This window comes from Acanthochromis polyacanthus, chromosome 3 (genome assembly GCF_021347895.1).
Source record: "Acanthochromis polyacanthus isolate Apoly-LR-REF ecotype Palm Island chromosome 3, KAUST_Apoly_ChrSc, whole genome shotgun sequence".
Classification (NCBI taxonomy): domain Eukaryota; kingdom Metazoa; phylum Chordata; class Actinopteri; family Pomacentridae; genus Acanthochromis; species Acanthochromis polyacanthus.
This window is the reverse complement of record NC_067115.1, coordinates 35,436,891-35,570,540: the sequence shown is the minus strand read 5'-3', so window position 1 is coordinate 35,570,540 and position 133,650 is coordinate 35,436,891. Positions and strand designations below refer to the sequence as shown.

Sequence of the window (133,650 nt, the reverse complement as noted above, 5' to 3'; positions counted from 1 at the left end):
ACAGTTCAAACAACAATCTCTCACAATCAGTAATCTGATGCAAACATACACTAAATGATATAACCAGGCTCACCTTGGGAACCGTTGGTATTTCCATACAAAGAATAGCCATTATGCTATTGTTAGTTAATGATGGTCCCAATAAATGGGTCAGCCCTCCTCCATCAGCACCAGCAGCTTCTGCAGCTATTCATGAGCTGTCACAGAAAATGACAGTTTGTCATAATAAAATTGCGAAACCTCTCATCTAAAGCTTATTTAGAGACGCAGACGTAAGATATTGCAAAGAATAAAACATATTTACCATATTTACCGCCCTCCGGCCCAGCGTCAATGTTATTATAGGATTTTTCTTTATGACATACAGTAGAGCTGCAGCAGTTTGAATCCATAAATCAAATAGTTAACTACCAGAGAAAGAAACAAAGGCTATGCAGAATGTTAATAATAAATTCATCATTTAACTTTTTCAAGCCAAAAGACAACATAGATTCTGTGTGCATCTTCTTACATATAAAGATTTCCCTCCTTTCAGTGTTTTATGTGATTGCAAACTGAACATATTTAGATTTTAGACAGTAAGACAGAACAAGATGCCTGAAGATGACTGTGTGTGACATTTTATCAACCAAGCAATTAATTCATAAATTAGGAACATTTCCAGAAGATTAATCAATACAGAAAATAGGTGTTTCTTAGTTTCTGCTCAAATATACATGCTGGGTTCAAACCTTGAAAAACACAGAAACAGCACAAGAGACAGTACTCGAGCTCTCTTACTTTACTCGCCGCAAGGGGAGAGAGACAGGCTATACACAGTGCTGCAACAGCTGCCCAACTTTAAAGAGCCTGTGTCTCCCCTACCTCTTTTTATTTGCTTCAGACAGGCATGTAACATAGAAGGTGGTACCATGACTCAGCATGAGATGACAATGGAAAAAAACCTTCTTCAGCAGTAAGGTATTAACAGAGAGACCTTCAGAGACAGACAAATGGTATTTGCGTCTCGTTCTTGCTATCTCTATTACCCCGAAGGCCTAATCCTGGTCACCCCTTGGTATGTGCTGTGTCTACATGTTCCTGGCATAAAACACATATAAAATCCTGGTTCAAGGTACATGCAGAGTCATCAGTTCAAAGGGCAAATACGTTTCACAGTCAATCAATGATAATCTAAGCATAAGTATTCTATTCTAAGGATTCTGAGGATAATTCTTCTAACAATACAGCACTGGTTCCAAACTGTTTTTGGCTTGTGACCTTATAAAACAAAGTCTATTTGCAAAACATGTGCTTGCATATGATAAGGGATTATTTCCAAGTAAGCCATCCATCCATTCTCTATACACCGCTTTATCCTCACTAGGGTCGCAGGGGTGCTGAAGCCTATCCCAGCTGACTCGGGCGAAGGCAGGGGACACCCTGGACAGGTCACCAGTCTGTTGCAGGGCTACATATACAGACAGACAATCACACTCTCATTCACACCTACGGACAATTTAGAGTAATCAGTTAACCTCAGCATATTTTTGGACTGTGGGAGGAAGCCGGAGTACCCGGAGAAAACCCATGCATGCACAGGGAGAACATGCAAACTCCATGCAGAAAGATCCCAGGCCCAGGCCGGGATTTGAACCAGGGATCTTCTTGCTGCAAGGTGAAAGTGCTAACCACTACTCCGAGTAGTGGTTAGCACTGTTCCAAGTAAGCCAAAAAAACAATTATGTATATTTTTAGAGGAATAAAGAGCAGCAACAAAGCATTGTGCAGCACCAAATTTAAAAGTAAAATATTAAAAATTAGCAACTGCATAATGGATTTCTGTAGTTTTATGAACATGAGTTGGTTTCAGCTAAAGATCTATCACTTACCCAGTGACAGACCAGCTTGTGACCATCACATACTAACTAGTTATAGATTAGTTAGTTATTTAAGGCAGTTTATAGTAATCATTAAAACTGCCCTGTGTCCTGTAGTAATGATGTGAGAATACAGAAACAAATTTAACGTCTTGTTGTTCCGTAATCCTGCTAAAATCACTTCAGTGTTTTCAGATCTCTTCATTTTTTCCAGACTTTGTTTTGTTTTTTGTTCATAAATCTACAATCAGAAACCCACAATGACAGAGAGAAAACATGATTTTTGTGAATTCATATCAAAAATCTCTTGTACTATCTGCAAATCAATAGTTTGGCAGCAGCTCCAACTTTAATTCTTCTTGGGCGAGTCTCTACAAGCTTTGCAAACGTGGATGTGAGCAGTTTATCCCATTCTTCCTGACGGATCCTGTCAAACCTTGTCAGGTTAGACCGAAATGTATCTGTGAACTGTCTCTCCACTGTTGTTTTAAGAGGTTTGTGTCTGAGCCTTGGCTGGGCCACTCAAGGACAGTCAGAGGTTTGTCCCAAACCATCTCTAGGGTTATACTTGGATTCACTGTGGCGCTGAAAGGTGAACTGTTGCTCCAGGTCTCTGAATTCTGAGGCAGATTTTCTTTGGGAATTGTATTTGTTTCCCTGTCGCTGTCACTGAGAAACATCCCCAAAACATGGTGCTGCCACCACCATGCCCCTCAGTAAGGCTGGTATTGAGCCTTTGATTGATTACTTTGGAGAATTCTGTCACACTTCTTCAAATGTTGGTTGGCAAACACTGACCGTGCCAACAAGTCCTCAAATTCATGCGACCACATCGGTCGTATGTAACTTGCACAGGTCCATCCATGAGAGCGTATTTACGTTAGCGCCCCTGCGGGGAAAAGGAACACATTACGGGATTTAATTCGAGAAACGGCTTTTCCCTCACGAAACGGCTTTTTCCTCACTTTCCCAGCACGGGTTTAGGGTTATGGTTAGGGTTAGGGTGAGGGAAAGGAATAGGGATAGTGTTAGATAAAAGTTTGTTCATGGTGGCGTTTCACCTGTGACACCGGAGTGTCGATATTTACTCAACCGCCAGAGGTCGCATAGTCAAAACGTAACACTCGGTTGTAATACAGGAGTGTACAGAAGACCTATGTGGTCGTTTTTGGTTTGAGGACAGGCTGACCGTGCCGTCATGAGTCTTTGTTAGTGTCATCCGTCTGACTGCTCTCCCAGAAAGGCCTGATTGATGGACTGCCGCTGAGACGGTTCTCCCAGTTCAGTTTGCCACAGGTAGACTCTCATTAAGTGGTGAAATATTCAAGCAAACAGGATGCATCTGACCACAGCTTGGAGTGTCAAAGCAAAGGGTCTGAATACTTTTTGCAAAGGAGAGATTTTAGGTTTGATTTGTAAGAGATATGCAAAGATACAACCACTGAATGTACAACACTGTAAAGCAAAAGGTGAGGAAATCTGTGTCAAAGGCAATTTTATTGTTAGTTCTGCCATTTGCATCTTACATAGGCAGACCTGAAATGCCTTTTCTGTCAGGCCTTGGTGCAAACATAAAAAGACAAAGACAAAGACACGGAGAAACAAGACACGAAGCAACAAACAATCCAGTGCATGGATAGTATAATAGTAAACAAGAAAAGCACTCAGAGAGCACAGTACTCCGCCAAGACTTTTCTTTTCCCCATATGGCATTGACAGAAATGCAGAATGTTTTGTAGGAATGCAGCATTCATTGATTAGTTATTGATTATCAAAAATCACAGCAACATTTATTATAGATGTACCCACAAACAAAATTACCTTGTGGTGAGTACTGACGTGTGTTATGCACGTGTACGTTATGTACGGATACTGAATCACGTGACCTAAATATGTAGCAGGTGGTGGGAATTGATGGGACTCGGGAACACCCCCACAAATTAATAACATGTTCCTTGTATCATTTTCCAGCGCATAAGTCTGCAGCGGTCAATCTGTACTAGGACTGCAATCATGAGATCGTCAGCAGGCAGCTGACGTAGTGTTCACTTGTAGTCATGATTACAGTGACGCCAAGCCGCTATCTGCAATGATACAGAAATCTTTAACAAATCCGAGGATCCATACTTCACTGCCAAAATCTACTCACTTGGTCTTTGTGTCATTTGTGACCTTCCCTGAAATTTCATCCAAATCCATCAGTCCATCTTTGAGCAATGTTGCTAACAGACAAACAAACTGAAGCAGATTGTCACTAGTTCTTTGGCAGAATCCTGAAATGCAATACTGCCTGGCTGGTGTGCAAGTAGATATTTATCTACAGCTGTACAAGCAGTTCAATGTATTGTATTTTGTGCTAAATAAGATGCAGTATGTTCTTTGTGTCCTTGACTATGGTTGGAAAACAAAAACCACTTGGCCTTCTCACATTGTTCATCAAGTTTCCAACAGCTGCTAATGTTTAGCTAGACATGTTTAGAGCCAAACTTGTAATTTCTGACCAATCTGAGTTTACAAAGCCAAACATGTAAATAAATAAATAGCCTGAAACTCTCACTGTGTGTGTCTTGCCATCCTTGTAGCATTGGCAGCTCATTTTTGCTGATACAAGGATACCTCTCTTGGTTTTAATTGTGGAATCAAAAAATAATAATTTTAAACTCCCATCGTTGCTGCTTTTGAAGTCAGTTAATCATCAGTTGTGCATGTTTACAAGTGTTGTGTGACACAGTGATCAGACTTTCATTTTGCTTCTATTCAGAGAAGTCATCGTTTATCCTTCTCAGTCCATCACAATTAACTTAATGATGCTACTACTCAACAAAGCCCCCAAATTATGAGCCATAATAATCCACAGCTGCCTTTTGAGCTCTTACTTTAGTCTCCGTCTCTGTAATTTTTGTCATCACTTATCATTTTAAAATTTTGCAAAGCTCATTGTTAGAAAATATTTGTGAATTGCATTCAAGCAAAACACGATAATTATCTCCCATTCATCTCCCGATATTACACCGCACCATAGGTCAGCCTGTTGTTCTCACCGTACCGCTCGGCTGGCATCATTACAAAAACCTCCCACAGCAAATCAAAACAAAGTGAAGGGAGAGAGAGAAAAAAAGAAGCGGCAAAGATTGATTCTGAATAATCACCGCGGTTTGTGAGACAATGCAGCATACTGTAAGAAACAGTAAAAGGAGAGCGGGGGTGGAGGCGGGTGGGGGGTGGGGGTGGAGATGGGCGGAAATGAAAGATGGAATCTGTGTGTGTCATTCTGCTGATGATGAAAGAAGCTTTAACAGCATCAGCAGAACAAGTGGGACATTTTGAGCTGCTTCATCAGAACAGCTTACCCTCTGATTTACAGCCACAGTTCTGTAGGGAAAGTCAGTCACTCACAACAAAATGGTAATTGGTGAAATTACACCCATTTCCACTCGTCACAAGTCAGGAAATGTGGCAGTCTTGGATACTGTGGAATGAGATCAATTTCAAATTCAGACGTTGAAATCTTTTTGACAAATCTTAAAGCAGTATTCGCTTTCAGCTCAGTATTTTTCTCTCCTAACTTTTATCTGCAAGCAAATATAAACCACAGTGAGACAGCTGCTGATGTGCGTATTTTGTAAATTTTTCCAACAAAGATAAAAACCTTTTCATCAAACATCTTTGTGGAAACAGCACAAGCCTCTGAAAAAAAATGACAGTACATAGCGATACACATTATATGGCCTACTTCATCTCATAGTGCTCTTAAGCTTGTGTTCCATTTAGGAAGTGCAAGCTAGTTTACCAAGCGATGTTTGCTTTGATTCCACCAAGGCTGCATGGATGTATTAAGAAGAAACTAGATAATGAATTACAAAATTCCAGCGTCCTCCATTAGACAACTCAGTGTTCTGCATGCTTAAGCAGTTTAGGTCTGTAGAGCATGCACATTAGCATCCCTCTCAGTCCATCCTATTGGCATGTGCAACGGAGACTCCCATCATTCAGGTTAGCCGACTTCCTGCTAATCTCCCATGCACATTAATGGTATTGAATAAAACAATCATACAGCTCCTCTACACTTACCAAGTGTTACTGGACAGAATGGAGGGGTCATCGCACTCTATCCACCATTTTACAGCCATTGTGTGGCCACTGTGCACCACATGATGAATACAGAAGTTGTAACAAAATGACCACAGTGTCACACCCCTCTGTTTCCAAGGAACTGGCTCATCAGGGTAATGACGAGCGGCCGTGTGGAGAGCACAGGTGGCAGAAATGACGATCAGTGCAGCATTTAAGCCTGACTCCCAGCTCAGTTCTCTGCTGGTTCATTCGATCATCTACCCTGCCCATGACGCACTCCTCCATATTCTGCAATCCATTCACCTTCGCCTGCACGCCGCTTCTCGGACTCTGTTTCCCCTGTTTGGACTTCTGGCTGTTTTTCCTGCCATCATCTCATTCCCACACTGGACTCCGTAAGCCACCCTTTCCGTTAGTTTATCTTTTGTTAGTTTTCACCTTGGTCATCTGGCTCGTTTTGTTAATTTAGTTCTATTTTATTTATAGTTTTTACCCAGGCCGTATGGTCCACCCTTAGTTAGTTAATTTAGTTAAGTTTCCTGAAGTCCTCCTTTTGAGTATTGTTGTGTCATTTTAATTTCATTAAATCCTTTTCCTTATTTACCCCTCTGCCTGTTGCCTGTTGCCTGCTGCTTGGGTTCACACTCCCATTTCATGACACACAGGGCTGTTCGGGGTTCGCTGGGTGCAAAAATGCAGTTTTTATACCACCTGCCGATTCACTGACAGCTCCACAACCTGCGTTATAAGTGCTGACTGTCTAAAGATGGACGAATCTGCTGTGACATCACCCACAAGGTTTCTGAAGAAGCTCAGTGTGATTGCAGGCATCACCATCTCTGCAATATTTGACTAACAAGAAAAGCACACAGAGATCACAGTTCTCTGCCTAGGTAGCTCAGTCATATCATTTCCAACGGCGGAAGTCTTGAAAAAAATTTATGACAGAAATCACGGCACCATAGAATGTGGCCATTTAATATAGATGTACCCACAAACAAAATGACCTGTGTGTTATGCATGTTTACGTTATGTACGGATACAGAATCATGTGACCCACATATGGTGGGAATTCATGGGACTAGGAAACATCCCCACAATTTAATCAATTGTTCCTTGTGTCATTTCTGATGGATAAGTCCCGGTAAGTCTGCAGCGGTCGATTTGTAGTAGGATTGCAATCATTTGATCATCAGTAGGCAGCTGATGTAGTGTTTGTTCACTTGTTGTCAAAGTTACAGTGACACTGTGCCGCTATCTCACAGTGATACAGAAATCTTTAACAAAGCCGTGGATCCAGACTATAAGCCGCATTCCCGCCAAAATCTAATCACTTGGTCCTTGTGTCATTTTTGACCTTCAATGAAAATTTCATCCAAATAAGTTAGTTTGTTTTTGAGTAATGTTGCTAACAGACAGACAGACGGACCGACAGACAGACAGACAGACCAACAAACGCACGCCAGTCTTCACATTGATTATGACACCGGAAGATCACAGGATGTAAAATTGTGGAATATCACTCAAAAATATCCAAAATGACACATGAAAATGAGACCTTTCAAGATGGTATAACTTCTTTCTTTCACCCGCAGCATCAAGACTGCCTTGATTTTTTTTCTCCATATTTTCCACTTTTTTAGTTGCGTTTTCTGTATTTACAGTTGTTTCTCAAATCATTGCTGCAGCACAACTGATGCACCATCATGGCAATGTGGCCACACAAACCTGTTTTAAAACTGTCAAATACCAAGACATTCACCTGCAGCTGACAAGCTCTAATCTGCACCAAGTGAACTGTGTTGGTTTGAATGTAACAGACATTTATTGAAATAGTTTGTGGTGAGATACAGCATGTTATAGCTCTGTAATCTGCAACAGCTGATGTATTTTTCGTCTCCTTTCTCAACAAATCAGCGCCTACTTCTTTAGAATATTTGTAAAGACTTTGCCATCAAAACTCCTCTCAAAAAGAAGGAGCTAGCTATCCAACTTAGCATTTATTCTCTACAAGATGTTACTTGTTATTCATGTTGTACAACTGTGGTGTCAGCAGCAGCAGCTTCTGCGCACTTATACAAAGCAGGGAGTCCAGCCAGTGTAAGCAGCCTCTCATTTATGGGTCGAGATAAAATGACGGCAAATTAACAGACTGTTCAAGGTCAAAGCAAATGTTTGCTCTGCAACCTAAACATTACTTACTTTACCCTGCTGTTTGATGAAGCAACATACAGCGGTACCAACAATCACAGACGCTGACAGATTTATTTCCGTGAATCAGTAGCTGAGACTCTCTGCATCCACTGTGTATTCCTCCGTGGAGCCCATGATTCACTCTTTTCCCTACTCTGACTTTATAATCATCCAGAGCAATGAGACTTTTATCTAATGGATTATTGAAGCAGTTTATAAATCTGTAATATCAGTGGTAGAGAAGCAAGCGTAGAACATGAAACCCAACCTCAAGACAAGTAATAAACAGGCATCTGAGAGGGAGAGAGACATATCTGCAGGGGATACTGTGTTTTGTTTTGACTCTCAAGCTTTTAGGGAAGCACATTGCCGCTACAAGGGTTTACTTTTATTAAAATGGTCATGAAGAGTCAACGAGATGACGAATTTGCACGCTTTGTTGCAGCAATCTGGATGCAGCGTAGCAAAAATAGTGAATGTGCAGCAGTATTTGTCTTTGTAATTTATTAAAGAATAAAAGGAGTAACGATGAATAATAAAGGGGGGGTGCATTGATGCAGGGTGAATATTTCTGCTGAAAGGGCAGAGGTCTGACCAAGACAAAAGCAGAGAATGCAAACTTATAATAGCATCTGTCCTTCTCACAGCACAGCTTTGCCTTTCTCATGAAGACAATACAGACAATCTCAGCCGAGGCATCTCATGGTTTCGGTGTTGTTTGAGTTTGGTGTTTAACATAACACTAGAAAAACACTCCCCCACGGCTGTTCATTCCCCATATGGCGTTGTCAGAAATGCCGCTTTTTTATTAAATGCAGCATTTATTTATTAGTGATCGATGATCAGAAATTACGCCACCATAGAATTTTGCCATCTACTATAGACGTACCCACAAACAAAAAAGTCTCTGCGCTGAGGTCAGGTGTGTGTTATGCATGTGTACGTTTTGTACGGATAGCGAATCGCATGACATAAATATGCAGCGGCAGCGGCAATTGATGGGACTTCCAAAGGATAAGTCCTGATAAGTCCACAGCGGTCGATTTGTAGGAGGATCGCAATCGTGATTGTCAGCAGGCAGTTGATGTAGTGTTCAGTTGTGATGATACGCAATGATACGGAAATCTTTAACAAATCCTTGGATCCAGACTTTAAGCTGCATCACTGCCAAAATCTAATCACTTGGTCCTTTTGTCATTTTTGACCTTCCCTGAAAATTTTATCCAAATCCGTGTGTCTGTTTGTGAGTAATGTTGCTAACAGAGAGACAGACAGACAAATGTATGCCGCTTGTCACATACCATAGTAGAACACATGGTTTTGATCAGGTCTGTTATGTGCTCTGATTAGCAGTCATGCCCAGACCTGTTTGTGATCGTCATTACAAATACAGTTCATCCAAGCACACAGGAGAGAAGTACTTTTTGCATTTTGTGCCAAAAGAGCCTCAAATGAATCGAAGTCAGAGCAGCAAAATAGAAATGACTGGTGTCTTCTAAGAGAAACACCTTCAAAGCAGTCTTTTTTCATTTTGTCAAAAATAAACAGAGCAAAACTAAGTACTGAGCACAGCGGCGGCAGCTGAGGGAGGGAAGGTGTGCGGTACAGTATAGCTTCATGACGCCGAGCAGGGAAACAGGTTGAAGAACGCTGTGATGAGATCAGTGGGGGAATGAACAGGGAAAGGGTGAAGATGGGAGTGGGAGAGAAGTACTGTGTGTGGGGGAGGGAAAGGGCAGGTGCACCCATGAGGAGGGCAGGAGGGTGCCGAGAGGAACCCCCCCCCCCACCTTTAACACACACATACACACACACACTCCTGTCCGAGTCGCTCATTTGAGAGAGCTGTCAGCAAAATGAAGGAGAGGAGACAGAAGTAATGTAATCTGTTCGGTCTCGACACCGCCCCAGCATGTGTCTGCCGCTTCACTGGCCATCACCGCATCCCACAGAGAAACAAGAGTGTTTGCTTTTATCTGCCGTCGCTCCCTCCGCCTTCTCCTCCGCTCGGCGGGTTGCCATGACAACGGCGGAGCTCCACCCAGGAAGAGAGATGTGAATGCTGGGAGAAAGAGGATTATTGGGGTCAGTGGTCTCTGCATGTGTCTCTCCCTCTCTCACGCACATGCCCACACAGGCTTTCACACAGCACACGATTATGCACAAACACATACCAATACAGTAAGTATTTAACAGGAACGCAGCCAGACATTGAGTTTTATTGTTTTGGTTGTTTATTTAGTTAATGGGGCCCCCTAGAGAGATGCTTTATGGCTTTATGGGTTAGTTTTCATATCGCATTTGGGAATATTGTTTTTAAATTGTGGGAATTTGCCAGTGATGCTTTTCCACTATTTTTGTTTTTTGTCAACTCATGATTGGGCTTCTGAAGTCCTTTAAAGGCTTTCTCCAGTGGCTTACTGTTGCACTTCTATGAAGAGGAAATCTCAGAAAGCATTTTTTTTCGTTTTCTTAGTCCTGCTCCTGCTGGATTTCTGACCATGATTCCCACTGTATGTGTCCACTCAGAATCACAAATACTTTATTGATCCCTGATTGGAAATTGCTTACATTACAGTCGCTCCCATTCAAAGTCAAAAGTGTAAACAGGACTTATATATATATATAGATAAACATAAGCAGAAAAATATGAAAGAAACAGTATGAGCATAAATGTAAAATATGCTTTTCCTAAGAAACAAAATATAAGTATGCAGTGTAATAACTGTGTTATTGCACAGAGATACATAGTTATTGCATACTATTGAGTGTGAACTCGGGAAGTGAAGTGAATGCACAAATTAGTTCTCCCTCACACACCTACTACATAGAGTTCCATTGATTTTCTTTTTTCTGCATTATATATTATTTATATAGACACATACCTACCAATAATGACGTAGTAAATCTAGAATTAGGCTACATTCATGAAAATAATAGGTACTCAAAGGCAGTATGTCCATATTGGAAATATTTCTGGATAGAATCCTGTTACTCCACCATGGAATGTGGTGGAGTTTTGTGATGATTGGCATTGGTCTGTCTGTCTGTCTGTTAGCAACATTACTACACATTACATAACATTACAAAACGTTTTATCAAACATTAATACTTTGCAAAAAGTTCAGTTCCTGTCCTAGCCTAGCCGCGCGAGACAACCCACGGCAACGAATTTAATTCTCTGCCAGAGTGGGTCTAGTTACCCTCCATAAGGCTCGAGGTTGGATGCTCCTAAAACTGTCCGGACGAATCACCATGAAGTGTAGAGTCAGAAGGCGGGCGTAGCAAAGTGACGACAGAGGCGCGACAATTCTGACAGAAACAACCGGAAACAACTAGCCTTGCCGCGCTAGACAACCCACGGCAACGAATTTAATTCTCTGCCAGGGTCGCCAACAAAAACAACAACAGTCGTTGAGCTCCATTAGCACCGACTCTGAATAATCTTTCTGTTAGCATGTCTGTAATATACTTGAGCTTCACCCATTGACTCTATAAATAAGGCTTCACCGAACTTCCGCATCCTCTGATTTCCGGCGCTCTAGGAGCATATTCGTTGCGCTGATTGGTTGTATACCTACCCAGTTGCTGCAGAGTGATTTGATAGACAACCTTTTAGCCCGCCTCCCTCCCTGTCGAGCGGGCCTAGACCTTTGCGTCTTCAGAACATGGGTCTAGCGCGGCTAGGCTATTCCTGTCCATCTTTGAACAAAAAAAACAGATGAAGCCGATACAAAGATTGCACTACCTTTTGCAACACGCATCCATTTTTTATGTACTTTCAATACACAGATCATGACTTTAAGGAAATGATGCCATGGGCTCATTTGGATATTGAATTCATATTCAGTTTCCTCTGAAAACCACGTGTCTCAATAATGTCAAGTTTCCATGAGTTTTGAAAAAATTTGTGGTATTTTTGTGCTTTTGGAAACATTTCTCTTTCAAATCCAACAAATTTTTAATGGCTTGCATAGCTAAAAGGTGGAGGCGTTGCGTCTGCACTTTAAAAAGTTGATTGGGTTTATTGGTTTATTTGTCTAGTCAGTAGTTTTGATTTGATCTCATTGTATAACTTTATAAACCCAAAATCTGCTCGGAAACAGTAAAAGGTGAATATGAAGTCAGACTACTCACCAGCTGCTCATTCTTGTTGGCTAGGCTACAGAAGACTGAATAAAATGCAGAAACTCATAAATTTGTCTGAATAAGATAAGAAAACTGAGTTATGAAACCTAATCATTTCATTTAAATTCATTTGCAGGAGCATCTGTAGCTAACAATGAGTTCAATGTTTGGCAATAGGACACTTGTGCAGCTCATTCACGTTGATGATTGCTTGAATAAGGTGCTGCTGTTCTCAAATTGTCGACTAGAACGCAACACGAGAACTGTGGGGTCGATGTTAATAACAGTTCAGTCTCTTTGTATAGATCAGACGTTTCTGCTTCTGAGGGGTGTTTTCAGCATAATTTCTCATGAATGACTGGGCAGATTTTCAAGCCCAGGAGGTCCATCTTTTCTTCTTTTTTTCTTTTCAGACTCCCAGTGCTGTGTAGACATGTTTAAACAACACGCCAGCCTCTCGTTAATCCCCTTCTTCCACTGTCTGCGTTTCTCTCAGACAGTTCTGTTTAATTTGACTTGATATTTGAGTTATTTGATATTTGCATATTGTACGCGAAGCCTCGGCTCGTGTTTAGAAACGGTCTTGTGCACACATCCTCTGCAAACAGCAAATCGCAGTGTGAGGTGTGATTGATGAAAAACTGATCTTGCTGTCAGAAAGTCTGGACTGTTTTAAACTCGCTGTGACAGCTGGTTTTTCCATTTTATGAATAGCATTAATACCTGGAATATAGAACAAATACAGAGGAAAATGTTGGATTTTGAATAAAAATGACATTTTTTTTCGAACGAAACTTATACAAATGCTGTCACTGCTGTAGATGACTTGCTGCAATCATTGTAGCATTTTTAGCAACAATATTTGTTGATTTTTTTTACACTCACAATCTCAGATAAGATTATTCAAACCACTTTCTGTCCATTAAGGCAGCAACAACTGAATTTGTTACTGTCCACAAGGGGGTACCACAGGTTTCTGTATTAGGTCCCCTTTTATTCATTATTTATATCAATGATGTGGGTCTGAATGTGTCAGATACTAACCTGTAGTTAGCCTTTTTATGCTGATGACACAGTTATTTACTGCTGTGGATCAACTCTCGTTCAGGCTGTTGAATCCATGCACCAAGACTTTATTGCTGTCCAGCACTCATTACTTCACTTGAAATTTATTCTCAGTGCAGACAAGACTAGCTAATGTTGTTTTCCAATTCTAGGAAGTGGCCACAAATGATTCCGTCAGTGTCCACACTTGATGGAAATGAAATAGAGGTGGTTCACATGCAGAAGTATCTGGGTGTCTTGATTGATGACTCCATCATTTTAAAGCCACATGTGGAGAAATTTGTGATGGAGCTGATTCTAAGACTGGGTTTTTATTTTTGAAACAAGTTGTGTGTTTTTTAATGCAAAAAGCAGCTTATTGCTGTGACTTTTTTTTTTTGTGTTGGATTATGGAGATATTTTGTAAATGAATGCTTCTGCTCAATGTCTGAATGGCTGACGCTGTTTACCATGCTTCTCTGAGGTTTATTACGAACTATAAAGTGTCGACACACCACTGCAAGTTCTACTCTCGGGTGTGTTGGCCAGCTTTAGCCACTCGAAGGTATACTTTGGTATAAGGCAATACTTGGACTACTGTCCACCTGCATTTGTGCCTTAACTGCAAAGAAAAGTGCTGATCTTTACTCTTTCCATTCACAAGGTCATTTGTTGCTTTCTTTTCCATAATCTCGTACTGAATTAGGTAAAAAGGCTTTTGTTTTGTACCTTTTGCATGGACGATGTTGTAGAAAGACTAAAAAATTAACTGAGTTAATCTCATTGAGCGGTTTTAAATCTAAACTGAGAGATCTTAGGGCCACAACATGCACTTGTTTTGAATAATCTGATTGCAAATTTAATCTCTTTATTTGTTTCTTTGCTAATGTTTTTATAATTGTGTTTTAACGGTGTAAGTTTGTAACTGTGTTTTGTATTTGCTGCAGCATATCTTGGCCAGGACTCCCTTGAAAAAGAGTTTCTTAATCTCAGTAGAATTTCTCCTGGTTAAATAAAGGTAAACAAACAAACAAACAAATAAATAAAATAAAAAGCCTGATTAAAGCTGAGATTGCACAGATTTATTCAGAACACAATCTGATGTCAGTAACTTCACTTCGATACTGACTCAGTTTAGCTTTGCAAATCTGGTGAAACTCTACATGAGCAGTTAAATATTATTTTTTTATTTCCAATAGTGTCATTAAAAAATCTCCATAGAGAGGAGTAGTAATCGTCAACAAGATTTGTCGTGTACAAATGGCTCCATCAGGACTGTTTGACAGACTTATGAAGCCTTCAAAGGAGAGGAAGACTATTATCTCTGGTAGATAGAGCTGTAAGGAGGAAATCATGTAGACTAATCACTGTGTAAATTCTCGTACCAACTGATCCGTGTATCAGTCGATTTGGCTGATTTGGGTTCTTTCATCCAGCCACTAGGAACCACGGAGTGCAATCATTTGATGAGGCTCTTTGTCACTCCGCTGTGTTTGGCTCTGAGAATCGTTCTGTTTGCCTCATGCAGCTCTCCTGAGTTGGCTTATGCAGCCATCTTGTGGTTGTCAACTCGCACTGCAACCCCTCAGCCTCCCATGGCAAAAGCTAATGAGCACAACCCCTGAAGCAGAACACCTCAGTTCCCAGAGAACTGCCTCTGTGATTCCATAGTATGAATAATGCATTAATAGGTATGAAAGTCTTAATTTATTTAATGAAAGAAAAACACCTGGTGCCATTTCCACAGTTAATTGGATCCATCAAGCATGAGATTAAGGAGCACATGAGTGGCTGCCGAGTGGTTCGATTACCGACCGCTGCCAGACTTTGGGTTATAGGCTTCTCTTCTTTTATCTTACCAACTGAGGAGCTGTTTCATTCCACATGTGAAACCTGAGCACACTTACTGAATGTGTTTTATATTCTGCCCTGTCAGCAGAGAAACTAGAGTCAACTCCCAGCCTGAAACTAATGAGGACTCACAATAGATTTGCATTATGTAAGATCTTGAACCAAACATGGCATTAATAAAGCAGCAAACAATTATCTGCTATACAAAGATATAGCTGGGTGATGTAATATGCGGTGTCTGCTCTGTGTTTTGGAAGCAAATTGATTGCAGATTAGTGCACAGAGATATTAGTTCTGTAGCAAAAGCTCAGTGTGCACATCCACTTATTAACCAAATGCGGCCCTGTTAATGTTCAACCCCCCACAGCTTGCAAGAGCAACAGAGGTCAACAAAATGAAGTTTACCACTAAATTTCATACGGCTTTGTGAACATCTTTACGCACTGTTCACAAATGTAAAGACACACTGAAATAAAAATAATAATAATAATAATAAAACATGTATGTAGTCCTGCGACAGACTGGCGACCTGTCCTGGGTGTCCCCTACCTTCGCCCGAGTCCGCTGGGATAGGCTCCAGCACCCCCCGCGACCCTAGTGAGGATAAAGCGGTGTATAGAGGATGGATGGATGGATAATAAAGCACGCTTTCTAATGTAGTCTCTAATCTTTCTACTGGAATGCTTCTTTAAAGGCATTAGAGGAGATTTAATTTCCTACGAATTTAAACATAGCATGCGCATGCGCCCATACAACCTCTCCCTCACCCCCCTCTAACCTCCCCTCTCTTAACATTTACGAAGAAACGGCCCCCCTCCAGAAACTTCAGCCGCAGTATAATACAATAATACATTTTTCCTGTCCAGAAGGAATATAGCAACCAAGGCATCTGTCTTTAGGCCCATTTGTTGCTTGAGCTGACGCCATCGCCCAAATGACTCGCCAATAATCACTTTTGTTTTTGCATTCTCGCGATCCAGTTGTCTTTTATTTTCTCTGACCTCAATTATGCCTTTCTTTTACGGCTGGGTCCCCCTGGATCTTTATCTGCCATTATGTCAGAAAAGATGAGCAAAACTAGTCGCCAGCTAACTATGAAGCTATACCAAAGCAACACATACACAAAACACGTAAGTCCAAGGCGTACGTAATCTACGTAACTAGGCCTGAGCCGGAAGATTTTTGATTGACAGGAACGGGAGCAAACCAAACGCCTCGGTCCGAGCGCGTTGATTGGCTGATGTTTTTCAGGTCCTGCCATGTCAACAGTTTTTTTTTTTTAATTTTTTTATTCTTTTAGAAATCATACATACAAGTCCACTAAAGGTCAGTATATTCATTTTGTGTGAATCAGACAAATTAAACAACAAAAACATCCTCCATAATGCCTTTAAATTCCAAGAAGCGATCCAGTAGAATGCTTTAAAAATGCTTTAAAAAAAAAAACATTGATGGCTCGTCTTGAATATGAAGACTTTGTCCAATCCAAATGTTCATGCCTCTGAAATTCTCCTTTCTGAGTTTGTAAATACGCTGAGACTGGCCTCCCACAATGCACTGCAAAAGCAAAAATGCCATCTGGAGCTCCACTGGTGCCCCCAAAACAAGAACTGGAATCTTATTCACCTAATCTATGTGCATTTTTTAAATTTCTGCTCAGTGCAGGTGTCTCTCAGATGACTATTCTTCTACACTTGTGTTTGTTCTATGGTTGTTGCTAGAGGTACGGACCCGTACCCGTAGCCTGTAGACTACGGATATGGCACTTGCCATTTGCCAATCAGATACGCGAGATCTGGTCACGTGACTCCCAGTGGACGCTAGCGGTTTTGCTTTTTGAGACTTTTTTCATCCACAGGTCTACATACAAGCAGAGAGAGAAGGATGAAGTGAAGGGGACTTTACACACGCTACAGCCATTTCATGTGTTTTACGATGCTAGTGTGGGCTAATAGTTGTGGCTGGATTATTTTTTCTTACCTTTTGTGTAGATAGATAAGGGGAAGGTTTGTTTTCTTTTTTTTGGTCTGAGATGCTAGTGCTCTTGCAACATCCAGTGGTTTATGAAAGGTTACACAAAGAACCTTTAACAAAAAGCAACAGAATGTGGTTTTGGTTTGGTCATGAACAAGCACCATGTGTTGTTTGATGACAAAGAAGGAAACCGCTTTCTCAAAATTCATTCGTTGTTACAAAAAAAACAAACATTCATGACCTTGCAAATTATAGCTGTGCACAGTTACAGTCACACAGAACCCAGAATCTAAATGCATCTTGCTACATTTGAAACTGCAGAATAATAGAAGCTAAGCAGCATGGGACCTTTTTAATGACTTGTAAAACAGTTATTTGTTTCTTATTTTACATTAAGTTATCAGATTTGCAGTTATAGTTGATAGAATGAATCCATTCTCTACTAATCGCACTTGCAGCTTTAAACCAACAAAATTTCCAACTTATTCCATCCTTTACAGCAGGTTTAATAAAGGGTTGAATGTTCGTGGATTCATTTCAGTTACAGTCAATCGGTGGGGGTGAAACTACAATAATGTCATATGTTTTGTGTATGTGTTACCTCAGTAAAGTGGTGTTTTTCCTGACACAGCTATAAAAAAACTGACTGTAAACCAGAGCGGTGGCTAACTCGGCAGCCCTGTGGTTCAGTAGTGAGGCTCTGCTCTCATACTGTTGACATGGTAAGATTCATTAGAGGGAGGCCGAGGACAGATATGTCTTGACAGTGGTCGGCCTATTACGGCCAACGTGGAGTGACTCTGCTGTCCTGACTGGAGGTCAGAAGGTCGTTCTTCCACCGCAGAGCCCAGGAGGTAAAACAGTCAATCCTTTGTGAAGTCATGACCAGGTCAGCACAGTGCAGAGAGCCAAACGGTGGAAAAATACAGAGCGCAGAGGGAGTGCAGCGGTGGACGAGGCCTGGAGGTATCAGGGTCGTGTTATTCTATCAGCCTCATGTGAGACAGCCAGGGTTTATTGATACAAGCAGCTACAGGGAGATGACACGCAGCAGTCAGACATTAAGGAGGCCCCAAACAGGAGGTTTAAGTGTTTCGCTGTGTCACTGTGTATCTTAGGGACTGAAAAATGACAAGCCACAAATGACTTGCCAATTACTAAGTACTGCTACAACTAAAAGTTAATTTCAGTCACAATTAATCTGCCAATAATTTGCTCAATTCGTCCATCATGAATACAGAAAGTATTTGACCAACAGTCCAAGAGCCCAAAATGTTTCCTGTACCCAATAGAGCTTCGCCGTTGTTCAGAATCAATGGTTAAATCTAGCAGTGTCCTGTCTCCATTAGTGTATGAGATCCAGAAAACCAGCAAGAATGTTCACTTCAATCTGTGAATTTATTTCTGTTGGTATCTTACTGCTGGTCTTGTGTAAACACAGACTTCGAAAAATTCCTGATTTTTTTTTATGTGACCATTGGTTGCAACCAAATCACTGATCACTTCACAATTGCACCCAGGAACACAGAATTTTTTGGTTTTACCAAATCTGCTCAGTCCAAACAGTTTATATTTGGCAAAATGTTTAGTGAGACATGCTAAATATCATGATTTTAAGTCTACATTTAGTGAAATTTTCTGCTAGGACAGCAGTTCAATGACTGTTTCTGTAGTTTCTTTGACTAATTGTTGGTGATTTTTAAGAAAAGTCGACTTGACTTTTAAGACAGGAGGTGTGTTTTTGGTTCAGAAGGTTAAGAAGATAGCTTTACTTTGCCCAAGTACTGAAGCTAATGATTCATGGTGGCTTTAAGACACAGTTGTCTTTGATCAAACTAATCACATTTCAAAATACAATGACATTTTGGCAAATGCTAACATTAATACGACCCAAAGCAAAAAGTTCTGGTGCCTCACTGTCACTGTGGATTGAAAAACTAGGAACTGAAAAATGACGAGATGCAAATCATTTGTCGTTTATCAAGTACTGCTGCATTTCAGAAACAATTAGTCTGCCAACAATTTTCTCAATGTTTGACCAACAATTCAAAAACCCAAAATGTTTCCTGGACCTAATGGAGCCTGACTGTAGTCAATGGTTAACTCATTATATCATTAATTACTATCAAACATTGTGTCCTGTCTGCATTAGTGTATGAGCTCAAGAAAACTAAATATGCACTTCAATCTGTGAATTTGACATTTTTAGTTTAAAAAGTCCCCAAAATGGTTGTTAATCAACTATCAGAGGGATCATTTCAGTTCCACTTGAATGAACATAAATCACAAAGGTCTAAAATAAAAAGTCCGACCTCATTCTCACAAGTCATACTAGACACGAGCTTTGACACCAACTTCCTGCTACATCTTGGTTGTATTCGTAAGTACACACAGAAAATAAATGCACCCAGACATCAGGAGTATTTTTTAGGAATAATTTATTGCCAGTAGGAAAGCGTGAGCTTGTGGCAGTATTCAATAAAAACCTTAACAAGACCATAGCACTGCTCAGACGCACACAGACACCTGAAAAAGTCACGTGTCCATGGATAACTCTGCACTATAAATATATTGGGTCCCATTTTCTTGGTGGAAAAATAAAGAGGTTCCAAAGTCAAAATGTACAAACAAACAAATAAAAAAACAACACAAGAATATGCAGTCGTTCATTGAAGACCCTTTTTGAAATGAGCAAGAGACAACAAACTTTTACGAGTACACTGTGTTCAGAAAAGCCACGCTCTTCTCTTCTCTTTTTTATTTCATCAGTGAATGTAAGCACAGTAAGGCTGATAATGTCACACCATTGAACTCTTTTTTGTTGAAAATAAAAGCATAGAATATCTACAAAACCTAGTAAACTTTGAAATCAAAACTGTACATTTAAATTTACATTGAGGACTTGTATAAAATCATTTTGCTTGGTTTGTTTATAGAAACAAAGATATTTTCATGAAATATTCTTTTTTTTTTCATGATGCTTTTCCTGTTGTACATTGAAATGTTGATCCTTCAGACAACCCACATCCTGTGTATGATGACAGCTACTTAAAGCAATGGCTCCGCCAACTCAAAGGGGTAGGAGTCGGACTGAGCAGAAGCAAAGAGGCTCCAGTTGCTCCTGTAGCTTCTTCAGATCTTCTCAGCCGAATGGCCCTCACAACCAGTCTCAACAACTCCTGTTCTTAATCAGATTCTTTGTTTGTGTCAGTGTGCATGTATGTGTGTGGTGTTGCTTTATGTGTCCACATACTGTGCGTGTTTGGTGTGAGTGGTGTGTCAAGGGAAAACGTAAGGTGTAGCTGTGGGTTCAGGCACTTTTGTTTGGATCCAGTGTCAGACTTCTGTGTGCTGTTGGGAGTCCAGCGCCGGGATGGCCAGCCGCTCGAAGTGGCCCTCGTCTCCGCTCTCGTAGTCGCTGATCATCACCTCGGACTCCTCGCAGCACGCCGACATGTCCGAGCAAGAGGCTGTGGACGTGTACAGAGACATGGACATGTTGTCCAGAGCTGAGGAGTCGAAGTCCCGACTACAGCCTAAAGGGTAGCCCCCTCTGTACCCACCGGTGCCCATGGTGGAGGCTGGGGTAACGGTGGCAGAGGTGGAGGTGGTACCCTGGCCCTCGGTGTCGCCTCCGTCACTTGGGTAGGAGTGCTGCGGCAGATACTGGTTAAGGCTGTAGAGTTGGGGCAGAGCTGGGCGCTGGCGGACGCCACTGCCTGGACCGCCCACAGACGGGTCCAGGTCTCTGCCGAGGGGCCGCAGTGTGTCGCAGCGGTCGCTGTATTCTGGCAAAGGCGGCGGCGGGAGGTCGTCGTTTGTTGGGAAGTCCTCTGGCGGCGGAGGGAAATCGCTCTCAATGTCAAAGCCGCCCGGATAATAGTCGGTGTCGATGGCACTCGGGTCACTGTACAGAGGGGCGGGTGACTCCACAACCTCATACTGTGGAAACTCCTGGATTCCAGGAAGTTGAACACTTGGCATCCAATCAGATGTGTCCCAGTGATATCCTGTGTGACAAGACCAAAGACATAGATGAATTCTGCAGCAAAGCTCAATGAGTCACATCCACCTATTTACATCCATCTTGTTAATGTTAAAACCCCACACCATGCAACAGCAACACAGGTCAAAGGCACACCAACAACATGAGGTTTATCACAGAACTTCACATGACTCAGTCAACAACATCTTCACACACGATTCACAGATGTAGAGACACAGTGATATAAAAAACACATTCTCTAATCCTGTCTCCCTGTCATATTTGTTCAGTTTCCTTTTGTTAAATGCTAAAAGTATGTCAAAAATGCTTGTTGAAATTCTAATCTTTTTTCATCCTCGTGCTAGTTTTCATGACTCTTCTTGAACTCAGATGTTTGCATAAATCAGTGTAATCAGAGAGGATTTGGGGCAAACAGCTGATGCTTGTGTGTCGTAGCAGCGATCACAACAAATATCAATATGCATCACTAATCAGGTGTTTTAGGTGGAAATTTTGACACCAGTTTGGAAAAAGGTCTCAGATGTTTAATATACTTAGTTTAACACCAACGATGGAGGTGTGAAAAACAGCTTTGCATCTTACCGCAGCTGTTGTGCTAATGTATTTGATAAGTAATGCCCACTTCTGAGGAAATATATGAAATATTTAACTCTCCAAATCCAACAGTTTCTGAATGTTTTTGCATTTCTACTCACTGTGGGCATGTTTTTCATTGCAGTTCTATGGAAATTCTAACGTCTATGGCAACAGCACAACCATGGCCAGAATCAGACGTCAGAAATGTCGTCTATGCAGTGTAACGTATGTTTAATGCTGTGAATCATAAGTTGAATTTCTTTGATTATTTACGTTATAAAAACAGAAAAAAAAGCTGGAATCAACATGTACATTTGTCCAAGCACCCACAGGTGTTACCGATACTGCAGAAAAGATATGAAGAGTTCATTTGCAAAAACAGATAACTCTGTTTTGATAAATTTTCAGAAAACTTTTTTTTTTGTTTACTTGAGATAATATCAATCAAACTGAAATTGAGTGGATATGATTCAGTAGAAAAATACATGACAAAATAGAGAAAAAATAAATTATTAGTGGCATTACTATTATTATCTCAAGTAAACAATAAACAGATGAGTTTTCTGAAAACGGAGTTACCTGTTTTTGCAAATGAAGCCGTTCTACTGGTATTTTACTGCTGGTCTTGTGAAAACAGAGAGTTTGAAAAAATGTTTTTTTAATGTGACCATTGATTGCAACTGAGTCACTGATGGCTTCACTGTTGCACTGATTATCGCAGAATTTTTTGGTTTTACCAAATCTGTTTAGTGCTGACAGTTTATTTTTGGCGAAATTTTAAGTGAGACATGTTGAATGAAGTGCTTTTAATTACATATCATGAATTTAAGTCTACATTTAGTGAAGGTTTCTGCTAGGACAGCAGTTCAATGACCGTTTCTACAGTTTCTTTGATTAATTGTTGGTGATTTTTAAGAAAAAGTTGACCTGCCTTTTGAGCCAGCAGGTGTGTTTTTTGGTTCAGACGATGAGGAAGATAACTTTACTGCACCCATGTTCTAAAGCTAATGATCCACTGTGGCTTTAAGACACAGTTGTCTTTGCCCAAGCTAATCACATTTCAAAATACAATGACATTTTGACAAGCTCTTTACGCTAGCAACATGAACAGACACACACAAACACAAAGGACTAAGAACATTTCCAGTTAGTTTCAGAGCAACACCTTTGATCATGTAATACTTAATGTCATCAAAGCCATGCAAAGGAGTGTTTTTGGGGTGATAAGTACTCTTACAGAGGCAGACACAAACACCTTTACTAAACCACTGTTGCAGAAATGTGCTCAGCGTCACACCAGCTTTGCCACACAGTGGAAGCTTAGGACTCCTCTTTAGGATTTAGGGTTAGTGGGTCCAAGTTAGAGGATGTATCAGGGTACAATCAGGCAAACAAAGATGAAAAAAGTCACCTCTTGGGTTCTTGAGATCATGAGCCAAAAAAGACTCTTTATATGAGGCAAGAAGAGGGAGAAAAAGAGAAAGAACAAGTCACGTTAAAATCTAAGAGGAACAATGGGCTAAGAACATGAATGAAATGAGGACAATGAAACAAGTAATGAATGACAGGTAAACGAATGCACAACAGGTTTGCCATTTTCTTAGACTTCTTAAAGTGTGCAATCGAAAGTTGGAAACGAACAATGCCGAGGCAACAGTTAAGCTGCTTGTGTAATTTTTCATTTGCATATCTTTTTAATTAGCAGCTGCATCAAAAAAGGAAGACGTCGGGGTCGGATGAGGTTCGTCAGTGTAAGATAATGGCAGCTCTACAAACGACACATCACATCCCAACACCGAGAACAAAACTGGCGGCAGATGAAAGCTAGAAGAGTACCTTCTCCTTCCACCGTGTCAACAACAGAGTTGACAAGGTGGATTACTGTCACTATGGAGGCTTGTGGGAGGTAGGGGAGGGGGGGGAGTGGGTGGAAGAGATCTTTCGTTAGTACAAATGTTTTAATCATTTGTAAAGAAAGAGAAAAAAAAAGACACATATGGAACGCACAATGGTGGCAACACTTCCCACAAATGTTGTCGTCCAAACTCTTTTTTTTTTTTTTTGTCTTTTGTGTGTCGATGCTGAATGTCTGAGGGGGTTTGATGACTGGCCACAAGACAATGGAGGAGGGCAACACAGTGGCGTATGTGTGTGGCGTGTTTGTTGTGTGTTGGAGGGGTGGAAGGAGGGTCTGGTTTTATTTGTGCAAGATAACACACAACAACAACATACTGAGATGCTAGCGGGTGCCATTGACAGTACAGATGGAAGAATCAGTGAAATTCCCCAGAGATATAAACACATTTTCAGCCCTAAACACACAGAAAAGCCTGTGTGTGTGCTTGGAAAACAAACCGAGGGAATGAGAAAATACAAAGTACCTGTTTGGAGCATTTTTATTTGAAATTTAGATTTCATTTTTGAAGGTACGGATGAAGGTTTTGATGACTTATGAGCAGCGCAATCCCCATCATGATATCCCAGAGATGAAAATGGGTAATTGGGAGTGCCATGAAAAAGAATCGGGTGAACAGAAAATATGCTTGTATACCCTTGTGATATGTTCCTTGATATTCGCCTTAAACATCCATTTGTAGCTATGTTTTGACAAAACAAAAAGAACAGACAAACAATTACAAAAGAAAATGCATGCTTGTAAATAATAATTAAAAAAAGAAAGATGCAGATGTCTGTCAAAGTCAATGATCCCATTTCTCAAGCCGATTGAGTAAGTCATCAAACTCCTTTTGAAGCTTAACTCAGGTAAGCTTGCAAGAACACAAAACAAGGTCAGATTTTGCTTCGTTTTTGTCGTATATAATCCCAGGAGAATTACACTTTACTAGCGGGTGTGATTGCTTCCGTCTGTACTGGTAGTGATTGAGAACTTACAGGCTGGACCCCGCTATTTAAAACCTTGTTCTGGATCTGTGGACCGATTTGATCCATATTGGAGCTGAAGCCCCGCAGCAAAAAGAAAGAGAAAAGAACACATGACCCCACAGCCACTACTGGGCCATCCACTCTGAGCATGCAAAGAAGAAGCGTTAGCATTTCAAATCAACACAAGACGACTGTTGCAAAATCCTGCGAGCTGATCAGACAAAAGAACACAAAAAGTAACATCTCAGAATGACATCTCATTGATTTATGTGTTATTTAATGCAGAATTTTTTCAAACTATGTTAGTTTTTTTTGTTCTGAAATGCTAAAGAGGAAGTAGTGTAGCGTGGCAGCATACCGTTATCATCGCAGGACTCTGACTGGAAGGAGCTGAGGGAATGGACCTCGGACATGCTGCCTCTGGTGTTGTAGGGGTGGCAGGCGCTGTCCTCCACAGGCTTCTTGGTCAGGCACGGATCCAAATCCACCACTTTAGCTGGAACAGGAAGCAGAGCAGGATTTAAATGTAAAGTCTCGATACTGTAATAGGTAGATTGTGATCATTAAATGTCAGAATTTTTTTGTTCCTTCCACCGCCGCTCAGAGGGAATCCAAAGGCGTCATTGGATTGTTGGGGTTCTGTTCTCTTTGTAATCCGTAAGGCAGAGACCTTACGAATTACAAACAGAGAACAGAAAACCCCACAATCCAAAGACATGCTTGGATGAGATGGGAGATGTTAAATGATTAAATGAGAGCTTACTGTCATAGTCATAGTCCCAGTTTGGCTTCTGGATGGAGTCGCTGTCTGAGACGGAGTTGGATGGAGGTGGAGGAGGCAGGTTGGGCGCTACGCTGCACACGGCCACAGTCTTCCGGTGTCCGTGCACGGAATCCGGGTTGAAGGTGCTGAACTCAGGGTGCTCCGGGATGGCCGAGCCCTCGAACGAGTTCCTGTCCAAGTTGTTCCGCGAGTCGCTGGGAATGCTGGGAGTGTAGGAGATGGGTCGCACGGGCACCTGAGGGGGGATGTCCGAGTAGATGTTTTTGTTGAGTTTGGCGTCAAAGAAAGGCCTCTGGAGGAAGGAGTGAGGCACGTTTGAACCTCCGGTATGTTTGTCGTCGTCGTCCTTTGACTTGCTGCGACAGGCCTTCTTGCGGATGATGATGAAGAGGAGGACCAGTATGAAGATACTGGACACAAACACCACGATGCCAATCACCTCCTCCAAGCCGATGTTCCAGGAGGTGGAGACGAACTCATTACTGATCGCAGCGGGGAGTTCACACATCTGTCCAGTGAAACCCAGCGAGCAGTTGCACTTATAGGAACCATAAGTGTTCTGGCACTGGCCTCCGTTGGAACACGGGTTCTTGATGCACTCGTCGACGTCACTCAGACACCTGGACAATATAGAATGATTCAGTGAGGTGTGTTGGGGGGGGGGGGGTGAAACACTGGATGCAACTGCTAAAGCAAATGATTACACTCTTCTAGTTGGAGATGTTTGATATTTTAGAGTTGATTTATACATGAAACAGCCACAACATTAAAACCACTGATAGATAAAAGTGAATAACGAGATTGTTAATGTAAAAAATAAAATAAAATAATGGAGATTTCATCTGTTGTTTTTTTCCTTTGTGGACCACATTAGACCAGGTCCAGATCAAAAACCAGTGAACTTAGATTGGTCAAGTCTGGAACAGATTGTTGTAATAAGGCTAAACACTCTTAAAAACATATTTTCACTCCGCCAAGGAGGCAGAGGCACGGTGGAGTTATGTGACGATCAGCATTGGTTTGTCTGTCTGTTTGTCCGTTAGCAACACTACTCAAAAACTGATACACAGATTTGGATGAAATTTCCAGTGAAGGTCAGAAATGACACAAGAACCAATTAATTAGATTTTGGCAGTGATGGCTTATAGTTTGGATCCACAAATTCTTTAAGGATTTCAGGCATTGGAAATGATACAAAGTACTGTGCTCTCTGAGTGCTTTTCTAGTTAGATTTGTACAACTATTTTGTTCTTCGTTAAATGTAAAAACATTGAGATTTTAATGTGTGTGTGTGTTTGTGTGTTTTTTCATTTGAACCACTTTAGACCAGGTACAGATCAGAAACCTCTAGGCCAGGGGTCGGCAAGTAGATGTGGCTTCGGGCCAAAATGTTTGTAAACAATTGAACTGCGGGCCAACCTGCGGGGGTTGCGCTCCGATTCCGTGAGGGGGGGGGATACCGCGAGCAGCGCAGCTTCTACAGCTGATCGCCGCTGTTTGGGAAACACGTCTCAATTCTGATCACAGATGTATTAAAAATGACTCCTGAGACGCACACACGTTTTGCACACACTGTTGCTCAGTGAAATCTGGCTGGTACAACCGTGCCCGACCAGTAGTGCAAACGCAGAAATGCTCGGCAGCAGCCAACCACGTAAGTTTCGTGTTGCGGTGACGGGCTGGCTTGGCTCCGTGCCAAATCAGATTTTCAAAATCATCTGGCGGGCCAGATATTATTCATGATGGGCCATTTTTGGCCCGCGGGCCGCCAGTTGCCGACCACTGCTCTAGGCTTAGATGGGTTAAATGTTGAGAACAAAACAATTTTTACTGGTGCAAACCCGATCCATAGATACTCCATTCAGGAACAAAGGGGGCCCAAGGGATCCGATGCCCCGTGTCAGACAGAACAGGACACTCACAGAGGTCCCATGTTTATGTAACAATGATCCGAGCTGTTTCGGCAGCAGGTGCAGGTGGTTTTAATGTTGTGGCTGACTGGTGTTCATTTGAACTGACGTACCTGTCTCCCTGGAAGCCGGCTTCACACTCACACACTGGACCGTCCAGACTGTCAATACACTTTCCACTGTTCTTACAGGGGTTGTCTCTGCAGTATGGCCCCAGCTGGCACCTGCAGCCAAAACAAGGTTACTCAAGCAAACCAGAAGAGAAGCATAAAGAGTCAACATCTGAAATATCTAATCAGACTCAAAGTTTTGCCTTTGGTGGTGAATTAGTAAAAGCTCCAAACAAAAGTTTTACGTTGGTGCGGGAAATTCTACTGTGCAACTTTCAGGTATTACAAATAGGGCTGAAACGATTCCTCAAGTAATTCGAATAATTGATTCCTAAAATGCCACAAGGCTTCGTTTATCAGCTATATACTTATCCTTGTTAATCAGAATAAGACAATAAGATAATCAATGGAATGCTTGGCTGAACTGCAAATTTATAAAACTCACAGTTCACAGATTTGGAAATTCCTGGTTGATATTTCATTGACATCAGCTGCTTTGATGGACAATGCTAACTTTATCTTTCTCTCCCTTTATCGTGACGTCTACAAAATGTTTTTACCCACACAGCATCAATAGTGCATGCAATGATGTGCAGTATTCATTTAATAAAGATCAGAAAGAAAACACTGCAGTACCTTTGTCCTGAGTACTGCCCTCTGCACTGGCAGTAGAAGTCATCTGCCCGAGGTACACAGGTTCCTCCGTACAGACAGGGGTTGGAGGCACAAGGACTTATTGTAATCTCACAGTGTGTGCCCATGAAAGAGGCTGGACACTTACAGAAGTATCCTGTGGAATTCAGGAAAAAAGCGAATGAGAAAAAAAACAACAACAATGAAACCATAATTCCATCACAGCGATGATAAATGATTTTTCTTTGTTTGCTTTTTTAATTAAGCCGTTGTTTTCTTCTTCAAAAAACTCAACACATCCTGCAGATGTTTTACAAATACCCTTCTGATGATGGCGAGTAATTATGGCCCCAAACCACTGGCAGGTTTGTAATGTGAAACAGATGCAGAAGTGTGGAGTTTGCATTAACAGCAAACAACACTGGCTGCCACTGCAGATTAACACAGCAGCAACAGGAACATACTAGGAATACTAATTATGACCAAACTTAAAAAGCAGAAAAAAAATGTACTTTAGGCCTGTCTCCCATAGCTAGTCACCATTAAAAGTCTGGTTCAGCTCTTTATATTTATGCTATTCCTTACCAAGAGTAACAAATAGACACGTTTGATTTGAACTTAGTGTAACAACAATAGACAATCAGAAAAACATTTAAACTTCTTAATTTAACCCCAACTTATATGAACGTACACATACTTCCTGCAGCGCCCCCTGATTTTTCTCTGGAAGGTGATGTTAAAGCAGGGGATTTTAGTGTTGGTCACACCATGAGCGTAGCTGGGTGCTGCTGCTTTTCCTGTAGTTTTTATTGACATGTTGTGGCCTTGGAGGGTACTTCTCTGTAAGTACTTCATTTGTTTGACTTTGTTTAGCTCCAGACAGCAGTTGTAGTTGTGACTTACCTTTTTCTGTTCTATTAGGCCTAATCTACCTACCAGTTATGTTCTGATTTCTGTTTGCAATTTGTGTTTTTGTTGTGGCTTTACAGTGGAAAATCAAATGAGGCTCCGTGGTTTTGAGCTAGCTATCTAAGGAGGACAGTGCACACAGTACAGAAAAAAATGGAAAAATGAGTGAGTGCAATGAGCTCAGCAGGAGGTCGCGTACCTCCATTAGGCAGCGACGTGCAGCTCCCTCCGTTGGTGCAGGGGTTGCTGGAACAACTCTCAACAGGTGCGAGTGCGCAGCCTGGAGCCACGTCCACGATGTCCTCCAGCACAGCGTGGGCTCGGTGAGCTCTGGTGTTGAGAGGCAGCTCCTGGCCGTTCAGGGTGATGGCCTCCATGCAGCCGCGGAGCCCGTTGGTGACGGGGAGGCTGCGGCCGTGCCGAGCCGAGGTGTGCTGGCGTACGTGACCGCCGAAGTAAATACTGTTGTCAAGGTTGAGGGTGCGCAGAGTGCCCGGTGCTGTGCCTGAGGCGGCGTGCACCCGGTCCAGCACCAGTTTGGCATAGTTACCGTCCACCTCCAGGGAAACGGAGTGCCACTCTCCATCGTTAACCTGAGCGCTGTGCACGGACACGAGGCCCGGACCGCTGCCACAGTCAAACTTGTACTGCAGGCGGCCGTTCACGATCTAGTTCAAATACAGAAAAGTTGGAAGAGTTGAGAGTTAGAATGTGATGAATATTCAGCTAATATCATCTCATCAGTTCTGCTCTTTGTTCCTCCCTCAGATTTAAACTCCTCAAGATTAAAACTCGCGCTAATCAAATCATCAAGTCACTGTTGCGAATCAGTTTCTGACATCCGCTTATTGGTATGCCATGACAGAACGCTGAAATTCTCATAATCACATCACACAACGTCACAGCATGAAACTCCTGTTAAAGCCTCTAAAACAAACGTAAAACTGCAGCAGATATTACATGCCAACCTGGTGCACAGAACTGTGTTGTAGTCAGCCAGGTTCTTTGTCTGGACTCTGGCATGCAGACAGCTACACCAGACAGACTCGAAAAGGAATGTGTGGAAAACTGCTTTCTGCTTCCCTCCCAGTACTAAAATAGCTCTTGTGTGTGTGTTTTTCAGCCCACCACCACATTCCCATAGTCCCTCATGTGAAAAGAGTTTTAAAATGGCTGTTTTGAACCCTTCAGCATAGTCGGTTGGTACACATCTCCGGCTGGTCTCTGGGGGAGGGGGGCAGGTCAGTTATGTGTTTATTAAGCCCTTCTGATATGGAAATGCTGGGCAGCAACACGGAGACGGTCTAAGAAATGCAGGGGGACAGTCAGCCTAGACTTTCTTATTATGCAGGATGTTATCAATTCAGTTTTTAAAAAAGGGCTGAAAGAATAAATATACCCAAGAGAGACTCAGTCTAAGCAATTTCCCTGCAGGGATTATTTAAGCAATTCTGATTTTGTTCGGCCGCGACAATAAATAGTTTACACACCTCAAGGATGCTGTAGTCAGTCCCTTTGGCATACATGACAGTGGCATGGCTGGAGAAGGTCCGGAGCCTCAGCGATAGCTTCATCAACTCCTTGTTCTCGTTCTCCATCAGATGGTATTTCACATAACCGTTTCCACCGAAAGTCAGCGAGTGGCCGTCTGAATTTAAAAGAGGCGAGGGCAAAATAGAGAAATCAGACCGTGAATGTCGTCTTCACAATATTTTCTTTAGAGGAAGTTAGAGAGAGATGGAAAGGGAAGAGCAAAAATATCTAAGATCAAAGATAAAGAGAGACTCTTACCAGAGCATTTGCCAGTTTTCCCCTCGGGACACACACAACTGTACACAATATCTCTGGGATCTGCCACACACTCCGTACCCTCGGGACAGTGGTTGTTCTCACACAGGTTGTTCACCACAGGACATCTACTGCCTGAATGCCACAAAAACCTCCACTGAGAAAGGCAGCTCTAACACACCGATAATTATTAAATATGCGTATATAAAGAGCAACCCGGGTACCTTCACACTGGCAGGTTGCGGTTCTCAGGTGTCGCGGGGTGACGAAGCTGAGCCGGGCCGTGCTGTAAGTGGACACGGCGGTTTTGTCCAGGGAGATGACCTCGTCACAGAAGTGTAACGGGCAGTCCAGACCGGCACACAACTTCTGCACCACCCGAACGATCCGGACCCCCGTCATCTCCTCGATCACAGCCGCAGAGGAGTTCAGCTTACGGAAGACGACCTGAAGAGAAAAAGATTTCAAAAAGAGGACGAGTGCTGATATGAGAACTCGATTAAATTAGACCAAATTTTATTTCCAGCCGAGTCTGCAGTGTTGTATTTTGAAAATGACTAGATGGTCACCCGTCACTTCCATCTGAGTTTCCTGCACTTGACTCTGTCAGTTTTCATGTCCGCCTTCAAATAAAGCTGTCTAAAAGCAAACAACTCTGGAGTAGTTTATTACTTTCTTACACTTGGTTAGTTTTTAAAAAAGAAAAAAGATAATGCTATGTGCACTGACTGGTCTGCATAAAACTGTCTTGCTTGAAACTGATCCGAGGGTGGAGACGACTGATTAGAGGATTAATCAGTTAGCTAAACAATTTCAATATTGATTATGCATTTTTTCTTTTTTCCAGGAACACGAGTTGATAAATCAATTAAACAATTTTAATTATTTATCAACTAGTTTGACAATTGAGGCATTTTTCATGCAAACACTATTGTACCAGTTCCCTGAAGTTACTCTCTGCTCATTAAATCCCTACAAACTCATCTCTATTTAAGTTTGTATTTAGAAGAATGGTTGATTTTTACTAATTAAACAACTGAAAGAAATCAGCCTGGGCTCTGAAACATGCTGACACACGGGAATTAATCATCAAATTTGTAATTTGCAGGTAAATAACTGCTACAGATCAGAACCTGTTTGGAAAATCTCTGTCTTCTACAATTTCTACGATGCTTTTATCCAAAGCGACGCACATCTGAGAGTAGGTACAACACAAGCAATGATCCAGTCAGGAGACAACAACCTGGATAAGAGCCATAAAACAAGTTCAAGTGTGCTAATAGGACCCTGGTGTCTACAGGCAGAACAGGAGGGAATCAGAATTGTTTTTATTTTTTATGCAGTCTGTCAAGTGCAAAGGTGTTCAGTGAAGAGCTGGTTCCTCAACAACAAAAGCAGTTTGACACAATCCGCCACAGATTTTTAAACTCTGGCTGCTCTTACCTCCTGAGACTGGTAGGGGCTGCCAGATCTCTCCAGCGTCAGCAGGACATCCAGATCTCCTTGCTCTGAAGGCTGCAGGCTCACCAACTGGACTTCACTCCTTCGAACCCCGGCGATGTTCCTCAACGCTCGCTGGAAGTTCCGCCAGTAATCCCCAATAAACTCCTCCGGGGCGATGTTTGCGAATCGCACAGCAATGGAGTTGTCCAGGGCCTGACGAGCTACTTGTCGAACGTGCACGGTGACGCCAGCAGGCGTGGTGAAGCGTCCGTCGGTCACCGTCACGTTGAGCGGGTAGTGGCCCACGTCGAGCGTCCGCAGGGCGATGACTTTACCGTCGGAAGCCGAAATCGAAAACAAGGCACCGCTCTCATCGGAGGATGAGGAGGATGAAGGGGCGAGGCTGTAGGTGAGAGTGTCGTAGATGTCCTGGTCAGTGGCGTGGACCTTACCGAGGACTCCTCCAGGGTATTCATCACCGGCAGTGGAGACAAAAATGTCCAACGGAAGGATGGCTGGAGGGTAAACGCTCTCTTCTATGATACGCACGCTGATGAAGGCGCTGGAGAACAGCTGAGGTTTGCCGTTGTCTGACACCTGAACATGGGAAAAGAGGAGTTTTATTTTTACTTCCAACAGCAGAGGGCAATCAAGCTCTTGTTCACTGCTCATATCCTTAACAGCATCTCCATATTGTAGATTCACCAGATATTAAAGCCAACAAAACGTTTCTAAGTGCATACATTGTAACATTCGCACTTTCACTGTGGTGGTCATTGGTTCTGCAAGAAACAACACGATGACTCAAATCTCAGGGCGCATCACGTGAGCAGCAAGACATCACACTTACATTTCATGTCCCATCTGCCCACTCATTTTTTCTCTGTTCTTTCCTCTAAGGTGACACGTGATCGAGCTAAATCAAAGCAAAAGTCTTTCATTCCTGCTCCGCCTGTGAGATGCACTCTGATGCAGCTGCTTCACTTCAATTCAGCATCTTATATGATGGGGTTTGCAGCCCAACAAGCTGCATTTAGAATCCATGTGGAGGTCTTAAAGGACGGAGAGGCACACAGGAACATTGACAGAAAGGAGGGAAGGCAAATACGGCACATTACCGTGGCCTGACCGTTCAATCAATACACCCTCTGAGCTCTGGTTCTTTGTCAGTGCTGTGACTTACCTGTGCTTCGAGCAGGTAGTTTTCTTTGCTCTTTCTGCTCAGCACCCCCACGGCCAACAGAGCTCCCTGCTGGTTGATGTGGAAAGCGTCGCCCTCATTCCCATTCACGATGGCAAAGGTGAAAGGCGGGCCGTTGTGAGAAGCATCCCGATCCGTTACGGTGAACTGAAGAACACTTGTGCCCTTTGGTCGGTTCTCCTGCAGGAATCAAAAGAGGTGTGTTTACTGTTTGTGGTGAGGAGGAGGTTGTCATGAAGGTTTTCAGAAGGTAAAACATTCTCTCACAGAACACAGCTCTGCTGCAACAATGACTGTCAGAATCAAAATTCATGAAATGGCCACTTGAGCAGTTTTTTTTTTTCAAACCTGAAAAACAAACTCTTCAACTTTTTTTTTTTACGTAAATAACATGACAACCCAGGATCAGGTTTTAAAGACGTGCTATCTACAAACAAAAATCACCAGAATTATTGTATTCATTGGAGTCACACACTGTAAAAACTTTGCAATGCTCCTTGAACTCCTCGTCTGCAACATGCCATGCCACAGCACAAAACCAAATCTAGGCATTCATTAAATGACCTAAACAATTTTTTTTTTGTATTTTCAGCTCGAAAAACAAACACTTTAATGCTTTTTCAAACAAATAACATGAAAATCCATCGGCAGGTTCGAAAGACATTCTATCTATAAACAAAAATCACCACTTAATTGGAGCCAGACACTAAAAACTTTCCAGCGGCCCTTGAACTACTCATCTGCAACATGCCATTCCACAGCACAAGATCAGATCAAGGCGTTCATTAAATGGCCACCTGGACAATTGATGTGTTTTTTTCAGCTATAAAAACAAACTGTTCAACTCGTTTCTAACGTGAATAACATGAACACCCACTAGCAGGGTTGAAAGACGGGCTTTCCATAAACAAAAATCACCAGAAATTGCACTATGTATTGAAGCCAGACACTGTAAAAACTTTCCAATTACTCTTGAACTACTCATCTGTAACACATTCCGCAGCACAAGAACAAATCGAGGCGTTCGTCAAATGGCCACTTAGACAATTATTGTCAGCTCGAAAAACAAACTCTTTGATGCTTTTTCATAAGCGTCAATAACATGAAAACCCACTAGCAGGTTTGTGTTATCTATAAACAAAAATCACCAAAATGACACTATTTATTCATTAAATGGCCACGTGGACATTTTTTTTCTTTCAAAGTAGAAAAACAAACTACCTCTTTTTTTTTCACCAAGAAACATGCAAACCCGCTACCAGGCGTGAAAGATACCCCATCTGTAAACAAAAATCTAACTCAAAATTACACCATTGACTGGAGCTAGAACCTGTAAAAACTTTGTCCTTGAACTACTCATCTGCAACATGCCTTTCTGCAGGACAAGCTGACCAAATCTAGGCTTAAAATTAGACTTACATGACTTTATTAATCCCTGGAAAGAAAGTAAGCTGTTACAACGGCATGGATATTCAATAAAGAGGTAAACAATAAGACAGAATATTAGAGTGTAAAGTGAAGGTAAAATAAAGTCAAATTAGGTGAAATACTATAAAAACACAAAATATAGAGAAAATCAATAGAATATACAAGTGTAATTATTTTTTGTAAGAATACAGAAATGTGCAAATAAGAATGTGTTTGGATTTGGAAATGACATAAGAAGATGACGATAGTGTAGATTTGTTCTCTTGAATCGCAATAACGGTAATTTTGTGCAATCATTTCGTTTATATATGGCAGAATACTTTCAAAACTCATGACATTGCCACCAACCTCAGCTAGAATGCTATCACGCTAACATGCTCCACTGAGACGGTAAAACTCGGTAAACATCAGCATCGTCGCTGCCCGCCTGCTGTGTTTAAGTACAGCTCTACTTTTATGAATCTGGCACTGATGTTTGTCAGTCGTCCTTGTCTAGCAGCTTGTACACAGCGCTGTGGCTGAGCCTCTGATGAGTAACAGTAAAAGAGGCCGTGTCAGTTTTTATGGGCGAGGCTTCGTCTTTGTTTTTCCGTCCCTGAATGGGCTTCACATCTGTCCCTTCTGTTGACTCTTTCATGTCCTCACTACAAACTCACTTTTATTCCAAAGCGTTGACACAAACTATTGATCTTTCTGCTGGTGCGTACAGTATTCGCATGCTCTTGTGTTCTTACTTGCTCTGTTTTGGTGGGATTTAATGCTACACTTTGATCAGGGCTTCGTGTTTCGTAAATTAAAGTCAGTGAGGATGCAGAACTGCGCTTCATCCTCAGGAACTTCGGCTGTTTGTGCCTCCTCGCAGTATCTTTGAAATTGATCTTTTTTTTTTTGGTTTTCTAAATAGACAGGAAAATTGGAAACAATTCATCTTCCCTCCTACCTTTGGAGTCACACTTTTTTTTTTCTTTTTATCTCCAGAACTGGAACACAGATACATCTCCTTTTCATTTTTTGTAATTCATACACTTCCCCTCACTCCAGCTCTCGCAGCCTTTATCAGCTTAATATCTTCCACCTCCCTCAGTTCTCTCCTGCTTTACAGTCCTTTCCTTCCATTCCCTATTTGCATTTTCATACTTAAAATGCACCGCCTGTCTTTCAGTCCCCTCACCCGCCTCTTTTCTTACCTCTGTTCTCGCTCCATCCTCCTACTTGCTTCTTGACATTCTAGTCGCGGTCTCCCATTATTTCTCCCTGTTAATCCCCCCTCTCTGTGTCCACTGCAATCCCCCCCTGCACCGCCCTCCTCTCTTTCTTCCATTCTCTCTCCACCCTGAATCAGTTATCTGTACTGACCCCTTTCTACCCCCCCTCTCACCTGGATGATGAGGCTGTAGTTGGCCTGGGAGAAAAGAGGCGGGTTATCGTTGACGTCTGAGATGTCGATGTTGATCATGGCGCTGCTGGAGAGAGGGGGCACCCCGTTGTCTGAGGCTACCACCATGAGAGTGTACCCTGATGTCTGAGAGAAAGAGAGGAGAAAGGGGGAGTTACCATCCATACAGGCAAAGCTGCTTTTGTAAGCAATAATGCAGCTGAGATCGGTAAACAAGCCTCCCTATTAGGCCTGACATGACTCTGATTGGATTCTGCATAGACTGCAATTAGTTCCTCGGTGGATTAAACTGTATGCGAACAGTCAGCATTGTATCCGACGTTTCTCTTACTCGCTCTCTGTCCAGCTGGCGAGCGACTTTAAGCTCTCCTCTGGCCGGATCAATGGTGAAGGGGCTGCCTTGGTTACCGTCCACGATGGAGTAGCGCACGTGATTGTAAGAAGGTCCATCAATGTCCTCGGCCATCACCTTAAAAATCAGTCAGACATGAAAACCACAATCAATCAACCAACGATCCGTCAAAAAGAGCTGTTTGGGTGTGATTATTATGCAAAGACAGACAAAACCCTACTTTCTCAATCAGCTTTTTACGAAATGAACACAATATTTGCTAAATTTAAAAGAAATCCACTAATCTGAAGTGAAACTAACTGGACAGATGTCGTCACACTTCTATCAGCCAATCAGGATTTGGCAATATTTGAATATAAATTTGGTGAATACTCGAGCCATTTTATGAACTTCATCTTTGACTGTTTATTTAAAGTTGCATGGAAATTCTTTGGATTTGAATTCAAGCTTTTTACAAGCTTTAAAGCTGAATTAGAACAGATCATTATCCGCGACAGTTCTGGAAAAAAAATTAAATGTTTTAGTGAAGTTTTAAGCAAAAAGGTTTAAAATTCTAGCTCTGACACTGTCTCAGATCTTCTGTTTGTATTTTATATGGGAATAAATAATAAATTATAGTAATAAATAAAACTTCTTCTGTTTCGATTTTTTAATGTTGGTCACCTTAAAACAACATTTTTGACCTTGATTTTTCATCATTTTTCTAATATTTCATTGACAAAACTACTGTAAGAATATCTTTGTAATTGCACATGTACAACGAAATTGTATGAAAACATGTTTGGAAAGTGCAAAAAAAACAGTAAAATGCAACATTTAGAGGTATGTAATAAAATGAATGAACAAATTAATGTAAAAATGCTTCTTATTAACTATAAAAAGAAAATATTCTAAACATGAAAGACAAGAAAAGAACAACGTACCACCGACACAAGACATTTGATTACGCATTTCAAATTTTGGCAGTGGGACGGAAACTATGGATCAATAATTGATATATCAAGAAAAGCTGTCTATTTAATCATAAATTTCAAAAATATTGTTAGCTGTAGCCTTCCTCTTGCAATATCATATCAGTTTGTTCCCTGCAGCCTCCTCCACACATGAACACGGTCCTAAAACCCACCAGCCGTCACATATTGAAAGGGATCCCTGGGGAAATCAGCAGACAGTGAAGATTTACAAGTATGAGACAATGGCAGGTATTAAAATCTAATTTTCCAATGGATAATTTATATCCAGGTACATTAGATGCGCAGATAAATGGCCGTAAGTGGAGATCTTTTTACAAGGGGAGGGCAGAAATCGATGGGAACAAAAGGCTGAAAAGGCCTTATCTTGGGCGCTGGCTTAATGAGTCGAATGCCTTTTAATTAAACTGTTTGAGCATGTGTGTCAGATAGAGCACCAGAACAGGGGTGCAGTGAGCATGAAGAGCACTGGTCCTAATTTAGCTGTTCCACCAGATGGCGATTTGCCACAGGTGCAGATATGTGATAGTGTATTCAGTGAGTAATGGGCAGAGAGGAGAAAGGCTGCGAGGGAGTAAATGAACGGCTGAGTGAGAAGGTGAGCAAAGTGACAGATTGAGCTGGAGGAAAGTTAAGACAAGGAGATGAAAAATGTCTCCCACCCTGCATGTGGTTTTATAGTAATTACAGGTTATTTCCCCCAGCAAGCACCTGCTGTTTACAAAAATGTCCCTGAAGGCAGCGCGGGCATTCTTACCGCCATCACTGTCTTTCCGAGTTCAGTGTCCTCGCTGATGACAGTCGTGTAGACGTCCTGGCTGAAGACGGGTCTGTTGTCATTGACATCCGTCAGGTTGATGTTCACGGTAGCCATGTCACTGAGCGGTGGGGATCCGCCATCTGTAGCCTCTATGGTAATGTAGTATTCATGGGAAACCTCGTAGTCCAGCGGCTCAATCACGAAGATGTCACCTGAGGACAAAGCGACGGCAGTGAGACAGGAGACTGATACTGTAGCACATTAAGAAAAAAAAATCAACATGACACCCACTGCTTTTTTATTTTTATCCACTGAATCCGCAGCTTTGTTTTGCAGAGGAGTAACCTGCTGCAAATATGGCCTTTTGTTGCTCCTGTCGTGAGTTTTGTCAGCTGGTTTGTTCACCTGCATGCAAACATTTTCCGCTCAGATTCGCCTTAAACCGCAAGTCAAATCGTCTCCCATCACTGACTGTCATTTGTCATTCAAAAATCAAGCTGGTCTCCGCCACGCTGCCTATCATCAATGCTTGATTTCACTTGGAAATATCTGTGAATAGGTCAAAGTGTTAGGGCGTGCTCTGTGATACTGCTACTTTTTGGCTGTTTGTTCCAAAGGCAATATATCATGACGGTGCTAAAACTGGAATGCAGGCTGTTAAGATGCAACAAAAGCATGATTTTAACCTCATTCATGTTATTTTTACAGAAATATGCGCAGAAATTTTGCACTAAACTGTTGTCATTGGGTGTAAGCTCGACATAGTAACAACTATGACACAGATCAGAATGAGAGCTAAACTGCTGTCGATTTTAAACACCCCAGATCATCCTTTGCATGTGGAAATCATCTCCCAGGGGAGCTCCTTCAGCAACATGCTGCTCTCACAGGCCTGCTCCACAGAAAGATTCACGAAGTCTTCTATTCCCACCAGACTCCATAATGTCTCAGTGGGGGGCAGAGTGAAGTTAGGGGACAGTCAGCCTTAGCCTTAGTCACAGCGGTCATAACAATTTGCACTTTTAATGCACTTTATATTCTGGATTTTTACTCCGTTAAGCAATGTGATGATCGGACGATTTGTCTGTCGGTCTGTTTGTTAGCAACACTGCCCAAAAACGGACGAACAGATTTGGATGAGATTTTAATGGAAGGTCAGAAATGACACAAGGATCATCTAATTAGATTTTGGCAGTGATGCGGCTGGATCCATGGATTTGGTAAGGATTTCTGGATTGCGATATAGCGACACGGCGTCACTGTAACTATGACAAGTGAACACTGCATCAGCTGCCTGCTGACAATCACATGATTGCGATCCTACTATAAATTGACCGTTGTGGATTTATTGGGACTTATCTGTTGGAAATGATACAAGGAACAATTGATTAAACATTGGGGGTGTTTCTGACATTTCTGCCCTCTGATTGGTTCCCTTGTCTCGACCAACTCCTCTTCTTCCTCCTCGTAATTCTCTTCCCCATTACTGTTTATGCCATTTCTATCACTTCCCTCCTTTCTCTGTCCTTCTTGGTGTTTTACTTAATTCTGTTCAATGTTCTCTTCAACTGCAACTACTTTGTGCACTGTATTACTTTGCTGCTTCGTCTGCCAAATGTGTGGTTGTGACTGGATGACTATAATTTACCAGAATCTATCTATGAAGAAACTTAAAAGGACTGTATGAAAAAAGTTTGTGCTACCACATACCAGTACGTGAATCGACGCTGAACATGCCGTGCTCGTTCCCGCTGATGATGCTGTACGAAATCTCTCCATTGGCGTCTGTGTCCCTGCTGGCCGCCTGCACTCTCACAACTTGCGTACCCACTGCCATATCCTCGGACACGGTAGCTGTGTATTCGCGGTGCTCAAACACTGGCGGATTGTCGTTGATGTCCAGGACTGAAAGCACCACCTGGCACACCGAGGACAGACGTGGCGAGCCCTTGTCGCTGGCTCGGGCCTTCAGCTCGTACACCGACTGCACCTCGCGGTCCAGAGGACGCTCCAGGCTCATCACACCGGTGTGCTCGTCGATTGAGAAAAATCCATCGGCGGAATCGACCAGTGAGTAGACGATGTCGCTATTGAGACCTAGAATTACCAAAAAAAAAGGATGATTCAGGTTTTTTGCAGCATAAATGTTTCATTTCCTGTTTACAACCTGTATAAGTATCTAAGCTCTCGTGTTGCCTGCCCTCCCACCCACATCTCAGAGTATAAAGTTAACATAAACAATAAGAAACGTGGCCACATCAACAGAAATACTCCCTTCAGTAAAGCATATCGATTCTTATATTGATGTATTGATTTTTAAGTGATTAAAACCGTCACCTCCCATCCTCATTCCAAAACATCCATCTTTCACACAGCCTCTGATAAACAGGAGCTGTGAACGTCTGATCCATGCAAGCCTCGTAACTCACAGTCCTCCCACAAGCAAGACGTTCCCAGAAACAAGACAGAGACGGATCACAATAATAATCATAACGCTCTTCTGCAGGTGGACTCCATTTGGACGGCGCTATTATATTCCCATTTATCAGGTAAGTGGCCCCATCCTCTGTGGATCTCATTATCATGCCGGAGAGCCTACCTGGGGGAATCCTGTTTATGTGGTTTCTCATCACTTTCATCTGCTCTGATCATCTTTGAGATGATTGCTTAATGGCGGATAAGTGAAATGTGATTGGTAATAGTGACTTACACACAGGTAGCTGTCATTATACTGTCCCGGGGCTGGAGGGTTTAACGTAAAGCAGAACTGGAACATTTATTCAATTTATCAATTAGTCAATTGACAAAACTGCAAAATCTAACTGCAATTTCTTTAAAATGTCCTAGAAAGAAGATAATTTTTTTTAAAAACACTAGTTATGGCTCTAATTTAAAGACAACATTGCACAGCTTATTATTCATTTAATCTCTTCATTGTCTGCCCACCAGTCTTCATTACAGACAGATTTCATTTTGTTGACACATCCATTGGCACTTTCAGACATATTTCCTAACCTTGCGGGGGCAGATTTGCGAAGAACATATGGATCAGGGAGCAACGAGGGGAATAATAATTTTCTCTACACACTGTTTACAGGTCGACTGGTTGATTCATTTCCTGTCATTCAACCAAACTCCCACTGATCGGATGATCTCCTGTGCTACTTTCATCAGTGAGACTATTTTTGGAACAGAACCACCTCTGAACACCCCTGTGTTTCCACAATTTAGAATCTGACCCAACTTAATCGTGGTCTCGCTTATTTATCGTTTATTTAACAATTACTCAGAGTGGGCTCCAAGCTAATCAAAGTCAAGGAAGTCGTCGGTGTGGCTGCAGTTTGCATATCACAGCTCAACACCCACACATGGCAGATCAACCAACAGCAGCAGAAGATGTGAAACATACTCCTCAGCAGCTCTTGTGCTGGGATCATGAGCTGATATCGTTCTATTTTCAAAAATCATATGAATAAGGGTGGGTGCACGCAGGTCTGTTATCATTTCAGTATAAAACATTGAATAGGCTAAGGCTGCCAGGCAGAGCGCACTCAGTGTCCGATTCAGTTCATCTCGAGATAATGTGCAGACCCACTGGTTAAGGAGCAGGCGACCAATAATTTCCCGAGTTTACTACAGCCCTAAAAAACTCCACTTTTAAAAAGAGCACATAGCAGGGCAGTGCAAGGGGAGAGGAGAGACGCTTGGATCCAGTGATAAAGGACAAAGCAGAATCAGAGAAGGAATTTCGAAGTTTATCACAGATCAAGGGCACCAGTCTGGGTCTGTCTCTCTGTCTGGTTCATATTCATAACACAGTGATAAGTGCTGCCTCTCAGAGATTGGAACAGCAGGGTGAACTAGGGAGCAGCGATGTGGGTAAGTATCAAACATTATAGAAGGATCATAGATTCTGTGGCACACAGCAACCAGCGCCAAGAGCAAGTCCACTCAGAGATACACAGAGGCAAATATGGGAGATAAAGCAACTCTTTTCTCTTAGGAGGAGGGCTACATTAGGCTTTGCATTTTGATGGTTGGCTGCAAAGACAGTCGACTGAAGCCTGAGTGAACTGGGTCAAAGCTACAACGCCTTTTTTTTTTTTTGTACACTCTGCATGTCTGTTTGGGACTTGCTAGCTGTGCTTCAAGCTTGCAACTAAATCAAAAAATACTAGACAGACACAAAAAATAACTCGTGATGTGTGCAATGCCCCTGCGTGTGAGAGAAATCCTGATCACATCCCTCTCTGCCTTCACTCCGTGTAACTCTAAATAATTATTGCCTCAGGCTAAACTACAGGGCGCACCTTTTTTCCTCCACCCTTCCTTCAAGTACCCTTATCCTTGATATTCAAAATGTGAAGCAAATTTTGTGCCAGTAAAGCCTCCGGGAAGAAATGTCTTAATGCTAACTCTTTCCTTTCACCATTTAACGCTGGAGCATCCTTTTCATTCTGTCAAGCTGTCAGTCCGGCCAAAAACAGGGAAATAGAAAGAGACAGTGTCGATTCTCTGTCAGTTAAAAGGCTGAAACGGTTCTTCAAGCTAGCGTGTCCTGCTTCACTAAACTTACGGTGCAATTTGGAAAGGCAGGTCTGCCGGTTTCCTGAAGAAAAAAAAATGTCTCCAGGAGTTCAAATGACTGTTAAACTGCACGGTTTAAGCTCTCAGACCCATCCATGTGTGAGCCTCCTAGTGATTGGCAATGTTTGCTGAAAGGAGGAGACGCCGGAGATAAATATGTGGCCCTGTGGCTTTGCACCAGGCAAATGGAACATTGCAATCATCCCTTTTGAGAATTCAGCTTAAAGAGAGAAGAATTTCATTAGAGTGTAATGGAGCTTTTAATTTGAGGGGTTGATCATTCATGAAATTTCACATTGTTATCCCTCCCTCTTGCCATTTAGTGTAATGCAGACCCACAATGGAAAGATAATAACCTGCGCACGGCCGGTCAGCACTCAGCCGAGATGCATATGCATACATCACGATCCGAAAAACTCTTCATAAAGTCTATTCTTAAACCACAAGTGCATGCTATTTTATCACGAGCAATGCACTGGATAGCTCTCAATGACAATCTAAGAACATTGTACAGGCATTTGTGAGCTTACTGTCCTAGAATTAAGCCCTCCAAACAGATCAAAATCAAAACATCCTTTTTCCACAACGAATGAGCAGTAGAAGGATTTGAAGAGTTTTCTTTCTGAACAAAATGTTTAATATAAAATCCCCAGCGTTGATTAAATGGTCAATTAAATCTTCTCCTCTTCCATTTGCTAAAACGTTTCCTTAACGCTGCAACTGCGTGGCCAAGCTTTAGATTTCTCCAAATGCTGACACAGTACGAAGCTGCAGAGAGACTCACACTCAGCATTTAAAGAGATTGGAAGATGGAGTCTTAGTTTTTTTATGTCTCAAGTCACAAGAGCTGATGATCCATGTCATCCTCATGGATCGATGAAGAGGAAGACTCTGACTTTCCTGAGACGTATTTTTATGAACCTTAAAACCTTCTCCCGGGGTTCCTTTTTTGGAAACGTAGCATTAAAGTTAGCTTCGTAAGTCATCCTTTAATGCAGCAAAATGGAGGCTTAGTGGCAAGAAATGAGAAGCCTGTGTTTGTCTACTCCTGCCAGATAAGAAGGACCCTCCGTTTTGACAGGTTCTATGTATTTTGAGTGGTACATCTGTCCTATTATTGGAAGCTGCATATGTGACGTGTGACAAGGCAAAGCTTAGCAGGTGTAGCAACTGAGTCAACTGCAAACTGACAGTTGCTGCCTTCAAATATGAATCACTTGTCTTGTTCACAGATATGCAGCTTTAAATATATATGGATAAAACTAATTTGCATATCCAAACTGAGCTCAAACAGAAGGCAAAACAAACGCAGTACAGCTGGACTATTCTTTAAAGCAATCTTCAAACTGCTGCAGACTTCCCACTAAGAATACTCTTGTATGTAAGAGAATCCATCACAGTCAGTAATGGCGTCCACCTGCCTACTATATATTATGTTTTAGGTAATGGACTGATGTAGTTTCCTGTTGGATGATCATGGAAGAGCTGTGCCTGAATAAAACTGCTCACCTGTATCAACATCATTTGCCTGCAGTTTTGCCACAAATGTGCCGGTCTCTGTGTTCTCGAACACTGTGATGGTGTAGGGATCGGACGAGAACTGCGGCAAGTTGTCGTTGACGTCTTCCACGGCGATGTGGATGTCGGCTTCGCAGTAGCGCCCTCCTCCATCCACCGCCCGCACTTTAAACCTGTGCTCATCTCGGTCCTCTCGGTCCAGGGGCTGCAAGGTCTTCAACTCCCCTGAGGGTAAGGCAGAACAATTCTCAGAGAAATGCAAAAACAATGACATAGATTGTTAAGCGATGTAAATGGATGTCATTTTAGTAACCACAGAACAGCGTTTCGAATTGCAATGAATCAAAATATTGAGTTTCTGTATAAGAGAGCAAACCTCGTCCACTCTGAAGCACTGTAACGCTCTTATTTACTGTCTGCTACCAAGCGAAAAGCATCCAAACAACTCATGGCTTTCAAGCGAGAGAGAGAGAGAGAGGACCAAATAAGTAATTGAGCACAACAGTAGGGAGAGAATGGTGAAGAGAAGTGGGGTGATGAAGGAAAACATTAGAGTTGGCAGCTAAAAGCAGCTTGGAAGTGTCCTGGGATGTGTGGCAGCCAACATTACCACAACCTCTCTGGAAAACGCCGGAGGCTCTTGGCGGTCTTCATCAGCAATAATCCTACTTGTCTGCACCGAAAAAGAAAATAACATTCTCTCCCTCATCGTAACAGTAGCGCGGCTGCTGGAAACTCAATATTGAGGGTTGCCAAAAGACAGCTGGATTGAATTGTTGCCTTATTGTCTGTGTTGGTGTCAGCCTCAGCATAACACGGCTGGAGGTTCTCTGCAACACCAGGTGCATTATGGCTGTTAGAATCGACTGGGTGAGTTTGTTTTATCCGTTGACGTTGCATATATTTTGAAAGCTGGTTGGTTTTAATTCATTTGCATTGAGTTTTTTTCTGTTTTCTTATTTTTTTTCTCTCCCAGGAGCCAGATGCAATGTCTGATTTAGAGGGTCTCCCAGAAGAAATTATTAGCAGGCAGTAAGTGTAGCAGCCATAAATTCAATATAAGTGTTCAACTCCGTACTTTAGTACCACTGTGGGTCTTTCAGTTGCCCTGCAGGGAAATGTACTTAGCTCTTTTAAAAATGAATAAGTAAATAACAACTGGACGCAAGAAAACTATCTTTCTTTGACAGCAGCTGGCAATTATTCACATGCACAGAAACACACACACAAAAACAATAGTGTCTTACACAAAGATCACAGTTCTCATGCAGAATGTAAAACTGCTGCCATGCCGAGCTGTCTTTTTGATTATGCGACTCGAAGCAGAGGGCCAAGAGTGTTTCATGTGAGACTTTAACAGGAGTGTCCCACATACTGATTCCTAACAAGCAGAGTAACCTCCAGCACAGCTGCAATCAAACCAAACTCGCTGACTGTGGACACAGATGGATTCATAAAGGAAAGACAAATTGTTCCTATAAAGCATAACACTCGCTAGTAGATGTCATGATTTTCCACTGACCACCAAACCTCACACCACAACTGCTCTTTTTACAGAATGGTATTTGAAAAAAATGCCTGTTGCCACACAGATACACACCTGTGTCAGAGTCAATGATGAACAATTCTGATCCAACTCCCTGGAGCTCATAAGAGATCTGGGCATTTGAGCGGATGTCAGCGTCCGTGGCAGAGACCTGCAAGATGAGCCTGCCAGCAGGGGAGTCCTCTGGGACACTTTCACTGTACAAGGACTGGAGGACAGACGGAGCGGGAGGGAAATGGACGAGGGAAGAAATTAAAGTGAATACCAAGGAGAAAACAGAGCACCACAAACAGAAATTAAGGGCTGAAATTACAGCAAAGTAGACTTTACCTTTTCGCATACTGGGCTGTTGTCATTGGCATCCAGCACCTTGACCTCCACGACGGCTTTGGCGGTGAAGATGCCGTCGCTGGCAGTAATGTTAAGGAGATAATTGTCCTTCTCTTCACGGTCCAAAGGCTTCCTGACAGAGACCTTCCATTCGTTCTGAATGTGCTCAATGGCAAATTGGCCGAGAGGGTCGCCTCCTGTTTGGTGTTAAAAAGAAATACATCACTTCAGCAACCTGAGGCAATAAACAGATACAACGGATTTGCCCTCAATTATTCCATTAAATATCAGTAAATAATTGCTAAATCCATCATTTAAGCATTCGCTGTTGCTTCAAAATGCCATTCCTGATTCCTAAATCAAACTGTTTCTACATAAGCAGTTCTGTAAACCAAGAAACAGAAATGAACAGATGATGGTGCCAGTTTCTCATTCCTCTTGATAATTCCTGACTTGGCACAGTTTTTCACAATTGCTAATTAGCGCCAGAGGAAGTATTTCCCCGAGTCTATTTCAACGCATTATTCAGATAATTATACATTCTGTAGTATAATGACCTAAATATTTGCCTAGAGCTTGAGCAGATTAGGCGATAAATCAGACTCCGAACAGATAACACTACTGTGTAATGTTTCAAAGATGAGATATTATCATTATATTAAGTGGCATAAATGAATAATCCTCCCCCTTCAAGCTCTGTTCATGAAAAAAATGTTACACAAAGAGTTGAGAGTAAACTCTGGGCTTACTCTTTTCTGTCTCAAAAAACAATAAACACCCACCTGTGATGAAGTAGTTCACTTGTTTGTTGATGTCTTCAGAATCATCATCTGTGGTGCTGAGGATAGCGATCACCCCGCTGGGAGGAGGGTCATCCTCACTGACGGTGCCTTTGTAGATCTCTGCGGTGAAGTGAGGCGGGTTGTCGTTCACGTCAGCCACCGTTACCTCCACTCTGGTGCCAGTAATGTGCTGGACTTTGTCACCCTGGTCTGTGGCCACTACAGCGATGGTGTATTGGTTCATTTTTTCCCGGTCCAACTCCTTTAAGGTGGTCACCCATCCAGTTTCACTATTGACAGCAAACAGCTCGGGGATCTCCTGTGAGCTCTGCTTGGGGTCAAGGCTGTAAACGATGCGGCCGTTGCTTCCAGAGTCGTGGTCAGTGGCTTTGACTTGAATAACTTCAGTCCCGCTTGGAAGGTTTTCCACAATAACAGCCTCATAGGGATCTGAGTCAAACACTGGCCTGTTATCATTAACATCCTTCACCTGAATATTTACATTGACAGATGCGACTATCTCATAATTCTCATGTTTGGTTTGGGCGAGCACAGTGAGCTGGTACCATTTGGTCGTCTCATGGTCAAGGCTCTTCTGAAGCTTCAAGGCTCCACTATCTCTATCTACGACAAACACTTCATCTTCATTGCTCTCGGGAGTGTTGCCTTTCACGAGACTGTAAAGGACAGTCTGCTCACTCTCAGCCTGGATCATGTCTATCTCAGTGCCAATGGGAAGGTCTTCTGCAATTGTGTAACGGTAATGCGGTTCGGCAAATTTGGGAATTGGCACCTCTGTTGCGACAATCCTGATGTGAACCTGTACAACAGAATGTCTGGATGGATTCCCAGTGTCCTTTGCCCTCACAAAGAATGCATAGAGCTCATTCTCAAGTCCAATCAGGCTTTCTTTGGTTACAATGACCCCAGTGGCTGGGTGGATTTCAAAGTTCTCCTCCACATTTTCAACATCTGCTTCAAACGAATACTCAATGTCAGCGTTGCTTCCCTCATCCATGTCCGAAGCAGCAATTTCAACCACAGATGTTCCCCTTGGGACATCCGACGCAATAGTGGCTTTGTACTCAGCTGCCCTGAATTGTGGAGCATTGTCATTGGCATCTGTGACAATGACATTGACAGTACAGAAGCCTACTTTTCCACCGCCGTCTTTGGCCATGAGAGAAATAGGAATAACTTTTTCATCTGGTTTTTCACGGTCAAGACTCTCCAGAGTGAAAATCTCTCCGTTGTCATTGATAGAGAACTTGTCTTTTGCGAAGTCATTGACAATCTGGTATGTTATTTGTCCATAAATGCCTTCATCATCATCTGTCGCCTTTGCTTCTGCTACCAAGGTACCAGCAGGTGAGTTTTCAACAAGCTCCACCAAATACTCCACTTGAGAGAAGGTGGGGTTGTGGAAGTTGGCACCAATAACAGTTACCACGACAAGAGCTGAGCCTCTGAATACACCATCCGACACTGATACGTTGAGATTGTAAACAGGCTGCATATGTGGTCGACGGTGGTTGGAAATGATGATGGCACCGGTGTGTTTGTTGATGGCAAAGTTCTGGTCTTCATTTCCAGATATAATTGAGAATTCTAACTTATTGGTGTCTGAGCTGTCGGCATCAGATGCCTGGACTTGGCTGACGAAGTGCTCACGTGGAGCCAGTTCACTGATAGTAGTTTTGTAAGTGTGCTCTGTAAATACTGGAGCGTTGTCATTCAGGTCTGTAACATCTATTGTCACAATCACGTCACTGGAGAGAGCTGGAACTCCTCCGTCCACTACGCGGACTTTCAACTTGTGCTGCTGGATTTCTTCGTGGTCAAGAACTTGAGCTGTAGAGATTATTCCTGTATCCCGGTCGATGGAATAATAATTTGAACTCTTCCCCCTTTCCTCAACCACCATAAAGAAAACTTCTTGGTTATGGCCAGTATCAGAATCTTTGGCATCAACCTGCAGAACAGATGTACCAATAACAGAGGCCTCTGAAATATTGGCATAGTAGGTCTTTGACAGGAACACAGGGGCATTATCATTTACATCTTCCAGTATGATATCAACAAACACCTCAGAGTGTGCTCCAGTCAGAGAATCTGTGGCTCTTATGTTTAGTTTATAGGCAGGATGAGTCTCAAAATCCAAAGGCTGAACCACATGAATGACACCTGTGTTGAAATCAATTGAGAACTGTTTGAAAGGATCTCCCTCAGAAATGGTGTACACAATACGAGGACCTTCAGAGTCATTGGCCTGCACATGAAGCACAGGGGAGTGTAACTGAATGTTTTCAGGGATTTCTATGCTGTAAAAAGGCTTCTCAAACACAGGCGTTGCTTTGTTCACCACTGTTATGGGCACTTCTACTTCTGCTGAAAGAGCTGGTTCTCCATTATCCTTTGCAACAACAACTACAACAAAGTCTGTGTTGAGTGAGTCTTTCTCAAACTTTTTTCTGAGTGAGATTTCACCAGATGGACTAAGTTCAAAGTGTTCTTGATGTTCCTTCAGGTAGTAATGGATATCTGCATTTGGGCCTGTGTCTTTGTCCAGTGCCTTGACCTGTCGAATGACCTGGCCTTCCTCTGCATCCATCTGGACCAGGGCATGATAGGGAAGGTTCACGAACACAGGTTTGTTGTCATTAACATCCTCCACAGTCAGAGTTACTAAAACGTGAGCCCCATCTTCAGATTTGTCTTCCCTCGTGACCTCAACAACAATATCATATGTGTCTTGTGCTTCACGATCAAATGAAATCCCAGTGGTTGAGACCACTCCGGATGTGCGGCTGATTTCAAACCTACTGTCAGGGTTCAATATTTTATAAAACAAAGGCTCGTTCACCTGGTTCCCAACAGCAGCAATGATGGCTAGGTTTTTCTTCTCAGAAGAATTTTCTGGTATGTAGGCTTTGTAAGATTCCCGGGTGAACTTCAGCTTGCTTCCCTTGTTTTCCTTCACATTGATCTTCACTGTTGCAACGGCAGCAAATCTTCCATCAGAAACCCTAACCTTTAATTCATATCTGCTCCGGAGCTGTGTGACATTCTGAATAGAGATTATGCCTGTGATTGGATCCATTTTAAACTTATCACCAATATTTCCCTCAGAGACGGAGAAGAGAAGTTTGGAGTTAGGCCCAGAGTCTGAGTCTGTAGCATTGACCTGAATGACTTCTACCCCTTTGTATGTTGGCACTATGACGGTTGTCTCGTACAGTTCTTGGCTAAAAACAGGTGAGCAGTCATTAACATCAACTACTTCAATGGTCACGTTGGCTGCTGTCTCTGCAAACAGTCGTGGCATTCCTAGATCATGGACCTGAACTGTAAAGTGGAAAACACTCCTTTGTTCATAATCCAAAGCTGTTGTGGTTCTGATAACTCCTGTGCTCGCGTCAATGGCGAAATAGTTATGTGCAAAAGGTTCAACGATTTGATAAACAAGCATGGCATTCTGGTCACAATCAGCATCAGAGGCATGAATGACAAAAGGAGTGTTTGCAGAGGTCAGAACAACACTGTTAATGGGAGCCGACTCACTGATTACGCCTTTGAATTCCCTCTGAGAAAAGATCGGAGCATTGTCATTTTCATCCTTTAGGTGAATCATAAGCGTCGTGTTGCTGCCAAGTCCAGCCATGTTGGTGCCCTGTATGATGAGCTTGTATTGAGGTGTGGTCTCATAATCTAAAGCTTGGTGTGTCACAACCACCCCCGAGTTTGGGTTTACATCAAATACGGTATTGATGTTGCCACTTTTGATTTGGTAGAAAACAGATGACTGACTGACAGCTGTGACTAAGCTCACAAAAGTTCCTGGATGGGCCGATTCACTGACTTCTGCAGAGAACTCCTTTTCCATGAATTTGGGGGCTGCATTGTCAGAAACTGTCACCGTGATGTTTACAGTGGTTGTTGTTGACAGTGGAGGTATTCCACCATCAGTTGCTTTAACAGTGAGCTCAAACGCTGTCTTGCTGCTGCGATCAAGTTCTTTGGCCACGGTAATTGTCCCAAGAATGGGGTCAATTGCAAATGAGTTTGCAACATTTCCTGTAAGGCAAAAAAAAGACCATATTTTACTAGGAAGATGTTTGATAAGCATTTAAAATGTAAATGTTTTACCATTTCAGCATTAGATAATCATTAGCCATCCTAAGCCTGACTCATAACAAAACAAACAACAATTCAATTGCACTAAGTAATCTCAGCTATTTCAAATATGCATATATCCCAACAAAAATCTAACTGCAGCTTATTGTAGGAGAAAACCATTGTGGGAAACTCTGAGAGAGATGTGGTCCATCTCCCACATATTCAGAGATCCTCTACACAAAGTCTTCAATATTCTCCTACTCTTTGTAAAGTATTTAATTCATGTTCAAGATCCAGTGGGCAGTGGGAGAGCTGGTTGACTCATACATTTTTCACGAGCTGATTTCATCTGCTTTCTTTTACAGTGAAAGCTTTCTGCTACGAGAAAAAAACTAAACGAGGGGAAACTGTTTCTCAAACATGCACTGCATAAAAGAAGTGGATGTTGCTACCAATGTAGGCAAGCCTCAAGTTTGGCTCTTTGGTTGTTGCCGTCTTGGTTTGTCAGAGCCAGAAACGATCATATTTTGATGGTGGACCTGGCTAGAAACCCGAGGACACAATGCAAGGTAGCCAAGCCCTAAAGCAAACTCTACTTTATCATCTGCCTCCCTCTAAACTGGATCATAATTCACAAAATGAACATCATTCCATATTTAAGGAGGTTGAAATTAGTGATGGAGACCATAAACTCACAAGTACAATATTTAATGAGCTAATAAATCAAATGGGAGTCAGTTTTTTTATTTTATATACAGTCAAATTTTTTTTGGAGCCAGTGGAGCCACCCTCTACTAGCCATTAGACAGAATGCTGATTTAAGGCACTTCTGTATTGGGTTTGAATTCAAGCTGTGGCTGTTTTCCCTCAGGCTCAGCAGAGCGACTCAGTAAATTAGCAAGCATTTACCTGATTCGATGCTGTAGACCAGCTCTGCATTATAGCCCTTGTCTTTGTCAAGAGCCGTGACCTGGAGCACAGCCGAGCCGATGGCAGAGGATTCAAACACACGGCCCGAGTAAGGTGTGCCTATAAACCAGGGTGCATTGTCGTTGGTGTCATCCACTTCGACAATTACACGCACAAGGTTTCTCTTAACTGGAATGTCCTGGTCCCGAACCTAGAAAAGACATTTATAAACAAAAGGAGACAGAAAGGGAATGGAAAAAAGAATAATCAGAGACGGACACTAGCATCTTAGCCCCTCAGGGTTTAATTCATTCCTGAAAAGCAGCACAATCAAGAAAGTCATTTGAAACAGCAAAGAAAAAAACAAGCTTATCTTAATTTCATGGCTGTCTCTCTTTCTAATATAGCAAACGAGTCCAAAATAAACTCACAAACAACATGTAGGAAGTATTGCTAATTGTTCTGTGTTGGCTGGTTCCTACCATGACTGTGAGGACGTGAAGACGCATCGCCTCGTGGTCCAGTCGCTCGGTGGTGTACAGAATGCCAGTTCCCGGGTCCAGTCGGAACTTCTTCAGGCTGAACGGATCGGTGCTGCTCAGGAGCGTAAAAGTCAGTTTGTTTTTCTCATCTCTGTCCACTGCGCTGATCTGCAGAACCTCCGATCCCGCTGGTTTGTCTTCGGGGACGTTCACGGTGTAAACGTCCTGAGAGAACTGAGGCCGGTGGTTGTTGGTGTCGATGACTCGGATGAGTACCTACAGGAGGGAAAGAAACAGAAGGTAACTAATCCGAGTCTTTTTCTAATTTTGTTATTGAGAGTTGTCATGTTTCTGAGGATAATTGGATGGTTGAATCAGACAAAATGCTGCTTTCCATCGTGAGTAGGGTTCTTGTTGGAGCTGGGGTTAGGTTTACGCGTGCAAACACATAAATTACTCCTACAATTTGCTTAATGGTTTTAAACAGAATCGTAATAGTTAACAAACAGTGCATGTTCCAGTAAATGATTAAAACTAAAATAGCTGTGCTAAATGCAGCACAGCACGGAGTTCAGTATACCGATATGGTCAAAAGACATGTTAAATGATCCTATTTTCTTAGCTTTTTCTCTCTTTCCTTTATGCCTGCACACATACACGCACGCTACAAACTTTTCTAAATCCCTTTCATAGGCTTTGCAATAATAAGCAGTGTTGTTTTGACATAGGCTGGATCAATACATATGATGGCAAAAGCAATATTTTAACTGAGTGGCCACTTGACGCTGCTAACAGTAAAAACAAGAAATCAATGCTGGATAACCACAATGCATCTTAATGTCTTCTGAGCTGCGTATGGGAGCTGGTGGTTAAATTGAGAGTACATGTGTGATAAATCTGATACCAGTGAGCTGTCAATTGTGGAATCGTGAGAATGATAGCTCCAGTTATACTAATATAATAGCACGTCTGAGAAGTAATGCAACTTTTAGGATGGTTGAACATGCTTTGCTGTTTCTGTTGTGCCCATTAAATTCGCTGCTCATGTATTCACAAGCAATTGTTCAAATTCAAATCCATGAAACTGATTTCTACGTGTATGTGCTTCTTGCTTTGGGCAGCAAAAAAGTGCAGACACTGTGCTTTTTTTCCTTCTCCACATACAACAAAGACTCTAACTTCCCCAAACTGTAAAATTCCACTGGGAGCATGTTTTATCAACACCAGCCACTCGTCTACTGGACTTCCGACAGAGGATTATGGAGAGCTGCTGGAATGCCATCTCTGCTTCCCAGACCAGCGAGGGGCTTCTACCGTTGCCAAACATGGGGAACAAAAGGATCAGCCCAGATTAGACACCTGCATACCAGACACCAGGGGGTGATGTCCCGTAAGGAAACCGTCGAAGCCGAGCTGTTTGGTGCAGGGAGGCTGAAGGGGGGCTACAGCCACAAAAGCTCTGACCAGGTGATAGCTCACTAGCCGACCGGGTTTCGTCAGATCTCTGGTCAAAGCACCAACCCGCTGTTGTTTGTTGTCATAATACTATTTGTCGAGCACCGTGAGCATATATCAGAGACAAATATAGACTCAACCTGACAGGACTGATAACATTTACAATCTGTTGTGTGCTGTGATGTTGGCAACGCCGCTGAGGCTCACAGATGTCATCTTGCAGGGGGAGCGCTGGGCTACATGCAGTCTGTCACGGCTCTAATCTAACTGCTTTCCCCAAGTCTTGTGTCATGAGCAACCTATGTCACACTGTTAATCAGAACATGTAATATAGAATAAATACACTTTTCTTGTATGACGCTAACCTGGAACAAAAACACCAGAACGTGGGTCTCCAGTGCATGTTACACCCTCAGCAACGTGACAATCTATCTCATTCCAAGCATGTCTTCTCACGTCTCGCTCGACAATCGTATAGAACCGGATCCCTGGTGTCGCACAATCCACCTTTTACACACACAGATGCACCCACACACACCGGCGCAGGCTCATAAAACGTGCGCTTCCACATACACACATGCACACAAAGAGGTGTTACAATGCATCTCAGTCTGCTCGGCTTCAGATAACACGTCTCGTGAATGGCGAGGAAGGTGGCGAGAACTGATAGGCCTGTCAAGAAGCAGAAAAGGCATGGAACGTGGTCAGTAGCACCTACATCTATCCACAATGTACTATTTCATATGGTGGAAGAAGAACACAAAGCGCCCCCCCCACCCGACACACACACACCCTACGTATACACACAAACTTGCCTTTCCCTTTGCAAGGCGGCTCTACAACACTTCAAAGGAACTTTGCCCCCAAACATCACAAAGCTGCATGATAGAGCCTGACTGCAGCAGAAACGCTGGTGTAGACGAAAACTCTGTAGTCTTTGTATATGACTTCCTCTGGGAATGCTGAGGAGGAACAAGATTGGGACTGAGACACAGACGTGACAGATGGAGATACTAAAGGGAAAAAAAAGTGCTGTGAGGGTGAGATGACAGAGAGAAAGCTATGTGACAGTGAAAAATCAAAGAAAGCTAAGGGAAATGGTCAGATTTAGAAAACACAGGTTGTGGGTAAAAAAAACCCGAAAGAAATAAACAAGATACAAACAAAAGATGCAACTGAGAATGAAATGCAAAAAAAAAACAGTCAAGGGCAGAAAGAGTCCTGATGCAATAGTCAAGACAAGAAAATAAGTAAGTGTGAGTGAACAAGCTGCACCTCTGAGCGGGGCATAAAGAGAGTCTTTGTAATGTGGACCGAGATAATATGAGAAACAGAAGTCCAGGAACAGATTGTGAGCAGAACAGCTTGAGGTACTTCTGCACAGCCAAGGGAGGATGTCATATAGCTTGAGAAGGGGGAAGGGAGGCTGGGCTGCATGCCGAGGCTGCCTTGTTGGCGCAGCTCCTGGCTATGAGGTGCCCAAGCTGGAATGCGGCACCCCTCGACTACATCAGCTGATCCTTCAGAGACGCCTTCATGGAAACACAACGGTCACACTGAAAGCGCTCAACAAAAAGCCCAACTGAATCAGCCTTGTATGCGGATATCACCACCAGATATCCCCACTATGGGCTCAGACTGGAAGTTATTGTGAATCGTAACCTCATTACTCCGCCAAAGAACACAGCGGAGTTACGTGAGAATTGGCGTATGTTTCTCTGTCCATCTGTTTGTCTGTTAGCAACATTATTCAAAAACATACTACCGGATTATTGTTATTATGGATAATTTCTGTAATACTACATGGTCTAGATTTTAGTGTCAAAGTAGTCTAATACACAACCCAAATATAGCATTACAGTGGCGCTTCGAATGTTGAACCATTCTTGAAAACACAAAATTTTGAAGTCATTTTTCTCAGAAACTCCCATAGACTCTATATAAAGATGGACGTAGCATCTGGCTCCAAAATTGAAGCCCACCCGGAAGTGTCAAAAACTTGCAATATCACGCCGTCCGCTAGGGTTGGCTCCAAAAAGCTTTTGCTCCATAGACCCCAAATCATTTTTGGAAAAAATAAAATTTGATAGACTGACTGTCTACAGCTCAGGATTTTTTTCCCTTTAGTTTTCATGGTCAAAATGAGAGATCAGGTGGCAGATCTTAAAATAAATCAATACAGAATTTTAAATAAATCGTTAAAGTTGGCGGAGCCAGGGGGCGTGGCTATACTTGATGGACAGTCTTGTCTGGAATGATTGACAGATCCTTTAGGGCCTCTGTGGTAAAATGTGGGCGGGATAAGAGAGTCTTCAGCTCTCAGTCTGGGCCACCCATAGACTGGTCCTGCCCCTAGTTGCTCTCCAGTCCAGCCTGTTTGATGATGCTTTTTACGTCACTGGCTGCAAAAAATCCAAAATGGCGACCAGGAAGTAGCAAAATCAGGGCTTCATTTTCTCGTCGTTGAAATCAATGGGTGACGTCACGGTTAGTTCACACCTGGAAACTACAGAAAGTGGGTTAGACGACTCTGCTGTCAAACCTTCAGATATGTCCTCAGTACTCCGCCAAGGAAGGCGGTGGAGTTATGTGATGGTCTGCATTGGTTTGTCTGTCTGTCTGTCTGTGTACAAAATTATTCAAATATGGACAAACGGATTTGAATGAAATTTTCAGGGAAGGTCAGGAATGACACAAGGACCACCTGATTAGATTTTGGCAGTGATGTGGTTTATCCTATGACAACAAGTGAAAACTCAGCCGCCTGCTGAATCACATGATTGCGATCCTACTACAAATCGACCGTTGCGAACATCTTGGGACTTATCTGTCGGAAATCATACAAGGAACAGTTGAAAAAATTGTAGGGGTGTTTCCAAGTCCCATCAATTCCCGCCAACCGCTACATATTTAAGTCACAGATTCGGTTTCCACACATAACGTACCTGCTCTAATCTCCTTTGTACGGCTAACACAATAATTGTCTTAACAAGTGAATACTTTGTCGTAGCTAATATTCGAGTAAGACTGAGTAATTCCATTTTTACGTCTGTAAAATGCTGCAAAATATGTCTTACAACCTCAAATGTCACTTTCAAGTTGGTAGGATTTACTTTTCACAGGTCAAACTCAAAGAAACACAATTTACTGCCATATGAATAAAGAAATTATTCGCAATTTTTTTTTACATTTTAGAAACTGAAAACAGCAAAAATTGAACAGAAAATAAGATTTTCTACTCACTTGCACGTCCCTCCTCTACTGGTTGTTCATATAAAATTTCAAATATTGTCTTCTTATTGCTGGATTTTTAGTTTTTACAGACCAAAACTCAAATTAACGCAATTTACAGCCACATAAAGCAGAAAAAAGCAAATTATATATGACACAAGCATAACAGAAGGTCATTTTTTACTGAAGATTTCATCCGTCAGAAATGACAGAAGGACTAAGCAGCCTTGGCGGAGTACTGTGCTCTCTGAGTGCTTTACTTGATTTAACTTGGAATAAAAGTGGTGTTACGGAGCTAAAGCGTGTTTAAAGCAGCGCGTTCTGAACAACGAAGCACCTTTTGTGTGGTATCCAGAACAGGACACCAGGGAGCCTCCATTGTGCTCGCTGTCCTCCTGTGCCATGCGTAGGAGAGGAAGCCCCCCGCCAGGTGGCAGGTTCTGGACACTGGCACCGAACACTCAAACATGTTCCCGAAACAGGATTAACACAGCCCACTGCCCACGGAGGTCCAGCGCCCTTGTTTGCACTTTATTCTACCCAAAAAGAACAATCATCAATCCTGCATGCCCGGCCAATAAATGTGAATATTATGAAAAAACTATGAAAGAGAAAGACAAAAGGAAGCTAGAAGAAAGCTGAAAAGAAAACAAAAAAAAAATCATTCCCGGGAAAGAGAAAATAGGCCAGCTCGTCGAGCAGCACAGCATCCACATGACTTTGATTTGAGGAACTGATAAGTCAGACTCTGAGCGTTCACGAGGTGTGTGATAGGGCGGATCTAATTAGCAGTGAGAGTCTGTGTGAGTCGTTTAAAAGTACACAACACACTGACCTCGTTGAAAACTGATTCATAATCAATGGCAAAAATGAACCCCTCACTGGCATGAATTTATATCTTCTAGAATTTATTTTACATCACAGGATGGGGAAATTGATAACTCAGCATAATCTAGCCTTTCGTGTAATAACCGACACATTTTAAAACTTTATTTCTTCAAGCGTTTGACGGTTAATCCCAATACTGTACAGTCAGAGGGATTTATATCACCTGTGAATACCCAAATTAAAGCATTTCATTTTGATTTGACACATCCTTTAAAAACAAAAAACAGTAACAACAAAAAAACCCGAGACACTGTTACAAAATAGTTCCCAGAAAGAGGTGTGCTGACAGTATCTGTTAAATCCCTCGCTAACAGAGCAAATACTGTCAATGCAATGTTATCGAATAAACAAGTCGGTAGCCAAAACATTCAAATGGCTTTCCTTAGACGTGAAAAATCCTCGGGATATGTAAAGCTTTGCCAGGAATATGTCAACCAGTGCAGTTTATGTGCTCTATCAAATATAAAGTTAATATCAGGCCTACACTAAACACACACCCACTTCTTTGAAATATGAAAGCCAACACAGTATAATCCCTGCTTCACTTTCAGCGATGTGTTTACTGGTGGCCAACCAAATCTGGGTAATTGTTAGAGTCTGCAAATACTGTATGCCTCCTTCAGTCACTATTTGGCTGTCGGAATATCCCGAGCAGCTGGCCCACATCACAAAGTGTGGTTTATGGAGCATACAAATTCAGCAAATCCGTTCCCTCGACAGAAAACAGCTGACCTGTAGTGGTCAGCTGAGTGCACAATATGAAACACACCAGCACCCATCTGCAGGGGAGCGGATCAGCCATAACTCTGATGATATATACAGAAATATGCACATTTACAAAGTGCAGGCGGCGTCAAAAGGTCTGCAGATGCAGTCAATAAAATTCATCTGATATACAAATAATTCTTCTGTGACCCATTTCAATGTAATACAGAAAACTCATCATCCAGCATCACACTATCACTATGCGATCTGTACGGAAAATTGTCGGCATGCATGTAAAGGAAAATGAAAGGTTTAAGTTAGATTAGAATCAGGAAGTGAACATTTACTGCAGAAGTTTTCCGATATAAATACAGTAAAGACTGATGGATACTCAATGAATGAAAAATGTCACGACATCAGTGTGAGTTTCAAAAGAGCTCACAGTTTGTCGGCAGAAATGCTTGGGAGTAATACAATTATACAGAACAATTATAGAAAAAACAGTGTGAAAGGGTTGCACGTACAGCCAGTGTCACTGAAAATCAAGCCGCACTGAGAATTAGACATTTTGAATAGGTTAACCTTTGCATGTGATTAATTTGACTTAAAATGTCACCGTGTGCAGTATTGCTGAGAGGCTTTTAAATAAGTGTCTGTTGCCAGGGCTTTTAAGAAAGTGCTTTACGGGGAAGAGGAGATCATGACTGAGAAAATAAGAACTCTCTGGCTGTTTTTTAAGGTTCCGCATTAAACTATGGGACGTGCTGCTTCCGCGGATCAGCTGCAAAATGCCAGCAAAGGCGGCGCTTCATGCGAGGCTCAGTGGAGCACAGCAGCCAGATGATGAAAGGCTTGATTCATACGGAGTGACAACAAATAGATTCTTTTCCAGCTACAGTTCTCTGAAGCTCCCCTTTGAGGACAAAGGACAAAACATTTTGAATGCCGCCATCCCGTATGACCCAAACTACCCTGTAAAAATGTTAAAAATCTCACGGACAAGGCATGACCATGTGAACAAAAAAACCAAAGACTACTACCGAGCTATAAAGCCTTTATAGAGGCTTTGGTATCAGCTGTGGAGCAACATATCTATTCCATATTTAGTAATTTGGTCTATTCAGAAGAGGCCTGATCCAATCTGTTCCACCCACAGAAAAGTAAGAGAAGGTTCACGGGATCAGGAGGAGACACAGCAGAGAGGAGGAGCTGAGGGGGCTCAAGAATGTACACTTTGGCTAGACAGCACCATCATCATGGCAGTTAAGGAATGAGACAATGGAAGATTCCTGCAGCCGAGCACTCAACGGAGGCGGGAGGGAACAGAAGAGGAAGGACACTGACCCATATCACGGTTTCAGAAGGTATTTGAAAACATGTCATTCTGCCTTAAGCTGCAATAGATTTGCTGCTGAGCCTACATTTATTTGCCTTCTTGGATGGTTTAGATAAGAAGGTCGATACCGCTCTTGTATTTGCACAATGAATATTAATCCACAGCGAGGATATGGTGAAGCTTAGTTCAATATGAGGACCAGAAGCAAGCAGAAACGGTTACCCTGATTCTGTCAAAAGGGTGAAAAGTCCGTCTTCCACCGCCTCTACAGACCTATCCTGGCCTAAAAGTTGCTAGGATACCAACAAAGACTCCAAGAAGTCACTCCAAGAAACGGTTCCACACATAACCCTTGTAAAATCACCACCTGTCATTTCGACACTGCGGTTTTTGCACAGATTTAACAAATGAAATCCGACGTGTTGTGAGCTTTAGAGGCTGCAGATTATCAAACAGTTGTTAAAGCGTCATCACTCCTCTCATCTCACTGTTGCTAAGAAAGTAAAGCTTATTTCCCAAAATGTCAAACTTTGAACTGTTTAACTCAAAAGATGTGTCTCCATGTCTAGAGTGGTGATGTGAAAATGCCATTAATCTAATGAAAACATGACTCGACTACACACCACAGTATAGCGGACCCCAAGCAGTCACTGAATCTTTCCAAGAAATGGATCCACACAATGCAAAGTCCCAACCTGTCATTTGTACACTTTGGTTTTTGCACTGATTAATCAAGTGAAATGTAACATGTTGTGAGCTTTAGAGGTGCTGGTTGCAGATTATCAAAAAGTTGCTAAAGCATCATAACCCCTCTCATCTCACTGTTGCTAAAAAAGTCAAGCATATTTGAGTTGAACGTGCATATTGGAGCATGTACAGGCCAGTTTGACTGCACTTCCTGGTTCACGATGAAGCGTCTCAATTCCAGGTGCCGTCATTTTCACGTCTTTAGACTTTTACAGAGCATTTTTTAAAGTAATTTTTTGGTCTTCATTATTTAGGACAGTGGATAGAGAGATAGGAAATGTGGGGGAATGACATGCAGTAAATGGCCATGAGCTGGATTCAACCCCATGACCATTGCATCAGGGACTATAGCCCTGTTAATGGGTCGCCCGCTCAGCCAGTTGAGCTATCTGGGTGCCCTTCCACAGCATTTTGATAACTTTTGAGCACCCATAGCCTGGTGTACATCCTGGCCAAATACGAGGTCTTTCGGGTTTACGTCCTTTCAGTTTATAGCTCGTGAAAATGTGCAAAAATTGGCCCGAAATTGGACAAAGCATTACACATAACTCAAAGCGGCTCATTTCCTGTTGAGTATCGGGCATTGGCGTCAATTACATTGTTGTGTGTCTTGATGAGTTACATATGCCTACCAAATTTCATAGCTGTAGGTGGATCGTACTGGTCGTAGTAATTGTTTGAGTAAATGAGCCATTTTAGCACACACGTGTGTATTTCCCCTAAAACATTACATTTTTCGCCAGTCCTGACGTGTGTGCAAATTTTCCTGTGTTTTCAAGTATTTTTAGGCCTTCATAAGTCCAGTTCAAAAGCTTGTAGACAAGCTTTCAGCTTTTTAACTCAAAGATGTGTCTCCATATATAGTGTAGTAATGTGAAAATGTTCTCTAATGAAAAACATGACTTGACTACACACCACAGGCAGCACTAAACGGTACAAGAACATCTCCAAATACAGTGCAGCCTTGCCATATCATACCTCATACTGTTTGTATTATCTGTCTTTTTCTTTTTCTTTTTTTACACATCAGATCACAAAGAGACACAATGCAACTCAGACTCATGATGTGCCGTTTCCTCAGACCCAGCATCACTACATCAGCATATCCCAACAAAAGAAATAGTTTGGCCACCGCTTCACTCATTACCCTTCTCTTAACTCTGGCTATTTCTCGCACAAGGAAAACAGAACCATGACAACTACCTCATCAGCCTCCAACCGTTTCATTAGTGTTTCAATTACCTGGGTGCTGACAGTTCGCGTCCCATCTGTGGCTTCCACCGTCAGGTTGTAATTTGATTTCTGCTCGGTGTCCAGGGGCCGCGCTACAATCAAGGTTCCACTGGCCTTGCCCACGTCAAAGCGGCTGTCATAATTACCACCTGTGGAATAAATTTTTTGTGTGCACACAATAAGAAAAGAACAGATTAGAGACAAATCATCAATTCATTGTGCGCATGTAGCATGGCTGCACAAACAATAAACGGGGACCACTGAGATGGACACGTAAACATCAATTTTCTGCTCTGCTGATGTTGAAGATTATAATGAACAGACGCACTAATGCACCGTCACATTTGTGTCATTACAGATTTGTCATTTATCAAAAAAAAATATATAATAGCTAGTTCATGCAAATTAACTTCGACACCTATAGTATGGTTGCATAAGGGCCGAGATGAAGGTGTCACAACACAATACACAGTGAATGGAGGGATAAGTCGTACAACAATGGATGCATATTGGAGCTCCAATTCACACAAGCAGAGGAGGTTTTTTCAAGCCCTCATGAGACTCCTAATCAGGTCACAGGTTTAAGGGAGGAAATGTGGCACAACATCAATTCTGTGGCACAATACAAGTCAACCACAGCCAACAACAGGCAGCACCAACAGACAACGTAGGATGATCTCTTAATACAGCAGAGCCTATTAGGAGATCCCAGCAGCTACCTTCTGCTGTACAGTTGTGGTCACAAGCCATCTGAAGGATGTAAAACATCTCAGTATCCTCTATGCCGTCTTGCAAAAATCCAACCAAACAGAACATTCCAGAGAAAAGAGGAAAGCAGTAAAAGAGCACAGGGAAGAAGAGAAGAAAAGAGACGTGTCAGTCAGACATTGATTAGAGGGAAGAGAGGCTGGGAGGCAGGGAGAGGACGCAAACATTTCCAAAAGGAGTCTTTTGAAATCTTCTCATGCACATACTCTCTATTGTAAGTCAAAAAACACACATTTTAGGAGAGGAGGGATTATGTTTTAACACTTCAAAACACAGCTGGCAGTTAAAATTGGAAAGAAATATACTGCCTCACATGAAAAAAATCCTGAAAAGTACCAATATTTATTGATACTGACCCACTGATTCATGACACAATTCTGTTATCTCAACTGCTCTATAAAGGCAGAGAGCTGTAACTGCACAAGCAGTAAAACTAAGAAAGATGGCTTCAAGTTTTCAGACTGGCAAGTAAACTACAGAGAAGACAGAGCATATAATACTTTCATGTCAGGCCTGTTTAGAATGATTAAAGCTGCACAGCTGCCATAGAACCTACAAAAGATCTCTGGCTTTCAGGAGAAAGACGTTTCTAACTTTCTTTTTATTCTTTTGTTGATTTAATTTAGATTATTTACAGTCCAGTTAGTTGGATTTTCTTAGCTTGTCTCTGCCTGTCTATAATTACTGCACATAGTATATTGTTATCACCACACCAAATTAAATTAATTCGCATTGAGATAAAATGCTTAGATGGCATTTATAGCTACTTAGAATTTACACGAATTTACTAAACATTAAGTATTTATCAGCTGCAGCCTCATTTAATAACTGTGGAATAAAAAAAAAAGATTTATCAAGATGCTGGTTCACAAACATCAACAATTACACTTATGGAAAATGGCGGTTTTAGCTTCAGCTAATTACATTTGATTTGTGTCTTCTGCTGTACTTACCTCATGCAATTTCTACATGGTGCTTTTGCAAAATTATACATTTCAATGGCATGATACTTTTAATACAGTCAAACAAATTTTGGGCAAATAAAGAAGAATTTCACAAAATTTGACTTTCATAGAGTCTAATATAACATATATTTAATAACAAATGATTGTTATTAAGTACTGTTCCATTTGCCCAGGCGTAACAGACACAAAAACTTTGTTAGTTTTCTACCTACGAAGCAACACTACAACATTAAGCCTGTGTCCATGCACTTAGTGATAAATGTGCAAGTAATGAGACCGTACCTGTGATTTCAAACCACACGGGAACATCAGATGATTCGGTGGCGACAACGCCCACCATGTGAGCCACGGGGTCGCTTTCCATTACAGAAAAGGTGAAGGGGGACTCCTCAAAAAGCAGGGGAGCTGCATCGGCTGGCACCTCTGGCTTGGGAATCCACTCGATGTGCAGACGACAAGAGGAGGATTTCTGAGGACGTCCATTGTCGACGGCTTTAATCTGAGAGAGCGACATGGAATGAGAGTTTGGTACCAACGCTTATGTTGCAAATGAGTTTTCGAACGACTCTCTAACTGATCATCTCCACGAAACTCTTCAAAAGTAAACTGTAAAAGCATTGCCGCACCCTGACTCGTCTGCATTGGCAGGAATTCTGAACAACAAAATGCCTTTTGTGTGGTGTTCTTTTGTGATTCAGCCGTTTGTAAGGACTTTAGTGTGCCGCACTGTAAACCGCGTTGAGCAGCGTCTTTTGGCAGCAGGAAACACAACTTTTGGAAACATAAATCTGGAGAAAAATAATTTCAAAGTCAAGAAAATTTAGCGTTAAGTATCAACCACTAATGTATCACAGCAATGTTGACAGCCAACCACGATGACTAAATGGAGTTAAAATCCTTTGCCTCACAGGTGGAGGATTGACAGATAGCATTGATTTTCACACACATCACACATTTATTTCCCAGTTACCCTAAGCAACCCTTCAACAAAACAACATGCATAATGCTGTAGCACTGAAAATAAAATTTAAAAAACTAAATTGTAGTGTCGTGTCAATTTGGCTCAAGAATCACAGCAGCAAGATGAAAACAATTTTTAAAAAAAAAGCAAATATACAGTGCATCCAGAAAGTATTCACAGCGTTTCACTTTTTCCACATTTTGTTATGTTACAGCCTTATTCCAAATCGGATTCAATTATTTTTTTCCCTTAAAATTCTACACATAACACCCCATAATGACAAAATGAAAAAAGTTTTTTTGAGAGTCTTGCAAATTTATTAAAAATAAAAAACAAAGAAATTACATGTACATAAGTATTCACAGCCTTTGCCATGAAGCTCTAAATTGAGCTCATGTGCATCCTGTTTCCACTGATCATCCTTGAGACGCTTCTACTGCTTAATTGGAGTCCACCTGTGGCAAATTCAGTTGATTGGACATGATTTGGAAAGGCACACACCTGTCTATATAAGGTTCCACAGTTGGCAGTGCATGTCAGAGCATAAACCAAGCATGAAGTCAAAGGAATTGTCTGTAGACCTCCGAAACAGGATTGTGACGAGGCACAAGTCTGGGGAAGGGTACAGAAAAATTTCTGCTGCTTTGAAGGTCCCAATGAGCACGGTGGCCTCCATCATCCGTAAATGGAAGACATTTGGAACCACCAGGACTCTTCCTAGAGCCGGCCGGCCATCTAAACTGAGCAATCGGGGGAGAAGGGCCTTAGTCAGAGAGGTGACTAAGAACCCCATGGTCACTTTGTCAGAGCTCCAGCGTTCCTCTGTGGAGAGAGGAGAACCTTCCAGAAGGACAACCATCTCTGCAGCAATCCACAAATCAGGCCTGTTTGGTAGAGTGGCCAGACGGAAGCCACTTCTTAGTAAAAGGCACATGGCAGCCCGCCTGGAGTTTGCCAAAAGGCACCTGAAGGACTCTCAGACCATCAGCAAAAAAATTCTCTGGTCTGATGAGACAAAGATTGAACTCTTTGGTGTGAATGCTAGGCGTTTTGTTTGGAGGAAACCAGGCACTGCTCATCACCAGGCCAATACCATCCCTACAGTGAAGCATGGTGGCGGTAGCATCATGCTGTGGGGATGTTTTTCAGCAGCAGGAACTGGGAAACTAGTCAAGATAGAGGGGAAGATGAATGCAGCAATGTACAGAGACATCCTGGATGAAAACCTGCTCCAGAGCGCTCTTGACCTCAAACTGGGGCGGCGGTTCATCTTTCAGCAGGACAACGACCCTAAGCACACAGCCAAGATAGCAAAGAAGTGGCTTCAGGACAACTCTGTGAATGTCCTTGAGTGGCCCAGCCAGAGCCCGGACTTGAATCCAATTGAGCATCTCTGGAGAGATCTGAAAATGGCTGTGCACCGGCGCTCCCCATCCAACTTGATGGAGCTTGAGAGGTGTTGCAAAGAGGAATGGGCAAAACTGCCCAAAGATAGGTGTGCCAAGCTTGTGGCATCATATTCAAAAAGACTTGAGGCTGTAATTGCTGCCAAAGGTGCATCAACAAAGTATTAAGCAAAGGCTGTGAATACTTATGTACATGTGGTCTCTTAGTTTTTTATTTTTAATAAATTTTCAAGAATCTCAAAAAAACTTTTTTCATGTTGTCATTATGGGGTGTTGTGTGTAGAATTTTAAGGGAAAAAATGAATTGAATCCGATTTGGTATAAGACTGTAACATAACAAAATGTGGAAAAGGTAACGCGCTGTGAATACTTTCCGGATGCACTGTACATAGTTGTTAACTGTTTTTTGCAATATGCGCCCTAAAGTATGAAGTTTCTGCAAATGATTTTAGTCCATACTTGTAATCTAAGATGACACACAGTTTCTCTTACAAACATTTTCAGTGTATTTTTAAACACAAAAACTGGGAGAACGGAGAACCAAGGGAGACAGTAAACTTGAGAGGATGAGGAGAATGAAAGAGTAAAACAGCAAACAAGCATCTGTTGTAAAAAAATGTACTGCTCACTGAGAGAGAGTGAGGGCAGCGTGAAGCTCAGGGATTCAGTACTCACTGTGAGGATGTCGTATTCTCCAGCAGAGGAGAACTTCTTGGAAGACACCAGGCCGGTCTTGGGCTCGATGAAGAACTTTCCGTGTTCGTCTCCTTCCTCAATGCTGTAAGAGATCTCGGCGTTTGGTCCCTCGTCGCGGTCCGATGCGATCACCCGATACACCGGGTCTCTCTTCGCGGCTCGCTCTCTCTCAGGCCTCTCCCGCTCGGGGAGTTGGATCTTGTAGATTTTCTCCAGGAACAGTGGCCTGTTGTCATTCTCATCCAGGACCTGAACGATGACACGCACGGTGGTGGATTTAGCCGGAACGCCGTGGTCCGTGATGGTGATCTGAGGACACAGAATTACGACCGTGAATTACACCGATCAGACACATGAAGTCAATAACATTGACCATATTGGTACTATGTGGTGTTCTGCTGGAAAACTTTGGATGTTGGCGTCTGTGTTGATGAGACTTTGACACCCAACTAAGCATTGTGCCAGAACAAACACATTTCCTCATGCAAATGGAAATCTCAAGTGTCACTGGCCTACCCCTTCAGGAAAATGTACCCCACCACATCGCAAAAACATCAAACAATCAAGAACATCTCGAGGAACATGACAATCACCCAAGACATTGATCTGACCCCCAAACTTCCTGGACTCCATTCTGATCAAACATCAACAGGATGCAGTGGAACAGAGGCCCCACTGCACAACCCAGAGCTGGTAGTTGGTAGTCAACTTTCAATCGTGTTCAATAACAGCAACAAAGATTAAAGATGGTGGTGCGCAGCAGTGCAGCAGCTTCTTGAACAGCCGGGTCGAAGCCCACATTTAGTGATTCAAGGGCCAATTCTAGGGCCTATTTATGTCACAGCACAGTTTCATTTACAACCCAGTTAACCGCATTTTCCACACATGGCTATTTATCTGTTTACTCTTGGTAAATAGCTATGTATATAGTTTTTACAGTGCTTTGTAATTTCGATTCTTTTCATTTACTTGTTTCTATGGCTTACAACTGGGACTGATTTCATGTCATGGTATGTCAATAAAGATCCTTGAATCCTTGACTCCTAACTCTTATCTCTTCAACTCACAATGCCCCTTTTGTTTTCCTTTACCTTCGTAGTTCTGCAATCAGATGCAGTGAATAATGTCAGCGATATTACTGAACATCATGTACAACTATCCTGGGAGCTTTTTATCAAGATCAAGACACTGTGTTAAAAATCCATCACGCCAGAGCCAAAAATTACTCAAAAAAAGATGAAAAAGGGAAGCGTGTTCTTTTCCCTTCATCATCCTTTCATTCTGCTCTTCTGTCAGTGAGTTAGCGCGGCCAAAATTAAAGACAATTTCCCATGAGATTTGCTGTCAAGAGGTCTTTTCTAAAACACATTTTTTCACTTAAAAACACAAATACAGAACTGTACCAGTCTACTCTGCATCCTGCTATTGATGTAGATAGGTTAGCGTAACATTCAAGTCAAATTGTCATAAAAGTAGCCCAAAGAGCTAATTAAGTGAGTAAAAAAACACTAATGTTGAAATAAAGAACAATAACCTGTACAATAAATGCAAATATTTGAATCTGCAGCAGAAAAATACAGGAATAATTAGATTACATGTATGGGAAACAAGAGACAGAGCAAGGTCATGACTTGAATAACAGTTTGATCTTTGTTGTGCAGATATAAACATGTTTAGATTACTAATTAAGCAGTGATTAACACGACATTTTGTATTTTCAATACTGGAGCCACTGTTTCCTCTGGAGAGCTACAGCATAGAGTTGACGAATTTGGGCAATTTGTTTCATCTGAAAATTTCCTTGATCTGAAAAAAGAAATATATTTGCCTGTGATCACGATAACAGCAGCTCGTATGGCTGGGAAACGAACAACCCACCACAGCTAATTATTTTTAATTAGCTGCACCTATTCATTCCACCGGCACCAGCTGCACCGACTCAGCTGCTCCGTGTCAAGCTTACACACAAAGATTTGAACTGCTAATAAACATTAGGACTTAATGCGCTCAACTAAGGGCCGCAGGCCTTTTTTTAAACTGCAGAAGTACTCACAATAAAAGACAGTGTCAAACAACTGCATCACTAATGGGGCTTTAATTTAAGTCATGACATTGAGTGTTACTGGTGGCATGCTGGGACTCTGTAATTTGTGCCACGATTTAACACGTCGCGTTGGAGTGCACATTCTAAGGAGCTTAATCTCAAAGGAAAGAGCCACAGGCCGACCTAAACAAACAAAAATTTTATTGTGTCCCAGAAAAATGAGCTCAAGGGTGGCGCGTGTGATCGCTGGAAGAGATGTTGAGCGTCTCTAGCTTCAAAAAATACTGTAGAAGGGCAGAACAAATGTCACAGCCATTTAAAACCATCTGCTAAGTACTTCACTAAAAACAGCAAGGGAGTCCAGGGCCATTTGGAAGCATAGTTTCAATTACAAAAGTAATGTGTTTTTGTTTTTCCTCGCGGTGTGTGCAGCTGCCCGTGCTTTTCACATGAGCAGAATTAATTAAATGGGATGACAAGAAACCTGAGAGTGAATGCCTCTCCGAGGAATGATATCCTGTGCCGCGTAATGGAGATATTCATTATGATCACATGAGTTGTTTGGCTGCCTGATATCCCTTATTGTAAAATACTTTAAAGAGTTTCTTTGCTTATGTTCGGCGTCACATTGAGTGCTTAAATGTAGTATAGTGTAGCTACCCAGCTATCCATCACTATGTGAATCTTTTTGGAACATTTTCATCAAAAGCCTTTGTGTGATAACTGGGCGAAGCACACAAAGGACAGTGAAGTTACACCAGAGGGAGAGTGTCACTGCTGCACTGCTGTAAAGCTACAAACTGAGAAAACCCATTATCCTCTGATTATCTACGTACTGTAAGACTTTTAGATGCATCTAACTGACCAAATGTGAGCAATGTGGTAATAATGTTTTCAAAATGACATGAGAAAAATAAAATGTGTAAAAGTTAGTAAGTTAGCAACTCTAAGCAGTGCTGTATTAGATATATTTTACTCTGCCAACTAACTAGCTAGCTGTACATGCTCCAATCTGCCTCAAACTTTACATGTTTGATGAGAGTCCTGCCCTGATTACATCCAAATGCTAAAATCCATTCACAGTCATAGCGCCACCTGCTGGCCACAGGATATCATGTGTTTTACACATTGTTGTCTGATTCAATCTGGCCCATATTTCATTTACCGGACAAGACTCCAGGTCTTAAGACATCAGCATTCAAAAATGTTATTGTAATCATAGCGTCACCTATTGGTAACAGGAAGTTATCGGCATTATATCTGCACGTACCATTGCAAGAAACTTTGTGATGTAATCCTTGAAATAGGTCAGCTGAGTCTACACCAAACCTCGACATGTGTGGGTGTGTGAGGACCCGTTCAACGCTGATTGCAGCTTTAATTTTGTTTGTCTCTCATACTTGTCTCTATATTTAGAAAATCTTTCATACCATCAGCAGTCAGGCTATTCAATTCAAAATTAAACAGATAAGAACCCTGACAACTGAATTTCCCTTCGGGGATGAATAAAGTGATTCTATTCTATTCTATTCTATTCTACTTAATGGACTTATTATTATTATTAACCTTTATTTAACCAGGAGAATGCCACTGAGATTAACAACCTCTTTTTCAAGGGAGTCCTGGCCAGGACAAGTAGCAAAAGTTACACAGTTAAAACACAATTAAAACAGTAGCAAAAATCATATAAAGGAAAGATTAAATTAACTAGCTACTTATGAAAAACAAGTGCATGTTGTGGAGTTGGCTCCAAGAACTCGCACTCGAACTTCACTTAAGAGAAGCTGATGGTGCACAGTAGTTATAAAAGCAGTCACAGTTTTATAGGTATAAAAAAAATTTCAAGCTTACATAGAACAACTAACTCTTTTTCCAGCTATTATCAAATGTGCATAATAATGCCTACTGTAGTATCTTTTGAGGAATTCAGCAACTTTATTTGAGCCTTAGGAAACAGATAAACTTCCCAAACGAACAGGCACCAAGGCTAGACTTTGTATCACAGCACGTGTATGCAACAGCAAATACAAAGAACAACTGTATGATTCTACTACTCCACTCTCATGTTCATGTTTTAATCTTCCATCAGTCTAATTTTCCCAGTCCTTAAGCTGGATTTACGCTACGTCCAAACTGCATGCTGTCAGGATCCCACTCTGACGCTCCAACAAACACACCCTCTGGTGATTAAACAGCGCTGCAGTAACAACAGAGGAGCTGGGCATTGTCTGAAAATGTGCCGCTTTTAACTGACAGGCTTTTGAAAAATGCACTGTGCTGATTTGTCAGTATTTGTTTGACATTTAATTCACATACCTATTAATCAGAGGAAAGTGGACTGGGCAGGATCTAATATTTTTAGGTCAGACTGCACGCTGGGATCGGCTCCAGGCAACAGATGCGAACAGTCCATTCACCTCTGCTCTTACGTTACAATGTGCTCTCTACACTCCCAGGCCTGAATCCTCAGCATGTCCTGGCATGTCCCACTTTTGCTATTCACCCACCCCCTCCTTCCACGGACTAAGGCCTCTCTGATCCTGCCGCTAGAGCCCACACTCAGCCCATCAGGAGCAGCTTTGCCTTTTCTCAAATTCCCCCCACTGCCTTTCTGCTTTTAGCTCTCTGTCTTTCACACACAGGCACACGACAGCTACCAACCCCCATCCATCTCATCATAAAAGCTGAAGGCCCCCCCTGTGCTCCCTCCACCTCTTTCTTGGCATTTGCTGCAAACAATGCTGACACAGCCCCCACCCTAATTGCTCCACATGTTCCACATGGCCCCACATGTTTCGCTTCTTCTCCCGCAACAAGCTCGCACAACAACTTCAGCACAAGTTAGGACCTCAATTTGATCTGCTCTGCTTGTGCCAAAGTGCCAGATTGCGGACTTTAAGGATCGGTGCATCTCGGCGACTGTGCAGCCCAAAAAAGAGCTTCCTGCTGAAATCCCAACAACCTGTGACCAACACAAACGTCTTAAGTTGCCATGGCTGCACACTTCTTTTAAGGCTGTGTTCACTCACTGGCTTTCTAAAAACTTGCTGTCTACTGTCTCTCCAATTCATATTCAAATGAAAAAAAATAATGTCCAAAAAACATTTTTAATTAGTTACTTTCCTGGAAATTTCTGTCTCTTTATGCGGCGCAATTTAAGTGCCTGATTAGAGCTCAGTAATAAACATTACAAAGAAAAGCAGAAATCCCAGCATGAAGAGAATAGGAGTGTTGGATTTGGCTTAACATTAAAGCCTAGAATACTTTGAGCTGAGTGTTTAATGTGCTTATTAAATTTCAGTCTGGAGGCATTTTGTCAAATGAGAAAAATGAAGAATATTCACCAACTCCACTTAGGAGGGAATTGTTGTTTTTCACAGACACAAAGAGCATCAGAAGCCAAATCCAACTTTGTAATTCAACAACTTTTACCCACATGTTGGAAGGAGCAATCCCAGTTCTACAGCAAACCCCCCTGAAATGTTATATTCTTCCTAAATTGAACACATACGGGACAAAATATTTTCTCTTACATTCAGTGTCACTCATCAGCCCGGCATTTCCCTGTAGGAACACGGTCCTCCCTTATTTCCTATTTTTATCCCTATCATATACTCCCAGTCCTGTAATGCAATTAGTGCAGTGGAATGTACAATCAGAGTATGAAATACGACGCTGCTCTGGCACCAGATGCACCAGCATTAACTGTCACCCAGAGATCACTGAATTGTGTAGCTTCTAACAATAATTAAAAGGCGTCCAATCTGCTCCCCGTCAGCACCGGAAACACAATTAAAACAGCTATTATCAAGCCCGCTGCTGTGGCGAGAGAGAGGGAGTGAAGCATCAGAGAGGCGCATAGCCAAGCTCAATTACAACCCGCAAGTTTAGACGTCGGCCTGTTGGTTTGACAGCAGCTTCCTGTCCCAGCTTGCTCCATCCACAAGACGGAACAGTGGGAAAGAACAAAGGAACATTTACCAGGATCTCCCACACGCCTCCCATCTCTCCCTCCTACCCCATCCGGAAATCGTTTCAAGGAGAAATTATTCCGAAACGACCTTTCTCGCATACACAAGAAGACACTTCTTGTTGGCAACATGTGGCACCGGGCCAAGTCGGCTGGAATGCCCGACCTCAGAAATGGAATATTCCCGGTCTCGCAGTTCAATTTTTGAAAAGTTTTTTTGACCGGAGGAAGTGTTGGCATTGAACGTTCGTGTTGAATGTTTCTGTAGAGCAGAAAATCCACCAAAATACAGCAGCTCACCTCGAGAATGTGCTCGTCCTGCTGCTCTCTGTCCAGTCTCCTGGATGTGGTTGTAACCAGACCTGTGGAGGACAATCAGTATGAATAAAAATCAGACACAAACACATTAAGAATCACTCAAGTGCAGTCCCTTTTACGCTGCTCCCTTTATTAAAAAACAAACAAACATTTTTTTACTAAAGCAATCATAAAATAACAAACTAAGAACGACTGAAAATGTCACCAGACTCAGTTACTGCGAATTACTAGTAAAGCTGGATAAGCATATGTGCCACTCAGTTAATAAAAAGATTTTGCACTGTGCATGCTTCAGGTGCTGTACAGTTTTAACCATTTTATGGTAAAAAAATAATAATAATAATTAATTAAAAAATATATATTGTATATTCTGTTATTTTATTCTATATTATTTTCTATATTTATTTTATCTATTTTTTTATCTATTTTTCTTTATCATTTCACTTTATCGTATTTCATTTTAGATTTAATTGTATTTTATTTTACCTTCACTTTTTACCCGAATAGTCTGTATGGTCTTATTGTTTACTCTTTCAGTGATTTTACTTTTATTTTATTTTATATTTTATTTTATTTTGCCTTCACTTTATACCCAAATAGTCTGTGTGTTCTTACTGTTCACCCCTTTATTGAATATATTAATTTCCCTTAAAGGATTAATAAAGTCTGGATCTAAGTCAAAAGAAAAGTCTATTTTTCATTCATAGAATACTCTGCTCAGCATATATCTTGGCCAACCAAATATACAAGATCTTCATCTACATCAGCCCCTCCACAGTAAACCAGCTTTCTTTAATCGTCACATATTTAAAGACAAAAAGCACACACTTTCTAGCAAACATCAAGACATACAAAGCAAAGAAACAAGATTTGATTGAGACTAAAACCATCCGGCCCTCACTGTTGGGTGACATAACCTGAACCTGCCGGTTATCTCATCAGTCAGCCGCGAGTTAAGGATCTGGAGGAGCGCTCCTCCTGTGGTCCTTCCTTTTTCTGGTCTCCACAGTTGCCAGACAGCCCACCATACTGCCTTACATATGTGAAATATCACAAAGATCTGCAAATAGTGCCCAAACAGCAGCATAGCCTCGACACCCTACTTTTAGTTTTTCCACAAGCTGAATAAATAGACAGCCAGTCAGACATCACCCGCAGCTCCGAGCACTTTTAGTAACAGAGAAAAAGAAAACTTCAGAAAAGGCCCTCCTGCTAGCTGGAGTGTTGCAAATGTCTTCCTGAGCTCTATCACTCAGTTTACTGGTGTCGTGTGACATCAATCACGCAGGGGGAACTTCGTTAAGCCGGGCTTCGACAAGAGTAAAAATAAAACGAGCTGAAGACTTGAGTTTTTGGCTAATCTGATTTTGATTCAAATTCACAAACAAGGGAAGAAAAGAGCAGGAAAGAGGAGGGGGAGGGCGCCGCTACATTATAGGCAGCATTCTGTTCTCACTCCCAGTGTAATTGCAACTTTGCAGAGACACTGAGTGTAGAGTAGAGATGCCAACTTTAACCGCACCAGAGCTGTCTCCTTGCCACACTGTGCCTGATTAGCATAAAGCAAAGGATTTCCGAAACCCAAAGCCATCAATGGCACATATGCCTGCAGCAAGAATAGCCGGCCACAACTTTCAGGTCCTGAAATAGCCTCCAGAGCGCCGAGATGGAGGCACTTTTGCTCCCTCGGTTTTATCCACTTCTTCCTAGGACTTTAGTTAATCTTCAGAGTGAGCTGCGAAAATTTCAGTCTGCTGATATTTGATCAGAAAAAAAAAAACACATTTCCTGAAGGTGTTCTTTTTTTTTTGCTTACCCAACACGACTGCATGCTGATGAGCAACCGATTTCCATTTCACACTAATATGAAACAGTCGGCAAGTCTCAATTAAAACAAAACGTGCCTCCATCTCCCCCTCCAACCCGCTGAATGCATTCCTACGCCGACAACACAAATGAAGTCTGCAGGGATTACTTATGCCGTGCAGCGTGACGTCTGCAAAACTTGATCAGCGTGTGCGAGCCGTGCGTTACTATCGTCAAAACTAATAGTTCTGCTGTGCCACATCAGAACAGGCTAATTATTCATGTGCTTCGGCGAGGCCTCAGATGACGGATGGTAATGTGTTTAAGCTCCCCAGCGAGCAGCGTTTGGATAACTCTTCTCTCTGAGCAAGTATTCTGCAGCAGACGACATAAACCACACAGTGTAGCCGTCTTGGTTTCTAATTTCACTGCAAATCATCCGCCCAATCAAAACTGGGAAAGGTATCAGAACAGATATGTTCCTTGTAATGTAAACTCTATACTCTGTCCGTTGCTTGTGTGCAGCAACAAAAACAACATTAGCAAAGCCAATCAAATCACAACACAACTGGCCTTCATCCCGAGCCCACTCTGGAAAGCACAAATTTGGTTTTCTGCTCTGCTTCGCAAAGAGGAATTTCTGTTTCACAAACATATTTTACACCCAAATGCTGCAGTGGTAGGCACACTGGAAAATGAGTTGATGACACAGGATAGCACATCAGTGGTTTCTTTTGTCTTCTGTTTGTTTATGTTCAAAGATTGTGCATATTTTGCTTTAGATATAATCTCTCTCTACTTCTACTGACATCTGCTAGAATATAGGGATGGGAAATGTGTTTAAAAGGACAGAAAGAAACAAGAAATTTAATTGTGGGTATTTGCTAAAGTAAAAATAACAACAGCTGCAGCTCCAAGCAACCCACAGACAGTCAGAGTGTTTTATATGAACTGTGCCCTGCTGAAGCTTCACTGCTCAGAGACACGATCGACAAAGTTTTTGGGAAGGTACCCTTCTAGACACAGGGTGCCGACCTCCTCACAGCACGGCCACTACAATTCCAGCCAACATGCAGAACTACAACAGCACCAGTCTGTCACATCACATCGTCACAACTGTCATTAATCCATCTGTTAGTGGCACGTTCCTTTAACAATCACGTAAAGACTGTTCCACGTCAGTGAGTACTCTTGCAACAAATATTATTGTCATTATCAATCATTTTGTCATTTAATTCATTAATTATTGCTCGACCAAGTAACGTGGGTGGAGTTATGTAACAATCGGCATACATTTGTTGGTCTGTCTGTGTGTCTATCTGTTCACAACATTATTCATAAACGGACGAATGGATTTGGATGAAATTCTCAGAGAAGGTCAGAAATGACACAAGGACCAACTGATTAGATTTTGGCAGTGATGCAGCTTATAGTCTGGATCCATGAACTTGCTAAAGATTTTTGTATCATTGCATGATGGCGGCACGGTGTCACTGTAACCATGACAACAAGTGAACACTACATCAGCTGCCTGCTGATGATCACATGAATGCGATCCTACTACAAATCGACCTCTGCGGACTTATTGGGACTTACCCATCGGAAATGATACAGGGACCGATTGTGATTTCTGATGATCAATAACTAATTAAACAAATGTTGCATTTCAAAAATATATGTATTTTGAAAAATGCTGTATTTCTGACAATGCCATATGGAGGAATGAACAGCCTTGGCAGAGTACTGCGCTGACCACTTTTCAAGCTTGGTCTATATGAGGATGGAAATTCTGATAAATTTGTGACATCTTCAAATGTAGACGGCATGCTCAAAAATTCAAAGACAAAAGACATTGAATTTCCTATTACAAAGGACAAAGCAGTAAATATTCACACTAGAGATGCAAATACAGCAACAGATATTTTTTTCAAGTTAAATTACTTTAAACAACATTTTTTCTGTCAAAATAGTTGCTAATTTCTGTTGATAAAGCTGTTGATTTGATGCATTCAGAAAACTAATTATTATATAATATGCCTTTATTTTTCACAAATATATTATAGCACGGACTGCACAGTGCTGTTGTGGTTAGCACTTTCGCCTTGCAGCAAGAAGATCCCCGGTTCAAATCCCGGGGTGGGCCTGGGATCTTTCTGCATGGAGTTTACATGTTCTCCCTGTGCATGCGTGGGTTTACTCCGGGCACTCCGGCTTCCTCCCACAGTCCAAAAATATGCTGAGGTTAATTGATTATTCTAAATCGCCCGTAGATGTGAATGCGAGAGTGATTGTCTGTCTGTATATGTAGCCCTGAGACAGACAGGTGACCTGTCCAGGGTGTCCCCTGACTTCGCCCGAGTCAGCTGGGATAGACTCCAGCACCCCCCGTGACCCTAGTGAGGATAAAGCGGTGTATAGAGAGTGGATGGATGGACATTACAGCACTGTGAAATGTTGCTTTTTGCTTATCCCAACCTGGGTCAGAATGCAGGGTCACCCATAGCACAGCGCCCCTGTAGCAGGAAGAATAAAGGCCCTTGCTCAAGGGTTCAACAGTGACTGCATTGGGATTTAAACCACTGACCTTCTGATCAGTAATCCGGAGACTTAACCGTTGCCCGTAACACAATTAGCCAACATGTTCAATTAGTTCAACAGATAACATTGAAAGGAATGCTTATACATTCTTAATCATCAATTTCTGAAATATGGTCTAATTTCTGTTGGTAAAGCATTCGGTGAATTCAGCTCTACAATACTCAGACAGGAGGTTTTGCCTCTGAAATGGTTCTAACACAAGCTAAACTTTCTGACATTTTTAAAGTTCACGTATTTTGGATTTTTGATGGAGCATGAAACCAACATCTGAAATACAAAAAAACATGTTGCATCTGCTGTGGATGAGTAAAGCTATTCTGAAGCATGCTGTTTTGCGGTTTAAAATGCTTTTGTTTGCTTCTGTTCCGTTTGCGTCTGACACGCTGCCAGCTCGCTGCCAGACTTTGGACTATGGGACTCGCCGCCCACTCCAATACCCGAGCGCTGACATCACTGTCAGAAAACAACCACTTTTTTCCAAAAAAAAAATCCAAACTTTCAAACATTTCAAATCTGTTTCAGCTCATCCCACAGGGCTACACACTAACCAGGAATGGTCCTTTTATGCAGGACTTCGCTGGCTCGAGTGCTCAAGTCAATAAAGGTGCATACTTCGCTACCTAAATGTTAAGAAACTGTAAAATGATTGGTTAGTGAGCCAAAGCTGACCATTAAAGTCTGCACTTCCAATCCGCAGCCTTTGTAACAACACACACAGATCCATCCTCCAGCCTGGGTCGAGCTGGGCCGCCAGTAATTATATATAGCCATGCTGTTTTGAGAGGGGGAGAAAAACAACAGCAGAGCAGCAGTGGCACTTTCAACCATGTCCTTGAGCGCTACAACCGCTGCTCCAAAATGGAGGCTTGAAGTGAGCCGAGGAGCGCAGGACATTGTTGGGGTGGTTGGTGTGCGGGCATCGCTGCTGTGATTAGCAGTCTCCAGAGTGACACACATGTTTATGTGACACACATTTAGCTGTGACTGCAGACATTCAGGAATGCACTCGGTGTCTGCAGCAGCATGACATTTTTAAGTCCTTGAGATATTTACTTTCACTAATGGACTGATACAAAGCTACCGGTATTACAATTTTTTTAAACACTTTTTTCACACAAATTGTAACAGTTCACATCCTGAAACTCAATAAATCAAGTGGTAAGTTAAGGGTCTACCACTTGAGCCTAAAGTAACAAGTGAAAAGTGTTTTTATAACTAAAAATGCCATCAGTACTCTCAAACTGTCTCACACTGCTACTAAAATCCAAGCCAGTCCACTGTAGAAAAGAAACTGTTACTCAAAGAGGGCTCCACAGCAGCTTGGTGGTTCGTACTTTCGCCTTGCAGCTACAAAATCCCCGGTTCGTGTCCTGGCCCTCCATGGAGTTTGCATGTTCTGCCTGTACATGTGTGGGTTTTCTCCACGTACTTCAGCTTCTTCTCACAGTACAAAAACATGCTGAGGCTAACTGGTAACTCTAAATTTTCTGTAGGTGTGATCGTTTGTCTGTATATGTAGCCCTGTCCAGGTGTCACCTGCCTATACCTGCCTATACTGGGATAGGCACCAGCCCCCTGCAACCCTAATGCGGTGTATAGATAATGGATGGATGTTACTCAAAGACAAAACTGCTTGTCACCCCCTTTTTTTTAAGTAAAATAATCTCAGAAATGAAAATTCTGCAATGCTCGGCATGCCATATACAAGTCTGTGCAGTCCACCAAATGTCCTGTCCAGCAACACAGAACCTGACAAATGCAACCACAAGTGGCCGTGTAAGCTAACACAAACACATTCATACATGCACACGGCCTTTGCGAAAACGAACAAAAGGCATTACGGTGGGAGCTCTGTTTACATTAGGATTGAGATATCTCAGCACCTCACAGCTGCAAGGCTTATTTGTAATCTGAAAAGACAAGCACGTCATGGAAGAGTTGGGACTACGGGGGATTCGGGTTCCCAAAAGCTTGCGAAAGTAAATGTCGAATGGAGTAAATGAATGGGACATTTGGAAGCAACGGAGAAGCTGAAAGTCCATTTGATATCCATTATACTGCTGTCTGTTTCCACCATAGTTGACCTAGTGTGCAGAAGTTTGGGTCAATACATATAATACTACATTACAGTCAATAAAAACTATGAAGATAGTACATAATGTGGGATATAATGAGCACACAAACATATTGTTTTCCAAATACTTTGAAATCTATTGATTTAGTTAGATTTACAGCTATGTAAATAATATTCAAAGGAAGCACACATTACTAACTGGTAACATATAACAACTGCAAAAATTGCAAAGAAATTTTCCAAATTAAAAAGCCATTTGATCGTAGCACCATGAGGAGTAGATGTTTCTCAATATGTGGGGTAAAGTTGTAGAACCATAAAATAATCTAAAAAACAATACAAGAGAAGAATGTTTGAAAAATACAATAATGTGGAAATGTTTTTCTGGGGTTTCTACAGAGGTATAGAAGTGTAAAGTTGGATGTAAACAAGAAATAGTAAGATATAAAAGTTAATCAGTTTCACTTCACCCTAGTCGTTTTCGGATATTATTTTAGGTTTTGGATTTGGTTGGGTTGTTATTTTTGGTATTGTGTATTTATTTTTTCTTTGCTTTGATGATACTGTTGCATGTCTGAATTAAGTCAAACGAAATGATATCATAAGAAGTTGCAAAAAATAAATGAGTGTGTGATTTTGCTCTCATGCACATTTGCCAGGCACGTTCTTTGGCAGTGTGATGTGGTTTAAACATTAGCAAAGAAGCTAACTTGCTAAGAATAGCTTTTGATTGAAATAATGTACAACCCCACGACCGCTGGGCTACTTCATGCAACCCCTGATTCTTTGATAACAGACTTTCACTATGGTGATCCCCATGACGTGAACAACTATCGATGCTCCAATGACAAAGAACTTGTACGGACAAATCAAACCGTGCTCAGGGCTCCAGTCAATTAATTTAGCTGCCAACTTATGATGCGGCGCGGCCTTTACAAGGTGTCACACAGGTAGCTGCTGACACATTCACATGCAGTAGTTTATTAACTGCACCTTATTACTGGTCACTTATTCATGGCACTTGAACATCTTCCATTCTATTGTGAACTGTAAGCAGGAGCCTGTTAGGTGGTAAAACATTCAAACTGAAGCTCAGCACAGTGTAAATTGATTGTAGAGTGATATTGCAATGTCAGGAGTGGTGTTCAGTTCTGCTCAGTTGCCTGATGCTTGTAAGCTTTGGTTTATCTCGCTCTACCTCCTTGTAGCAGTGACAGTAGAGCATCTCCGTTTTGACAGATTTGTCAATATGGTGTCTTGACCAGAGCTCCTATAAAATGTTCAAATGTCAAATTCTTTTTTTTGTTTTTTTGCTTTTAGGTCACGAGCGTACATTAGTTTGTGTAGCTTCAGTTTGAATCCATCACAGTCCTCCTGTGGTATTTTTCTAAAGTTCAAAGAAGAGTAAATGTTTACCCATCCCTTGTTTTTGCAGGATAATTACACACCAAATTAGAATTTTCAAATCTATGCGCAAGGAGATCAATCAAAACTTTCGAAACCCACAATTTCAGGATTGTGGTATTCATTACTCTGACAAAAAAACAAATTCCACATTCATAAAACTTATGCCACCAAGGTTTCAGGTTGGATTTGTTTCAAAGATACTGTGATTAAACTTAATCTGAGCCCAACCGAGTCGCCATGACAACTCTTTGAAGTTTTAAGAGGAAAATCAGTGAGTTCTCATCGCCACGTTTTCTTCTCATAATCTCTTTTGAAAGCTGTGACAATTGTTTGACCTCAAATCACCGGAAACATGGGGAAGTTGTTGGAAGTATCCATTTCCTATCTCACTTCCCCTGGCAGTGGTTGGGGCTTTGGTAAACCACTGATAACAGTATATGTGTGTGTGTGTGTGTGTGTGTGTGTGTGTGTGTGTGTGTGTGTGTGTGTGTGTGTGTGTGTGTTTTCTCTCCCAAAAAGAGAAGGCATTTCTGAAAGTGGATACAAGAGGCACAAAAAAATAGATGATTCCTTGCTGCAAATCCCACAGGCTGCTTCCCTTACCTTTACATTTAACGCCGAGGACGGAAAAACAAAATCTGTCGAAGGAATCCAAGCTTGCCGGAGCATCACCAGCAGCATTCTATGTCTTTTTTTTTTTAAATTACAGACAATGAAGTGCTGTGCTGGCTGCAGGCGAAGAAAAAGGGATGGGCCCAAATAGTTCAGCACGACAACAAGAATTCACCTGAGTTTATCTCTATTCATACGGGTGTTACTGCCAGAATGAAAGCTGCCATTATAGGGCAAAAACAATCATGTATGGACAGTTAGCTCCCATTAAAAATGTGCTGAGGTCAGCTCTAGCCACATCACTGTCTGGTGACGAATGCAATTATTACAGGGTGGAGATCTCAACAGGCCTCACTCAACATAGAATAATGATGATCTGTAGTGTCCATGAACTTTACTGGGGCAATTAGAGGGGCTTTAAGCACCAATACTACACCTAGAAAGCAGTGTGCTGTAGGTGCAACAGGAAGTAGAGTAATGAGCATTCAGTCAGATAAGATGACTAGCTGTGCTCTAGCTCGCTCTCCTCGGCTTAGATATGGAAAACTTCGTGTGTGGTGTGTGTGTGTGTGTGTGTGTGTGTGTGTGTGTGTGTGTGTGTGTGTGTGTGTGTGTGTGTGTGTGTGTGTGTGTGTGTGTGTTCTGACTACACGTTCTGCTCAGTCGCCCTTTCCCAACGCATGCATGTTCTGGCACAAGTCCTCCGTTCAAAGTCCACTGATTTGTTGCACGGCAGAGAGCATTTCAGAGAAGAGAGTGATTCACCAGGTAATAAACGCCGCTCGCTCTCCCACAGAAAAGGTGGGCAGCGCATGACAATTCCTTCATCGTGAGAAAACAAAACGAGACGAGTGGTGGGCTGCATGTGCGGACGAAGCGCCACTATTCTAAACTATTCTAAATATACACCCAAAAAATAAACAAAAATCGCTCAGGTGACACTTTGCGCACATGCGTCCGTCTCACTTCCTGTTGTGATTGCGTGAGCGACAGGCATCTTTACCGGGGGAAATTAAATTCTCGTTAGCTGCGAAATAAAGCCAGAAGAGTATCAAACAACTGCGGTCACGCCCGTGGGTCGGATAAGATCCACAGCACCAGACAACTGGTTCATCTTTTTAAATTTCAGACACATACAGCATTATTCAAATCCACTGATCTCAACAAATCATTCACATCTAGCTGACTGGCATAATTCTCTCCCTGTACGGAGCTGCCTAGTTTTTCTCTCGCTTTCTTTATTTTTTTTTATTAAAAGCAAGTTTACATCAAGCAGTTAAGCTTTCAGACGCTGGGATCGCAGCAGTGGCTGCAGGAGAGAAGAGCTGGCCTTGCACTTTAATGACAAACTAAAGTTAGAGAAACATCCAAAACAGCAGGACTTGTTTACTTGGCAGAAATAAAGCTGCCCTAAGCCTTTCATCCTGGGCTTTACTGAGCCACTGTGGGTCTGCGTGGAAAAAAGGGCAACCAGCGCCACCCAAGGCGTCAAGCGAAGCCTCCATGTATGTTTGAAGCGTCATATAGACGTAGCACCGCCATGGAGGGCTAGCGAGTTAGCTCCGAACACATGCCCATGAAGTCTCGAAAAACCCACACAAAAACACAGGCCTTTTCCTTTTTCCCACCCCTTTGCAGAGCTTTGTAGATACGCCAAGACAGGGCTTCCAATGCAATTTTAGAACATATAATTACAGAGACTTGCATGTTGTAAATTTAAACATTTTCAAAAACCTGTAATATGCGGCGAGAATGTCATACTGAGTCGATAATGCGGAGAGATATCAGGTTATTTTCGACTTTGCGTAATACCGCCGATTTAAATAAATAACAAAGAATTGGCAATCGCTTCCATTTCCCTCCTCAAAAGAACGCCTGGTTTGACGCGTTTCTCTCTTCTGAAAGGGCTCTCTGTATAATTCACTGTCTCCTCTAGCAGCCAGCTACACTTGGATGCGTGTTTTCTCTTGTTTTCTGTCCACACCCACCTCTCTACCTCCACTCATTGCCGCAATCTTCAACTAACAAAAGTAGGAAAAATCAAAGCAGCAAGAGCAGTGATTCTATTCAGTAACCACCCGTCGTTGAAGCTGATGCACAGGGCTCTAGTGTCCCACTAATAAAAGTTTTAACATGCTCTGATATGCATGAACAGGCCTTATCCTTATGCTTCAGTGTAGTCATTTTCATATTCACTGAACTCTTGTGACGCTTGTTAAAAAGAAACACATAAAGAAACAGTGGGTTTTACTGTAAGGAGGCTCTGCCCACAGAGGACGTGACCATAAGCTTCATAAATGCTGTGCAATCCTTGCAGGAGGAAATGTTCACTGCAGATATGTGGGCTGAGGAGACTTTATTCAGCTGCTGAATAAGTGATGAACTGTAAGTTTACCATGGACATCCAGAAACAACAGCATCGAGGCTGCGATCAGAAATTATTGAAGAAGAATTCAGTAAAGTAGAAGGTCATCTTCAGGGGGAGAAAAAGGAGAACAGGAAAATATATACAGATACCAACAAGTGTTGCCACTCAGTTCAGGATGTGCCACTTCTGTGCTAGCAGTTCTTTCCAGCCACAAGCAGGAAAGTAGAAAATATATAACATAGAAAGCTAAGTTCTGGCAATGTTGCTAAGATTGTTTTATTTGTGACTATTTTGTTGCATAATGATTCCCTGCAGCCTTTTCAACATCACAGACTTATCAGCACACAGAAGTCGATCTTGTCCTCCATGCAGACAAAACATCCACCATGTGTGCATACCTAAACTTATCCTTTTTCTTTATCTTTTATTTTTTCTCTCTTTCCCAGTCCACAGTGCAGTGCCCAGCGTTACTGGGAGCCTTGCTTGGGAGGCACGCTACATGACGGATCCTTATTTGGTCAGAAAATTCACATTGCCACTTCCAACAAAAATAACTCCAGTTTGTTGATGCGACTACCTTGGGAAACAGGACCACACACACGTTAGTGAGGACAAACGGGAGCAACTGCTTCACTACCCATTCCTCATTTCAGTTTAATGATCACTTGCATTCTCAGCAATAAGAGACCTGTGTGTGAGCCGAGTTAAACTAGCTCAGTGATGGGCACCTTGAAAGACAGATTCAGAGTTGAACTATCTGATTACTGCAAAATGTATTTACACTAACTGGTAGCCTTTTTTATTCATTTTGTGAATGTATCATTAGAGGAATTCCAGAATTCAACAAGGATAAATCTGCAAAATTACAGATAAAGCTTCACTTTGCAACCATTACGAGTATTTTTTTTTTCTGCTGTAGTCGACTAAACATAGCCTGCTCTAGCAACTTTAAAAGAGTCCAATGAAATATTAATCATCACACCATTTCCGGACTACCATATGAGAACACACTTTAGAGTGTTAGAGTGGAAAAGCCCCAGCAGGCTTAACCCACTCCTGTTCAGGGTGAAAATACTGTGTTCACACTGCTCTTCCTTTTCGCAGGAAAAGAAGCAGGAACCTCACAGAAGCTCACAACCTTGTCAGCCATGCTCTACTGTACAAAACTCAGAACCTGGCCTCCAGTTTCAGATTTAAAATCTAGGAAATCTTCGTATACACCAGTCAAAAGTTTATACACGCCTTCTTATTCAATGCTTTGTATTTATTTGTATTATTTTCTACATAGATCTTGGTACATAGATTAATACTGAAGATTAACACTTTCTATTTAAAATTGAATAACTCCATCAAGGAAAGCAGCGGAGTTATGTGACGATCAGTGTATGTTTGTCCTTCTGTGAATCTGTCTGTGCGCAACATTACTCAAAAACAGACTAACGGATTTAGATTAAATTTTCAGGGAAGGTCAGAAAAGACACAAGGACCACCTCACTAGATTTTGACAGTGATGCGGCTTATAGTCTGGATCCTCAGGTTTGTTAAAGATTTCTGTATCATTGTGAGATAGCGGCACAGCGTCACTGTAAGTATGACAAGCGAACACTACGTCAGCTGCCTCACATGATTGCAATCCTACTACAAATTGATTCTAAATATCAGTAACTAATAAACAAATTCTGCATTTCTGTCAATGCCATATGGAGGAATGAACTGCCTTGGCAGAGTACTGCACTCTGAGTGCTTTTCTTGTTCCATATATATTCTTTTATAGTTTTGACGTCTTCATTGTTAATCTACAATGTATAAAACAATAAATAAATAATAAAGAACACAGGGATGGCAACAGCAAATTCTGATTTCAGCTGAAAATTTTTGACTTGGTGGAGCCCCCTTAAACCTGAGAGATTTATAGTAAAATAGAAGTCATATAGACGGATAAAAATGATCAAAAACATAATAATACTAGACTTAAATAAGTCAGCAAATTTAATGAAAAGTTAACTTACTTGTTCTTCAGTCTTTTCTCACTATCTTCAGTTCAAAATATTTCACAAATCTATAAGAGTTCTATACTACTATGTACACTATATACAAGTCAGTTCACTGCAACACTCCTATTTTGCCAATTTTCTTCTCTTTGCAGCAAGCTGTGTAAGTCTCTGGACAGCCTTCCTTTTCAACTCCTGCTGGTGGGTTTTTCTTGCAGCCATTTCCTTCTCTTTCAATGTATCTTTTGCCTTGGCACTTGAAGTAGCTGTTGATGCTGCTAGTGTAACTGTCTCCAAGCGTTTCCTCTTGTTAACTACGAATCCACGCGATCCGTAGTTAATCAAATGTTTACAATACACACAAAAAGCTTTTCCGGCCACGTCTGGTTTCTTCAGAAATTGTCAAAGTGTTTCTGTTACCTCGTCGATCTTTGAGCCAATTTTCACCTTCACAGTGACTTTTCTCTCAAGCCATTCCCAGTGGAACTTATTTTTGGCACTTTTTTCAATTTCTGTGACTGATGACTCCTGATCCTTCGTTAAAAATCTCATTATTCCGCTGAAGACGATACCAAATCTCCAAATATCCGAGTCAAACACACCGCCATGAATTTGTGACAAAAAATGCTACGAGCAATTTGACTGGTCCAAGCTTGAAGCTATCCAATCGCTTGGCCGTTTGCAATCGAACGATAGCTTCAGTGAAAATCTAGCTTCAGGATTTCGTTAACACTGGCGACAATAAAGTACTTAACCCCCCTAAAATTTTCTCAACGGATATAGACGATTCACAGAAATGTTCAAATTTGAAATTAAATCGGCAGAAATCCGCGGAAAATTGCCATCCATGAGAACATCAAATGAGAAGGTGTGGATGGATATGTTCCCCATATTTGTTTACTTTTTACTTTAAAGCAGGTTGTGCATTTAGGTGTGGAAAACACACAGCCATGTGAGGATGTACTGCTGTATGGAGCTCTGTATTGAGGAATAAAAGGCCGCCTTTGAAGCGCTGATTTCCTTGTGGTAGGCAAAAGCTTCTTTCACACAATCCGGCAGCCTTTTTCAAGGTTACAATTTGTCCTGTATTACAACACAGGGCCACAGATCAAAAGACTTTCTGCTCTGAGGTTGCAATTTATAGTGACATTTATTTCCATCCTCGTAATGACAATCTTACCTGTCCTGGCGTTAATGGCGAAGAAGCCCTGGGGATTGCCGCTAGTGATCTTGTAGGTGAGTTTATCACTGGACTTGGCATCCGGATCGACTGCGTTTATCTGGATGATGGACACATCTTTGGGGGAGTTCTCCATGACAGAAGGGTAGTAGACGGGTTCGGAGGTCTGCGGAGCGTTGTCGTTCACATCCAGCACTTCAATGTAGACCTCGACGAAAGCAGAAAGGGGCACCACGCCACGATCCATCGCATAGACCGTCAGCCAGTAGTGAGGCGTTGTTTCGTGATCCAGCAGCTCCTGGGTTCGAATGATACCTAGGAAAATAAAAAGACATAAACTCTTAAGTCCACATCATGTAAGAGAACATTTTATGTGCAGTACATGACCTGAGTCTAACATTACTGCCAGCGCTACCACTGATCTTTGAAATCGATTCCTAGCGATGCAGAGAACAGAAGCTGGAACACCAGCTGCCCCTGAACAGGCAGATGCAGAGGTTGACTGAAAAGGCCTTTGCCTGAAAGATGTCAAGGTGGTATATGAACAACAACAAGCCAGTGCTCTCATGTTTACATTTCACTGCCATGTGGGGGCTGTAACCTTCAGCTGAGCAAACAACAGCTTTCAGACACACACAAGTTGTATAAGTTTACGGTGGTTAAACTGACGAATGGAGGATAAGTAGATTCTGCAATGTGAAAACAGGGGAGATGGGAAAACAGGAGCCTGACAAAGAATATAAAAAGTCTAAATGTAGAAGGAAAAAACATGACTTGAGTAAACCTCAGCAAAGTTGTATCTTACTGACATGAAATGCTATGTATGTGCTTTTAAAATGTGCGCCATCTGACTCACAGAAACTCACCAGGTGCTCAGTAGGTACACTGTGCTGTAGGAAGTGTGATTGCCTTCCAGCAGGGGAAACAGTTTCAGTTTGGGAGACAGAAAGTGTGCTCTCTGTGTTAGTTTACTGGCGATAAGTGTTCCACACACAGCGTAATTACGGCTCCTATAACATGCGATCTCATTGGATTACCTAAAGTTGGAGCGTGCACAACCAAAACCTACAAATCCAGATTGACCTAAATCTTTCTAATTATTGTGTACCTTCATGAGCAAGATCCAATTTCTTGCTGTTTATATTTTACACAAGACAAAAAAGAAATGTCACCAAGCAAGAGTGATGCCAAGCAATGTTTCTATAAACAAACAGTGGTTCTGCCTAAAGGTTTGCGAGGTGACTAAGAACGCTTTAAAGATTTAGTTTCATTTTCATCAACATAAAACTCAGTTCAGTGAGGAATCAATTTACTGCAAATGGTTGTGAATGCCAAATTACAGCAGATAGCAGATTAACTAATCCATTTACTGAGGACTTTTGTCTCCTTGTGTTGCTACTCATAAATAGTAAGAACAAAAACAAGGTTCTCAGATGTAAAACAGTAGCTGCCACTAATGTAACAACAACATATTGTCTGGATTACTTGCACAAGTGGAATCCCATTATTTCAGCAAGCACCAAATATGAGGCTGTGAAGGGCAACATGAACACGCTAATATCTTCCAGACAATGGAAACTCTTGACAGCCTTAATAACAGCACCATTTCCTTGTCTGTGTTACTCAAAATGCCTGTTTCACCTTGATAACTGAAATGGAATACATAGCTATATTAGCTTTTGTTATTATGTGACACTAATAAAAGTGACTCATGCTATAGGTCAATACCATTACCCGATACAGGGTGGTGTCCATTTTCTACAGTGAGCCTGAATCTGTAACACATTTCCAGTTTCTGGTGGCCCAGATATGGAACCTCAACAGCATAATGACATGATTCAAAGGTTTGAATAGTTTACATAGACTGTCTTTGTGTTGTCTTTGCTCAATCACTGTAACCTGATGAAGAAGTTTTACTAGAAGTACACAAACTTCTTGCTTTGGGTAATCAAACACATTTCCAGAAAGATGTAGCACGCAAAATGACTTGTCAGAAATTTCTCAAATTTACCACAGGAGGGGATTTGGTGGGTACAGCTCATTTGTTTTCTCGCCTCGCTTTACTTTGGCTTCCTTGCATCTTCATCCTGGAATCCTCTCCTGTCATTAGTCATCATTACAGTTCTCTCAACTTAGCTTCAGGCATGTAATAAGAAAGGTAGTCAGGCAGGGAAAAATAGGTAGCTCCCCAGCGTTTCCTAAAGCCAAGAGTCTCATGGCAAAAACGACAGTGGGCAGCATATCCAGAATGCACGAGACCACTCTATCCAAAGCACTTGGAACAATTACAATCCTTCTTGAAATACATGACCTTTCAAAAGTTTGGGGTCGTCCTGACAATTTCATGTTTTCCATGAAAACTCACACTTTTATTAATGTGCTAACATAATTGCACAAGGGTTTTCTAATCATCACTTAGTATTTCAGCACCATTAGCTAACACAATGTAGCATTAGAACACAGGAGTGATGGTTGCTGGAAATGTTCCTCTGTACCCCTATGTACAGTAGATATTATATTAAAAATAAGTCATTTCCAGCTAGAACAGTCATTTATCACATTAACAATGTCTAGACTGTATTTCTATTTCATTTAATCTTATCGTCATTGAAAAAAAAAATGCTTTTCTTTCAAAACTAAAGACATTTCTAAGTGACTCCAAACATTTAAACAAATTTATTTATCTGTTAGCTATAGTGCTATAGTGGATAATACAAGCACTACAAGAAAACAACACATGCAGAATAATGAAAATGTTTGACATAAGTAAGAAATGCAAATTCTTATGTATTCTATTTTGTTCTTATGTAAGAGTATGGGGTTAAAACTTAAAAAAAAACAACAAGAGAACGTTAAATAAATCAGCAGGTAAGAGGTCGGTGTGAGGAATGAAGGTAGAGCCGAGTAAAGGCAGTCATGTGTGCACAAGCACATGAACTAATGAGACAAAGTACAAGACAAAAAAAGAGACAATTGGGAAAGTATGAGACATCTTTTGTGCTTCTGCCAGGGAGATGCCCATGCTTGAGTGCTTATCTACTTGAGTGGCAGACACCAGCATAGCAGAACAATTCCATTTTCACCAGGGTCATGCTTCTTGCTCATAGTTCTTCTCCTTGTAGCTATCAGCGCACATAAGATGACTTCATATTCTGAGGTTTAAAAACCAAGCAACAGCAGGTTCTTGCAGATGTTGCTGTCCATATGTCTACCATTTCTAAAATACTGGAGTTCATATTTTTTATTTGTTCATATTTATCTAAAAAAACTGAACAGCTTGGCCTTAAATGTCTTTAATAGCACTTATGAAAAGCTCTCTGACATAGCCTCTGGGAGAATAGTTCCTAACAAAGCACGTGAAAGATGATTCTGAAGAATTTACTTGCCACACCCATTCCATATACCTAGCCTACCCAGTAAGGCAGAAGCAAAACCTGCCCTTGGGCCACAAGAAAAAAAAAAACAGACTGTGCAACAGCCTCTGCCAGATTTGCTTTCCGCTTTTTTCTCTCTTACTTTTTTCCTTTTCCCTCTGGCTTTGTTCTTCAAAGCTGCTTGAGCACAGTGGCAGTGTGGTCGAGTCCTCAGACAGCCAACAGATTCTCAGCAATCAAGACCAGCAGGTATTTTATACGTATGCACTTAAATCAACATCCAGTGCAGACACACAATGAGCTTATTCTTCAGAAACACGGTTATCCACAGTTTGAAGAGGGTGAAAACTGCTGCAGAAAAGCTGCTTTAAACTCCTCACAGCATGTCACAAGTTATCTCGTGCAAGAAAGGAAAGTTCTAAATATAGTCAATGCTGTCAATAGGAGATTAAACCTCACAATATCTAGTTTGTCTGTTGTGCTGATTTTCACAATTCTGACCCGACTTTGGAAATTTGCATTTGCAGATCAACCACTGACCTAAAACGCTGCAACTATGTGCAGCTAATGCAACATAAACCGGCACTGCCTTGTTCATTCTGTTGGGGTTTGCTTTGAACTACCTCAGTTAATTTCGCTCACCCCTTCCCCACATTCCTCAGCCTTCTCAGGCCTCTAGCTCACATGCTTACATAAACTTTCTCAACCCCTACTTCAATCTTCTCTTTCCACAGCCGGGCAAAATGCTTCAAATTCCACTACCTCATTGTGGAGCCTAATGTAATAAAAGAGTTAAGCTTTCCGTTACCTGGCGACTTCATATCGCATCACTCCTAAGTTCACAGACATATGTCGCCAAGACACAAAGGATATTAGGTCTTTTTGTTAAGTTAAGCTAAGTGTATAAGTGCAAATCCTCTGCAAAAATAGGTGTTATTTTGTTTAATTTATACCAGCAAATATAGAGAAGTATTTCTTTCGGAGTCCGCAGTGTGCATTCATTTTAGCATTAGCCTACACCACGCTAACCTCCTATACAATGGTAGCTAATTTAGCATGTGCTTCAGGAAGGAGGCATTTCAAAATGAATTAAAAAATAACATTAAATCAGTTTACATTTATGATGCTCCACTGTAAATATTTTAATTACCAAGGAATTGCTGGAGAGGCCGTTAAATGACATAGAGGACAACCAGAACGGCGACCTGGACAGCAATGGGTTGGAACTACAGAGGTAGCTGGTTAGCTTAACTTTCATAACAAAATACCATAGTGGCCTCAACAAATAAAACAACATATGGCTGTTTGTGTAACCTTTTTTTTCTATTTCAATGATGTATAAATCTAATCTAACCAACAAATATCTGGCTATTTCAGAAATGCATGGACTTTTTGCAGGTTTTATTAGCTTTTAATCTGATCTTCCTATTACTTTTATGTTGCACTCGCATGCTTGAAATCCTGTGCATTTTGTTATTACGAACAGCAAGTAAGATGAATCACATTCGAGGTCATAATACACTGGGATAGCTCTCAGATAATCATAATGATGACAGATTATCACACCTAAACCATCTTACCTCCTTCTACTAGAAAACCTATTACAGCCTACTGAGCCAGTGAGCCATTTCCACTTCATGCATCACTGGGCATGTTACATACTGTTACTGGTGGCAGAAATATGGCCGTCAACAACTGGCTCAAGGGAAAAATTTGGTATTTTTAGTGGAGTGTGTATAACCCTAGTGCACCCATTACTGATATTTATCTCTAAATTCCTAGACACACGAAAAATCATGTCTAAGGAAAATATAAAAATCATTTATTTGTGCATCCAAGTCAGCAGAGATGGTGAAAAAAACATATCTTTCGATACAGTTGTTACATATCGGTGATGCATGACTGAATGGATTTTTGTTCCCCCATTAATAAAAAAGAAAAAAAACAGCTATTAATTCCAGTTGAGATAGCTTTTGGGATTTAGCTGACAATACAAAGCTTCCATTGTTACTGGGAACACTGTTATTTCAAAGAGCTTTCAAAAAGGGCTCAGAGCAATACTCCTTAATTCAATATCACAGTATTATTTCGAAGCAGTTACTATACCTCCCAGCCCTGAAGAGCTCTCTGCCTGTTCCTCTGATAACAATGAGTCCATCTCCATTCATGTCAATACACCATCGCTCTCCATGTCTTCTAAGACTGTCTGTAGCTCTACATCTTTGTTGATTTATTTACCTGTATCTATCCATATACAGCAGATTACCATTGCAGAGCCCCTACTGTAGACTTTCAGCTGAGAGCAAAGAATTTCCCAGGAGAGCATAACATGAGCAGAGAATCGTGCTATCTCTTCAAGTACCACTTTAGAGAGATACAAAAAAAAAAAAAAACAACTAACATCTCCTTCTGACTGTTCATGCAGGAAGCCAAGCCAATTCATGCCACGCATAACTACGGATCAATACCTTCGTGTGGTTGCAACATACGTGGTAACAACAACAAACATAGCATCATGGCACTATTTATAGCAGTTCACTATTTTGAGAAATGTGCCTAATGGACTTCTTGCTGACAGTTTGTTGCTACTCTCTTGGCTGCACAGTAAATATGAAGCTACAGCTAACACCTCACTAACATTATATTTCTTGAGTCTTTGCTGGTTGCCTAGCAACCTAACGGTGACAATAGGACTCCAATAAGTTGAACCTCGCTAGTAGATACTCTGACACATAATTATCCCAAGAACCAACATGTTATTTGTACACTTCAGCTTTTCTATGGTTCAAACATGCAAAATATTATTTACTAAAGCACTAACTTCATAATAGGTCTGTCATAGTCTCTAATAATTGCTTGAACTTCATTTTTGAGCTAACCACGATAACTCTGCATGACATTATGTCCATTTACCTGTATAGTTGGGTGAAACTGTCAAATTCCAATCACTGTTTGCATGTTGCTTACCACCACTTGTACCGCCTTCCTATGATATGCTAATGAGCCAACAGTTGATCTTAAGGCTCTCAACTGCATTTTGATGAGCATCTATTGACATTAGCGTAGTTGATCTAGTTGCAAAGCAGAACACGACCACGTTGTTGTGGGCACATTTTGGTTTAAATAAAAAATGAAAAAGAGGCAAGTTTCTGGATTTGCAGCAAAAGAGCGGCCAGAATACCACTAATCTGACACTAAAACAGACATAAAACCAACAGAAAAAGACAATTCAATCATTGTTCGTGAATATTTGTCTGACAATTAATTGCTAGCTAAAATTTTGGATCTTGACAGTCCTGCTTTAGAGGTGCTGGTTAGCAGTCCCCTGCATGCATTAGCTCATCCGACCAGTGATAGTATCATATTTACGAACATGAGAGTGGTATGTTAAAGCAAGTATGCATCCTTCACAAAATGCTAAATGCATTGTACTGCATGTGTTCACCTCCTATAGTTCTAAATATGTTAACTCTATGTGACCTTATTTCCCCTTACATGGGGCCACAAAGGCAAAAATGCCACTAAAATGGCCAACAAGTGGCTATGGCTATGATATAAATTGGAAAAATTTAATTGTTAGATGAAAATTTTTGTATTCGAAGACGTGGATACAGTACTTTTTCATTGGCCGACAGATAAATTTACTTTTCCATCCTCATTTCACAGCCCTTACAGTGTACTTGTGATCAAGGCTATCATTTGCCAAGTATCAGACAGCATGAAATTTGCTATAAATGCCAGAAATAGTAGCTGAAACTTGGATAAAAGGATAAAAGCATGTCAATATTTACGCAGAGAGATCCTCTAGCGAAGATGCTCTGTTGTGTCTATGGGAAAGATGCTAATGCTTTCAAAATATCGCCCTTGTTTGCAGTACTTTGGGGCACTGATTCTGTTTAGCACCAGTGACTTGAAGTAACTAAAGCTGACTTGCAAAGGGAGCAGCTACTGAAAGACAAACACTCTAAAATGCAAAATATGCAATACATCACCAGGAATAGAAAGTATAGATCTAATTCATGGGTGAGCGTGGCGTGACATAAATTAACACACAATAAGGCACGTCCTCTGCAGCAGCCAGCTCTAGGTTTCTTTAAAAAGATTTAATGGACTGAGAGAACAACATACTTTTAACTAGTGAAAGTGTGTTTTTCATTTAGCAACCTACAATCAACTTTGTTCCACTGCACATTCCTGGTCCCATCTCCACAGTAACAGCACTCAAGCAAAGCCTATTTGGAATCATGTGCCACTTTGCAGTCCAACTTTTATCTCAAACATATAGAAAATTAGGGACGTGGGGAAACAGCTACCACTTTAAAACCACACTGGATGCCAAAAGACTGACCATAAACAAGTACAAGCATACTCTTTTTCACGATCGTTAAGAATGTGTTTACTTTAACGTGGAGACGGTGGAAAAAGAAGTGAAGAACTGGCAATTTTTTGTGTAAATGGAACAGGACTTTGCATCAAACTGTTTCGTTTGTTCGCACAAAGAACACTTTCACAGCACAGGCTGCAGACAGTTCCAAGTGAAAGGGCAATGCATATTTTATTCAACAAGAAAGGCCAACGCATACATTATACAATCAGCATCTGCATCTTAAGTAGACTCAACATGCTGCTCTGGTCAGCTTGTTTACTAGATAACTTCACTTCAACAGAAGAAACAACTCGCTTTGACTACATTTTTAAATGAAATTACGTCTAGTTCTATATCATCTCCACCATAGAAACACAACCCTTAGCGATTCCTTCCTTTTCAAGTGGGGATATACACGATAGACATGAAATTTCTGGTATTGTGGCAATTATACTTTTGAGTAGAGACACACAAAAGTAGGTTGGGCGAACCAAAAAGGAAAGTATAATAATCTAGGTAATACAGACTACTGTTCAAAAGTTTAGGGTCACTTCAAAATGTCCTTATTTTTAAAGAAAAGAAATTTTCTTCAATGAAGATAACATTAAATCAATCAGAAATACAATCTAAACATTGTTAATGTGGCAAATGACTATCCTCACTGGAAATGGCTGATTTATAATGGAATATCTACATAGGGGTACAGAGGCCCATTTCCAGCAACCAGTTTATAAAATAGTAAATGTAGGTTATAACTCAACCCTTAGCGACACTATTCTGACTCAGGTCCAGGACATCATCCCCTCTTGATACATGAAACAAATTACCGGTTTCCACTGTTTGACTAGAGATATTCCTAAGTGTAGATTCTTGAGTGCTCGCCACTTGTCCCAAATCCTTTAATTTAAACCTTCAAGATGATTTCCACCTTGTATCATTGCATCCTGCAGCATGGAAGTTGCCGCAGAAGGTTTCATTAAAAGTGCTGAAAAAGACTTCCCGTGACCGCGTCTCTTTCCCCTCTTTCCCCTTTATCTCTGACTTTCACGCAGCCGTCTGCTTGGGCTTTTGATCAATTAGGATGCAGCTTCCTGATTTGCACAATCTTTAGTTATTCCAGACAAAGCCGAATGAAAAGACAATTACTCACCGGCAATAAAAAGTCCCTATTCTTTGGAATCTGTTGGCTGATGTAAGGTGTGCCAGGCTGAGTCAGGTGTGCTCTGAGGAGTGGAGACTTGCCCAGGTTCATCGTGATAAGCACTTTTTATTGCTGTTTCGATTAGGAGTGGAGGTTGACCTGAAATGGGTTCATGTGTTTTCACCTCTACACTACTTCAGCTGTTGGTAATGTATGCCTTTTTTTCACAGTTTCAAAGACTTTAGCCTTCATAAGCACAGAAATATCCCAATAGTTGACTACGCAAAAGCACATGCTTCTATGGCAATGCTTAATTTGTGCAGAGTGTTAAATTTGAGGAGTTCTAATACTCACAACTTTCCCAAGCACTGACCCACATACCATGTGTAGTTCTCCACTGGATTAACCTACAACCATACAGTTAGCTGAGCAACCGTAGGGTCTACATCCAGCCCAGCATTTCCGTAAAATGGGTTTCAGTGATTTTAGAGCCCAAACTGCAAAGCCTTGTTAAAGAGAAAATGGGTTTAATGAAAGAAAAAAGGAAATCACTAAATCAACCATTTGCCACACTCAGTCTCTTCAAAATTGCCATCTGCCCTTGAAAACCCATCTCATCTGACCTCTAGGGCTCCAACACATAAAACAGTAGTCGACCACTTATGGCACAAAAGCCCTCAAAAGTAGAGTCTATGCTTCCTTCACAGCAAAACTGTGGAGAAACAAGGAACACTACTGTCTCATGCAGAAGAAAGTCTCACAAACTGAGACATACAGTATTTCTCACAGTTCAAATGAACAAACCAGGACAAAAATCTGATAATATATTTTATAGCTGTATATACAGCGTTGGTTAAAGGCTCTTTGCTATGATGTGCAGCCTGCTCGGCATTTTCACACTTCCAATACTGCTTCAGAATCCACTTTCTTTGCTCTTGATTTAGTATGTTTGCCATTGTCACAAAAAATACACTAAAAATTGGAAGCATTAGCTAAATAACATTTCCATATGATATGGATATGGAATGCTGGTTTGAAATTATGGTGTGGATAAATTAGATCTAAAATGTGAAACAAATAGTGAAACAACTCTAAGCCTACTTTTGGCCCATATAATGCAAAGTAAATCTTTTAGCATAGCCAAGCTCAGTTTTGTGGCTCTCAGTGTCATCTCCTGTGTTTAGTCCCCATCGGTCAAAAATTGCCTGACTATTATCAAATTTTCCCATTTAAGCCAAGAGTGGTATATTTGGTCCACAGCATGAGAAAGGGCCCAGAAAAGAGTCTTGATAACAGTACTTTTAAATTAATATGGCAGCACTCCAACGACCACAGAGCTTTCAATAACAGAGAGAATGTCTGGACAAACAGTTGCCATGGACTCCCTGAGCGGTCCAACGGAAAGGAACGATAACTGAGGAAGAGGACGTGGCTGGCATTCAAAGGCTTCCATTTACTGGACAACAGGATGGTATTCAATAAACAGCAATAATGTGTGGCACTTATAAATTTAGTCACCGCTTCTCTAACAAATAACTTGTTTGTTCCTTACATGGTTTGGGAACGTCAGTCTAGCGGGGAACAAATATGGCCTGTTTGCCTGTTCGAAAATACATCCTTTGTTTGGATTTGTTAGATACACCTACTCTACGAGATCCACTCTACTTGCATCAACCCACGTAATAGTATTATTGTTACTGTGTTATCGTGGATGTCATTATAAGAGAAACAACTCAGAGAATGGTGGATTATAAACAGGCAAAATACATCAGTATGGATGAAGACTGACTGATACAGTCGTATCAAACACGTGCGCATGGGTTTAGGATTACAAACATCAATTAAAAGAGGGGAAAAAACTTCACTAGACTTTTTACTCCTTCCCACATGGAAAAACTAATTTCATAACTGAAGGTGTGTGGCTCCTGGCAGTTTTCCTCACACCACTTATTCATTTGTTTTCTAAGTTTAAACCATTTCAAAACACTCTGGTTACGATTCACAACATGCAGCTGCAGCGCTGAATATATAGCGGGGCGTGCACTCGTGCTTATAGTTTCCTTTTGGAAGCATAATATTCTAAACGCATATGGTAGCTTAACTAACCACACCCTTCATCTAGTGAAATCATAGGAGGGGCATTACCACCTTGGCTGTATTTAGTTGTCTACTGACCTCAGTTGTAATCCATAATGACAGGACCCAGCCCAGGACAATCCTATCATTGTACCTTCTGATAATCACTTAATATATGCTTCTGGGATTAAGTAGGACATCAAACGAGGCTCCCAGAATCTATGCCCCGCACGAGATGTTGAATTAGATGTGGATGCCAGTCGCAGGCCTGCATGTGGCTCCATCAAGACAAATGCTGTAGTTTAGGTTTGGACAGTATGATAGTAATAAGGAACACCGCTGCATTTGGAAACCCCGATATGATCAGTCAAAAGTAGGGATCGACTGATATGGGTATTCCAGGGTTGATAATTATGCCAATTACTGGTAATCTTAAGAGGCAGAAAAGCAGTATTTGGAACAGATTTACATTAAATGTGATGTTTTAGCAGCATATGAGAGCAGAGAATCTGTCATTCATAACTAGACTTCTTCATTTATAAGAGTGACTATAACTGAACATGTAAAATAGAATTAGGAGTCATTAAATTAGGACACTCTCGACTGAGACTGATCAGTTTGTCTCCTGTAGTTCCGTCTGCTTCTTCTGTGTTTTCTAATCTTTCAGCATTATTACCATTTCAGGTTAATTTGTGGCTGCATTCTAACTTAGCTGCTAGGCATTCACATAGCATTAGCCAATGTCAGAGGACATCATTTCCTGGTTTGTGTTTGTTGTTCAGTTTTTGCAGACTTTTTAAACTTTTCTGAGATGACAGACAGAGAGAGAAGGCTGCACCACACCTAAAGTAATACATTTAATTTATCAATAATTAGCCAATAAAACTACAGATAAGTGGGAATATGCCAAATATCTGCCTTGATAATAACCAGGCTGATAATTGGTCTATTCCTAGTCATAAGATATAATAACACAATGCAGAAGTTGATGTACTGTAGTGCAAACCATGTGCCATTAAGCGGAATACGCAGGCAGTCAAAGCAGAAAAACAGCAAGGACGGATTCATTTTAGAGTACTCTGGGTGCACCAGGCTACAGATAACACATCAAACCATTTCTGACCACATTTCTCTACAAATACTCCCAGTAGTGTACTTTATGTGCAGCATTTGAATGAACAGTCTGCACAACAGGGAATACAGTTATCGGACAGCACTCCCAACGACAAACAAAGTGATTGTCAAGTTTATACATAGGATTTAATGAGGCTAAATTATTCAGTGTTTTTTGTCTAAAAGTTTTTTTTCTCAAAGTTTTTTCTGTCAAACTCTGATTTCTCCTTTCTATTTTGTTTCACACAATACAACCTGATGTTGTGTTGCTGAGATGTTAGGGTTTGAAAAACAAAAAACACTCCTGCAGCTTAAATCTGCACTATTTCCTGCAAAATATAACTTCCATCAAAGTCAGTTAAGCAGAAAAATAGGAAGAAACTGATTGAAACAGTTTCTCTCAAAGCAGCCAGTCACTGGTGGAAGCTCTAAATATCCCGGCATCTCTCTTCATAAAACAAAATCTTATTACAAATCAGATATTCAACCACTACCACAGAAATAATCATAAACAGAACAGAGCTGACAAACAGCCCTGAAGGACGCATCCTTCATAAAGGCTCATCTCTTCGTGCTAAATTTACCAGGCAGAAGAAAGGATTTCCCAACAGGTTCACTGAGGAGACTTCCTGTCAACTTATGAATAATTCACATATATCTGATTCTTAATAAACATTAACCTAAAGATAGCAACTACTTTAACAGCAGTAAAAGTCAGCAGCGGACTGATAAATCGCATTTACTGCTTCCTGATGTGAGTATGAAACTTTGAGGATACATGTGCCAAGAGAAATCAATGCATTATGCATTAAGTTTCACTGCCTCATTTAGACATTAAATATGCATAGTGTAGAGAGAAATTCAATTCCATGTGGGGGAAAAAAAGTCACATTAAGCCGCCTAAGAATGTGGTTACCAAGTTTAAAAGCGAGGGCAGCGAGCCAGGTCCAAAACATCCAACTCAGGTGATTGCTGGGTTTGGGGTAGGAACTCCTCGAATTCCAGACTGCTTATTTTGAGCTAATTTGAGTCAGCTGTCGAAATCATTCCGGGCAGCTGGGCAAGTATTAACATATTTTTCTGCAATATAACAAGAAATCCACAACCATCCTGTAAAAATGCAGTTGTAAAAAACATTTTAAAAGCCATCAAAACATCTTAACCTTAGGGCAAACTCATTTGACCGTTTCTAAATTGAAACTATTCTATAAAGATGTGTCGAGTGAGAGCACAGCTGGAGAAAAGGAGAAAGGTGAAAATACTTTAGTTCTTAGTACCACAGAAACTACTCTGGAATTTCCACACAGGTCTGAGAGACAGCTGGTTCATCTGTTCCTGCCCTCAATTCGTCCAAAGAAGAAAAAATGACTGGAATCAGGAACGGCACTTGTCTCTTAGAGGACTCCCTTACCTCATTGTTCCACACACAGGACGTGCCTGAATAAACTCTTGCTGCATCAAACTTTCCTTACGCTGATGCATGCCAGTTCCAGACTTTTACACAAGCTTCACATAAAGCTATTGAATAAAGAGACTCACCAGTTTCCTCATCAATGGAGAATATCCCCAGGCCGGACCCGTCTCGTATGGAGTATCGGATCTCTCCATCCCGTCCTGTGTCTTCATCCTCAGCTGCTACAGTCATCACAGAAGTCCCATTGAGTGCATCCTCTTTTATAAATCCCTTTTCCACAAACGATCGGAACAACGGCCTGTAGAGATTTTCATTCACATCCACCACGTCCACCTCAATGAAGCAGGTTGATGACAAAGATATGGGCTTCCCTTTGTCTTTAGCTTTCGCGGTCAGATTATACACCTGTTTGGTCTCATAATCTAGATTCTGAACAATCCGCAGAGCACCACTGAGCTTGTCTACTTCAAAGTTGCCATCTCCGTTGTCAATAAGGCTGTATCGTACCTGACTGGAGGGTCCAACATCGGGGTCGTGGGCCTCCAGCCACATTATTACAGTACCGATAGGAAGGTCTTCCCTCACCTTGATGCGGTAGTTGGGAGGAACAAATTTAGGCGGGTTATCATTCACATCTTCCAAGGTGATTTTAAGTGGCACTGTGGACACTAGCTGAGGCTCGTGCGCTGCCTGGTCCCGTGCTGTGATTTTCAAGACATGAACCGGATGGAGTTCGCGATCCAACGGTTTCGTCACAGTCACCACACCGGTCAGTTCATTGATGGCAAAATGATCTGTGCCTCCCAAAATGGAATACTTGACGTTTCCATTATCCCCTTGGTCCTTATCTGTTGAGTCCACCTGGATAATTTCCGTCCCGACAGGCGTACTCTCGCTTATTTCAACTGAATAAGAGTCTTGCAAAAACCGAGGGCTGTTATCGTTAGCGTCTAAGATTTTAACATCCAAGAGGCGCGATGAGGATTTCTGCGGTATCCCCAGATCATAAACTGTAATGTTGAGTGTGTAATGGTCTGTTGTTTCCCGGTCAAGAGGAGAGTAAATCAAAAGCCAGCCAGATTCCATATCTACAATAAAGCGGCTTTCTGCGTCTCCTCCTGAGATAACATACACTAGTTTCCCATTGAATCCACTGTCTGAGTCTGTGGCACTTAAATGGACAATACGGGCCCCAACAGGCAGGTCCTCCTTAACTTCAATAACACTTGGGAAAGACTCTGCGAACTGAGGAGTGTAACGGTTGACTGAGTGAATGTCCATAAAGTTGTCATCTGGCTCGGTCTGCGTGTGGATTTTGCTGCCCTGAAGTAGCTTCTCTGCCAGCATGGTAGCGACGCCGGTTTCAACACACTTTAACTGCACAGGCTTGCGTGCCGTGATGACAGTTATGTTCATCATCATCGGCCGGGTCTCGTGTTCGCCGTCGGTCGCGATGATTTGCAAACTATGAAAGGACACTTTAGCTGCCTCTCCCTCGCTCAGCGTGTGCTTCAGTGAAAGCATGCCAGAGTTTGGGTTCAGTTCAAACAGATCAAGATCGTTCCCAGCTTTAATATAGTACCGTACGAGCTGCAGTTCATCTGCATCTATGGCGGACGTCGTCGTTATCTGCTCTCCCACGCCGTGATCTCTTGGCACGGTCACTTCACAGTCTACATTTTCAAACAAGGGCTTGTTGTCATTCAGGTTATTTAGTGTTATGGTGACTAATGTCTCCACCTCTCTTCTGAAAGGGGATCCCCAATCTGAAGCCCTGACTTTAATAGTGTAAATCCTGGGCATGAGCTCATAATCTAGGACCTCTGAGGTACTGATGACGCCAGAGAAGTAGTCAATGACAAATGGCTGGGGACTGAGATTGGTGATACTGTAAGTCACGTAGCCGTTTTCTCCTCTGTCGAGATCAGTGGCCTTCACCGTGATCACATTGGTCCCTACGGGCACATTCTCATCAACGCTGGCCTTGTAAGATGTCTGCTGAAACTCAGGTGCATTGTTGTTTACATCAATCACATCAACAATGACTTTTGTTGTCGCTTTCTTGTCGCTGGTGACCACATCTAGCTCAAACTGTGAGGAAGCATCAGCATTGATTGGTCCTGCAGTGCTGATTAAGCCAGTGTCTGGGTTGATGGCAAATTTGCTCTTGTCAGATTTGTGTTTAAAAGCATATTTTAGATGTGGATACTTTGGCATAGCTGTTACCATAGCGACAGGTGTGTGAAGAGGTGCAAATTCACTCAGATTGACTCTGTAAATGGTCTTCTCAAAAATGGGAGGGCCCACTTTGAACTGTGCAGAAGCGACATGCACCAGTTTAGTAGATGAAAACTGAGGCGGGCTGCCTTTGTCCTTTGCCTGTAAAGTGAGGTTGTATCCAAAAGGCTGGCTGTCCCAGTCCACATCTTTCACCGCTTTGATTTTATACTCCTTGCTCCCGGGGCTGGTTCTTACAGCCTTGAACTGCTGAAGAGGGTCACCGGCCACGATGCTCAGCGACGCTATCTCTCCATTTGGTCCATGGTCGTTGTCCTCCACCGTCACAATGGCATAGGTGGGGTCGTGGTTGGCATCGGAGGGGGCTAAAGTCACTGCAGTGATCACAGGAGCATGCTCATTGGCCTGCTCCACTCTTACTGTAAGCTTGGCCATGCTACTGAAACCGCTGCTGCCATACAGCTTCATGCCTCTGTCCACGGCAAGGATCTCCAACTCGTACAGCTTCGTCTCAGAGTAGTCGAGTTTGCCGGTCAGCGTCACCACACCGCTCGTTGGATGAACCGCAAACATGTCCGTCCACTCTCTGAAGCTATAGTAGTATTCTCCATTCGTACCGATGTCTGCATCAGTTGCCGTAACCTTCGCCACACTGGAGCGTATGGCCGTGTTCTCCGGCAGAGAGATGCTGTAGGATGTTGGTGAGAAGAGAGGCCTCAGATCATTGGTGTCCAGTACCTGCACCTTAACTCTGGTGCGACATTCTAAATTCGTGCCCCTCTCCGAAGCTTTAACAGTCAGAATGTAGTGGTCTTTAACCTCCCGGTTCAGAATGGCAGTGCTGCCTCCTTTGGTCCTTATCCGCAGAAAGCTGAAATCTCCCAGGAGGTAGTCCTCTGCTTTGAACAGGTTCTCATTGTCTCCAGAGATGATTTTGTACCGTATTTCCCATGTTGGGTCTGTGATGTAGATTCCCATCTTGGTGTGACTCTCTAAGTAAGTCTTAGCAGCAGAGTTCTCGTATATGGTGGTGTTGTAAACAGAGTGGGTGAACTGCATGGAGGCTGCCCTCGCCATCCTTTGGTTCCCCGTGCAACCACAGAGGAGCTGCAGCAGCAGCACAAGCAATGGAACCAAGCGCTTCCCCATTATCGTACCGTGATCTTCACAGAACCACCTAGGGAAAAAAAATAATTAATTTTAGTGTACACAAACATTTAGTAGAAGACAACTGCAATTAATATACTAAAAATAATAATAAATAAGCATTTGTTACTGTCACTCTCAGTGTGTGCAACCCGGGAAAACAACCAAAATGTCACGACAGCTGATGGCCAGGCTGATAAACAGATAAATAGGTTCCATGTGGGGGAGAAAAAAAAAAAGATGAAGCAGAGCAGCCAGTCAGGTGACTAGATCTGAAGCAGCATCGCTCCCATGTCTGCACAAAGCCATATGCTAAGTATGTGCACTTCACAGCAGAAGAGCCTCATTTCTGCAAGAATCCTCTGAAGTAAAAGCAGAGGCAACATTTAAACAGTCAAATGTTTCATTTCCTTGTAGAAGCCAAAAAAATAAAACATATATTGTTTTCTCTTTTATAGAAATGTAATAATTGATTTTTCTGATCATCAGTTGGGAATTCAAACATGTAATTCAATGAAAACATCACTACAGCAGCAGATCAGAAGTGCTACTGGACTTTCCTTGCACTTCTAATACAGGAAAAAAAATATATCGCGCAGAGGTGACTCAAATACATAAGTGCTCTTTATATTCTCATCCAAGTGCAATTAAGACTGAAATCAGAGAGAGATGACTGTAAAAGTGGTTGAAAATTGCAGATGCATGCGTTTACAGCCGCTTTATAACGTCTCCTGCTCTGCGTGGGAGTCCGTACAAAGACTCATAAAAAACCGAGGCGCTGCGCAGGAGAGCTTTCTGCAACCAAAAAAAAAGCCTCAGTATTTACCTTTGGCGTGTTCAAATGACCACAGCAGGGTTTCGATATTCGGGTTTTATGCGGGTTAATAAGTTACAGCCCGAAGCACCTTCAATCCCAAACTATAGCCTGCAGGTACAAAAGAACCATCTGCTAGATGGCGACCATTGTAGGAATTCAAACTTTAACTTGTGGCTTTTTCTGGATACGTGCGCCAAAAAACAAATTGCGCTTTCGTTCCATTTTATTCCTGTGCATCCTCCAGCCTGAGAGCCGCTATTACTGTGGAAAAAAGTTGCAGAAAATAAAGTTAGGTGCCTCGAGTCTGTTCCATTTCCAACCCCATCCCCCAACTAAGAGCCATTCACTTCTTGAAACGATGGCAGCCGAGCGCACAGCTCAGATTTGCTTGAGGGGAGAGAAGAAAAAACACCTTTGCAACACAAAAAACCGCTTAAACTGCTCCCAGAATGAACGCATGTGATCGAAAAATTCTACTTTCTCGAGGCTAAACTTCTCCAAAGAAGCAGAGAAAGCGGTAGCAGCTGGTTTCTTTCGGCTCACAATAGCAGAGCGAAGCGATCGCAACTTTTTTCCACGTTAGAGATGCCGATGTTAAACCGACGCTCACTCAGAGAAAAGAAACAAGAAACCCGGCGGAAATGAAAGGCGACTCACGTACCTTTTTCTATCATTAATCTCATAGATTGGGAGGCTTTGGATGTAGTTTGTGTAGTCCAAATCTCGGCATGGTAATCTACGTGGACTCGCTGTGTGCTCTCCGTTAGTCCATCTGCCAGCAGCCTCTGCGCTGCCTCACCGCTTCCCTGCTTTCTCTCCCACCCCGGAGCTGCCCGGTATCTCTCCGCGCTGCGCACGCCCGGATCTACTTCTCGGCTGGCAGCAGGAGGAAAAAAACCTCTGAACCCTCATCTACTTTTATTATCATGTGCATCATTACAGACCAGGAAGGGCTTCATAGGAGCTGCAACTTCACCCTTTAAGATTTGTATTACGATGTTATTATTTATTAGTAAAACTTTCCACTTTTTAATCCACTTCCAATCACTCATGAGATGCGTAACGAGATTTTCAATATCTATATATATGAGATAAGTGTTTCCTTCAGCTTTTCTTATCAGTACAATCATCTAAATTGTACTAACCTGCAACAATGGCCCTTGGAGGTGGAGCACTGCACACTGAGATAGCCTGACAAAGGATTAAAACCTTCCCACTAACCCAGCGTTCACCCCTCCAGCTGCAGCCCACCACTTATCCAGCCCACCTTGACAGGTTATTTTTGCGCCTGACCTCCCGGCTCGTAATAACGCAACGGTATTATTTCCAATTAGGTGATAATTTACGCGGGCTCTGCTGAAAAATGACTCCGAATTCACATCATAATTTTGTTGTCAGCATAAAAATGTAGAAAAACCTCCTTTTGGAAATGAAGTCGCAGTTCAGGGCTTCCCTGATGATGATAAATAGACTAATAACACTTGCAAATGCGCAGCTCCCCGCGCCAGTTGTTGCATTTTTGCGTGTTTTAACATCAATTTCTTGGGATGATTTTCTCCTTATTATTTTTCTATGATGTTATTGTTTTTCTAATATCCGGGATTAGGCTGACAGTAAAGTGGCCAGCAGTGCGTCCCGGGGGTCTGGGGTTTGGCATTAGAGCAGAGTGACTGATAGTGGGAGTGAATTCGCCACGAAGGCGCTGATCCCATCAGCCCAACCACCCCCCACCCCCCTCACACAGTCACATCCTGACGCTTCCTCACACCAGAGCTGCACTACCTTCCCCTCTCGACGCGCTCACGGGAGTGTGGCTGCTATGCGATTGATGGCGCTGTCTCACTGCTCTTGCCCGGACTGCAGTGCTCCAGCTGGTGTGCCCGCGGAAAGCCTGTGCTTGCATGCAGGCTTGACAACTTGTCAACATGTCCTGCTCCTGTGTGTCTGTGTGTGGGGTTGCGTGCGTAAAGCGTGCGTATTTGCGCATGTGGTTATTTTGGCACAAGTCGAAGGAGAACGCTCACTTTTTCTTCTCTGAAAGATGTTTTGAGTTGATTCCAAAGTTTTAAAGAGTGGGTTAAAAAATCAACTTGAAACAAAATCTTTTGATTCGATTCAACACTACTCACCAGACCAGCTGGACGACCGCTGGCTGTCGCTCCAAACTTCCCCCTTCACATAAATCCTGGGGAAATAGATTTCGCGAGCATCTCTCGGATGAGGGAGGCTTCTGTTCGTGTGAGTCCGTCACTTTATTGCTCTTCTTCAGTCCCTCGCAGGTTCAGAGCTGCTCGGAGTCATCACACATGGTGGCTCGGTACAGTAAAAGCTGAAGGCTACGCTCAGCCTTGCTCCTCTCCTCCACAACGGCTCAGGTGGAGTGGCATACTGTTGCTGCCTTCAGGTGATGTCGGAAATATCGCAATCCCCATAGGAGCGCGCACGCAGTCAAAAATAGTAAAGGCACAGCAACGTCCGGATTTTCTTGCCTCCTGCTCTGCCCTTCGGAAAATTAAGAGGACTGCTGGAAGTAGGGGGGCGGAGTGAGAGGAAGTCACATCAACGACTGATGGTAAAAGTGATGATTCTCCGGCTATTTGTCAGGCAGATAAATCCCACTTAGCCTAATGAATCAATTAAAATTGTAGGCTGCATATTTTTCTGCTGCTGATATTTTTTAACACAAGCGCTTAAAAGATATTGGCACAGAGCTTCCATGCTTTATTTTCTGCACCAAATGCACTTGAAAGTCACTGGAGAGTTAGAAAGTAGGGACATGAGATCTCCTTGAAGGCACCCACGATTTCACCATGACACCCTCAGTCTGAGAAAAGGCTCAGACGTCACGGATGCCTTTCTCATTCCGTGCATGCACAGCTCAGTGTGACTCTGTTTATTCTGCACACAATGTAAGCAGCCACCTCAAAGAAGCATTTTTGGGGGGTTTATTTTTCTTTAAAGCTCATTGTGTTTATTAGCTGCACCCCTATGACCTTAATGAAACCAGGCCCAACATCTAGATTTAATGGTGATCAATGAATGCACTTCAGAGAGGCAAATGTCTTCACCAGTCTTCTTTGAACATGTGCTTAACAACTAAACTCGACACCGTGCTGTGAAGTGGCTGCCAAAAATGCCAGAGCAGAGGCTGCTGGAGCTCCGGCGTGAGAATCTCTGCCTAATGTCCATTCAGCACTGGCTCATTAAAGTCACATATGCCCACAGGCTGAGTAAACCAATGAGACCTATGGGCTTAGTGTGTGTGTGCATGTGCACGTGTGCAAGAAGAGAAAGAGGGAAGCAGAGAAAAGATTGAGCGTTGGTGTCAGAGTGCAACTGTGTAATGTTTCATCTCTCTCTTTCTTCCCTCTGCTGGACTCTCCCTCAGTTTTGTCCCAGACAGTGTTAAGGTACCTGAAAATGCCCTTTTCTCTCATAGCCTCTCCTCTGATCTGCCTGTAAAGCTTTAATTGAATTCAGGTCAGGTGATGCCCAGGGCTAGTTCCACTGCTTTGATCTCCACCAAGTGTTTGCAGTCCAGGCTGCTGGAGGTCAGCTCCTGGTGCCTTATGGACCTTATGGATGTGCACCACTGGCAATGGGAAACACCAGTTATCCCTGGAATAACTACTTGAATCAAAAGCACTGAGATGCTTATAGATAAAGTGGACATCAGTATGCACTAGGGAGGGTATTATTCCTCTTCATAAAGGCACTTCAACGTGTTTACAAGCCCAGCAGAGAAGAGTTTTATATGAATGTCGGAGGAGGGTTTGCAGTGGAGACAGCACGCACACCTTCTTTGACCTGTGTGTCAAGGAACTTGATTAAATCTCTCAACTGCTGGCAGATATGGTTAAAAAAAGGAGACAAGCACAATGCAAGTGAAAAGATGCTACATGAAAATATAGATATAAAGAACAGAACTCAGGTAAAAAATCAAGTGTTTTATTTTGATAAAAATGCATAAATGGTGAAAATGCATTATGAGTGAATAAAACATCATGAAGTTATTATTGTTGTTGAATTTTCAAACTGCCTAGTTCCCTTGCTTGATATGTATGCTAATCTAGCAAATTATTCATTTAACACATTATAATTTTTAGTTTTTATTTTAATTGACTACTCTGCCTTGTCTTTTCTTAATTGTATGTTTTGACTGTCCAAGCACTTTGTGAACGCTGTTCTTAAGGGTGCTACACAAATAAAGTTATTATTATTACTCCGCCAAGGAATGCAGCATAGTTATGTGACGATTAGCATACGTTTGTCCTTCCGTCTGTTAATCTGTCTGTGTGCAACATTACTCAAAAATGGGATAACAGATTTGGATGAAATTTTCAGGGAAGGTCAGAAATGACATAAGGACCACCTGATTAGATTTTGGCAGAGATGCGGCTTGTAGTCTGGATCCACGGATTTGTGAAGGATTTCTGTATCATTGCGAGATAGCAGTATGGCATCGCTGTAACTATGACAACAAGTGAACACTACATTAGCTGTCTGCTGATGATCACGATTGCAATCCTACTACATATCAACCGCTTGGGACTTACTCGTCTGAAATCATACAACAACTGAGAAACCTTGGGGGAGTTCTGCGTTCTCCGAGTGCTTTTCCTGTTCTCTCTGCATCTCTGACTTTTTGTAATGTGGAACACATTTAGTTTTTAGTTTCTCTGTGTATTAAATACAGACTACGTGTGATTGCAGATGATTTATAAATGAGTCTTGGACAGGCCTGTGCTCGTAGACTTAGTAGCAGAATAAAAATAACTGGCCTAATATCTCTTCCTGTTGCGTTGCCTAATTGTGATGCATTTTTGGATTGCATGTGTAATGAGGGGCTGCACAGCGGCGTAGTGGTTAGCACTTTCGCCTTGCAGCAAGACGATCCCGGTTCGAATCCCGGGTTGGGCCTGGGATCTTTCTGCATGGAGTTTGCATGTTCTCCCTGTGCATGCGTGGGTTTTCTCCGGGTACTCTGGCTTCCTCCCACAGTCCAGAAATATGCTGAGGTTAATTGATCACTCTAAATTGCCCGTAGGTGTGAATGTGAGTGTGCTTGTCTGTCTGTATATGTAGCCCTGTGACAGACCGGCGACCTGTCCAGGGTGTCCCCTGCCTTCGCTCAAGTCAGCTGGGATAGGCTCCAGCACCCCCCACGACCCTAATGAGGATAAAGCGGTGTATAGAGGATGGATGGATGGATGGATGTGTAATGAGGTGATCACATTCTGCAAGCTGCTTGGCCAAGACTGCTGAAAAACAACATTTTGCATTATTTGTTGTAGATTCTTTCTTTCTTTCTTTCTTTCTTTGAATCACATCTCTGTATTTTGAGAGTGAGAGGCAGCACAGTTCATTCAGTTTGCAGAATGGTGCCCATCTTCTCCCATGTAACCCACTGCAGGCTCTTTCCCTTTGAAATCACACTAATCTGCTACAGATCGTCCTCGTGTTGCTGAGTGAAGTTAGGAGCCGACTGGCTTGCAGAGTGAGTTACCTCTCCTCTTCCTGTGACTAATGTCTTAAGCTGTAGGTTTGCTGCAACTTGAAACTGGATAGAGATCGGGAGAAGATATAGATGATTTGTAGTGTGCCTGCAGCAATAGAGCACCCAGGTATCTGTTTCTCCCACCACCCAATCGCTGTACAATCTGAATCCCGAGGCAGAGTTTAACTGTAAGAGAGATTAGAATAATTCAATATCCATCTTGCTGAAGTGTCCTCAAGTAAAGACAGTGACCCTCCCGGAGCTGGAGACAGTGTTCTTAAGCTTACCTTTTGTGTAACAAGAGACTGCATTATCGCACAATGACGACACTACACAAAGAGATTTCCATAATGAGCTTTGTTCCACTATACAATATACTTGGCACAATGTGAGTAGGTTTAAAAAAAAACACAAGAAATTTATGGGAAATAATAATAATAAACAATTGACATTTCCCCTGCAGCGGGAGACAAACCGCTGTGCTGTGAGAATAAAGTCTTCTGCTGCCTCAAGCAAAGCAGGAGATTATCTTAGCAAAGCCCCTTGGTTGTAGAAGCTTCCGTAATTACCTAAAAAATGACACAAGAATATACTGTGCTATATTTGGAACGATCTGTTTGGAGCGTTAACATTATTGCATTATTTATTGGTGTTGTTGCTTTAAGAGAGCATGCAAGAGAAAACTAAAATGAATCATGTGAAATAGATTAGTGGCCTTCTTTCTTCATGCAAGTCTATCGAAAAGAACCATCCTTGGGGAAATTACTAAGCCCTTTTTTCCTGCTTGTGAACTCAACATTTGACTCAGACTGTGTTCTTTGTTATTCGCTGGGTCATAATCCAAAGACGATGGCGTCCCCAGTGGTGTCCCCATGTGGATCAAAGTAGTGCTACTGTGATCCACCTGGGGACGCCTCTCAAACAGTATTAAAAACAGGCTGTTTGCCTTATTAGGCCTGAGAACAAAGCCCACGGAGTCACCCAGGAACAGAAAGGCCACTTATGGTGATGCTTTGAATAATTGACTTTAGACAACACAGAAAATGGGGACAGATTTTGCCATCTATCTAAATACAAAACTGCTGATTTACAATTAATATTTAAAGGAACACTTAAACATTCTGGGCGATAAATAAGAAGAGATTAACACCTGTGTAAGTCCATCTTTGTGCCATTAAAACAGCTTCTACCCATCGATTTATGGACAATTGACCTGTAAGGGTGTTCATTGGATACTGTGGCCTCCATAGATGTGAATTATTTCAGTGCATGCTGCAGATGTTCCATCAAATTGTAACATTTGCCACTTTGAGCTCTTGGCCATGTTCCTCGAGCCATTCCTTTTTGCACTGTGGTGGGTGTGGGCTTGATCTGCAGCAATGACGATCTTTATCTGTTAGTAGTTTTAATGTTGTGGTTGACCAGTGTATGAACTAAGCTATAGGTGCTTAGCTTAGCTTAGCATAACACTGAAAACACACATACAAATGCAAAAGCCAATGTGTAAAGATGTTATGTCCTCTTACCTCACCCACGGATAGAAAATAAATCCCAAAGATGTTGAAAATGCAAATTCAACATTAGCAGATTATTTAAATATTTCCAGATACGCAGCTTTATCAGAAGTTTCCTTTCCCAGCACCTAAGAATCATTTAGATGCAATTCTAGAGCTGGATCCTTATGAGAAGAAGCGTGTATCTGTGATCTACAATATGATAGGAGACTTGAAACCAATATCATGGGATAAAACAAAAATGGCACGGGAGAGGGATTTGGGGGTTGAGCTTTCTGAGATATGTGGCAATGCAGTCTAAAACGTATTCATGCTTCATCTTTGTGTATTCGTCATGGTTTAATTCAATTTAAAGTACTCCATCGCCTGCACTATTCAAGGGATAAATTGTCTAAGCTCTTTTCAACTGCAGTTTCTGACTGTCCAAGGTGCAGCCATGCACCCGCCACAATAGGACACATGTTCTGGTCATGCACCTCGCTCAACGACTATTGGAGACAGATATTTGATGTATTTTCCAAAATCTGTGGTCAGACTATAACACATGACTATCACACAGCCATCTTTGGCGTACCACCCCTTGGCCACATGCTTTGGCATTTGCTTCCCTGCTCGCACGCAGACTCATACTTTTAAATTGGAAATCAAATTCAGCCCCGTCATTTCTACAGTGGTTGAGGGATATACTATTTTTTCTTCCTTTAGAGAAACTGAGATATAAGTTGTGTAAAGCCCACAGAAACTTCACCCTGACCTGGAGTCCTTTTATAGAATTTGTAGAAGGTTTTCCCTTTAAATGATATACTCTGACATTGTTGTTGAACTGCTAAAACGACTTTGTATCATATCCAAAGCATTAACTGACACAATATATGATGAGAAGTCCCTGCCTGTCAATTTTTGTATTTGTTCTTGTATTTTTCTGTTTTTCTATTTTGATTTTTATGCATGAGCCTTGAAGGGGGGGTGTCACTTTTCCATTTTTTCTTTCTCTTTGTTATCTGTCTGTCAATGTAATAATGTAAAACCGCAAAATAAAGTTTAAACAAAAAATAAAACGCAAATTCAAACAAAAACAAAAGTGCAAGTTAGATGAGAAGATTGATACAGCAGTTTATTATTATTATTATTATTATGAGTTTATTTAAGAAGGGACCATGTACAATATTAAACATAAATGTTTCCATTCGATGCATTGTACCAGAGATAGCTTTAAGCTAATTTTCATCTGCAGTCCCCCAGCAAGTCACAATAAAAACATCACAACATTACGTTATAAAAAGTACATGACCAGTTAACAAAATATTCCACACACACACACACACACACACACACACACACACACACACACACACACACACACACACACACACACACACACACACACACAAAGCAATTAAAAGAACAGTGCTAGACTAAAATACATGTTGTTTATAGACAATAAATATATTTGTGTGATCTAAAATTTGTTAGCTTAGCTAAGAATGCTGAGTGGACATTCACCACTGGCACAAAATAGCTGGTATTATGCTACTTTCTTGAAAAAACGGTTACAAATTTTGCCAACTATCTAAATACAAAACTGTTGATTTGCAATAAATATTTAAAGGGACACTTAAAGATGCTGGGTGATAAATTACCTTCATAGGTCCCTCCTTGTGCCATTAAAGCAGCTTCTACCCACTGATTTATGGACAAGGGTGTGAGTTTTTTCAAGGTATACTGCAGATGCCTAATCAAATTGGAATCTCTTGGTTGTCTTCCTCGAGCCATTCCTGAGCAGTTTTAGCATTGTGGTGGGGCGACTAGCGACAAATCTAGTGACTTTTTCTGCCGTTTTGGAGACTCTGATAGGAAAACTTGGCTCATTCTGCAGTTACTGTTTTCAACAAGCAGCAGGTGCTGCTGTGAGTTTCTCCCCCTCCCAGAGCACAGGCTGTCAGTCCAGTAACCCCACAGCAGACCCAGTGAGGGGAGGGGGAGACCATAGTGCGAATTACGGGGGGGGTTTGACCCCCCAATTACAACTTCGACCCCCCTAAAAGGGGTACAAATAAGAGATTGGGGGGTTGAAGCATTTACCTGTCTTTTTAGTGTCAAAAATATTACAGTGTATTGTATTTTCCATATTCATGCCAGGAAGAGGCTTGTGCTAAAACACACACACCCAGACAGACACCCCTAGAGTGGACTATACCATTTTCACTGTCACTCGTTAGTTCCCGGCTGCCTGGCTGAAATCCAAGTAGCCGCGCGCGCACGAAAATTTAAAAAAAAAAAGAGCTAGACGGAGAAAAAGTTGGCTTTGCGCTGTTTCGGGACATCAACGACTTGGGGAGCACTGTGATGTAAGTTATCTAGCTAGTTCATTTTATTTAGTATCCCACTTTCAGAGTTACGAATTATATTTGGATTCATATTGTGTCCGGTGTCTCAGACGAATGTTATCATGTATCTATGTGTAAATGTCAATATGTTAATGCTAGCTTAAACTGGTGTGAATGTTACGTTAGCTTACACCGGTGCTCATGAGCAGTTAGAAAATGGGGGGCTGACGTTCATACAATAATGAAGACCAGTCCTCACTAGCCTAGCTTAGCTAGACTGTATTCCCGTTATAAGGGATATACGGGAATACGGTCTAGCCCTCCTCCATTGACACATTTTGACAGGTTTTCAAGCTCCGAGCAGATCAGACCGAACCAATCAGAGCACCAGAGGCGGGAGTTAACGATGCGTCATCTTCAGGGCCGAGATTACCCATCTAACACCTGTGTACCTCCCGCATACAAACAAAATGGCGACCGCAACAGAGCGAGGTTTCTCTTGTGAGCTTTCCTCTGTTTTGCACGGGCTGAATTTGTCCTTTGTCCTTTGTCCTCGACTGGTCGCCATAACTGTTTGGACTACTTCTTCTTCTTCTTCTTTTAATTCCGGCAGGCTGTACGATAGAATGCGTAATGCTGCCCTCCACTGTTGAAAGGGAGAGCTTAGATTTTCCTCAGGACCCCTGTACGGCGAAGGAAGCTGTTAAAACTACAAAACATCATGGCGGAAAGGCAATTGTTAGGTCGCTTAGTGATTGCGTCACACATGTGTTACACTGATTGGCTCTCTCCAATTCAAGCTGTGATCGGTAGTCCCGCCTCTGGGCTAGATTTGGTTCAGTGGAGCAGTTCCAGACTGACTTTATGTGTATTTGTAATACACAATATAAAGGCTGTCTGGTCCCCAGGCAAAGTCCTCACTACTTTTCGCTTTTAGCTCCAGTTCTCTCTCAATGACTGACAGGCCTGTCAGCCTGTATGTCACCTTTATGAATATAGGAAAACACAGAACTGATAGAAACATGTAATCCAATGTCAGTCTGTTACAAAATTATATTATTTAATTTTAATAGTCTTCTGAGCGGTGATCTATTTACGCTCTTGCCTTGATATTAGCTTTTATAATAGGCACTCCATGACAGTAGATTTCATGCAGGACTATAATCTGGCTGATTAGTTGAACTGTTAAAATCAACGTACTAAAAGCTGATTAACTGATTGCCTGTGATAGTTGTATTAGTCCAAATTTATGACTACTTCATTGAACTCAAATTAGATTTCATTTACAGAGCCAACATGGTCAAGAGGAAAGGAGAAGATATCAGGCACTATTTTGGTGCCAAAAAAAGAGTAAGTTGAAAATTAGGACATAGTTAAGAAAATGCAGCCTGTATTTTCAGTGGTTGTTATAGAGGCTATAAATACAGAGCATTATAGCATGGTGAATTTTACATGCATGTGCTGTTGTATTAAGGAGGCAGAGGGAGATATTGTGAGCAAGAAAGGAGGAGGAGAGGACAGTAAGCAGACAGAGGACAGTGAGCAGACACGAGGAGGAGGAGGACAGTACACAATGCAGACATTTTTTTTGAAACAAGTAAGATTTCTGTAAATATTTAAAATGACCTGTTAAAATTTAATGATTTTGTTTTCTTGTATATATGTTTATTTTATGTCTTTTCTCTATATTAAACAACAACAATAATAAAGATTGTTAAACCTTGGACCTTCATGATGCTGTAAGAATTGTGCAAGACTTCTGTTACCTTAAAGCTGCTGTCCGGAGTTTCCGTTTGTTTTCAATTTATGTATCATTTTTTAACAAAGCTTAAATGTGTTAGTCTAGTTCGATACTATAATATAAAGTTAGTATAACGCGATATGAAAATTTATTCCTGAGCTCCGCCTTCCTCTCATAGACCCCCATGTTATTCCAAAAAGCGCCGGTTGCTGCCGACCAATCAAGTTCGAGCTTCAGCTTTGTCATGCTGTCAATCAACGGTTACGCGCACAGCAAGCAAGCCCATGCAGAGGTGGGCGAGCTACGCGCTACGCAACCGCGCGCACATTTGTTTTGCTTGTGGAGGAGAGAGGATCAGGGCTCAGCAACTTCCAGAAAAGTTACCAATCCCACGGCTTGTCAGGCCAAGAGACTGCAGGACGTTTTTTGGCTCGGGGTGCTCGCGTCGCTCCCCGACCACGGCCTCCATAGCCCGCCTGACGACTTCGTTTAGATGCCCGCGTCTGGGACATACTCTTCGTCAGAGGAGTCATGCAATTCTGAACTCTAGATAGAAATAAATAAACAATCTAACACATATACACGCGTAAATGCACTAAGTTTGATAAACAACGTCATCGAGAGGGATACACGAGTGTAATCACATATTGAAACTTTACTCGTTAGTCCTAGCAGATTCATGTTATTTTGGTATTAGGACAAGTTAGACTCAATACAGCATTCTAACGTAATTCCTTTATTATTTACTAAATGTACTAAATGCAGAAGAGGGGAAAACAGCAAAACAGGCCATATGCTGCAGCACTCCGGGCACTCCTCTCATGTACTGCGCGCGTGCACAAATAAAGGGGCGAAATCAGAGGGAGGGAGGGTGGGACCAACAGCGTTTTGGGAGACGCTGCGATTCAAACTCCGGACAGCAGCTTTAAGCAGGCGCCTGCGCTGTACTGGGTTCCCTTTTCACCCTGGCCTCTAAAAAATGTTGACCCCCCCAATTGTCATTGTATAATTCGCACTCTGGGGGAGACCCACATCACTCCGCGGCCAGACGACAGATGAATTGCGCATGCGCAAAGTCACTACAGATCCCATCCAGACTTACGGAGCAGAATATAAATGAAAATGTTTCTTCAGTGTCATGCTAAAATAAACCACAGCATTTAGCCTCTAGTAAGAAAACATATTTTGGGTGTTTTATATTCACTTTTTGGTCTCTTCCACAACGTTATTCCTCTCTCCTACAACATTGATTACAATTACATGCAAACTGGGAAATATGCAAATTAGGCGATGACGTCATTTAGCGACTTCTAGCAACTTTTAGGACAGCCAACAGCGACTTTCCTTGCTGAGGAGTTGGCAACAGTGCTCCTGGCGCAGCTCTCTGCGTCCCTGGCGAATCAGCGCGTTTGGGTGATCATTTTTCATCTGATCTGATTGATTCATGATACCTGTCAATCAAAGTCACCCCTGGCAGCGTACACAGACACATACTGAGAGAGACAGACAGACCACAACAACAAGACAGAAGATGATGGCGGCAGCAAAAGAAAATTCGGTTGTTTCTTTACGAAATAATCCTTTTACAAGGCATTCGCTGGAGGAAAAAAAAAGGATAAAGGAGCTAGGACCGGAGCAACCTGATTTACAAATCCAGCAGCAGGCAAGTGACCATGGACGGAGTTACACCCGGGGCTTCTCCCGCCTGTGTTATGCTAAACACAGCTGGCTAGCTGGATGTGAAGTTAGCAATGCTCTGTATTGCTTTCTCTGCTTGCTTTTTCAAAGTGTTGGCACTGAAGTTCTGTGGACAACAACGGGGGTCAGAGACCTGAAACATCTCTCTGAAAAATGCAAACGGCATGAAGGTAGCCGTAGCCACCTTGACAACAGCATGAAGCTACAGTTTTTTGGCCGTGTTAGCATTGCTGAACAACTAGATGAGGGCTACAGAGTTGGCATTAGAAGGCACAATGAAGAGGTGACAAAAAACTGTCACATACTGTCCAGGACAACAGACTGTGTGAAATTTTGTGGGGCCTTTGAGTTGGCTTTACGTGGCCATGATGAGAGTGAGAGCTCTGTTAACCCTGGGATATTTTGTGGGTTGGTGGATTTTGTTGCTTCTCTGGATGGAGCTTTGAAAGAGCACCTTGAAACTGCCACTGTTTTTAAGGGTACTTCAAAAACTGTCCAAAATGAGCTCCTGGACTGTATGTTGTCTGTTGCAAGGGAGCAAATAATTAAAGAAGCCCAAAAGAGTGTTTTTGTGTCAATCCAGGCAGATGAGACAACAGATATTTCAACACAGTCACAACTTGTGCTTGTACTACGCTACATTGATGACAAACACAGTGTGCAGGAAAGATTTTTTGAATTCATTCCTCTGCAGTCAGCTACGTCTGAGTCCATTGCTACTGCATTAACAGAGCGTCTTGCTGCCATCATTCCTGAGGATCAGAAAAGCAAGCTAATCTGCCAGGCGTATGATGGAGCCAGTGTGATGAGGGGTGCCACTGCAGGTGTTCAGAGGAAAATCAAATATGTGTACCCAAATGCCCACTCTATCCACTGCTATGCACACCAACTCAACCTGATCATGCAGCAGACCACCTCTCACATTTCCAATGTGAGAATTTTTTTTTCTGACCTGGGTGGATTTGCCAGCTTTTTTTCCTGATCACCCAAGCGTACAGCTGTTCTTGATAAAATGGTGGCCCATAGACTGCCAACATCCAGCAATGTCAGATGGAACTTTCACAGCCGAGCCATCAACACTGTTTGAGCACAGAGAGGATCTCATTCAGTGTTTTCAGAACATACAAGACTCAGGTGACTTTGATGCCAGTACCATCAGAGAGGCAGGAGCCATGGCCATGCTGCTGGAACATCAGGACTTTAAGTTCTTTCTGGAACTTTTTCACCACATCATGCCACATGTGGACCTCCTCTATGCCAAGCTCCAGAAGAAGAACATAGATGCAGTCCACATAAAAGTGAGCATCCAGCAGTTTGAACAGGACATGGAAAACATCAGGTAATAAGTATTCCTGTCAGTAATATGATCATCACATTTTTCAACATGATCTCTTTTCCCCTTTTTGGTTATTATTATGACTTCTCCTTACCCTTCACAGAAATTCTCTCCATTCCATGGGTGAGCAAAGAAGTGGCTGTCCGACAGCAAAGAGGCGTCGGGCACTCAGTTCAGAGGATCGTCAAAGGGTTGCAGAAGACGTGAGTTTATGTTGTAGAAATCTCATAGTCGATGTTTCATTGGAGGTTGTAATGTTTGTTAGAGGAGAAATGTGTTTTGAAATATGGCATTTAAATATGTCATTGTCATGTTGCAGAGATCATCTAATCACAATCCGTTTAATGAAAATTATTCAAAAATTTTAAAAATCATGTCACAATTGCAGTAGTCAATAATAGCAAGATATTTTTCCAAAACCATGCAGTAACAGAGGGTAACAGTGTCAACAAAAGTATATTCATTTCATATCTATTTTTTCTCTATATGTTTTTGTATCCTTCTCTCTGTAGATCTGCAACACCGTTCTGGGACACACCAAGGAGCGCTTCTCCTTCACCGACCATCTCGTCTGTGCAACCTTGTTGCAGGGGGACAGGTTTGAAGAACATCACGGGTCATTTCCTGAAGAGGCACTGCAACGCACTTTGAAGGCCTACCCGATGCTGAATGGAAGCAAGCTGAAGACAGAACTCGGTCTCATCTACAGCAAAGTAGAGTTCAGAGCCTGCTGTGGTGCACTTGACCTATTCCAGCTGTTTATGGAGAACAATCTTGAAGTCGTCTTTTCAGAAACTGTCAATCTTTTAAGGATCCTGATCACCACACCCATGACCACAGCTGAAGCAGAGAGGTGTTTCTCAACCTTGAAAAGAGTGAAAACTTTTGTCAGAAACATCCAGGAAAGGCTGAATGCCTTGGCCATGCTCTCCATGGAAAAGAGACTTGTTTGTGAAATGACAGATTTCAATCAGAAAATCATTAATAAATTTGCTGGCCTGAAGGAGAGGAGAGAAAAATTTATGTTCAAGTAATTGTTTTGTTGTGTTGTAATGCCCGTCTGCTAGTGCGCCCCCCCAAAATATTTTATCACCAGCCGCCACTGCTAAGAATACTGAGCGAACATATGCCATGGACACAACATAGCTGGTATTTTTTTGGCCTTTTGTTGACCTTATTTGACAGGTTAGCAGAGAGGCAGGCAGGAAAGTAGGGAGAAGAATGGGGGGAAGACTTGCAATAAAGGGCCATGAGGCTAAGTTAAACCCAGGCCACTGCATTGGGGCCCATGTTTATGGGTTGCCCACTCAACCAGTTGAGCTATCTGGGCGCCCATAATTAGTATTATGTTATTTTTTACTCCAATTGTCTTTCATTTAAACGTGCTGGGAAGACCATATTTCATACACCAACCATAGGCCAACATCTACATATTCTGTGCATGCTCACATACTGCCGAGCATCGCTACCCTTGTTGTCACTACAAGGACTGTATGTGCAGACTCCAGTTAAGGACTGCATGTGGACAACTGCAGAGAGATCCGTAGGGACTCTAGCGGACTTGGGCAGCTGATGAGATTCATGTCATATGGACCATTACGCACTTGTGGATGCAAAAAGTATAACGCTGCCTGTACAGGGATATAGCTAGGCAGATTCTGTTTATTGATAGCAGAACCTGAGTACCAGCATCTATAAGCCTCTCTAATTAGCACCATTTAAGCATTATATATCACTATTGTTTAATCTGTGCACAAACACACACATCTATATGTTTGCAAGCGTCACTGAGATATGAATTTCATTTTCTCCCCAAGTCCATGAGACTGTACTGACTGCACATGCAGCGAGCGCATCGATTGTGCGTGAAGCAGGAAAACTAATGATGCTCATAGCAAATGCTCATTACGAGCAGAGTCTGCACGAGGAGATTCTGCACCATCCACACCTTTATAACTCATCATGTAAAGAGTTGTAATTGAAGTAGGCACTGCCGGACTTAGGAGGTGCTTTGATTTATTTTGCTTCAGAGCCCAAACATGGTGGGAAGCTCTAAGTTCTCCAGAAGTCCTGTGCTAGGCCTGTCCACTCTGCTCATCACACTTCAGAAATAACCAGACTGACAGTTTGATCTGGAACCAGCTGATGCATCCTGAAGAAAGTACAAAGTCAAACAAAGACAGCCTTTCAGAAACATCCACTGAACACCTGTGCATTCTTATGTATTCAGTGAGAGGAGCAATGCGACCATCTGCATTACTACAACTACATGTTTGTCAATTCAATGGATGTGAAGCGATTCATTGGTCAAAGAGTTTCTATTAGAATTTTGCTCAATTCAGACAGACACGCCAGCTGTTCTCCCTTTTCCAGCCTTTATGGTAAACAATATTGTTGCCAACAACAGCTTTACATTTAATAGACAGTATATGGTGCAGTGAAAAAAGTTATTTGTCCCCCTACAGTTTCTATTTTTGCATATTTCTCACACCTAATAGTTACAGATCGTCAAAATAGTATTTATATTTATTGAATATTAGACAGAGATAGCCCACAAAACACAAAATTCAGTTTTCAAATGATGATTTTTTGAAATCCTATATCACCCCTGTGAAAAAGTAATTGCTCCCCTTGGCACAAGGAGGGCACCTAGTTACTGGTTGGGCTACATCATAATGCCAGACAGGCTCTATTCAGTGATGTTTAGATTCAACAAGCCTGATGAGAATTGAGTTTAAGTATGGTTGGTGAAACTAAACTCAACTGCCAAATGAATTTGGTCATTTTGGTAGCTAAAGGGGCAATTATTTTTTCACATTCGGGAATATGGACTGGGCACCATTTATCCTTCAAAAAATAAAATCATCATCTAAAAACTGCATTTTAAAATTAGTTTGATGATGTGAAACATTTTTTTTGTGCCAAATATGCAAATATAGAAGATTTCTGTATGGGGGCAAATACTTTTTCCCGACACTGTAAGGGCGGCATCACTAGACAATTACAACTCTCAGCAGGAAAGCAAAAAACAAAAAAGCTCCATTGGTAATATGTCAAACTATTCCATTAGGCTTGTCTGTGATAGTAGTTCGATTTGGTTTGCTTAATCGCGAAGCCGTGATGTACTGGAAGACCTTTTCTCCCCTCAAAGCCCCTTAAATTCCCTCCTCGAGAGAATCGATGCTCTGGTGTGGTGATTGAATGTCTAGCAGAGCAGATGGCTTGGGAAGATAATATCTTTGAAGAATACTAAACATATCATGACTGTTTACCATATGCAGGGAAATCTTCGTGTGCAGCATCAGTGCATGTGAGAAGCCAGACTAAAGTAGAATAAATTATTATGACATAGGGAAAAGTCATTTAATCTGCTTTTTACAGGCCGACTCCCTGTTTCTGCGGTGCATATGTTGCTGTCACACACGAGCAGCACGCCAGCACACAGTGTTTGGTTAAAACATCTCTGAAACAGACCTCCTCCTTCGAGAGGCCAGCTCTTTGATGTGATATAATATATAAAGGCAGTGGGGGGATAAACAGCAAATTGAACACAACACACTGATATTTTCAATGTACTGTATTCCACCAGTCACTTTTTTCCCACTTGCTAAATCCTAATCCCACAGAAATTGTGTCGGGATTATACACAAAAGGCGCATTTTGGACATGGATTTGCATGGATGGATTAGTAAGGCCTTGTAATGGAGGCTCGTATTTGTAGAGAAACCTCCATATTCTTGTTGTTGCACATTAAAACGATGCTGCGCTCCACTTCATGTTAACACACATTACTCATCTCCCACCCGGGGAGACCAGATAATTTCTCATTGCTATAAAAGTCAGGAATTTATATGTATCAGCGAGAAACAGATGCCCGAGTCGGAAATATTCTGCTTCATAAGGGCAGTTTCACGCGTCAACAACAAGCCACTCAAGACAACAGACACCAAATGCTGTATGTTCATTTACAGCTTAGGGCTTCAGACAGTGATACAGCGGATTGGGAGTGCTTTGAACCCCCGAGGATGATGTTGCCTTTCACTGTCACCCTGCCCACATTTTGCCTTGAACAAACTGGCGCTCACAAAACAGAAAATTGCAAATACAACAAAACCATTAAGCACTAACTGTATTCATTCAGGCTCCACAAGACACAGCCCCTCGCCTTTCAATCGCATCCTTTGTACAAAAACAAACCAGTTATACTGTCATAGCAGTCGTGTAGAATGCATTTACATATACATTTGCTTATCTAATGGGAACCATATCGGCAGTTCGGGAATAACCCGAGGCCTTTATACTGTCTCCTAATCCTGAAATTTGGGGTATGTCAAATCAATGCTTGTAGTGAATAAAAAGAACTCAAAGAAAGGAAAGGAAAGGAAGGAAAGTTCCTCTCATTCTCGTTTCCTCCCATTTCGTACACAAAACAGAGAACATTTGTGTGACTAAGTCCTGGAATAATTTGTCTGCGTCCTTGGCACAGTCACAGTCATCATGGAGGATGGGAGCCTGGTTGTTGCCTGCAGACATTTTGAGTAATCACATCTGCGGCAAACAGGCAACGCACCATGTTCAGACCATATCTTTTTTCACAGCAGGTACAAATTAAACAACTAATTATAGGTGTCTTGTTGCTGGAAACCTGTGAATTGGCAGTTCTCTGTCACGTACAAACCCTAAGCTATGGGTCACTTTTACACTTTGAAATGAACCATTTCCTGGCCCTCCTTTAGGACTGGGACATCCTCTTAACCAGTATGTGAAGGCTGGTTTTTGGATGTTGCTATTTCAGAGCTGAGTTAAACTTCAGCATGTCAGCCCAGTTGTTACCTTAGATAGCACTTGTTGAATATGGGCACAGTTGTGACATAAAAAGAGCATAGATTCCAGCATCACCCCTGGGTTGCATGCCCAAATATGTTTTTCTTTAAAGTAGGCATCCAAACAGCTCTGAATCAGAATGAAACAACACTTTTTGCCCTAATCATACTTCACTGTATATATACTGATCAGCCACAACATTAGGCTCGTAACCACCTGTCTAACACTGTGACACTTGTCGGTCCCCCTTATGTGGTCAAAAATGCCTTGAACCATTGGGTCTGGACAAGAGGACCTCTCCATGGGGCCTGGCACCAGGACGGTGGCAGTGAGTCCTTTGGGCACTCTGGGAATCAAATTTGTTCCACTGCACCCCGTTGATGCTTGATCACAATGGGGTGTAGGAAGTTAGGTCAGATCAACATCTAGGGTGATTGTCATGTTCCTCAAGATGTTCCTGACTGTTTGATGTTTTTGAGATGTGTTGGGGTGCATTTTCCTGCTGGGGTAGGCCAGTGACACTTGGGATTTCCATTTGCTTGAAGGAGTGTGCTTGTTCTGGGACAACGTTTATTTGGATGTCTAAGTCTTATCAATACAGATGCAAAAATCCAAGGTTATCCAGCAGAACACCACATAGAACCAATATGATCAATGCTATTCACTTCACCAGGCAGTGGTTTTAAGGCTCATCAGTGTCTAATTCTAGAACTAACTCACCTGATCAAGCACCTGATGAAAATAGCATCAGCTAGCAAGCCTGCAAATGATTGCCTTTTCCTCTATCAAGGGTAGAACTGAGGTGCAGCAATAATAGCTAAATGGGGACAGATTTAGCAGCCTACCACGGCCTGCGGCCATTTGGTTATTTTAACGTTGTTGATTCCCAGTGTGCCAAAATACTGTTTCATGGTTGCTTCTTGCTCCCAGGAATTATAGACATTCAGGGGACATAAAAGATGCATTCTCATGGTGCATTATGTGCATGAAACCAAAAGTGTGAGATGGACATCAGTTCTGCCTCTTCCCACAGCAGGAAAACAGCAAAGTGCTTCGGTGGCAAATAATCTGCCTACAGGACATGTGCAGAGTGGAAGCCTTAACAGTGTTGTTATTGAAATAAGGCAATATGCTCCTCTGTGTGTGTGCCCTGTGTGCAATGCTGGTCTGCTTTAAAATGGCCACACTTTATATAAATGAACCGACTCGAAGATATCCAGTTTAACTGACATGCATTTGCGTGTTTAAGTCCCTTCTGCAAGACCCAGAGCTGGAAATCAGTGCCAGGACAGAGATGCAAATCAGTGGAGCAGCAGGCAGAAAGTGGCATTCATCAATGTTTGATGGGCTTCTATCTTTCTTAGCGGCAGTCTGGCGAAGTCGCAACAGCACAGAGAGATTAGCAGGAGGCAAATATACACAGCTAAACAGCAGCACCGAGGGTCATTACCATGCCGTGGCTTGCCGAAATCAGCATTTCACTTAGGAGACACATTTAAGAGAGGAGAAACAAGAAGAAATCGTTCCATTTTCATCAACATCTTTGAAACTCTGGGAAGCTTGTCAGCTGCTCCATGAGTGAAAGCCCTTTTTTGTTTTCCAGTGTCTGTCATTCATTTAAATATAATGGAGGGAAAAGTGTGTGTTTGCAGTACTCACGGTTATTTTTAACACGTCAGCTTCCATTAGTTTTCTCAAAGACTAATTTCATGTCCAATAATTGCTGAGATTTTGACACTTGTTGCAGAATAGGCTTGTCACCTTTGAAGAACATTTCAATCATGTTAATTAGTTCAGTTTTAAAACAATTTTTTAAAGCTTCAAGTGGTAATTCTGCTTGGTAATGCCGGAGTTCAGGTAGCTGCACTCACAACTAAATCACACTGTTGAAAATGATTTTTATCATCCTCATTATTATCTATTTATTAATTTGTTTTAATTCATTGGGAACTGAAGCTTGAGTGGTGGCCTTAATGATGATGATGTTTTGAAATGAGCAATGTCTTGTCCCAATTGTACAGACATAAAGATTAATTTAACGGTGGAACATCTGAGAATTAGCTAAAGTGATCAACTGAGGAGCAGCGTACTACCAGAAGGTCATGGTATTGGTGTCCACATCTATTGTAAAAAATAGGGAAAATGCACATTTCCTCCAAAAGCTCTTTGGTTCCCAAAACTCTGAGGGGACAGTCACAATAACACTGCTGCCTTAGCTCTGCGTTAGCAAGACCATATTATACCATAACACTGTTTGAGAGGGTTACAAGCAGAGGGGTCTAACCCACAAAAAAATCCAAACTGAGTTTTATATAATTTCTTTAACCCTTACAAGGCCATGTTTCTGGAGAATTACATATACTAAAACATATACTAAAACCACCTAATCCATAAAATATCGATCAAGTCTTGCGAGGTTGCATTGTCGTAGACATTCGCCATATTGAATTTCAGCCAGTACGCGGCCCTGATAAGAGCTTCGTAATTGTGGCTTCGTTATAACGGCTCATATGGCTTTCTTGTTTGAAATAAGCAAATTTGGGGCCAATGTAAATATCTTACCAAACATACGGGTGTGTGCATATTTTATTTTAATTAGCAATCATAAACAAGTCACAAGTGTTGAGCCGAGAATGTTCGGTTTCGGCTGTGTGTATGAGTTAGCATGAACCGAGTATACTCGGTCCCGGCTTTTTAAGGGTTAATATTTCATGGTCTAGATTTTGGTGGAAAAGTGGTTACAGTGGCACTTCGAATGTTAGATGACTCTTGACAACACAAAACTTTGAACCCAAGTGGGTGAGACTACTCTACTTCCAAAGCCTTCATTTAGAAAGGGTTTCTGAGCAGTTTGTATTGTCAGGAGCTGCACTAAAGGTCCATTAGTACAGTGTAAAACTGCCTCATTTTGGTATCTGAGGTAGTCTCATACAGTTATTCTAACTGTTCTGAGCTGCGTATCAATAAATATCTACTTTAGCAATATATTACCACTGTCAGTAACATTTTACAATTAGCTGCCCTTTACACTTAATTCAATTTAATTTTATCTATATAGCACAGATTCACTACAGATGTCATCTCAAAGCGCTAGCATTCTAAGGTACAGATGTTACGAATTACAAACAGAAAACTCAACAATCCAGAGACTTCTTTAGATTCCTTATGAGCAACAGTGGGAAGGAACTAAAAAAATCCCTGCAATAGGAATGGGATAAAAATTTCAGACAAACCAGGACGGCAGCTATCTAGTAGAAATGCTGTGAGTTCAGCATAAAATTTTATTGCTTTACTTGTCGAGAGCTGTCTGCAGCAATAAGAAGCAACACCAGACCAATCCTGGTTTTTGGTTGCATTTGTTTGACTTATTTTCTTTGCTGGCAATTCCTTCAACATGATTGAAAAGAAGTTTGAATACATCCTCTGGGAGGCACTACTTCTTCTTCAGGTAGATCAGATCCTGCAGTGACTCACTATGGCCTCTTGAAAGGTTTTATAAGCCGGTTACCACGACGACCTCACTGAATATCTTTGCAACACAGTACATACATGGATTAGACTAGAATACAATGACTTTATTGATCCCCGAAGGGAAATTCAATTAGACACAACACTCAAATTTCCTTCCTAAAAGACTAAATGCTGGGTTATACTTTCCGCTGCACGGAAATGAGCTGCACGGAAATCCGTGCAAGAGACCGTGCGTGACTTTATACTCCGTGCGGTGTCTGCTCCCAAACGGCAGGGGGCAATGTATCGCAAACACATGTCTACCTGGTCTACTCTGGTAATAAACTAGAGCAGAAGAAGTTTGCCATTGTTTACACCACTTACAACACATCATTTTACAGAATAAAAGCATTTCAGACGTGAGCTTTAATTTCAGACCATGAATTGTTCATAACCCAGTGGTCACGGGTTATGGTGACCTCTGTGTGATGGATCATATAACTGCACGTATTTCTAGACTTCAGCTACAAGGAGGCCCTGGAGCTCTGCCATGTTTTTCTATGCCGCTCTGTCTGTGTAGTTAGAAAAATGTGGAGGTGCACGGCGCAGAAATTTTCCGCGTGAGAAGGGCTGCTCGAGGGGGCGTAGCTGCAAAAATGATGCAATTTTTCTGCACGGAGCCGCACGGACCTCACGGACGTGGAAAGCATAAAACAGGCCGTCTCATGCTGCAAAAAAAAAAAAAAAAAAGCCCAAACTACCAGAGCCTCCTCTGTGGGACTCCTATGGTGTCTGACAGCAAGGACATTGGCTGCAGATCCTTTGGTTTGGGCCTGTGAGGACTGGACTTCAGATTGGGATTGGGAGTTTGAATGCTTGGTCAGCTCCATGGAATCTTGGTCATGTTCCTCGAGAAGTTTTTGTGTTGTCACAACATCCTGCCAGGTAGAATGCTGGTGGGTTTGATCAAGAATAACATTTAGGTAGGTGGTAGGTGTTAAAGTGATATTAATATGAATGCCAGGACCCAAGTTTCCCAACGAAACATTGTATTATTAACGAGATGATTTATGTTATACACTTAACTTGTCGGTGGTTATTCAGCATAAATGACATAATATGCAAAATACCATCAAATCTGTCATTTCTTCACCTTCGGATGATAATTTTAGGTAGTTTTAACAATATGTGCACAGTATCTTTTAACAGAATGTATTAGTCTTAGGATTAGGATAAGAGCTTCTCATGTCTTGTATCAAGATTATGTTTAGATCCAGTTGAGAGCGACAGCTGTTCCTGTTTGGCATCGTAATACATTTTACGTCGTATGCATCAGGAAATTACGGATATTGTTGATCTGTGATGTCATGTGCAACTTTCTGAACAGATGTTTTGAAGTCGAGTTGGGTTTGATTTGCTTGCTGTCAAATCGTGGAAATTCAAATTTGAGAAATTAGGAAAAGCAAACTACAAACAGCACAGCTGAGTGGGGCAGCGCGAGACACGAGTCCGTCAAAGCAAACACACTATTGGCATATTATTGTCAGAATCACCATGTTCGAAGTTCTATATGCTGATAGGAGTCTGAATTAATTGAATTCGGACTGAGCTAAATTTAAATGTGTTTTCAGGGTTTGTATCCAGCGTTTGTTTCTTCACCTCACTCTACATTTCGGTCCAAAGATGGAACAGGACCCGAGGCGTGCCGACTGAAAAGAAAATACAGCATAACACAGGGTACGCTTACATACCTATAGAACAATTTGATAGTCATGAATTATTTGGTTTTTTTGGCTCCAGTTCCAAAAAGGAAAAGACAAGATGAAAGGAAGAAGCAGACAGGGCGATAGAGAGATGACAGTTGTTTTTGTGAAACTCTCATCTCAAAAGTCTGACCTGATCACCAAAAAATAAAGGCTATAATGCATTACAGACTTAAAAAGCATCACATGGAAACTGCTGAAAGTACATTTGTTCCCTTCTGGCTGCCTTCCCTCTGACTGCAGTTATTAGCTATTTAGCAGATATTAGACGGCCCTCGTTAGCTAATGACCTGCCACACACACAACTGCTGCTGATTCAGCACAGCCGTTCAGGCAGAGCCAAGCTAAGCACTGTAGCACATAACACAGCTGTATGTGCAGGAGTCCAGCGCTGAAATAATACTAAGCTAATACAATTACATGCCATTGTCTGTCTCTTCGCTGGCAAAACGGAAAAGTTCACCGTCTGTTTTTTGCTTATCTAATAACAATCACCTCTCAAGTACATGACCTTTTCAGAGAACGGGGATCAATACGGCTTGCCATGATGCTGCAAGCAAACCACTGTTTACCTTAGCGTATCTTTCACTCATTTAAAAAGGTCAACAGACTCTGTTATTCTGATAGGGCGAGAACCCTGCCCTTTCCTTTTTGGATTGATCTGAAGGTTCTTGCAAAATGGACTATACTTGTTCCTGCTATCCATCTTATCTCTGTGTCGTTTGGTATGTGTGACCATGTGTGTGTCTGTGTGTGTGTGTGATAAGAAAGCTTGTACAGAGCATGTGTGTGCTCAGGAGTCTGGTGCAGTTCATGTATTGTAACACTCTTCAAAGAGACAGGTCAAAACACAGTTTTATCATCAAGCAGGTTCAGCTGCCCTTTGAAGGTCTAACGAATATTTCTTGCAGCCGTGGCCCTCTTTTGGGTGTGTGTGCAAAACACTACAGAGGCAGTTGTTGTGGGGGAAGTAGCAACAGCGGCAGCTATTGAAGTTTGGGAAGAATGAAGGCTAAGGATTAGGCCGTTCAAACATCGTTGTCCTGTGCAAGCCTTGATATGACTGCACCTGGGAACAGGCTGTTCTGTACAGCGACAGTTTCCCAGAGTGGAGGAGCAGCGCTGTCAGGGCAACAAAACAGGCTCACAGGAGTTGGAGAAATGAACTCAAAGCGTGAAATGTGCTCAAAGTGTGTAAAGATGTCACAAAGAAATGGTTTCAAGAATTAGGTGCAATATTTTTTTTTACCTTTTCTCTTCATTTCAGAACTTTCTAAGGTCTGACAAAAATGATAAATTCTCTGTTTTCTCACAAAGGAAAACCTCTTTGCAAGAATACAAATTTATATATGTATATATACTGTCAGTCACTCTGACCTCTGCAGGTTTACTTTCTATTGCTTCCACTTCAAACTTTTGCTTTACTCAGGTGCACTGCTCCCGTGTAATCCTGTTGGGATTGGCAAAAGTAATCCTGTCATTTCTCTTGCACAGGGAAGGTGAGCATTTTTAGAAATTGTGCTCATTTCCTGAAAATTGCCAGAGACCAGCCTGGCCTTTGTAATGTCAAGAGGCTGAGCAAGTTGTCAGAATGGATTCAGGGCAGTTAACATACATTTTTATCACATCCTGCTATAGGAAGTGTTCAATACAGATATGTAATAGAGAGCAAATTTATTGGAGGAGAATGTGAGAATAAGTGTCTGCTTTGATCAGTGCCGGGCGAGTTAAATCAAAAACGTTATCAGTTCCTCATCACACAATATTCTTCTATATTGCTGCATGAATTCTTCAACAGAAGAAGCAATTATGATATAAATTATCAAATGTTAGTCAGCTGGCTCCCAAATAAACCCACATTCCTAAGCACATTTTTTTATTGCTTTTAGTAAACTCCATTATTGGTCCACCAAGTAACGCAGTGGAGTGATGATTGATGTGCGTTCGTCCTTCCGTTTGTTTGTCTGTGAGCAACACGACTGAAAAACAGACTGACAGATATGAATGAAATTTTCAGGGAAGGTCAGAAATGACACAAGAACCAAGTGATTAGATTCTGGAAGTGATGCGGCTTATAGTCTGGATCCACAGATTCGTTAAAGATTTCTGTATCATTGCGAGACAGCAGCATGGCGTCACTATGACAACAAGTGAACACTATGTCAGCGGCCTTGCCTGGAAAATCCAGACTGACTTTATTTATGTATTAATATAAATACAAATAAAGGCAGTCTGGCATTGCGATGATAGGAGACGATTTCAAAAAACACAGATGTGACGCACAAACAAATCGACCTTGTAGTCCATGTAGTCCAAACAACAATGGCATGCAGCCGAGAAAGCGTCGCGGTGAATGATTACTGCCGTTTTTGTCACAAAAATCTGCGAATACATGGGGTACTCTCAAGTACAACACTTATTTTTGAAAAGGCTACGCAACAAAAGACTCCTTCCGAACGATTAGCGGTGTTAGGAATAACTTTAAATCGGAGCCAAACCAAGTCGGTGCGTATGTGTAAAAGTTGCTTAAATTTACTCACACGTTTGGAATGGGATTTTCCTCTGTACAAACAATGGCAAGAAGCCGAAAGTAACGAGCCATCCACTGCCTCCTCATTGTCGGAAACGTCAAGTGAAAAGAGGCAACGACTAACGCCATCCAAAATGCCAAGAGACCACAAAAAGATTCACTTTGGCCCCCCTCCTCTCTCTCTCTATCTCCTTCTTGTTTTACGGCGGTAGCCCCCCTCCTCCTCATCCGGCATCATCTTTATGGGTAATCCAGGCGCTGAAGATGACGCAGCACTAACTCCCGCCTCCCGTGCTATGATTGGTCGTACCAAACTGTACCCGGGAGTGAAACGCGATTCAATTCGCACAATGCCAAACTGACTCTCCTGTATCTCCTAACATGGAGATAGGAGATTACATGGAGATTCAGTTTGGATTTTCCAAGCTATCAGCGGCCTGCTGACGATCACATGATTGTGATTCAACTACAAATCCACCACTGCGGAGTTTTCAGGACTTATCTGCCAGAAATCACACAATTGATTAGATTGAGTTATTTTTGAGTCCCATCAATTCCCGCCGTCCACTACGTATTTAGGTGATGTGATTCATTATCCGTGCATGACGTACAGATGTGTAACACACGCCTGTGCTTAGTGCAATGTCATTCTGTTTGTGGGTACATCTACATTAAATGGCCACTTTAAATACTGCCATGATTTCGGCCACAGTTTGTTTTTAAGATTTCAGCCGACGGAAATGATACAACAACTGAGCAGCCTTGGCAGAGAACTGTTCTTTTCTTATTGTGATTAATGTAATTATTGAATTTCAAATGAACTTTCTACTTGCTATATAACTGCAGTAATCTGTAATAATCATACTGGAATACAATCTTAAATAGTGCATTAATATGTGAAGAGTATAAAGAAGAAGTACATTAGGTATACTAGATTTTAAAGGTCCACAATGATTACAGGATACATATTGCAGTGTGAATTCTTCAACTGAAGATGCAATTATGATATAAATTATTCAATGTTACTCAGCTGGCTCCTGAAAAAGTTCCATCAAACATCTTCAAAGTCTCCACAAACCCCCACAATACAGGTAACAAGAGTTGTTTATTGACCATCAATAGCTCACATTGGCTTCACTCTGGTGGATGAGTCCATGCATGTAAAACTTTTTTTTTTTTTTTTTCACAATTTTTGACTTCTGAAGCACTTTTTTTTAAAAACTGATTTTAGTAAATGCAAATTCCACTATTGTGATTAGTAATTTTAATATAATTACTGAATTTCAACTAAACTCTCCACTTGCTATAAAAACTGCAATAATCTGTAATAATCATACTGTAATACAATCCTAAATAATGCATTAATATGAATCTGAAGAGACAAGTTCTGTATTTTGGACTGTAAAGGTCCATAATTATTCTAGTAGCAGTTAAATGCGCATTAGACAACATTATGATTTTACATTCAGAATTGCTTTTAATGACAAACACAACCTGAATTACATTCATTGCATTCAGGGATTCGACACATCTCGTGCACTTAATAAAATAAAGAGGTCAATGTCAAACCGTGTTCATGGAAGACTAAAAGAAACGGCGAGGAAACAAAAAAAGAATGATCAGATGTTCATATATTACGATCAGGGAGCATTCCAGCTGAGAGAGAAAAGGATAAAGTACCACAAGTGCAATTGACAGACTGCTGTGACTAATGTCAAGGAGAGCTTTCATCTACTATTTTAAGCTTGCAGCATATTTCAGAGGAATAAATTGCATCTACTTCGGAGTCCTGAAATGATAAGTGTAGTCTGCCCATTTTCTACCTCAAAGAGTTCCCTTATAGACGGCCTTTGTCAGAGCTCCTGTTAGATATTTAATGATACAACACATACAATATGCTATTATATGCTGGAACACAAACACACGAGCCGGCGGAACAGACTGAGTTCTCCCCAGAGAGTCAATAAGTCTGCATGCTCAGTC

At 41.8% G+C, this 133,650-nt stretch overlaps 2 protein-coding genes across 14 annotated transcripts; one reads left to right on the top strand and one right to left on the bottom strand.

The window, feature by feature from the left end:
• Nucleotides 1–19,544: 19,544 nt before the first annotated feature.
• fat1a (FAT atypical cadherin 1a) lies at nt 19,545–107,514 on the bottom strand. Of its 12 annotated transcripts, XR_007940999.1 has the most exons (32): nt 105,649–105,815; nt 100,912–104,201; nt 87,303–87,617; nt 73,249–73,310; nt 66,914–67,243; nt 64,154–64,370; nt 62,858–62,926; nt 62,148–62,287; nt 52,544–52,819; nt 52,062–52,272; nt 47,037–51,110; nt 46,255–46,451; nt 45,979–46,132; nt 44,370–44,603; nt 39,984–40,370; nt 38,271–38,485; nt 36,522–36,659; nt 36,173–36,316; nt 33,349–33,546; nt 32,166–32,762; nt 30,947–31,169; nt 30,726–30,857; nt 30,425–30,582; nt 29,134–29,602; nt 28,029–28,182; nt 27,396–27,506; nt 25,352–25,992; nt 24,947–25,084; nt 24,598–24,661; nt 23,542–23,601; nt 23,117–23,152; nt 21,105–21,133 (listed from the first exon to the last, which is right to left on the bottom strand). XR_007940999.1 is itself a non-coding variant. In XM_051945729.1 (31 exons), exons 2-31 carry the CDS (start codon nt 104,171–104,173, stop codon nt 20,460–20,462), a joined length of 14,016 nt encoding a protein of 4,671 aa, XP_051801689.1. In that variant the 5' UTR covers nt 104,174–104,201; nt 107,117–107,514; the 3' UTR covers nt 19,545–20,459. The 12 variants fall into 12 exon arrangements, 10 of the variants coding, with proteins under 10 accessions (XP_051801689.1, XP_051801688.1, XP_051801690.1 ...); XM_051945729.1 differs by lacking the exons at nt 24,598–24,661; nt 105,649–105,815 and adding an exon at nt 107,117–107,514 and having other exon boundaries at nt 19,545–21,133; XM_051945728.1 differs by lacking the exon at nt 24,598–24,661 and having other exon boundaries at nt 19,545–21,133; nt 105,649–105,813.
• Nucleotides 107,515–117,102: 9,588 nt separating this feature from the next.
• LOC127533217 (uncharacterized) lies at nt 117,103–120,206 on the top strand. Of its 2 annotated transcripts, none has more exons than XR_007941001.1 (3): nt 117,103–119,103; nt 119,204–119,303; nt 119,613–120,206. XR_007941001.1 is itself a non-coding variant. In XM_051945745.1 (3 exons), exons 1-3 carry the CDS (start codon nt 118,808–118,810, stop codon nt 120,132–120,134), a joined length of 918 nt encoding a protein of 305 aa, XP_051801705.1. In that variant the 5' UTR covers nt 117,426–118,807; the 3' UTR covers nt 120,135–120,206. The 2 variants fall into 2 exon arrangements, 1 of the variants encoding a protein (XP_051801705.1); XM_051945745.1 differs by having other exon boundaries at nt 117,426–119,103.
• Nucleotides 120,207–133,650: the final 13,444 nt, after the last annotated feature.

Coding starts and splice junctions, on each gene's coding strand:
- fat1a (XM_051945729.1), bottom strand. CDS start 104,173: ATGGGGAAGCGCTTGGTTCCATTGCTTGTGCTGCTGCTGCAGCTCCTC. Junction 32,763..33,348: donor ACTACCTGCTCGAAGCACAG/GTAAGTCACAGC, acceptor TCCCATGTTCAG/GTGTCAGACAACGGCAAACC. Junction 25,085..25,351: donor CTGGGACTATGACTATGACA/GTAAGCTCTCAT, acceptor TTCCTGTTCCAG/CTAAAGTGGTGGATTTGGAT.
- LOC127533217 (XM_051945745.1), top strand. CDS start 118,808: ATGTCAGATGGAACTTTCACAGCCGAGCCATCAACACTGTTTGAGCAC. Junction 119,104..119,203: donor CAGGACATGGAAAACATCAG/GTAATAAGTATT, acceptor TACCCTTCACAG/AAATTCTCTCCATTCCATGG. Junction 119,304..119,612: donor GTCAAAGGGTTGCAGAAGAC/GTGAGTTTATGT, acceptor TTCTCTCTGTAG/ATCTGCAACACCGTTCTGGG.